The sequence below is a fragment of the Aquila chrysaetos genome, chromosome 2 (genome assembly GCF_900496995.4).
Source record: "Aquila chrysaetos chrysaetos chromosome 2, bAquChr1.4, whole genome shotgun sequence".
Classification (NCBI taxonomy): Eukaryota; Metazoa; Chordata; class Aves; order Accipitriformes; family Accipitridae; genus Aquila; species Aquila chrysaetos.
In genome coordinates this window covers 75073704-75217882 of record NC_044005.1, presented here as the reverse complement: position 1 = coordinate 75217882, position 144179 = coordinate 75073704, and the positions used below count along the sequence as shown (strand labels likewise).

Sequence of the window (144179 nt, the reverse complement as noted above, 5' to 3'; positions counted from 1 at the left end):
CTTGACCAATATATCTAACGTTTATCCATAGCCATAATTCATACACAGGAGAAAGAAAATGGTTAGAGTGTTCCGATGATACCATCCTTCCCTATTTATCCACGATCAAAGATGAGAGAGTGGGGGGGCTGCTAGGGACGTAAGTTCCTTCGCTCTGATAATACGAAGGTCACTATAGTTAAATGCTGTCATAACTGTATAGCAGAAATCAAAAGATAAGTAAACACGATTCTTCAAGGAGGAAATCCTTCTTTTGATTACAAAATATTCAGAGATCGATGCAGACAATATTAATAAAGTAAGCATTAAATGTAATTTGTTGAGAAGTGAACAATCATAGCGGCAGAGAGTCCTGGGGAAAGCAATATAATGCTAATGTAGCGGAATAATAGAACAGAATGGCCGACTGAGTGTATCTACAACCTGTTCTAAGAAATAAGAGCTGTCTATATACAGAAACAACATAAAAGTTGGGGAAATAAGTCTACCCGTCTGAGGCTTCTTGCAACCCATGGTCAAGTAACAGATTTTTAAAGACCCAGGGAGTATTAGGGATTTCTACCATAACCACAGGCCACACCATTTCACCAACCCTACTCTGACTCAAGAATTTGTGACTGGAGTGAGAATCAGGCCATAGAGGAGAGAGACAGGCAATGTATTTTATCAGCCCAGCTGAGACAGCTGGAAGAAAAACAGACAAATCCTCAGGGACAAAGGAAAAAGTCTTCAGCAGGTCACACATTCGAATGCTGACCCATCCCAACTCATTCTCCCACGTCCTTTTTTAGTCTACTTCACCGGTAAATTGCTTCCTCTGATAAAAATTTCCATCTTCTTTTTAACATGAACTTGGATGCCTTCAGTGTTCAACAGTTGGTCCTTCCGTGCTTTTGTCTGTTCAATTAAAGAGTACCTGGTATCGAATGACTTCTGCCAATACAGTTCTCTATAGCCTGCAATCAAATAGCCTGCAATCAAGTTTCTTTCTTAACCTCTTTCCACAGGTAAAACAGACTTGCTGCCTTCAACTCTTTGTATCCCCATTCCTACCTTTTGTGATATTGACTTCTCAGTCTCATTAGCTCTTCCTACACCATTCTCCTAAGTTGTTTTGCTTACACTACTTGAAGTTAGTGTAAGAAGACTGAAAGATATAGATAGGTATCAGATATATGATAAACACATATATCATTATATATATATACACTATATATATCGATACAGATATAATAGAATTCTATATGATATAATATGTATACAAGTATATGGATATATGTGTATGTGTGATATGTATAAATATATGTGAAAAGCAATCACAGAAAGGAAGGGAAGAATCTATTGTTTATGATCATGGTGGTTAGCATACGAGTAGTGGGAAATTGCAGTCAGGAAGTTCGTTACAACACATTTGGAAAACTTTAGTTTACCTTGAGAATAGTGAAGCTCTTAAGCTGTCTTCTATGAGAAACACAAAACAGAACTAGTATAAAATCAGAGCTGCACATTTTATTTTAAAATATACAGATGTAACATAGCTGCTCGCTAGTAAATTGCAGGTGTACTCTACCATTTTATAAACTAATATAGGAAGCAAGGTAGGGAACAATTTCAAAGAGAAGCTGCATCTACTTCTGCTGCGTTGGCAAGGCAAAGCCACGGGCTGACCTGACCCGCTGCTGGCACAGGTCTGCTCCCCAGAGCAGGTCAGGCTGGGTGACATCCAGCGGATCCTTCTCCAGCCAGCATTTCTATATTTCTTTGCTTAATGCAGCAGGACTGCTGGACATAGCCACGAGGGATTCATAAATAGCAAGGACTGAATTTTGGAAAGGTAGCTTTAGCTGGCAAGGCAATGAAGATTTTGTCAGCCTTGATGTAGACTTGCCACTTCAAGTACTGTGTATGGGTGGGAGTGGGGAGAATCACCATTTGGGTTAAAATCCCAGCAGGATTTGGATCCTGCCTTGTCGTGCCACTGGCCAGCACCATGTGTTAACAAAATAAGGGTGACCTGATTCTGGTAGCATGCTGTTTGGCTTTTAGAATGAATTGCTGTAAAATCACGGGAATTAGCGAAAATAGGGATTAGACTAATGAAGTAAGAGATATGAGGCATTGCCAGGAATGTTAAAGAGCCCAGGGGACAACTGGAAACAGCAGCATTTCACGGGTCCGAGCGTGGTTAAAGGGGGGATGCAATGTGCTAGAAAGAAATTTGATGTACTAAAGCAAATCTGTTTAGATTATTGATGGAGGCAAAGTTTTGCCTTAGCGCGTATGAAAGCAAAGTGTTACAATTCTGTTACTATTATAGTTGTTCCTATTAGTTATCCAGTACGACTCGATAAAGATTGCTTTTGTGCTAGGCAAACCCTGTGGATCCTATGATCTTCGTAAGAATTTTCATTTAGCAGGAACACTCAGTGGCTTCTTGTCTGACTTTTTTTTTCATGCTAATAGAGTATTTGTATGACAGGACAGCTCTTACTAATCTAAGGATTTAATAAGAGGTTCAATTGCAGAGGCGTTTTTCTGAAAAGCAGAAGGATATTTATTCGCTCCTCAAATAGCCATGAGGAATGTGAAATGAAGAGGTTTGTAGTTTGAGATTAATATTGGGTTTAAAGGACACCTGACCACTTCAGCAGAAGTGGGTTTGTAACGATCAGAGCGATGAAGTAAAGAATAGGGAATTACTTCATTTGTTGCAGACAAGTCAGAAATTCGAGTCTTCGGTAAGCTTGGAAATTAGCCTGTAGTAACACATTTGAGTTCAGCTTCTCTCTGATAATCACCTCTCTGATGGGTGACGTGACTGTATGGTGCAAAATGCATTTTTGTGGTATGGAAGTCTCAGCAAAATCCCAAACCTGTTCACCCTGTCTGGTCCCTCATTAGTGAGAATAAAAGACTCACAATCTCTCTCCGATAAGAGGAATTTGGGGGTCAACATTCAGCCATCAATACATGCGGAGAGCCTGGTCTGTGCTGATGAGTGCTGTTAAAAGCGTTACAGCCTGTGCCAGGGCAGGATAAAGGATTTCGTGCTACACATGTCTCTCTGCTGCAGCAAAGAACAGGGAGGCTGCCTTAGCCTACTTGCCTCTGCAACTAAATAGTTGCAGCGTACGTTAGATTTTCCCTATAAAAATCTCTTTTGTCAGAATGGTATAAAGGATCCTAACGTAAATGAGATTCAGACCCATATTGCACACTACGGTAATGCTCATTTGTTACAAAAGGAAGGGCTGCTGTTCAACACTGTGTTAATGAAATGGTGAGACATAGCCATCTTGAAAGCACTGTGGGAAAAGGATGCTGAAGCAATTGATTAGGACTCAAGGAAAATTGAGAAGATGTATTTTTTATAAACCAGTGTTAAATATGGGCAGTAGGCTTTGGCTGCAGCTCTACAAAATTCAGATTTACTCCTCATTAAAGAAAAGGATATACTCTTTATTTGTTGTCACCTAAGTTGACACCAGAAGAGTCATTTAATGAATCATAATGAGGTTTTCCTAGATCTAAACTGGAAAGGAAAACAAAACTGCAGAACCTCACTAGTGTGGGCCATAGAAACCTGACCTTTACCCTGCAAATTCTCAAGATTTTGTTTTGTTTGCCAGTTGTCATTCTGTTCTCCATTGCTTTTGCAATGCCAGTTGCAAAATACAGCCTTATTTTTATTTAATGTAATACTTTTATGTGGCGATGTTATGTAGTCAGAACTACGCCTGTAAGACCAGTCAAAAGCAGGAAGTCATATTGCACAGTACTTGAGATTTATCTAGCCGATAATAACATGGTTACTTGTAAAACAGTGAATGGAAATAAAGTCATTTCTTACTGTGTTTTGTTTTGGTTTGTTTTTCTTATACCAGGAAGTTCAGTGACAAAGCCAGCTACCAAGAAGGCAGTGGCAGCTTTGAGGCTCTGGAAATTTCTGTTCATTTGAAACAGTCAGAGAATATTTCAAACCTTTGAGATAATCTTAACAATAAGAATTCTTCTTAGAAGGAAAATTGTGGGCATTATAAGTCAGTGCTTTTGTTAATCAAACTATTAATTTGTTTCTTTTTAAACTTTTTTTAAGAAAAAGGAACTGGCACACGGCTCAGATGTCTAGTGTTTTGTCAATATGTGCTGCCTTGGGACCCTTGTCTCTCAGAACAGAAAACTAAGCAGATTTCTTTCCATGTGATTAGGAACTTCTGCAAATCTGCACCCTTTTCTCCTTCACCTCCTCCATTTAACCATGTGCTGTTTTGCTGAAAACTCCTCCCTCCCCCTGCCCAGTCATCACACCGACAGTTTCCTCTGAGCTACAATCTCCTTGTTTCACCTTTTAGCCATATCTTTCATTCTTTTTCTTCGCTGGCTTTTTTGCAGTCGCCCTATTGCTTTTGTGAAAGGTCTCCTTGGCACATGCCTACGATGTTCTTGAACTTTGCATCCTCTCCTGTCACTGCGTCGTTTCTCTCCCTGTTCTTCCATCCACACACTCAGAAATCAATCAGTGCTGATTACCCACTACATCTACAGGGGGTTCAGAGCTGCAGTTTTGAAAGAAAAATTGTGGAGGAATTCAGACTTCAAAGGGGGTCTCATTCTGTTGGATCAATTTGGACTGAGAACGTTGGAGTAACTTACTGTTCTCCAAAATGAATGCTCCCACCAGTCAATAGCTGAATAACTCAGACCTTGCAGAACATGTTTCATTTCAAACCAGTAAAATGCCTACTTTGTCCTCTCTGGAAAAAACTAAATGGTATCAATAAAAGCAAGGGAGGGCTGTTGTTATTTTAATTATTGTTACTGCTAGCAAATAAAGCACTGGAGAAATCTAAAGGTTTGTGTTCACAATCTGGCATATTCAAATAATGCAGATGCTATCACAGAAAATTATTTAAATGCCTAATCAGCCTATAGCCACAAAATAATAAGATGTTAAGCCAAGGAATCTTTGGGGTCACATTGATTTATTTAACAGTTGATGCATTTCATATGGTCACAGCAAGCAACCAGAATTGATTTAGAGCTGCTATTTATGGAGATCAGCTCACCAGGAGTTGTAACCATTCCGCCTCCTGGAAGATTGTCTCACGTCGTACTGCTAACGCGCAATGCAGATGGACAAACTTCTGTGATTACTTACCCTGTTCGTGGCACCAAGAGATCAGTACCACTGTGCCTTCCTGGTAAAATTTATGATCCCGTTTCTTTGCTCACTGTCGGCGGATCATAGAAGAGTTTCTTCCTGTGGGGAGTCCAGCTTGATTCAGGAGAAATCAAAATGCAGGGGGTGAGGGAACTGAGGAAAGCAAAGTTTGAGAAGAGTGAAAATTAAAGTCTGGAGGAGGTGATAGCGGAGCACTGGAGCATGGTGTTTTCAGCACATACTTAATGCTTAGGAACTCACGTATCGTTAAGAGGAGACATGTTTAAAAAGCAAAGCAAACTTTTAGCGCTTGGTTCTCTCAGATAATTTTGGAGGTTTCTTGAAAGTTTTGGAAATGGGTTTGTCATTAAAATACACAAATCTGAAAAGAATTATTTTACAAACAACAAAAAAGGTGCACCTGGTATACTGTACTGTGTTGCCTTTGAAACCTAGCCATGGGGGAGATACTATAATGGGATGTGCTGCTTGGGAAAAGGATAATGTAGGCTTGTTCTTTTAAGTTGTGTGCTACACCAGATAGTGTTATAAGATCCAGTAGAAGCATTTAAAAGCACATTCTTTGAATTGCAGTTTGCAAAAACAACAGTTGGTGGCACTTTGAAACAATTTTTATTTCTAAATGTGCATTTGCTGATTGTAGGTGTGTAGAGGATTACATTAAAATATTAAATGACTGGCCTACAGTGACTCAAATTACGGCAGCAATACAAAACTTATCAACTGCCTTCTGCACAGTGCACAGACAGCTTGCTTAAACTGAATCTGAAGATCCGCATTTGTAAAAACAACGGAAGGTGCGCAGGCAGATTAATTCTTTTTAAAAAATGTCAGAGAGAAATTACCAGAAGAGACAGCACTGACAACGGCAGCAGGGGAAGTCACTGCAAACTGCGTAGTTTACTCCAGTCCGCAGAGGCACTGAGGCCTGCGCTGGCGTGGCACGTTTCAGTGGACAGCTTGCCTTCACCGAGTTTACGTTTTGAAGGTTTTTTTGGTCATGGCACTGATGTGCATGGCATGTAACATGCATATAGATTTCTTTTTTAACCAGCGCCCACTAGGTAAACAGACATTTCCCAGGATTTTAATCCTCCAGAAATGTGAGGGAGAAGAACAGAGAGAGACTGCCGTGGCCGTTCCAGAAGAATCAAGCATTTATCCGTGGTGTTTCCATCCATCAAGTGCAATTACACCACCTGCACAGCAACTGCAGCATGTCTGATATCACAGAGGGAAACCTGGGCATTACTGGAGAAAACTGATGGTTTGAAAGATATTCTCTCTATGTTATCACATACCTTGTCTGAATACATGAAATTTAAAGTAGTTGAGAAGCAAAAACTCTTTCCTGAGATATTACATATGAGCCTTTCTTCCACAGACCAGTTTCTTTTGGGCCATTTCAGTTCCAGAAGGGACACGTCAGCTCTTGGACACAACGAAAGCCCTGAGTACCAGGATGACTTGCTGCATTAACTGCGGCCATTTGTTCAAAGGACTGGAAGACCAGACCACAGCTGGTGCTTGGCCAAAGGAGCTTCAGTGCCTTCTGTTCCATCTCTAATTCTTGCATATTGGAAATGAGAAGTCTATGTCAACAGAGGATAATAAATCTGGAACCACTGCTGGGCTCTGCCCCTCCCCATCATCCTGGGGATCAGTTGCAAATGATTCCTGTTTGTCGTCTTGGCCCTGAATATGTTGGTCTTGACAGTATAATCTGTAAGAGATTCTTATTTAGCTTTCTAAATGACATGTTTTGCAGTTATTAATAGTTCTTTATACTGGCCAGTTTGAGTTCTGTGGCAAAATGTTTCCCTCGGCTTCAGACAAATGTTGCTTGATGCATTTACAAATATGGTCTTGCCTGGGAATATTTTGCTGCTTTCCCATTTGATTCCACAAGACTGTTTGCACTGAGGAGAGAGCTTGACATATCCAGTATGATAAAGGCAAACTTCCATGTTGTGAACAGTAGTGCTGCTTGGCATTCTAGATTTTCCATATAAGCTGCTAGATTTGGTGTAACCGTGAGCTAAATACTGATTTGAAGTGTGCTGGTTTTCATATACTTCCATGTACCTCAGCTTTTGCAATGTTCTTGCTTCAGCTACATGCATGTGATGCTTAGGCAGCCCAGCACTGCCTACAATTCTTGCACCTTAGTAACTTTCTGAATACTTGATACCCCGCACAACCCTCTCTGCAGCAGAATATTTCTTTCGGTCTGAGAGCACAGCTTCTGCTTCAGTTTGGGATGATGTTTTAGGGCTTTTCAAGATGGTTCTCTCCAGTGCCTAATTGAGTAATTTGTACCTGCACCCACAAGAGATGGTTTGCTGCTGCTCATGTTATTCTCTTGTATACCTGATCTTGTGCTTTCGGAGGGCTCAGGAATCCTTTGTTTAGGCATTTTGTATACCTGCCTGGGTGGCAAATCAATTTTCACACACCGGTGCTTTCAGTTCGGGTGTGGATGCAGAAATACCTATTTCCTACCTGACTTTTACCTTGCCTGCACATAGACTTACGACCCACCCTTTATATCGGCTGCCAGCCAAGGTAGTCATTTCTGGCTCAGCAGGTACTATCCTTCATTACATTTCTGACCTGCAGGCTTGATTGTTTTTATCACGCTGGGCATAATTCTTTTCATCACGTCCTGTCTCTGAGCAGCTGGATCAGTTGTACAACTGGGTACCTGCTCCCAGTGTGACTGGCAATGTTGTAGCTTCAGCTGGAAGCTCGGGGCTGCAACCTGGGACTCCCCAACTCTGATTTTTTTTTTTTTTTTTTTGTGCAGAGCATCATCACTCTGGTCTCACAGTCCTATTTGTAATTGTTGTTACCCACAATTTCTGACCTGCCAACCACTCCCATAGACTAGTTGTTTTGAATAATTTAGCCTGTTATTAATATCAGCTCTGAAGTGCCTGTTCTGAGTAGGTGTAAATCAGTGTCCCCTCCAGGGCTTTCTTGCAACTCTGCTCTGGGACCCAGTTTCTTCCCCCACGCCAAGTTTCGTGATACCCTCGACGGTAAGCTCTAGTGGCTGCCCATTCTCAGACAAGTATCAGGTGGACCATACTCCAAGTGAGCGAAAGTATCTGATATTTTCCACTATCTGTTTGTACTCTCCGAGGAAGAGAGGTAATTCATTTTCGTGCTTCATCACTCCCTGAAAACACCCGAGTCCCCTGTGCTGTCAATGAAGAGGAAGAGGTGCCTCTGTTTGGTGGAGGAGAATGCCCTCTGTAGCGTTTGAAAAGCTGGGCTCTCTTTCCACTGACTATAAAGCTCCCTTTATAGGGAATATATGTCATTATATTAAGTGGATTGGATCATTCTCACCCTCCTTTATTCCTTCTTTCTCTTTGTCTCTTCCCTTCCTCTCGTTACTTCCTCCCTAGGCCAGGTGCCAAAAATGCTGGTGAGGCAGTGTCTCAGCTATCAGCTTGAATTGTCAAACTGGCTTCCACCTCTTTCATTTCAGAGAGCACTGCAATTGAAATTCCTCCTATTTTAGGCAGTGGTAGTATTTTAAACTCAGAACTATGTAAAGAATTGGCGATAACGCTGAACTGCTTAGCTGCGAAGGGGTGGTTACAGACCAAGTGAGGAAATGTTTGCATAAATCCTATGTAGGCAGATTCTCACCTAGAAAAAGCCGGCGTTTCTGCCAAAATATTCAGAATCTCTCTGGCATGCACCACAAGACAATTGTCAGACTTGATTGGTCCGGCAGGGAAAGGCTTTTGCTTCCATTTCTGTGTGTTTGGTGTCAGCGTATTTCCCTGACAGTGATGTGAGAGGTGACCGGGTGAGTTCATTGACCGTGGAGATGCCTACGCAGGGAATCTCTTTCCTTCTTCTTCGGCAGAGGTGAGTGGAAGCCTGCAGTCACTCCCACGGAGGATGGGTTGCCAGCGTGCTCAGTTTTTGTAAAGTCCCCAGGTTGCATGGGCTGGCGCTGCTTAAGCATTGCAGGTGGTGGGACGGGTGAGTCCAGGCTTCGCTCCGGAGCCAGAGCTCGGAGATGAGAAACCTGGAAGGTGTCCCGGCTGGGGAGGCTCAGCTTGAACTATGCCTTGTGTCCTTTTTTATCAATAAGGCTAAAAATCAGGGATTTCAGGGACACAGGAGTCCCAAATTCCTCTTTAACACCTTGGTAACTAGGTGGTAAGTAAAACGTGACTCTGCATTTACTAAACCAGAGAAACTTGATTAACTTGCTGTTCACTTCTGTTGTGCCTATTTTGTCAAGCCTTAGGGGGCAATAGCAGGAGAGGGGAGACAATATAGGTTATAACATTTCTATATGGACCTGGCTGGGCTTGTTCGTGGCTTACTTCAGACATGTGAATGTTCAAACGATGGGGCTGCAGTGGGAGATTTGCTTGGCTTTGTTCTAAAGGTGGAGAAGTATAAAGAAAGTAGGGCTCCACTTCAGCCCTTAAAATGTTTTCATTTGTCAATTGTTATCAACTAATCGAGAATAATCATGAGCAGGGAGCCTAAAGGATGAGGCTATAAGGGAAATGCTGACTGCACACAAAGATGGGACTGGTTTGCCTCAGGTAACCTGAGCGATGGTTTCCAGTCTGAAGTATTGGCCAGGGGAACCGTGAGGCACAGCAGTATCCAGGAAGGCTAAGGGAAGTGTTTTATGAAGGCTGACTGTGGCATTTCTGACCTTAACAAAGAAGGATTTCTTATACCCTACTAAATGTGTAAATTAAATTTTAAAGGGGAAAAAAAAGTGAAATGTGGGATCTTTTGATTTGTTAATGGAGAAATGCTGCACAGCATGTCTCATAAGCAGTATAGCAAGTGTCACTAAGCACTATGGATGGGAGGGAAAACAGAATTATCCTTTGGGAGTTGGAGTGTATTGGGCAATTGAGCACCTCCTGCATGGGAAACCTTGCATAGAATCAGCGTTGATTGGTTTGTTCAGCTTCGGTATGGAAATATTTTCTCAGCATTCAAATTTTTTGCAGAACTGATACTTAAATTTCTCAGCTGTCTCCTTAACTGCTGTGTTGTCTGTCTGAAAATATCTATTTAAACTCTGTTGCATCCTCCCAGCAACCTGTTCTGATGCACATCTCCCTGCCCAGGTGATACCAAAGATCTGTTTGGCTTTGCAGATCTAAGAATGAAATACAAAGTTATTTTTCCATTTTAACATGAATTCAGCTGCCAAGGCCAGCATCTTCATTACCCTACTTTAGCACGCATGCATGCTCAATCCATTATTTATAGGCAAATTTCTGCTGATGACTATCTGTATGTCATTGGCAGAAATTTGCCAATGTGCTCCTGCAGAAATAGGTTGTCATTACCTAACCTCACCTAACCAGCTATACTACTGGTATGTCTATGCAGCACAGCTCAAAAAGAAATGAAAACATTTTCATTTTCAGGTAACAGCATATGTTGCAGTTGTAAGTCTGAAAGTATTAAAAGCTGACATGATTTTATCACTTGCTATTTGGGAGCCAGTCTTGGTTGTCTGTTAATGATAAGAAAACAAGCCACTAATGATGTCCCAGTAAAATAACACAGAGAAATAATAGCTGATTCCTATAGGTGGTTACCCATTTAAAAACAAGAAAAGCTTCTTCCAAAAAAGAAAACTGTGTATGTAATGTGTAGACCTAGCCTTAGAAAACATTCTCACAGGTCCTGTTGTCTCATCTGCAAAGTATTTCCTACCTGGGGGAGCAGTGGCCCTGGCACTGAGGGCTGCTCACACAACTAAAAGGTTGCGTGATATCCAGTTGTCTCTCGTCTATCCAAAACCAAAACAAGCAAACAAACAAGTTAGTTGCATAGAAGAAGGCTCTTTTAAAAAAGCAGATGAACAATATGATGATATCTGTTAACACTCTTGAGGCCAAAAGCTCAACAAAAAACCTAAAAAAGCTTTTGACGTCTGCGAACGGGCACAGGCTTTTGCTGATGCTGTCAGGTTTTTTATTTCACTTGTCGTCCTGGGTGAGACAGTCACTCAAAAATGGGATCAATGACTTTCATCAATACCTTGCCCGATATCGTGAAAGGTCATATATCATTGTCTCCCAGCCCTAGGGTAATCTGCAAACAGACGTTCCTTGTATTGGAGTCATGCCCCGAGGATTCAAGCAGGAGGGGAATGCCACTCTGCTGGGCAGGCGCAAAATAAAATAGTCCACACTTACCGTTGAAATAGGAATGAGCTGCGACAGCAGTAAAACGCAGGCAGCAAAGACTTGTGAGGGAAGGGGCAAGTGAAAATAATGGCAGAGGAATGGCAGAGTAAGGCAGCCACTGTTCCCTGAGGCTAAGAAATGTCTGTATGGGGCAGCTCATTAGAAGACTGCAGCTGTTTCTAGCACCTAAAGCAATAAGTAGATTTTTCAGAGGAGCCGGTGCCTGAGTATTTTAGAAAATCTCCCCATAGCATGACTGCAGGAGCCACGAGCTACTGGCTGCTACTGAAAACTTGGCTTTTGCTTAGCTGTTGACATTGAAGCTAAACCCATCCGAAAGTCCGTGTTTCGAGGTGGCTGCTTGCAGTGTGAGGTAGTGCGCGTTCCTCCTCCCTGTCCATTACCAGACCCTGTTGTGTCCTAGATGTGGGAATTACTGATGTCGTCAAAGGTTAATAGCTAAAGAAATAATTTCATTTGTAAGTACCCCCAACTGACAAGCTGTTAATCACATCCCAGGAGAGCTTGCCAGCTTGCATTTTTGAAGATGCAAGGCAATAATGTTATTGCCTGGTATTTGTTTTACAGCGCTGTCTAATCAGAATGGGCGTCTTGCCATTTTATACAGTGTCCAGGTATGAAATATAGCACTGCCTGTCTTGAAGTGTTACTCTGTTTTGGTACACTTTTTCATGAAAATGGCATACATTTATTATACTCCATATATACAGAAAGCTCTGATCTTTGATTAGGTTATTAAATTGACTCTCGCTCAAAGGGAAAACAAAATATTTATTTGCAAGTGAAGATAAAAAATGAAATTAAATTGAGCTTCCCAGAACGAGATGGATTTCAGGGGCTGTGAAATCAGAACTCAAAAGGAAACATTGCATCCTAAATATTTTATTAATAATTATAATTGCTTTAAGTATAGCATAACTGGGCTAGTGGTATTTGTTGTTTTGCTTTAGGAACACATTTAATTTCTCAATTGTCTACTGACAAACATTGCTTTCAGTGAAGTCAACATGAGAATAGCATCAGGGAGGAATTTAAAATAATACAATCCCTTTCATCGAGTGCTATGAAAAGTTTATTAGCTGTTTCAGCCACTGTGTGCACATACATTCATCTGACTGTCCCTGGGATGTAGATACACCACAGGATAGATAATGAAACTGTTTGGGTTGCCCTGTTTCCAAATTCCTCAGTAAACATTTCTTCTCTAAAACTGGAGAAATCTTCTGTGATGCACCTTCTGCGATGGTACCATGATCCAAATTCAGAATATACAGTTATGAATTATTGACCATTCTTGACCATTCTGAATATTGAAATATACCTCATAAGCATACATGTGACCAATTTTCTTCCATTAGTGTGAGATGCTGTCAAAGCAACACCAGCTTTTCTGCACAGATTGCAAGAATTATATCTTTCTTCACATTCATTGTGGGTAAATACAGCCATGATATCCTGCAAATAAAGAATTATGGTGGCAAATCCATCAGCTGAATCCTTGGCTCACAAGCATAACTATATTCCGACAACATTATAAGATGAGCTGAACTTATTTCTACTCAAAAGTTACAAATAAAAAATAGATGTAAAAGAAAGCAGATACTGGAAATGGGGTTTGGGTTTTGTACAGCTTTTTTAAGTTGAGGACTGCACCATTAAAATCATCCATATAACTGTAATTCAAACCATATTCATGTTTTTCAGACCAAAAACCTTGACATGACTAAGTCTTATGCAGTACAAATTTTACATTAAAAGCCAATCTGAGAAAATTATACTAGATGATACTGGACTAAATTATGATTCCTGTATTCACACAGAGTATCCTTTTCTTCCTAAATGAAAATTCATTGGGTCCGTTCCGTTATTTGAAGAGCAAAGTACTTCTTTAATGCAGTAACAGCCCACCTGAGTGACACTGTGAAGATCCTGACCCACCTGAAGATGAAACAGTACCAGGTTTGCTATTGCAGAGAAACTCTTCTTCACTGTTCATGTGGTCTGCTGCCGCTAAAGGTGCTATTACCACATAAACACACAAACCAGACCTTGAAAATATTCAGTTGATCAAGAAGAAAAATGTCAGTGACTGTGGTGACTAAATGCAGAGGTTTTTTCCTAAAAATGACCTGACCTCATCTTATGCCAAATGGTTCATATTTTTATGTAACACCTAAGAGGTCTTGAAATCCCACATTGCCCTCCAAAATACAAGTTCTTTACAATGCAGCTATTATTAAAGCCTTTAGCAAAGGTCTTGATTTCAAAATAAATGAATGGAAGCCTAAATCTACATCCCAGTCCTAGTCCAAGATGCTGACTCAAGTGAACATTTTGAATCTCTTATTTTGTCAATATGCACCTTCTAAAATGTGAAGATCAATTTTGCAAATAAGAATCTAGTTGTCTCCAAAACTGAATAAGTAATCCCAAATTGACATTTGAATAATTCAGCAACTTTAAAAAGAAACTTATTAAATATTTCCAGCTATGGAAAATCCTTGTGTACCATAAGTCTAAATCCCCTAAGCAAATTTGCCACAAATATAATATCATATATCTCTTGAGAGAATTCTTCACCCTTGCGCCACCATGTTGTCTGAGGGGATTTTGTTTGAGGAAGTTAGAGGTAACAACTTTTTATTTAATCATGAAAAATTTATTGCAATGTTAACTGCAAAGAGCCCACTCCTACTCCATAACCATTAAAATGCAGGAAGTCACCTCTTCAATAATGCACAATTGTTGTGTATTAAAAATTCAAATCTATAAATATTAATGGAACACAGGTCAGTCTCTTAACCAACAGAGGTAGTTGTACACACAGCTATCTTTGTAAGCCTAAGGGTTGCAGATATGTTATGGCGTAGAGCAAAACAGACGTGTTAAAAAGTATTGTCTGATAAAGGAAGTTTTGATCCTTTTTTCAGATGATAGATAAGGACAAGATACCCTGTATTATTCCTGGGGTCTGTGGTTGTCCTTTGGGAAGGAAACGTTCCTATTTCAATCTAACAAGTCAACGTGCCGGAGTCAGCTTTACAAGAGCATGGCATAAAAGTGTTTATAAGTAACAGCAGCCAAAAAGTCACCTTCTGCGGCCTTGCTCCTTTGCACCACTTTGACCGTATCAAGAGGTCAGAAACATGATACTGCTTTTCAAGGGACTGAAAAGACCCAGCCAGCGTATGCCAATCGTATCCAACGCCAACAGAGGGGTGATTGCCCTGCAGGAGATGAGAAGGAAACTCCCGGGTTATCGCAGTCGGGGTATTCGTGTCCCCAGGAACGGGGAAGCTGAGCGGGTTGTGAGAGGCCTTTCAGTGATGCCCGTCGGCGTAAAGCAAACCTGAAGTACTGAAAAGCTACAGCTAGCAATTCCTTTTAGACGTGTCAGCAGTTCCTGGATGCAGGTAGCATCGGCCTTATTTCTGGCTACTCTTCGCTGTAGTAGAGATACGCGGCCTTTTCCAGCCTGAACCACATTCGCACCCCTTGAGCCATCTCCAGCTCAGCCAGGGTAGCTAGCGAGCTCCATCCACGAGCGGTGGCCTACATGAAAGACACGCACGTGGCTTGACAGCAGAGAGGAGCTTGGACAGCGTGCAGAGCACAGGTCCGTCAGGGCTGTGTCTGGAGAAACGCGTTTCCTTCTTCACTCGCTGCTCTCCCAGTCAGCCGCTCTGGGAAACCACTGGAACACGGCCTTGCGTTACACAACCTTATTTATGTTTCCCACACCAACAGCCGATTAACCGTGGCTTGCAAACGCTGTGTAATACTGCAAAAGGAGGCAGAAACAGCTGTCTGCTGCGCGTAGCCGACGGGCGAGCTGTGGGTGCCCGGTTGTCCTCTGCAGCTCCCCGGGACAGGTCTGCTGCCAAAGGGCGCAGGGCAGAGGCATGTGCTTGCCCGCAGCGTGCGTCTCTCAGGGCACCCGCCCGGGCTCTATGGTTGGAAACGAGGCGACAGCTCTTTTGCGCCGTGTTTTCCACCTCTGTAGAATTGGTTATGCTCGTTTAGAAGAAGCATTTATTGAGAAGGGGCTGGGGGGAGGGGAGGACGCGGCACTGTCACGGTGTCAGGTGGGAATTCGTGGTACAGCTCTGAGGTCGGAGATGCTGGGAACCCCACCAGGCCCCTGTGCCCGCGGCTGTGCCATGGTGCTCTGCTCGCGATTTTGAATTTCATTCCCTTGAGGTAACAGTGACCCCAAGCCTGCCTGTTACTTGGATTAGGAGTATGTGAAGGTGCTCCTGAATGTACACAGGAACGGACTGCAGAAAAGGGTCAGGATCTCACCATTTTCTTAGACAACCTTTCCTGTTGTGACTGTCAAAAACAGAAATAGGAATAGACAGACCACTGGTCTGCTCAAGGAGTGCATCTCTTACGTTCCTATGACTATTTCCACCTGTCGTTTAAGCCCAGCCGGCAGCAAAGCACCACAAAGCTACTTGCTCACTCCTACCGCCCTGGTGGGATGAGGAGGAGAAAATATAAAGAAAAGCTTGTGGGTCAAGATAAGGACAGGGAGGGATCACTCCCCACTTATGGTCATGGGCAAAAACCAGACTCAACCTGGGGAAAAAAACAAAATCAATTTAATTTACTACCAATCAAATCAAAACATGGATAATGAGAAGTAAAACCAAATTTTAAAAACACCTTCCCCCCCACCCCTCCTTCCTTCCTGGCTGAACTCCAGTCCCGGTTTTCTCTACCTCCTCCCCCCCCGGCAGCACAGGGGGACGGGGAATGGTGGTTGGGGTCAGTTCATCACACCTTGTCTCTGCCGCTCCTTCCTCCTCAGGGGCAGGACTCCTCACTCTTCCCCTGCTCCTTTCCGTGGGCTGCAGTCCTTCAGGAACAGTCTGCTCCAGCATGGGCTTTCCCACGGAGTCACGGCCATCTTGGGGGGCATCTGCTCCCCCGCTCCCCTCCATGGGCTGGGGGGGACAGCCTGCTGTCTCACCAGGGGCTGCAGGGGCATCCCCTCCTCCCCGCTCCTCCTCCCCGTCCTTCCTCACTGACCTCGGTGTCTGCACAGGGGTTTCTCTCACATTCCAATCTCCTCCCCTGCTGCAGGTTTCCCTTCTTAAATGTGTTCTCCCAGAGGCGCTACCACCATCACTGATTGGGTTGGCCTTGGCCAGAGGTGGGTCCGACTTGGACCACAAACCCAAAACACCATCCCTGGCCTGTTCCAAGATATTCCTCCCCCAGCTTTGGGAGAATACAAATGCAAAAATGGGAGCATCTTGGTGCAGTTTTAAGTGATTGCCTTACTTGGGAAATGTTTCCGGGTATCCACTATCTGCCTTTCTTTCTCAGAAAGTCCACCAACAGAATTGCTCTGGGTGAAAACATTGAAAGGAGATAAAGGAGAGGAAGGAATTAAGGCAGCTTTGCCACAGCCATAGGAAGCCTTCAGAGGCCCTGAGGGGCTATCCACATTTGGTGGTATTGTTTGGGACTGGATGCCAGGCTGGACAAGGCTACACATCCATGTTGTGAAGGACAGGGAACATCCTGAAGACCTTCGGGAAGGATGAAAGACATCAACCCTGTGATATCCTTGTTAAGGAAGGGGATGAGGAAGACACAGACGTCCTGGAGAGAGCAATCTGTGCTCTCTGAGCCAGGGCAAACAACATAAGCCATGAGTCAAGACCCACTGAAAAAAAGGAAGGAGTCTCAGGTGCATTTCTGCATGTTTTTGTGTTTGGTTTTTTTCTTTTACTATTTCTTACAGGCTGTCAGTTCTTCCTGCTATTCCCCTCAGGTAAAGGGACAAGAAACTGCAGTCCAGAGCATAGGAATAATTCTCCAACGCACCACGGAGAAAGCTGATCTTCTCACATATGCTGCCCTTTGGCACAATCAGGAAAGCACATATGTTTTCACCATTTCTCAGAATGACGGTGTTGAACACCTTCCCAATGTGCTCCTCCGGCCCTGCTCCTTGCTGAAGGATCAGCACCTGGTGCCAGAGAACCCATGGTCACCCCGGGGCCCCCGAGAAACACACCACGCAGAGTCACCTCATCCATATTCGGCAACGTTCACTGTGCTGAGACTGTTTTCTGGTACACTCGATAGCTCACATGAGGCCTTCAAATCTCCAGGCTTTGAGAAGCATTCTTCAATATTTCCTCTGCTCGATTTTGCTGAACTGGCTTGAAACAAGCCTGGTGCATTTAATATGTTTAGGAATAACTCTAAAACAGCTGCATGGAGTTTTCTCACTGCTGTTTTCCTGGCTCGTGTCTCCTTTTAAAACTGTCTTGTTCCTTATCAGTGCCTATAGCTGGTGTATTGCACAGAGTCATCTTCTCCACATCTGCTGAAAGCTCAAACTTCATTGGAAAAATAGGAGAAATGGGCAAGGGAAAAGTTTGTTTGCTTGTTTGTTGGTTGGTTTGTTGGGTCGGGCGGGGGGTGTGTTGGGTTTTTTTTGTTGTTCTTACAAGGTCCAAGGCTGGTGCATGAACAGTTAGAAAGAAACTAGCCCATACAGGAAGAAAAGCAAAACATGAGGGTATCTTCAGGAAAGTCACCACAGATTCCTCAACTAGCTGTACAGGTAAGCAGCAAATCATGTGGACAACAAACAGTTAGATGTGACTTCCATTCGCTGCAAAGCTTTCATTCCAAAGTGAGGAGCCCCTGTGTGATCCATCCGTGTGCTTCAAAGCATGATTTGATGTTAGGGCTTGACTCAATTTTAGTCTAATGAAAGTCATAAATAGTTTCACAAGGCCACTGGAATGAGGAAAATACAAACTTGATGGAGACAACATTCAGCTGATGAAATGTTTTGAAATTGGAAACATTGCTTTGAAATTGAATGTTTGTTAGGCAATCTGGGCCTGTTTAGAAAGATTTTATTTAGTTATTGAGTCTGAAAGTGAAAAGCAATTTCATAGCTGTGTGTTTGTCCTAAACTTCTTTGTCTGTATTTCTAAGGGCTCTTGATATGCTACTTTGTGGAATGCTCCCTGCTTTTAATGGTATGACAGCTCTGCAAAAGACTGATGGCTGCTATTAACATAGTGGAGAACATGTAGGTCCCATCTGTATATCTGACTGTGTTTCAGAATTGAAGCCACAGCTAGTGCCAGATCTCTCGTCTCCTGAAATTTTGCCCCTTTCAGGATGACCATTTTTATCCCATTGTGATATTTATCCCATTTCTGATTACAATTTTTTGAACGCTGCAACACCGAAGCCAAACGTGGTGCATGCGTTGATCTAACTTGGACCTTGCCCGGAGGAGGAAGGCGGGATGTAGCAGTAGTTAATAACTTTTAAGTATGAGGTTAAATAGTCTGAAGTTAGAGAGGAAAAGATCAGCAAAGCACTTCTAATTGATTTGAATGGAAAAGCTGTCCTGGCTTTGGATGGCATAGAGTTAATTTTCTTTCTAGTAGCTGGTATAGTGTTATGTTTTGGGTTCAGTATGAGAAGAATGTTGAATAACACACTGATGTTTTCAGTTGTTGCTGAGTGGTGTTTAGACTAAGTCAAGGATTTTTCAGCTTCTCATGCCCAGCCAGCAAGAAGGCTGGAGGGGCACAAGGAGTTGGGAGGGGACACAGCCAGGGCAGCTGACCCAGACTGGCCAAAGGGATATTCCATACCATGGGATGTCATGTCCAGTATATAAATTGGGGGAGGTGGCCTGGGGGGGGGCAGATCACTGCTCGGGAACTAACTGGGCATCAGTCGGTGAGTGATGAGCAATTGCATTGTGCATCACTTGTTTTGTATATTCCAATTCTTTTATTGTCATTGTTATTTTATTATTATTACCATAATTTTATTATTATTATCATTATTATTTTCTTCCTTTCTGTCCTATTAAACTGTTCCTATCTCAACCCATGAGTTTTACTTTTTTTTCCCTGATTCTCTCCCCCATCCCACTAGATGGGAGGGAGTGAGCGAGCAGCTGTGTGGTGCTTAGTTGCTGGCTGGCCTTAAACCATGACAGTCCTTTTTGGCACCAGCTGTGGGGGCCAAAGGGTTGAGATGACAGATCTAACCAGAGCATGTTAAAACAGATTTGTTCTAAGCACTCATTATATTAGTTTAACAGTCACTGGTCACAATGTTGATTTATTGGCTCTTAATGTTGTGGTGCTCATTCTTAGACTTATGTTATGTGTCACCTCACTTGCCATATGTAGTCCCTGTGCTGCTGCTTATCATCCATGGGAGGTGGATTAAGGCTTTTGTTTTGCTATATTATGTAACACTGGCTTATGGTATCATAAAATTATCAGTTGTGGGACTAATCTGGTATTTGGACTCAGCATTTTCATCACCTCTATATTTTGGGAGCCATCTGTTGAAAACTATGAATAATTACACCCTTTACCTTTTCTCCTCAGAGAGCCAGTCTATGGGCGAGACACTTCACCTTCCTCCACCTTCCTCTTCTCCCCCAGGCTAATTACCATAGCATTTGAGAATTTTGAAAATTTTGAATATCCTTGGGATGTTGAAACAAGCATGGTCCTCTTGCTAGGAGCTAGCATGTTCCTGAATGTGTTTCAGGTCTTGTTTAGGGCTAAACAACTATTTAAGAATATTACCCAGAGATGTGCCCCGAGGCTGGATAACTATGACTGGCAAGGCATGTGGGGTAGTATGGGCAAGTACCTAGGACAGTGGGCACCTCCAGTGTTCTGGAACTTCACCCCTGAACAAGTGCAGAATCCGGAAAAACTAGTAAAATATTTGGAAAAAGTATGCTGTCACCCTGGTAATTTCAGAGAGACACACATCACTGCCTGGCCCGTGCCTACCGAGCCCCGTTCAACACTACTGGGTACCCTCAAAGGGGAAGAGAAGGTCTCTGGATCTGACAACAAAACGACAGGCACTGTGGCAGAACCAGAGAACCAACCCGTGCTGGTATCAGTTGCCCCCATACGGAAGAAGAAATATACAAAAAAATCAGCTCGCTTAGTGAGGGATGAAGATGAACCAGGGAAGAAGAGGAAGAGGCAGAACCAGAGGTAATCACTCGATCCTTATCCCTGAGTGAGCTGCGGGATATGCAAAGATTAGTTGCTGGCTGGGGTTAAACCACGACACAAGCCAACTGCATTCATTTGTAACCGGCACCTGTGCAATAAAAGATATTAAAAGAACATCAAAACCTGTTCTTTTGCATGTTCTACCGGCCCTGGGTTCCTCCCAGGACTTCTCAGTTTCTTCCACTTCACTATTTGTTTTCACTCACTCAGGTTCATACAAATCTCACGTAGCTGCACATGATTAACACCACTGGCATTCTTTACTTCTTTGTCATCTCTTTAATTTACTGCTAGACTTCCTGTCCTTTGATCTACTAATTGGATCCTTTCTTTTTTCTCAATTTTCAGTCTGATCTTTTAGAAACACAGAACCTGGCCGCTCCTCATGTCCAGTTCCTTGCCCTCGCTTTCTTTTTTATTTGTTTCCTTCCTTCTTCTCCTGCTCATGGCACATCGTGGTTTTTACAGATTAATAAGTTTGTCATATGTCTATTTTTGGACAATTGTCATTAATAAATTGAACTTTATCAGTCTGTGTGCCCTCACAGAAGGAGTGTGGGCCCGGGAGCAAGAAGGAGGTGGCTTTCCATTTGTGGGTGCTGCTTTATATGCCAGTGCCAGAGATTCCCTCACCCCCAGAAAGCAGACAGGTATGTTTAGTGTTGTCTTTTCTAGAGAGACTCTGAAAGAATTATTTGGGGAACCAAATTCCCTGCAAGCAAAACCAGTGGGATTGCCCCAGGGCAAAATGTGACCTAGTGTCTGTGTGATATTTCAGAAGTGCACATTTTTGCATCCTCTCTTAGTACTTCTCCTTTCAGGAGAATACAGGGCATCTAACAAATACTAGACTATCAGTCTGTTGGGACTAGTTGATGGCTTCTGTGCTGAAAATACAAAACTTGCGATGGATCTGAGGAGTTTTATTCCTTTGTCCCTTACGGGGCCCTCTGCTTAATTAAGCTATTTTGTCTTTTAGCTAAGGACAAACAAGTTTCTTAGAGTATGCCCACATCAAAATACAGCCTAACACAAAGAAGAACATTTAGTACAGATAGCAGCTCAGTCTCCAAATCTCTGGAGACTTGTTAGCGAGGGCCACACATTGTGTTGACACTTCTGTGTGGCTTTTGCTTCTGAGCTGGCGTGGTGTCTCCTCAGCACCTGCCCTGTCTTTGCAGAGTAGCTGGGCGTAGTTAAACCATGCCTTTGGTTTAACAAGCTCCAGTTGTGTATTTCGCTAGAAAGCAAAATCTTCATAAAAAAGACCGGATTTACAGTGACAAAAAGATGCAAAATGAACACACATTATGTATTATATAGGGTTATAAATACTGAGACATTTTATTTGGAAGAAGACAAGAGAATGTGTTTATGTACGTGTCCTAGATACAGAGGCATAAATGCTGAAACTTTTGCATTTGAACATGTATCACAGCAACAAAGTAGAGCTTCTGTGTGAGGAAAATCAGTAGGTTTACTGTATAATAGCTTTTATTTAAAATTTATCTGCAGTCTTCCATAGCATTCACAGTGATTTACAGGATTCCATTTATATGCTTTTTACAATTTACACTATTTGCTGTAAACAATGGAAGTTGACTGGAAACTATTAACACCTATTTATCAGAGTGTTTTGTGCAGAAGTCTTGAGACTCAGACTGTTTCTGATGCTTTTGGAAGAGTTTCGTAGAGACAAAAATCTGCCCTGTGTTTCAGCATTAATGAAGGGCAGAAGGAAGGAAAATAGAGTTCTGTAGTATCTATATACATAGCAGTTCCTCAAGCAATATTCAGAGTGAATTCAAACATGAGAGAGAAGTGAATTCTTCTCTTTCTTGTTACCATGAGCAGAAGAGTCGATTGTGTAAGATGCAGCTACTGAAGCATAATAAGAGAGGAAGGCTGAGATTTATCCGAAAATGGAATTTGACCAGCACTGGTGATAATACATGAGAAGGAAGGAAAGAATCCAGGTTGCCACCCATCTGGAAAGGCATTTTATAACGGTTAAATATAAAGCCCTCTGAACAATTTTGGCCTTAGAAAAAGTCCCAAGGAGCCAACAAGAAAAAAAAAAAAAAAAAAAACCAAACAAAAAAACTGTCACAGAAGAAAAAGTAATGAAAAGCCTGATAAAAACAGATTGCTCCTTCCCTTCAATATCTGAAAGTAACATTCCAGCCATAGATCGGTAGTGTCAGGAAGAGATGAGTCTTTTCAAAAAAATATGCGGATTCTCAGGTATATTTCTTTTTTTAATACCTTGGACAGAGACGAAGTAGCATTACATTTCAGTAAGCCAAACATTACAATTTTGTCACGTCATACACACAATATAGTATTTGAGTTTGTCTAAATAATATTATAAATTTACAAAATAGAGAAACTGTTACAATTAGACAGTGGATTTACTAAGCCAGTGAATGTATACTTTTGCAACAATGCTGATATCTTCAATCCGATAACTGGGTACACATTAAATCAGCAAAGAGGTATCCAAGACACATATGTTTTGTGTTTGTGTGTGTATGGGCACACGCATGCACTCTTATGTACCACGCACTTAGTTTCTTCAAACTGTAAATTAGTTACTGTTCTCAGAGGCAGTATATCAGATTTTCTGATGAAGGATGTAAGAGTTTTTCCATTATAGAAATCATCTATACTCCCTCTCGCAGGGGGAAATCCAGACTGCGGTATACAATGGTACAAGAAACCATCTATTTTGCGCTGGCTTCTAGAATTGTCTGGGTCATACCTTTACTAAGCAGGGCACTGCTTGAACTTAAATATAGCTGGAATATAGTTTGGTATTTAGCTACGTGGGACTAACATCAAATTGTGCTTCCTGGGTTTACTGTAAAACACACGTGTAACAGGCTAAGAAAGTTTAGTTCAACCTGATGCAACACTGTCTTCATTGCTCAGCTCTTATCTCAGCTATACTACTTAAATTGCAGTATGATAACTGTTAGTGGGGTCTGACATAACCTGTGATAGAAGTGTAAATGCCTTGTTTTTCTATGTGTTACCATGGACAAATTTAGTGGATAATTGCATATTAGATTTTATGCCTCTGGTTCATAGAATTCTATAGCTCCAGTTCAGCCACAAATACACTTAAAATTAAGTTTCTGTGTTTTATCATAGATTAAAATGTCACTGTGAACGGTTCTACCATTGTCTCAATTAGATCTTATAAATGTATTCCTGTTAGCCAATTAAATAATTCTGTTTTATAAGCGATTGCATTAATAACAATTGGCATACATGAATTCAAATTTTTAGGAAGGTATTACCATGAATAAAACTCATCAGGAACATATCTCCCTGCTGTTGTCTTCATGATTCTGTAATTGCAATGACTTCTTATCTCAAAATTCAGGACAAAAGGGCTTGACTGAAGACATTTTAAGCTGATAGAAAGTCTAACCAATTTCAAAATGCTTAGAACTGGCCTTGCTAGTCACCACTAAAATTATCATAGATTAATAGAAAATCAGAGCAGGAAAGTCCTTTGTGGGGTCATTTAGTCATTTAAACAGAATCAGAGCTGTCACCGAGTTCAGTGACTACAAATCACATCTTAGGAAATATAGTTCCTGGTGTTGAAAAATTACTCATTTTAAATATGTTTTTAGATATTTTTTTTTTATTCTACAGAAGCACATCTTTTCTCATTATTCTTTTATTCCAGTTCCTGGGCTACACAGTGGATGCAATGTTTTTCCAGATGCCAGGTTTTTCCAGTCAAAACTGTTTTTTCCCTTCCAGCTGGCTGTAATCTTTCAGGGTACCCCAGAGTCACAGCAGAGCTCTGTTTCTCAGAGCATTCATTTACCCCCCAAACTGAATCCAGCCTGTGAAGGTCCTGTTTTGCTCATATCTATGCCCACGTGAGAAGCCCTTCCACTTAAAAGATGTGCTAATAAGGAAAAAAAACAGAACTATGCTGACCTGTTAAAAAATGGCAGGTTTGAGTGCTTAGAGATTCCTGATTTTTCTGTGTAATTTCTTCAAAGAACAAAAGTTTTGTTCTTTGTTGGTTAATCTGCCTTGGAGTTTAAACATACCATAAAGCAGATTGGCCTCCAAGTGTTCAGTACCATTCATTTATCTCCCTCTTGCCATTCTACTGACATGTTTACCTGCCTCTGAAGTATCATTGCTAGCTCTCTTGAAGATTTTTGTTAAGGTTGTATAAGTACCCTGCTTATTGCATTGCTAGTCCTTGCTCCAGAGTGCATTTTCATGCCCTAGCTGCTGCTGCTGCTGGACATTTGTTGCTTTGAACATCTCTGTATTAAATCTTAGAGCTTTTCTGTAGAAATTTAGGATGACGTTTGATTAACCGCAGGGCTTTGATTTTGTTAGAAAGTTCTCCTTTTATGTAGGAACCCTGCCACTGGCAAGCAGATACTGACTACCATTTAGTTGCTATTTCTTCTAGCATCAGTAGTTACACTTCTGCAGTTTCTTCAGCTTATTCTCAGTCTCAATCCACCAAATTCAGGAGTTCATTGGTACATCACGTCTGCCTTAAGAAAATGTACAGAAAATATTACTCTGTCATTTTTTCATCTAAAGGCTAAATATGCATCTTTTTGTGATACCTCAGAAAAGCTACATACAAATTTCAGCCACAAAGATGATCAGGGGCTGGAGCACCTCTCCCACGAAGACAGGCTGAGACAGTTGGGGTTGTTCAGCCTGGAGAAGGTGCCGGGGAGACCTTATAGCAGCCTGCCAGTACCTAAAGGGGGGCTACAGGACAGACGGGGAGGGACTTTTTTAACAGGGAGTGTAGTGATAGCATGAGGAGTAATGGTTTTAAACTGAAAGAGGATAGATGTAGATTAGATGCAAGGAAGAAATTCTTCCCTGTGAGGGTGGTGAGGCACTGGCACAGGTTGCCCAGAGAGGTTATGGATGCCCCATCCCTGGCAGTGCTCAAGGCCAGGTTGGATGGGGCTTTGAGCAACCTGGTCTAGTGGAAGATGTCCCTGCCCATGGCATCTAGTCCATCTAGTTGGACTAGATGACCTTTAAAGGACCTTTCAAACTCAAACTATTCTATGATTCTAATTTACTGTTTCAGAGTTATATAGCATTGAAGATACAAAAGTATATTTGGCCTGTGATAAATTTTTTTGGTATAGTCATCCAGATCTCATACTTTTTTGACTCACACTGCATTTGTTGACATTTTTACTAGCTTCTAAGTAACTGACTTTAGTTTCCAAATATATCCTCATTTGAAGTATATAGTTGAATGAAAATGTAAGTATATGTGGCTAGAGCCTGTTAATTGATCACATTGTGAACTGAAGAGCAGCATGTTCAGGAAAGGATAACCAGGATTTTGTCACTCTGAAATTTTTAAGAAAAATACCCGAGTAAGCATTTAGCGGTAGAAAGATGCCACTTTCATTAGTGCATGGAGTGGAACAGTTTGGGAGGTTTGGGTTATTTTTAGAGGGGGACAAGCTAGGTGCTGTTGCATATAATTGTTGCCTGGTAACACATCTAGGATTACAAGATAGCAGGGTCGTTGATGTAGACTTACTTCTACAGAAAAGAAAGAAAAAAAACCCAAACCCAAACCCACTCCAGCAAACTGTTGCTTGGCAAGTTCTGTTTTTCAGTGTTTTGTGAGCAACTCAGTAATGCCAAGCTTTCAGAAATATATGTTCTAGAAATGCAAAACCAGAGTAGCAGCTTGTTAGTCATTGCTTTTGTTGTATCAATAAGAAAGCCAGTTTTGCCTTTGGGCTTGGATTAGATTTATTTTCATTTGCCTTGCATGTCAGTTTACAAATACACAACAAGCTTTGGATGCTTCTCTGTATGCTCTTCTGCTTTAATAAATATTTGTTGATATTTCTTTTGTAATATCTTTGGACCTGATCCTAAGAGTATAACTCATACTGAAAGCAAAATTTCTTTAATAAGATCACTCATGCTCAGCTACTACCTCTCATCACTAAGAGTGGCAGAATTAGGTTCCTCATAAATGTAGACTGGTGAGCTTTTCTAAGCATGTGTACTTAAATCTATATTTAGGTATTCAGTTGCTGAAAAAGTATCCTAATTTGCACAGGCATTGAGTACTTACAATGAATATTGTTTGCCATGGGCATTTTTGATCCTCAGAATGCCTTGATTTAGGCAGCATTCAACAATTTTGGCATCAAAATATGCTTGAAATTGTTGGTTAGCAAATACAGTTGTCATTGCCATATTCTTAAGACCACTTTTTCCTCTGAATACATCCTACCTATCTGCCAAGAACATTTTTCCAGCCAAATTGGGGACGGCTACAGAAGTCACTTCGCAAGTGGTTCCTCAGAGGTTCAACCTCTTCCTTTGAAGTCTTTTAACTTTCCTAAAATCTTTTATTTCACTGTCAGGAACTAGGAACTCATCCTGCATCATATCTTGCTTGTTGCTAAGTTTCTTTAAAGCTCTGGTGTAAACAGGAACCGATGGTGATTGGTGATGAATCACACTGGCCCTTGAGTTTCTTATGCAGTAAAATTAATCTTCCAGGGTTTTGCATGTACAGACTCAGCCTGTGACCTCACAGCTGCGACCTGTGCTGAAGCACAGCGCAGTGAATCATAAAGGACCTTGTCATAGACTTGGCGGGGGGGAAATTCTCTTTTGTTACTCTCTGGACTCTCTTCATAAGGAACAGAGGGACGGACAAATTGGGGAGCATTTCCCACTAGTGCAACTTACTCAAATAGCCAGAAGGCTCAGCCAGCAGAAGACAGTTGTTCTGTCCTAGGCTCAGGTCCTTTAATTCTTCTGGTTTCGGGAGGGTGGAGGGGGTGTGTGTGGAGAATGATGTTTGTGTTTTCTGATCTATCCTCTTGTTCAATAAATGCTTGTGTCCATCTTTGGCGTTCCTTGACTCCACTGGGAAGATGTTTACATCATCAGTAGTTTGCCACATCTGCTAGGCAGACTTTTGACATCAGATATGGAATGTAAATACGGGCTCTTGTGGAAAGGGAAAAGAATAAAATGGGAGAATCACTGCTACCAGCTTTTTTCTAGCACCCTAGTCCTACTTTGCTTTCTTCTGTGTAGGTGGTGACCTGCATTCTCCTTGAGAAGCAGAACGTCTTCACACTCACCCTTTCCTCACAAAACAAATCTTGATCCCTTACACACCTCTCATGTTTGTGCCATGTTTTGATCTATGTGAAATTGCAGCTTTTGACGGGAAATATATTCTCAGTATGAATAGGTAAATATGAAAGATCTACCTTCATTATCAAAATGAAGCAATTAAACCATTGCGTCCTCCAGGTATCATCACTCAATCAGTCCAGCTTTTCTATTGGGGAATTTTTGCCTTTTGTAGTTTTGGTTTCTGCTAACAAAAAATCTTTACTTTTCAAATCTTCTTCTTTTTTTTTTTTTTTTTCCCCAGCAGCATCCTTTAAGGTCTCATTTCTAATATTATTTCATAATTAAAATAGATAGGAGAATCTCCTCCCTACTTTCTATCTCCACCAAACATAAAAATAAAAAGGAAGGTTTTCTCTTGAGTGTTCTGACTCTTTTAATTACCCTCTCAATTTTGATTTAGGTTTTTTTTGTTGCTCAAAGTAATTTTGCTCGCCAGCAATTACAGATAGTGTGTTGTACAACAAACTGTTCCAAACACTGGGGGAAACCTCAGGAACATAGTTTCCATGGCGTTTAGTCAGACCTTCATAAGTGTTGCTTAGCGAGGAAAACAAGACAAGGGTACGCAACAGCAGCAAAGCAGAGGGGACTTGATGTTCTGGGTTTCAGCCTGCATGTTCAGCCGTACTGGCCAGACCTTCCAGCCAGCCTGCGGATGTGTTGTGCCACAGCATGGATGGGGTATTTTCCCAAGGTGAATTTGCTCAAGATTCTCTGTCTGAAGGCCAGATGATTATATGATTCTCTTTCCTTTTTACTTTGACAGTTATGAATAAAAGATGCTGAAAGCATGACTTACGAAGGGGTAGATCTACAGAACTCCCTCCTTCAAAGCCCACCTTCTCTTAGCTCACTGCTCACATGCAGGAGGATTTCACTGTTCCCTGAAAAAAAAATCCCTGAGCCTCTCTGGTATTGCTCCAAAGCTGCACAGAGTCACCCAGAAGTTGGAGGCTGGGTGCTGGCCATCCTGGAGCTGCAGCTCAGGGAGTCACAGTTGAAATTAGTGAAATGTGTTGCCACTCCTTAAAGCTAGAAATACAATTTTTTGCTTCTGCTGCCCAGTGGGAGAAGGTGAGAGGGAAATCTCTCTGCATGTGGGACAGGTTCACTTATAAAACCACATAAGAACGGAAAAGTTTTGGTTTTATTTGGATGAACTTGCAAGCTGGACATCAAGCTGTACTCAGACAGGGCAACCTTGTGTTTAGGAGATCCCACAAGACAACCTGGTACTTCCCTCAGAAATGAAGTCAGCCCCCTCCTTCTCAAAAAAACGTCTCCCAAAGAGAATGGAGTCATGTGTTGCTCCTGCCTTGATCGTGAGCAAAATCTGAGAGATCCGGAGGCCTTCCCCACATTTGCCTGGGGCCATACGACGTCCGAGATCACTGACCCCACCTGGGAGCTTTAGAAGCCCGCGGCTCACCCTCATCCCCGCGGCCCTTGCCGCTGTGTCTCACAGAAAGGCAAACGTGGCATGTACCACACCTACGGGGCAGTCAGTCCGAGGGACAGGGGACGGATAGCTCAGTCCTGTTCTGTCCCGGGCTCCAGTGGCAATAAAAGTGCACATTTTAAGTGGCTTGCAGCAAATGGCTGCTTATGGGCACGCTTGCCTCTGCCCGTTTCATCACCCGCCCTAAGCAGAGCCCCTCCAGCAGCACTGCCCAAGTGTTATACAGCCCTGGCTCTCTCTGGGCTCTTCCCCGTGTAGCTGTGGTTTTAGCTATTGCTTTACACTGATTTATCAGTCCCTGTTCACTCCATCCCCTGTAGATACAGTCCTGCATTTCACTGTCAAGCTAGGAAAAAAATCTTTAATGCGTTAAGCCAACTTCTGCCCACAAATGCTCCATTAATTCCATCAAATCTATTTTGGTCTTATTTCTGCCATCAGTTCTGCCACATTTTGTGCCAGCTTGAACCAATAAGCTAAATTATTAAGGCTCGGAGCCTTGCTCAGATAATATGGGCACTTTCTGAGCAGCACAGGACAAAGGTTAGCAGCAGAACACAGCAGTGGAAAATGAAGCACAGAAGGGATGTAGCGTAAAGATGTCACTAGTTTTCTAGCCAGGCCTAGCATTAATGCACTTACTATATTTTCCATGTCATTTACACCATCTTCTTCCCAGTTAATTTTGCAATCTGAATCCGAGGACTAAGGCTGGGGAGGAGAACTGCTCTTCTGGAAAATGGGAGGCTGTTTTAACTATTTGAGAATTAAAGTGGAAATGGGGAGAGGGAAGGCTGGGAAATTTTGTCTGGGAAAAGGAAGGTGTTTCATTTGACTTTCCTTGCACTATAAAATGAGTGTAAAATGAACAAGATTTGGCTAAGCAGCTTTAGTTTAGAATGATCGCAAAGCTCTTCACAAATGCTTCACAGTTCGTATTTAGGGGAAGCTTCATTTTCCACTGAAGAATTATATGACGCTTCAGTCAGAAAATAAGGACTAAAGCCTGGATTTATTCCTCCTAAATTGAGGAGTTAGGTGTCAAGATATCATACCATAGCAACCAAAGAGATTTTCAGCCATTGGTGTGCCTTTCCAGCTCGTGACATCCAGGGTAGGGACCCTAACCCCATGTGCCTTCCCCAAGATATCTTGCATTTGATTGATTCCCCCTCATGCGAGGAGTATGACCATCTGTATAAAAAGACCTCACCTCATCCCGACCTTTGTGCTAGCTGGGGAAGGAACAAGCAAGAAGGGGTTGAGTGAAATAAACATTGAGGGGGTGTAAGAGTCGGTCAGAAAATCAGCATTGTCTCAACATTGTCATCAGGAACATGAACAGTACGTTACCTGACAACGGCCTGTTTGGAGCGCAGCGGCCAATCCCAAGGACAGAATGTGCGGTACAAGGCTCCTGGAAGGTACCTGGCTAGAACCGTTAGAGATAGCTACTGTCAAAAAGGATGGATTGCGACCATTGCCATAACATCGATGAAGAAATCATGAACTCTAGACGAACTTTGCTTCATTATAATACCAAAACACACCTCCTGGTCGAAGGCTATCCGCCTCCAAGACTTACCACGCCTCAGACACTGACCCTGCGCCTGCGTGATAGCCTCGCTCGAGAAGGGCGGAGATATGATAATTGTATTCTGAGAAGGGTGGAGACTCCTGAGGCAGAGGTGGAGCAAGGTGTGTTACTAAGCATAAAAGATGACTTCTGAACAATGGGAATTTGAAGCTTCCCCACCAAGGACCACGACGATCGACGACGCAGCAGTAGCTGGACCCGGGACCGTTAGGACGTCTTGAGATCAGCGGTGGTAGCTATAACCTCTTTTTCTCCTCTCTCTAAACTTAACTTTACTTTTCTCCTTTCTCTCACCCATCTCTAACTATCGCGTGCCTCTTCACAGGCAATACAATAAAGTTTTACTGTGTGATTACTGCTATCCCCTTTGGTGTTGGTCACCTTAATTTTGCACTTTCGAGGTCGTAGCAAACGAACCATCACAAGTCCACCGAGTGGACCGTGACAGGGGGTTTTGTTTGGTTGGTTTTTTTTTTTTAAGAGGCAAGCGTGAGGATAAACTAAACTGGAGTGGATTGGAAGATATCAGCAGGTTTCAGGGAGAGAGATTAAGAAGGAAATCAGCCCTGTATGTTTCTTCAGGAGTTTGTCAGGTAGTCACATTCTCTGTGGGATGCTGGCAGAGACATGCCCTAGGGGCAGGACATAGTGTGTACGCCACCATTAGGAAGTTCACGGGGGACGCAAGAGCTAACCAAAATATACAAGATCAGCTCTGTGCATAAGTGGCAGAGGGTACTCTTTCATGACTGTCTCTGGGTCCCTGCCATGATACTTCTGCATGGTCTAAGTTTGGTTTCTTCACCCTCTTCACCTTCAGGGGATTTCCCAAACAGGCAGCTACTTCATAAGCAAGTCCTAATGGGGACTCGTGTTTTACACTTCATGCTGCTTCTGCATGGTGCTTACTACTATGCAGACAATGACTACTTGTTCTTCAAAAGGAAAAACGGCCACTTTCTATATCAAAAAAATTCTGATTTCCTTATGAGCCTGGATTTAGTATTTATAGATCCTCACATTGTTTTCCTTGTTTAAAAAGCACATCGTCCTCCTCCTCCAAAATCTGTGTCAGAAGCGTGAAGGGGAGAAGCACACGTATTTGTAAGATTAAATTCCTTTTATCTTCCTCACCACCAGTCTTCACTTCGATAAGACAAGGCAGGTTAGGAGGTCTCTGTAAAGCACAGAGTTCCAGTTCTCATCTTTCTTAGTACAGACTTTTCAGTCTCTTCCTAATCTGTCTTATTACTCCCATCTGCACCCTTAGAAAGACTATATTTTGAAATAGGCTAACCTGAGGACAGTATTCCTAGCACAGCAGATGTATCTTGATTTATAAATGGGCTTATGATCTTTTCCTTTTTATTCTTCACACCAGCCTTTTGTAGCCTAACATTTACTTTCTGATTTTCATCTCTGTTGAGCAGTGATCCTTAGAGAGCTGTGATTAGTAATTTAGGACTGCATCCAGATTTACTGTAGCATTGAATTTCATATTGCCACCTCACTACACTGCCTATTTCCCCATGTTAGTCCTTCTAGTTTTGCCTGGGTTTGCTATCTTGCTGTTTATCACCCTCCCCAGAACGCTGCTACACATATATAACTACACAAACCTCATGAATGTATTTGCTGTACCTCAGCAGTCACCTTTTTTTGACTCCTAGCCAGTTTCTAGTCCATGGCAACAAATTGCCTCTCACCTTGATCCTGCTGAATTTCTTTATCCGTTCAACGTGAGGGATTTTGTCAAAGGCAGTTTCAAAATCTAAATAATGTCAAATAATTTTCCATCTCCTATAAAATATTTTCCTGGCATTTTGAAAGACTGCTAAATAGGTAAGAAGGCACGATCTCCCTCCTAGCGTACTCACCCTCACCGAGCCCTATGGTTATGAGGCTTTAGAGGACATATAATTGTGGTTATAATTATCTCCATAACCAATTCACAACCTATAAATTCAAGAGATTAGAATTATTCTGATAAAAATATATATTTATCAGACATTAAAATTGTATTTTAATAAGAATAAATGCTTTTGAAAATCTAATGCTTTTGATCTACTTCTCAATAGCAAAAAATGTAGGCATTGTGGAAACTTACCCCATTCAGAGGAGAAGCTTCCCCTCTGCAAGTCATTTGTGCAGTCACTAGAAGGGAGGCCACATGGTGTTATGTTGATCTTTTCGAACAAGATATCCATATGGGAGATCTCAGTATTACTGATGCTTTCAGTTACAGCAATCTTGTTTGGCAGAAAAATACTTCTGACATTTAGGTGAGATTTTCTTCAGGACCCCTCAATTGTTACATGGGCCCCTCATTTTTCTTCATTTATCAGAGAACATGTTAAAGCACACTGGCATATATCAAACACCCTATAAAATAATGACTCTTTATGCTTTAGTGTTGATTTGGCATTAAAGCACTTTGACGTATTTATTCATTTAAACAGTTTCATTAATGATTATAAGCCAGCAGTTAGAACAGTCTTAAAGACTAATACAGTGGGTTGTCAGATTAAATAAAAATCAAATTGTTAAGTAGCAAATTAAAACATTAGATCACACTTTTCCTTCAGTTTACCTCTAGAATCCTATGTCATTTTTACAAGGGGTAACAATTGTCCATATTCCTTGTTTAACTGGCCAAAATGTGTCACCCCAGTGTGCTGATCTCTGTAAGTCTCTGCTGTGTTCCTGCCCGGTTACCATTTTTTCCCATTTTGAATTGCCAGAGCATCATATTACGAAGAGCTCTACTCCAACTCATTCTAAGCAAAGAATAATTTTCTGCCCATCATTTCTCTTCCTTTCAAATGGGATAAGCTTTCCTAAGCTTTGGAAAGGTCCTGGAGGACCCAGACAGAAGCACAGTCTTTGAGAAGGTGATTCAACCCATCTTGAGATAAGCACGAAGACAAATAATGTGCATTGCCTTTGGGAAGCACCTATCTCTCCCCATTGACTGTGGAAAGTAAATAATACATCTACATTGCCCAGTGCAGTGCTACACAGATACGGGAGCTTAGTCTATAAGCAGAAGCATAGTGGCCACTCCACCCTCATTAATTAGTCTTTCTGAAAAAAAAAAAGGCAAAAAAAAAAGCAAAAAAAAAAAAAAAAAGAAAAAAGCACCGATGTGGCTGATCGCAGGATCGGAACGAGCACCTCTGCTTGACATTGGTATTCCGAAGTGCCTGGCGATCTTTCTATGGCAATACACTGCACTGAGTAGATGTGCCATCAAGGCCTAGGCCAATGTCACCTGCAGATGGCAAGTCCAGGCTCAGAAGCAGCCGGGAATGTGGATGTATTTTGGTTTTGACACCACCTACAGAAACATCAGGGTCTCGCATAAAGCCTGGGGTGATATGCTAATGCTAGAAAGCCTAAAGGGAACCTTCTGGCTTTAAAACGATTAAAGCAGGAAATCAAGGAAAGAATAAAATTTCTCTAGCAATTTAAGGATTTTGAGGTTTTAACTGAGTATGCTGATTTTTTAAAAAAATCTGTGGCTTTATTTCCCTCTTTTATCAATGAAATCCTTTCCACTTGAATGTGTAGATTTTCTCTGTATGTATAGAAAGACATTTTAAATCAACTTTCATTTTTTACTCTACAGAGTATCACTCTGAATAAATATGCCACTTATTCAGAAGACTTCCTGAAGAAAAACAGATTTTCATGACAGAAGGTCACTAGAAAAATCCAGTAAAAAACATGGCTTTTAGTAAGTTAAGACTGCAACTTGTTTATTAAATGTTATTGTTGTCACGGATCTCTTGACAGAATTAGGTGCAACAAGAGTGGAAGCTTCTGTAATCTATCCCCATGTGCCATTTTACTCAATTACAACGTGCTTGCTTTGTTTTCTCTCTAGAGCATAGGTTAGCTGTTTGCTCAAGCCAATACTGGATGTAGCCTAAACATGACTAATACTTTTAACCGGATGGCTGTACAGATAGGTCTTTTTCAATTATTTTTTCAATATTTTCTTCCTGGACCTCTTATCTAGATTTATCTTGAGGTTTTAGCACCATATGTCCATTTTATATACCTTTTAATTACTTGGACTTGCTACACAGCATTTTCTTTTTTAATGACTCCCCAAAACAGTGAACTAACCAAATTGTTACAATTCATGGTCATTTTCATACTCTAATGTCTTTTTTCATAATCTGTTTAAAAGTAATTCTGGTACCTTATCCAACTAATGCTGCATCCTCTGAGACACTCCAGAGATATTCTCAGAAAACACAAAAGGTTTGTCCATTCATTGAGCAAGATGTTAATGCAGACTTGAGTTCTGCATCTATCACATTCCTGCTTTTAGATATGTAAATCTCATCATCAGATGGCAAATATAGAAATACCATCATTTTCTTTTATAATGGAAATCTGTGTGAATGAACACTTGATTTTGCAAGTAATTTTGGTGACTGCACAAATATGTTCCTAATCTGGGACTGTATTTTCCACTCAGATGTTTAAATTTACTTATGTGAATAATGTCATGGGAACATTCTTTTTTTTTTTTTTTTGTAAATTTAAACATACTGCACGTAGAACATCTCACTAAGGATGTCTATACATAATGGTATTGGCTCTAGTCTGTGTACTGAACAAGAATTACAGATAATTGCTGAAGTAATCCACAATAGCAAGAAAACATTTTTAATATGTGTAACCAATTTCTTCAGCAAAAATTGCAGCTTTTATTGTAATTAACTCTTTGTAGTTAAGTGGCCTGAACTGGGCATAGATCCCATTGATTCAATACCTCTTCCAGGACATAGCATGTGGTGAGTACTTCAGGGACACCTCTCCGTTTGTCCTTGAGTCTTTTGCTCAGTGCTCCCTTCCATGAGCAGAGTATTGGCACTCATCATTGCTCTCATCACCTCCAAGCTGCCAGTATGATCATCAGTATATGTCTACATTATTTTTTCTTGGTTCAGGTAATTTTCTTTGCGCTATTTTGAATAAAGTTGAAATTGTTTCTGCTTTGGAGGTGTCAGCTCTTAAACTTTTTCCTTAATTTGCTGCTATACAAATGGTAGCCACTAAAAAGTCACAATTTATCATGCTGATGTAAAAGCTGTTAAATACTTTGAACACAGCTTAAATAAAGTCTTTAAACTTCCAAAAGACTTTATCAGAAGAGTTTCTTAGAGAGAGAAAAAAACCCTCATACAGTGAAAATCTAATTAATATTGGCAATGCATTCACAAAGAGGAAACAACATTCCTCTCATATGGTCAAATAAATGATACTTTTCTACTCACTGAATCAGAAAGCTGTCATCTTGCCAAGGAGTATAGCTCTGTGGTCCAAATACCAGATTCCAGAATTAATAAAAACAGATTGTGGCACATGTGCTGGACAGTTTGTTCTCAGATTGCCTGTAACGTGATGTGCCTTTCAGGAGAGAGTGGTGGGCTCCAGAGGGCTGGGAGATGGTCACCGGCCCCAGGGAAGGAAAAAGTGTCTGGGTGAGAGAGTCGTGGCAAGAAAGCAGGAGCTGTAGCCCATGGAGATAGTACTGAGAGGAGCAGGGACCTGACTCACCAATAACTCAACCCCCGCAGCGGCAGGGAGAAACTTTCTAGGGATCAGAGGGAGGTGACTGCAAATCAAAACCTACCGTGATCACAGTAACCAAACAGAAAGCAAGAGCTTTCCTGTAAGTATATGATGGATGGAGACTTGTTTATATACAATTTTATTTATGTCTTAATTAGTCAGTCCAAATTTTCTCTCTTTAAAAGGTTAATTACTTTGGTTTATATTTTAATTAATTCTGGCTTTGAGTTGAAAGAGCTTTTTGGTCTTCTGGTCGCCACCCTAAGGCAAGGGTCAAGACATGCATCTCAGCTTTACCTGGCTCTCCCCTCGCACCATTGCACACATATCGTTGGCTTAACAGTATGCAGCATTTGAATTCATCAGAACTGGCTGCAAATTAATACTTACATCCTGTGAAAATGCCAGGGTTTCAAAATTTGTGTTGTGTCAGACAAAAGAAATATTGTCACTTTTTTTATATGGAAGTAAAATTTCACAGCATCCCATTCTTTTGTTTTGTTTTGTCATCCTAAGCTAAACAACACTTTTTGACATTTCCAGATAGTGGGTTCACTGTGAGCTTAACCGAAGCCTGTTATTAAACTAATAATCTTCCTCCAATTTAGTCTGGATTTTGAGCCACTGCGCTGACTCCTGAAGAGCTGGTCTTTGTGCCTCCACTCTATTTTAACTCAACTTACAAAACTTAACCAGCTCGGTGCTGTGGAATCCAGCCCCAAACTAAATATTTTATCTCCCAGTGGCAAGCTGAAACATCTCAACCTCTGCTTTTGGGTTTGGAGGTTGTCGTTTGGTTGGTTTTTAATTTTGAAAAATTGCCAATCAACTCTACACATCATTTATAAAAATACTGGGCTTAATTTAAGAAAGAAGTTTTTACTGTGTTCCCAAAGAAGAAAACCCTCAAGTTATTTAATAGTCACTATAATTTTTTATCCTGGCACTATGGTGCTGACTGATTTATGTCTTCTCCCATGGGCTGCTTTCCCCATTTGGATTTAGTTTTAGATCATCCAGAAACCTGGGAAAAATCTCCAAACATCCTAAGAATGTGTTTTTGACTTACAGAAATGTTGGGGTTTTTTTCTGTTTCACTGTAACGGTCTTCGTAAAGTACTAAGTTATGAACATGGGCATCTGCTCTTAGGTATGTAATGGAGACCTTGCATTTCAACACCACACTATTATTTTGAGTACCCTTCCGTAGCTACACACCTACTTAAATTCCTGGAAAACTGCGCTGGTTTGGGATTGTGACTCCCTGTTCCCTGTTGGTGTTCTCTCCTTATCTCCTCCTCCGCAGCATTTCCTTTCTCTCCCGCCAGCTTTGTACGATCGCTTCCACTAACCACAAATAGCACTCCTGAGAGCTGCGCAGGGTCATCCAAAAAGACTCCTTGGTACTGTGGGAAAGGCACAAATAATCTTGGGTCATCGCATTTTGGTACTTGTTTATTTATTTGCAGGTTGAGATCCTAATTCTTTAGTCTGAATTGATTCATAGTGAGCTAAAGGTCATACTCATTTTGGCCAGGCAGTTGACATGATTTATAATTCGTGTTTCTCCAGTTTTAACCAGGGTCAAATACTTAAGAGAGCTGTATCTGAGATGTTAACGGCTTCCTAATCTAAGTACAGGGGAATATTTTTGGTATCCATTCTTTTTCTTTTTTTTTTTAAAGAAAATTTGAATTTATAATGAAGAATATATAGGAAATTCTTAGATTAAATCTCTTTCTGTGTATTTTCTTTCTGCCTTTTTTTTAAAAAAATGAATATTGAAATTGTGCAATAGTATGTCTTTTTCTTTAGGACTGTTTTAACTTCCATACTGATTTTCTTTTGTTTCCATAATTACAGCGAAATTCTGTCATGTCCAAACATATTTTCTAGTTGATAATTTCATGACTATTACACCACCTTTTTATTATGCGTGCTTGCTGTTTTCTTCAAACACTAATAGTTTCTATAAGAGTCTACGCAACTCGTGTTACTGTTTACTTCTGCTTAAAGGGTAAACGAGAACATCCCATTTCCTCATTCACACACGCAGTTATAAGTGTGTGTGTGTGCATGTGTGTATCTCCACATACAGACATATATATCTCCATCCTAAGCCCAGAGCAGAGGATTTCATAACTGTTCCCTGGCCATGAGTGAATATTCTGAAGCTATTTTTACACTGATATTATGTCAAGTAGTCATAGTATTTGTGACATTTTCCATTCTAAGTGTCCAGAACTCTATAATCACTATATAATTACAGTATTATTTGTGTATAAAATGTTGTGAATACTATGTTGCCCACAATAACTCTGCTTAAACCTGGGGAAATGCAGACAAACAATTAAAAAATCTTTTGCTATAACCCTTGTTTCAATGTGTTGACAATGTGACTTTAGATTTTTTATGTTATCGTCTGCTTTCACAATATCAAGTTATGCTAGACTCCAATTTATTGCATATAAAACTATTTTCTTGGAACCTCTGTTACGAAGATCTCAGACTGAAATAATATATTTTCAATCTTTCTGTAGAGAAGAGATGGTATCTTTCAGAAGGTCTGGAAACTGTTCTAATGCATAAAGTGCCTTTCAGTGGACAGGTACCTCAATTAAAGTAATATCTATCTGTAATGTGACAGGCTTGCAATAACTGGATTCCTTGTCTAGTCTAACTTGAAAGCTCAGAGGTAACCATTGAAAACCACAGGAAACGAGGTTTAATTTGACTCTGTGACCTTGTGCCTTGATCTAGATTAGTTGTGTTGTGGTTTCTGAAACCCGAATGAGTTTGTTTAACAGCCACCCTGTAATAAGCACCCAGTAAACAATACCTCTGCCTCAATCTACCTATTTTTATTTTGAAGAAGGCAAGAGTTGTGGAGATATGGAATGAAAACTAAAAAACAGTAAAGCAAATACACAACTAGATAGGAAATAGCAAACAAATTGTCACATTACCCAGATGGCTTATCCTGTTTTGATAACAACTCCTAAGTGCTGCATACATCTAATTTAAATGCAGAATAACTACTTGCAGGACTACGCTATGTAGTGCTAGTTAAGAACTGTTTTCATAGTTTTATAACAAAGGCTCCTTCATATTTATTATTCCAAAGGAATAAATCTATTCTCTTGCAAACAAGGGTTTTTTCTGTTCTTTTTCTAATCTAATGCTAAGAATTTTAATATTCTTAATCTTCACTTGATTTATTCATCTGCTTGATTGGTTAAACAGTGATCACACATGATGGTGTCTCTGGGATGTGCTTTCGCTTGGGGTTTTTATGAACTTGCAATCCTGTGTGCTGAATACTTATCAGAAGTAGTCATCTTAGTTAGGACTGTATTCAATTATAGGGCTGTTATGTTTCACCTTCCCTATTTGTGTAAGGTGATTTCATCCAGAATGTTATCTGCTTTGTCCATTATCATGCAAAATAGTATTTCCAAATAACTTTCTTCTTTTCTTATCTATAATTTGCTTTCTCATGGCCCTTTCTGACTGCTTCAAAATTTCCGGATTTGAATTCCCATGGTCTGACTCTCCCTTCAGCACAAGAACAGGATGACATATCCAAGTATTTCGAAGCTCCTGGGATTGCTGACACTAGTTTTTGTTCCCCCAAGCTCAGCTTTCCTCTACCTCCCCCTTTTGCCATCGCTTCAGCAATCGTCTTTCCTTTGGACATCTTGCAGAGCAAGCATCCTGTGAGTAATATGGGGCTTTGTGGTTCTCTAATACTACTTCTGTTATCCTATTTCTTATCCTATTTCTCCACTCTGGAAGACTTCCAATAGTACAGCTCTGCCTCTAGCAGTGCAGTTGTCATGATACCTAAAGAGCAGAGAAGTTACTTTATAGCTCTTTACACTTTTAAACGAGGTTATCTTTGTTCTACTTCTTTGTAGACTTTTTGAAATATAAGGAAACTTTTCCAGGCTCTGGAAGTCATTACACAAAGGGACAGAGCCCACAGGCCTCTGCACCACAGGCAGGTGGGCTGTAAGCCAGTGATAGGTTACGTCTGGGGACACAAAAATGCTAACTGCTAGGCATAAATCTCTGTACTTCAGGAGCTATAATCTTAGAAATTCTTGAGCTCCCAGACCTTCTGATAGCTGCAAATAAAGGTTTCGGTACTACTTCTGATATCTAACTCTGAGAAGGGGTAATTCTCAGGAACACAAAGGAAAATATGTGCATATGGGTGCTGTAACTGAAATAGTGAGCATCATTGCGGCTGTCTTCAGTGAAAATTTAAACTGATGCAATCAAATGTATGCATTGATGAATTGTTAAACCAGTCCCTGGCACATTTTGAGCTGAGTAAATTAGTACCCTGCTGAGCAGCTCCAGAGCACAGGCTGCCCCGTGCCAGGGTCCGTTCACAACAGGCAGTTTGGAAGTGGGCACCCCATTTTGGAGGCTGAGAAAAATGAACAGTATGGGCACAGCCAGTCTGAGCCAGTTGGCCTGGGGATTAACGAGTGGACCTTGGGACTGGTACGTTTACTGGTATAGACATAACCATATGACATAACCATAACTGAGTGCTTGGGTATGCATTGCAGAACTGCAGCTGGCCAAAACCCCCAGGGAGGGGTGGGGGAGTGGGGTTTGACAACCTCATCAAATGCAGTTTAGCTCTTTCATGGTAGAAGTGCCTGAAATGGGCACGAGGGGGCAGTGCCTGAAAGCCAGGCTTTTTGCAAAGTTACAGTCCATGTACAGGTAGCAACTAGGATCTGCATGAAAGGGCAGGCAGTGGACTTTACAGAGTCCTGGTATTTGGGCAATGAGCACTAGGAACCTCTGGGACAAACCACCGCAGGTGGTTCAGAAAACATCTGTAGTACTGCCCAGAGAGGGAGCTCTTGGGTTAACTGCTGGCTGGTAATAGGCCTAGCACTGTAAATTTTCTCGCTCCATAAGATTTTTACTGTTTAAGAGGAAAAGAAACCAAACCTTTATGGGCCACTGTAAGCAGAGATTCAACCAGATTCTCCTGTGAACAGAGATAAGGAGGTAGCAAACATAGCTACCAAGGTGTGTCGTACTGGCTAACTATACAAACCAAAAGGAGAAGCACTATCATTTTAGGCGTTACACCTTCCACATGCTTATTTCACCTCTGTAACACTTTGCACCTGTGCAGAACAGCATTTGCTTTCAGTTTAGCACAATAGACCTTATGGCCATGATCGCTCGTTGTCTCATGTCTTGTATCCTTCTGCATTCTTGGAAATACGCGTAAAATACTGCTGCTCAGGCTGGATCTTCTTGTGTCACCTGATTCTTTCCTGTACAGCAATAAGAAGCATAATGAAATTACAATCATGAACGGAAAATAGGTGTGTGCTGTCCAGGAAAGATAAGATTAAACTGGTGGGGCTGAGAATCACCATGGTAGCAACCAGCAGTGAAATAAAGGTTAGATGGATGAAAACAGAAAGGATTTTGGTCAGTCATGTTCTGGAAAGACTGCAAAAGAGATTTCACTGAGGCAGTCCTTGAAGTACTGCCACTGATCCTGAAGACAGGTGAATAGAGATCTCCATATTTCTAGCAAATTCTTATTACTGAGATTACAATTTTCCAGGTATATGCTGGAGGACATGTACAAATAATAATGACAAGGCTCAGTTATTATTACATAGCCACATGTACAAGAATAACAAGCATAATGGTATAACAACCATAACTGGGATATAGGTTTCTGCACCATGATGAGTTGAGTTGATGATTGGGTTAATAGAAATGGGACAACATTCAGTAGCACAAAACATAAGGCCAAGGATTAAGGAGTTTCTGCAGTAAATTAGCTCACCTGTTGGAGCAATAGACCGAAAAAAAATTGATAGCTGGTAGTGATCCTGTGATAGACTGATTTGATGCAGCCATATAAAAAGAAAACATATCCTCAGGGATAGGGAGGTACTGAACAGTACTCAAACAAGAGTTTACCTGGAATGCAATGTACAATTATAGCTGGTTATACAAGTGAATTAAACACACTGAAAAGCAGAGAAAGACTTCCAAGATAATTAGGGGAAAGAAAGGTTATCAAATGATCAGGGGGCTGGAGCACCTCTCCTATGAAGACAGGCTGAGAGAGTTGGGGTTGTTCAGCCTGGAGAAGAGAAGGCTCCGGGGAGACCTTACTGCAGCCTTCCAGTACCTAAAGGGGGCTTGTAAGAAAGATGTAAAGAGACTTTAACCAGGGCCTTTAGTGACAGGACAAGGGGCAATGGTTTTAAAATGAAGAAGGGTAGATTTAGATTAGACATAAGGAATAAGTTTTTTACGATGAGGGTGGTGAGGCACTGGCACAGGTTGCCCAGAGAAGCTGTGGCTGCCCCATCCCTGGCAGTGTTCAAGGCCAGGTTGGATGGGGCTTTGAGCAACCTGCTCTGGTGGAAGGTGTCCCTGCCCATGGCAGGGGGGCTAGAACGAGATGACTTTTAAATACACTTTCCAACCCAAAGCATTTTTGTGATTCTGTCTTCTGAGAGGAACTTGGCTTTCACAGCCTAACAAAATGTTGCGTGTCTATAACATTGCATGTTAGTACACCAGAGAAAAGCTATTTGAACTAATAGCCACTGCTGGCACAAGAACAAATGGGTATAAACTGGACATTAATAAATTTATCCCTAAAAGAAGGTTTTCAAGCATCAGAGCAACAACATTTTGGAACAGCTTTTCTAATTGCAGCACAAAATTTAATGTGGTTAAACAGCATGATCACAACCCGGATTAAATGATGTGACTGACCAAAATAGCAGAACTGCGATGCTTTCCCATGGCCTGTATTACTAGAGGGAAACTTTACACAAGGTTTTGGGCAATGGAGGTATAGATCCTATATCTCTAGATAAGTTTCTGGATTCAGTGCACACTGAAAAACATATTTGCTGTTGCCAATTTTTTCTAGCCTCGCTTAATGCTTAGTTTCTGTGTCTGTTGTTTGTTAACAAGAGTTTGTGAACTTGATTATACATCGTTTTGCTACTGTTTAGGTACTTAACTACATCTCAGTCATTAAATATACATTAATTCTTTTAAAAATATAAATAAAACATTTTATTATTTCAGTTGATTAGATCTTTGCAATATATTGTTAATCTTTTAGTTGTATTGTTACATTTCAGTTTGGCGTGCTGATGTGTAATGTCCATTCCCCTCTCCTCTTAGGGTTTTATTGGTTGCTATAGTTACCAGCCATTCCTCCTCTCGTGTCATTTATGTAGGCGAAATTCTTAGTGACCCTAAAGCTGTTATCATACACAACTTGTTGTTCTATTTTGTGGGATGGCAAGGTACCCAACCTGTTCTGAGAAAGACTTCCAAAGAAATGAGTATAGCTTGTCTGCATGACAGTCTGGACTCGCAGGGCTGAATCCCTCCCTGCACTGCCATATCTTTTAAATCCACACTAACAATAACCCAGCAAGGTCTTGTACATGCTGTAACACAGTCTATCTTGATATTTATTATTTAATCTATTAAAACATTTGGCTCTCTTCACACACAGTTGGGGAACCAATTAAAAGTCCAGAAAAACCATACAAAGTTTCTGATGTAATTAGACATTTCAGGGCATGCCATTAGGGGCCATCTGTTCTCCTGGTTGACTGAGTACGACTGAGAAATGCGATGTTTCCTTTTGTACTTGGGGTTCCGTCTGCCTTGATGGGGGTGGGGGCTGAATTTATTTATAGTGGTCTTAATTTGTATAGTCGGGTAAGTATGGTTTATCGGGTAGGATGTTGAACTGTTTAGCATTTGAGATGCCCTTTATTGTTTCAGTGCAAATAACTCTCCTGAACATTTTTCTAGGAGAATCTCCATTGGTTTTCTCTTGTTTACATTCCCCCATCACCTGTTTTTTTCCCTTTCAACCAGCGATCCAATTTTGCCATGCAGTAAATGGTTACAATGAGAGAGAAATCACTGACATTTCATGCATCTTGAATTTGGCTAGTAAAGCCAAGCAGATCTGAGCAGTACAGCAAAACATACGCTGTAAAGTTATGAGAACTGGCTTACTGTCTCCTCTGTAACTTCTATGCGGTCCCACTGAAGGCAACTTAGAATATGTCAGACTGACGCACAATGTGGAGATAGATACCCAAATTAACTTTTAATTTAGGTATTTCTGCTATTCTGCCAGCCGTGATGTGTCAATACTGTTAAGAGGAGAGTTCAGTCCCTTTGTATCAGTGCAGCTGGTTGTCTACACTTTTCTCCCTAAGTACCTCTAAATCCTAATAGAGCAATGACATGCAGCAACGCTTTCGTTTAACATTTCTAACGACTGATTGCTTCAGCTAGATTTTTGCACTAGCACACACACATTTAAAACCTAAGCTTGGCTCTAAATAATATTTTCACTTCTTGTATAAATTCATCCAAATAAGATCAAAGGTCTCGTATGTTCTGCATATAGCAAAGTATTCACAAATCTGTGCCAAGGCAAGACATCTGGTCACTCTGCTTGGGTTACGGCACTGTGTTTCATTATATCTACTGTGCTTTGTTGTTTCATCCACTTTATGTACAGCAGCAGGTACAGTTATAGCAATATTCAAGCAACACGTTTATTCATTCTTTCACTCAAATGCAATATTGTTTGAAGAATTAAACCTGAAATATGAGTTTATAATGCACTGTCACTGCACGCCTAGCAATGCTAATGCTACTGCTCTAGCATCACCCTTAGGCATGTAATCCCTGGCACTTGCCCAGGCTGGATGGCTTCCTGTCTTTTTTAGGAATGTTTATCAAAACCCATAAGCAGTTCAAAAATAGTATTTGAAGATAATTGTAGGCACTTAGGGTAGGATCATCTCACCAAAATTAGACAAAGTCAGTTATCAAGGAGTGAGTTAGCTACCTTTCATTCCCTTTAGTGTCAGCAGAGAATAACAGGAATTTCCAACTTGCAATTATTTTCCCTGATTTAGGGAAGGTGTGTAATTGAGTACCTCATTTGGAGTAAGATGAATCACCTAGGAGCCCACATCCCTCATCACTATGAAGAGCTCAACCTTGACTTCTCTAAGTTTTAGCCCCCTGAAGCTAACTTCACCCACCCCCCAATATGTGTTTCCCTGACCTGCAATGCGATGAACTCAGCATTTTTCAGCTATTAGTAGCTGACTCTAGAGATGTTCTTCCTCTCTCTTGAGGAGATAGGGCATGCATTTTTCTTCAAAGAAAATATAAGTGCAGCCACTGTGACCATGAAGCTGCAGCTGTTCATGATGCACACCGTAGTGAACGCAATTAATAAAGTCATCTGGAATTTATTATGTACTGTGAAGGAGATGTGGATACTTTGGGGTGTAATTGGAAGGAGAATTTAACTTCCTTTTTAAAGAATTCTCCCTGAAATAAAGAGTATCATTTTTTTAATTTAAAGTGAGTGAAGTTGCTTAAAGAACACAACAAAAGCTATTAAAACTTTGACAGATGTTCTGCTCTGGTAAAATGGGAAACTGTGTTAATTTTAACCCAAATAACATAGAGCTAGATTGAGCATGTCAGAACTTTTTGTTGCAACACTTTTGCAGACTGAAATGTTTCTTTGCATTTTTTCCTTCAGGAATTACTTTGTTTCAAAATTGTAATTATTCTATAATCAGAAAACTGGAAAAATGAACTTTGATGGATTAATTTTTTTCTAGAATGGTTCTTTCATAAAGTATCTGAAAGCATCAAGATTTCGGGAGGAACGAAATCATCCAAGAACTGGAATTTTCATCCTCTCAGGAGCTCTACTTAAAGGTCATCTTGCAAAGCTGTTTTCATCTTGGGAATGGTCATGTCGACTGTCTGCTCCCTTGACAATAATAATGTACATCACTTCTCACAGTTTTCATGAAATGGAGGATCGTGTAAGTCACTGCAGATTATATCATTACTAGATGGTAAAAATACTGGGTTTAGAGATGGTTTTCTATGTGTTTTAAGACATGTATCTTCCAGGTGCTACAGTAGTGGCTATGCTTTCTCAAAATTTACTATTCATCAGGAATCCTTAGCATGTTCCTTATCAATTTTCTCCATTTTCTTGCTTCATAAGAATACACATTCTGTTACAGAGGAACTGAAAAAAAGATATGCACATGAAAGCCATGGTCTGAAAAATGGCTATACTACGAGCAGGATGGAGAAAGGTGATTTTTCTGGCCCTCTTGGCTTTTCTAGGCCCTGGCAAAAATATCTGGGCTTCTCGGGCTCCTCCCCCATCTCAGCAAAATTGTTTATAAATACCTAGAAGGGACATGTTTTCTTATAACGGAGACTGAGCGGCCAGAGATTCAGTCAAGTCTCTGCTATTCAGCAGTGAGTGTAATTTTCCATTCCAACTTTTTACCTAGAGACACAGCAGATCCTTTGTCTCTCAGCATCTAAATTAAGATCAGGTTTTTATCTTATGCAAAAATTCCTTAGCGATATCTGCTGTTTTCCATGCTACAGAGGACGTCACAGGAGATCGCTACAGCCTGATCCGGCTGCAAGAAGCTGCGAAAAGTTTCGAGCTGTTTTCAGTGACTCTCCTGTCCATGGGATTGCTCCTCCTGCCCATTCCCAAGAAGAGGGGAGTGAAGTAATTGGTCCGTCTCTGGCAGAATCCCGAAGCCGTGTGTCCCGCGCGCCTCAGCCTGCGAAGCCCTGAAGAGCCTGGGTGACTGGTGCCTCTTGCATTTCCCCCGGGGATGGGTCTGGGCTGAAGCAGCAGGAGGTGCAAACGGGGTGCTCCTGCTTTGGGGAGCAGTGGTCCAAAAGAGGCTTGGGGAGCTTCCGCACCAGTGGGGTTAGTAGCTTTTTTTTGTTCAAATCTTGGTTTAGTAGAGGAGCAAATGAAAATGGGTATGTGAAAGCTCTCCTGTTAGGCAGAGTATTTCAGACTCTGTGTTCAAGCTGTATTTTAATCAAGGGTATCAGAAATACAGAGAGAGTTTGTCACACAGACTGAGCGTTAGGGATATTTTAACAGGCAGAAAGAAGGATGAGTGAGAGCTTAGCAAACTAACATAGGCCTGGAAAATAAGATTTGATGACCTTTTAATCACTGGCTTTCTCAGTATGTAGAGGAAGACAATTTATTTTCCCAGTGCTTCAGTTGCTTTCTGTACAGTGGGGATAATAACACTACTTGAAATAAGCCTTGTAGGGAGAAATGTTAAATATTGGCAGCTGCTTATGGGTTTACAATCAAAGAATCACACTAGCTATTTACTTCGGGCGAGTAAATGCTATGTGTAGATACAGAATTTCAAAGTAAAATTGGTCATGAAATCATGATACGGTAAGGCACTCCTCTCAGACTATGACCAGAGGGTACCGGAGGACCTGTGGTATTTTATGAGACATCTGTACCATGAGCTAAAAAACCAACTGGACATTAAAGAGCCTTTGACAATCTTCAGAGGAAAAGACGAGTTATCACCTTTAAATCTGAAATTACAGATAATTACATTTTCCTCCCTTAATCACCCTGTAGTTCCAATTAGGGATGCTATTTCTCACTTTCTCTCCCAAAGTGTGGCGCAATGCCGCTATGCATTAGTGAACAGCTGCCTCACTTGACCCCAGCGGTGACTGCTTCTTGGCGGTGGATGAAACGAGCCACGCCGATTCCTTGACTACATCACAGGGATATTGTGACTGGCTTAATTAGATAATGCTCAAGAAGCGTTGTGAGATACTTGGCTTAAAAGCATTATGTAAGGCCAAATTAATTATGAGTATTAATACAATCTTGATCTAAAGAGTAATTTGAATAAGGGATAAAATAATAACGAGATCTTTGTGAGTCACGTACGGAGTGCTTTGCTTCTCCACATAAAACATCTCCCACGTCATTTAAAATGTTTCCGTGGAGCAGAGCAGGGCAGTGCCGCTCAGAAGTGACAGGAATATGCGCTGCCAGATGTGAGTCATCGCTGAACTCCAGCACTCCTTCCTTTGTTCACATTTCAAGCACCAGACACCCTGTTCCCTAAGACAGAGTTGCCTGCAGATGCCTTGATGGAACATGAAATGAGGAACCCGCCAGACAAGGTGGGGTTGTTTGGTTTTGTTTTGAAGTTTGGGGGATTGTCTTCATTCCCTGTGCAGATCTGTGGTGACATGGCACAACCAACCTTGTCCCTGGGTGAAATGCTGGCATTTCTGAAATCAAGGAAATGTTCCCTTTGACTTCAGTGGAACCAGGATTTCCACCACGTACATGTTTCAGTGCCGTGTTCTTTCAGGTAGGGAAACGTGGAAGTGCTGGAAACTATGTGAATTTACGTAGCCATATAGTCAATTTCCCTACAAAATTAGAAAAATCAGACTGAACTGAACTGACTGATCTCCAAATCTGTCTTGATGGCTGTGTGGCCAGCACAGGCTTCCACTGCAGCTTTTTGCTTGGTAAGCTTTATACATTTTGTGGATACCTACCTAGAAAGTTTGGTATCAGATTTATTTTAATGAAATCTGAACACATGGAGAACAGATTTCTAAGTCTAAACTTTTTATATGGCTACGGTAGATTCTTTTGATTAAAGACACATATCTACAGTACTCTAGGATGAACTGAGTTGCTACCTAGATCTGCACTGACTCTAAGAGGAGTCTACAGTAAGTAACTACATTTAGTCACATGAATTTTATAATTTTATATTTACTTTTTGGTAAGTACTTTAGGATTTTAATGAAACAGGGCTGCAATATTGAATGAGTTAATGTTACTGAGCTAGTTACCACAGAAACTGAGCACAGAATTGTATTTTAACTTTAGAAGCAGTGTATCTCTGCAAAATTCTCACTTTGTTTACTACCTAATGAAATATTTGAACTGAATAACCATTTTCTTTTCAGGTATTGGACAAATATCTCTAATGACTACTCTTCACACAAACTCCACTTATAAGGCCAGACTTCCACATGCAGACTTCCTTGTTATGTAAAACTTGAGCTGCTTGACTAAAGCCAAGCATATAAATGACATTCTGAATATTTAGTTCTAGTCCATTTTATTTTTATTTACTTCTGTGCTTCATTACAATGAGAGATACATGTTTTTGTGTTTTGGGGATTATAATTACTCGTGTCCATAGAGCAGCTCACCAGAGAGTATAATTATTGCTCACACGTTGGCTCAAGGCAAGAATAAGATTAGAAAGTCGGACACGGTCATGACTCTTACATTTTAATTTGTTCACCTCCTGGTAGCACCTAACAGATCACCTACGCCTGTCCTAATTTTTCAATACAAAGAGATTAAACTCCTGCCTCCATGAGGCAGATATTTTTTGTGAGGAAGATATTCATACCAGAAAATGAAGTTCACCTTACTCACAAAGACATAGAGCTGTCCGAATCGCCACCTGCGGCAGGGACGGGGACGGCACCCAGGGCAGCTGGCCACGCGTGCACCACAGCCAATGTCACAGAAATGTCCGAGGCCACAGAGACACGACAGACAGCGCTGGGTGCACAGGGATGGAGCGCGTCCTCTTTTTGGGGAGAATTCAAGCAAGGTCTTGGGGCAAGCTGCGTACCTACCACAGCTGGAGAGATTGATTCAGGCTGGAGGTGACATATCCATTGCTCGTGAGCCACGTGTACACCAAGAATCGGTTTGACGTGGCCTCTGAGGACTCCTTGAAGACAGGGGCTACCGCGGGGATGGCCAGAGAGCCATCTATTTCCAGGTGGAACCTGGTCCAGAATTCAAAAGCGCTTTTAGTGCAGGAAGACACTGGCCTGCCCCTTACTTGCCTGGAGAGCGGGCGCAGAGGGAGGGAGGGTGCTGCCTGGCGCAGGTACCTGCTCCTTTGCTATTACACTGGCCTGTGCACTGCTGACGCTTCTGGTTTCTTCTTTTTTCTGTCTGGTGCACAGTTTAATTTCCTGAGAACCCTCATGCTTCAGTATAACAAAAGTCTCCAGGCTTTAACATAGAATGTCTGGTAAGACATTATGGTTTGTGCTATACGTTGGGCTAAGCCAAACAAGTTAAGCTCTATCAAGCAGTAAAAACTGGCAACATCCCTTCTTTGTCTACTACCAGTGAAACCTGGACCTCTAAATCACTGAAAAATATCTGGTACTCAGACTTTGCCCGGGCTGAATTACTCTGAGTTTGTGTGAAGATTTTCCTCCTCCGCAGGGAGTCCTGACCATCTCCTCAGAGCTATATTGAACAGCATGTATTCATGAGCTTAGTTTGGGAACTACATCCCTAGCTATAATGTTGGCCGAGATTTCTCCATGACGCCTTGGTAAGGTACGTGAGACCACGTAGAGATGGCCATCCCGCTCTCCATGCTACAACCGAGTGAACAGAGCAGCCACTTTTCCCTCTATACACTTGGTTGAGATCTTCCCTTTCACTGTCTCACCATGTACAGCTTCCTGCTCTGACTCCCGAAAAACTGTCTGTCTTGACGACAGGGTAAGGAACAGCAGAATTTCTAACGTGCCATTCTTTTTCCTGAACCTGGTTTATATTTGATCACAACCACTTTGGTATTAGAAGCCAGGTACCATACATGACCATTAGAAGCTTTGCTGAATGTGACATCTCACTTTTTTATTGAAGTGAAGCAAGGATTATAATTTTTTAATTCTACCCAGGACCAGAACCCTCATAAGAGTTGTACACACTTGCAATTTTAACGACTTAAAAGTACCACTTATCTCATGCCTGAATTTAGCCCAAAATGACTCACTACATAACAATACATTTTTTTTCAGAGATTTGTCTCCATTACAGAAATGCTGGAAGTGATAAGAGGAGAGAGAGCAAGCTGTTTGTAAATATTACTTATTCTGTTTTAACATCTCTTAGTAGTAAATGTTCACAAACAAGCATAAATTGAGAAGTTCATTCTGCATATTTTACCTTCGTTTTACCTGTTTCTTTTATCGGACTTACGTCTGACTGTATGATTTTAAGTGGTTTTTCAAAATTGCTTCAAAAAAGATGCTTCTGTAGAGTTTGCATATACTTGATATATATATCTTCAGAATGATTTGTTCTTGTGCATGCTTTTAGTTACAGAATAAAGACTGCTTAAACTTTTATTGAGACAACTCAAGTAATTTCCTTACAACAAACGGAATGAAAACCACAGCATTAAAAGAAGATTTAAAGACAAGAAAAAAGCCTTTTCATGAGAGCACGACTCTTGAATAATAACTTCAGCTCCGACAGTGAATTCTTAGTTATTTAATGAAATCCTAGTGAGCAGTACTTGATACCATATGTGTCAGGATTTTTCAGTGTGAGAAAATGAGCTTTGGTCCTAATGTGTGCTCTGGGAGCGAGAGGCACTGGGAAAATATTATAGCAGGGCACTTCAAATTAATTTGCTGAGTTGTCTTCGAAGGTAGCTTGGGTGCTGATAACAGCAATTCCTGGTTCTCCGTCAGGCCGTGCACGTGTGTGGGAAAAAAACGTGTCACTGTCCTTTCCTCCCCCACGCACCGGTTACGTTCATTCCTACTGATACATAATCCACCTCTGCAGCTCTCTCCCCAGCATCACTAACCGTGACCCAGCCGCATCTATTCACCCACCTGCCGCCTTCACCCCAAGCCCTTTTTTTTTGCCATCGCAGCAGCCCCACGCTCAGCCAGCAAGCCGGAGCCTGGACACACGCCGCCGGGGATGCACGCTGAAAGCGCGCGTCCTCCCACGCTCGAACACCTTGGCGCAGGGGCTGGCGCCGGGACGGTTTGGGGTGCCCACGGGTACCCCCTCCACCCAAATGCTGGGGTCAGCACCGTGGCAGCCGCTGCTCTGAGGCAGCACCGCGCTGTCGGCCGTGCCTGTAGCCCAGCGGGACAAGGGCTGCAGTAATGCGTTGAGCTGCTGAGGCTGCAATTCCTCTCGCCTAACTCCAGCTTTCGAAAGGTTAGAGAACTTGAGACTGGTCTGTTCCCTTCCCTGCTAATGGAAGGAGACAGGAACAGCTGTGCTCAGAGCCGAAGCTCCGGGTGGACCTCATCGCTCTCCAAAGGTGTCTGTCCTCCACCGACAAGGACATCAGTTGGCTAACGCTAACTGCATGTGGCACTGCTAGGTCTCGAGAGTTCGCAGAGACAGAGCTTGACCTTAATGTGCACCAAAATCATTTTAGCATTAACAGAACCTTTCTCGGCAAGTGAGTTGCTCTACATAAGGCAAGATCTGCACAGGGTCCTCCCAGCATCTGGTCCTAATATTTCAAATTTCTTTTGCAGGTTATAAAATGCAAGAGCAATACAAACAAAAAGTGTTCTCAATGATGAAAAAATATTGTCATTAGAAGCTAATGAAATAACTTTCTAAACCATTTTACACTGGTTTGCCAATAGCTCAAGCCCAGACTGAGCTAACTCAAAAGGACTATAAATACTGATTTTTGAAAATTAATAAAATAAATAAAACCACACTGTCCTGGTTTTGGCTGGGATAGAGTTAATTTTCTTTCTAGTAGCTGGTATAGTGCTGTGTTTTGGGTTCAGTATGAGAAGAATGTTGATAACACACTGATGTTTTCAGTTGTTGCTAAGTGGTGTTTAGACTAAGTCAAGGATTTTTCAGCTTCTCAAGCCCAGCCAGCGAGAAGGCTGGAGGGGCACAAGGAGTTGGGAGGGGACACAGCCAGGACAGCTGACCCAAACTGGCCAAAGGGATGTTCCATACCATGTGATGTCATGCCCAGTATATAAACTGGGGGGAGTTGGCCTGTGGTGGATCACTGCTCGGGAACTAACTGGGCATCGGTGGACAAGTGGTGAGCAATTGTATTGTGCCTCACTTGTTTTGTATATTCCAATCCTTTTATTATTGTTATTGTTATTTTATTATTGTTATTGTTACCATTATTATTTTCTTCCTTTCTGTTCTATTAAACTGTTCTTATCTCAACCCACCAGTTTTACCTTTTGCCTTCCAATTCTCTCCACCGTTCCACTGGGCTGGGGGGAGTGAGTAAGCTGCTGCGTGGTGCTTAGTTGCTGCCTGGGGTTAAACCACGACACACACTAACATTATCTGAGCAAAATTCAAGGTGGAACCAAGAAAAGTAGAAGCAGATTATTTGCATTTCTCAAAGATTATTGCTGGAAGTATATTCATGTCTATAAGTTCAAAGGGGAAATTGAAACCGATATTATTCATAAATCAGCACATTAAAGGAATATTACCTAAACAATTTCATTGAGTATTGATCCACTTAAAAGCCACACAGCATAGAAGAACAGTGCTCTCATTACATGAAGTGCTTCATAATAAATACGTGAACCACTGAGTAAATCCATCTCATTCATAAGCTGCACAGAAGATAAAGGTAATCAGTGGGACAAAAAACATCAGCTAAATCTGTCATTGTTCAGTATGAAGTTCTTGTTTAGTGCCAGATTAAACTTTCTCAAACTTTTTTTCTCATGTCACTACTCTTTGATGCTTTATGTTAAAGATGTATCTGAATAGAAAGCCAAAGTCATATCTTTCATTTGCAAATAAGAAATAAATTGAAATTTGATTAAATACATTTCATCAAATGGCACTTCTGGTACCAGGGTGTGATTGTGAAGCTCTTCCAGTATGGTGAATGACTTTTAAGCTCTTTTTTTTTTTTGAGAAAAAAAGTTACTTGCTTGCTTTCTAGCACTAGCATTTACTTTTTACAAATACATTTTCTGTACCTTATTGTTTTTGTGATGGAGCTGTTTTGACTGATCTCACACTTTTAAAAGTCAGTGAAAAACCTCTGTTTCATTGAAGTGGAAGCCTTGATCAGGCATTGCTTTTCCTTCTTAAAGCTGAAATAAATATAGAAGCATGTGTCTTAGTACATTTAGATCAACCTTTTCTTTTGCTCATGAACAAAGAACTCAGGAGTGGAGGGAGAAGATGAGGGCTTTCTCTGGGACAGGAGAGAAAGCCAGGGGCTGGGGGAGAATAAAAAACCCCATAGTTTCTCCTTAAAATCCTTAGAAGACCAACCTTGCCTCCCCCTTTGTGTTTTGTGGATGGAAGGTTTTGAGCTGTTTGGTGACAGAGGTAGGTCAGCATAAGGACCATTTATTGAAATGAGGAAAAAAGCTCTCCAGGTCAAATGCTTCCACATCCTTTGCCTTTCCAGTGGTTAATCAGTACTGTCTTCTGAGACAACATGACTATGTTGAATCCTGTTGCAAGAAGACTATTGCTGTAAAAATGTTCAACCGACAAAGATTTCAGAGTATATATTATCAATTTGTATGGGTCAAATCTTTGTCGGCAAAATCTCACTGGGATTTGCTTGATCCTGCAAAATGCAGTTTCCAGCTCCAGCTCAGCAGACTCGTACCAGATATATACGACTCTAAGCAGACCACCAGTCCCATGTATCAGAGTAAAGGTTTTCAGCACGTTACAAAATTCACCGCTAGTTGTTTCTGTTCCAGTAACTTTTCCGTATTTTTATTGCAGAAAGTTCTTCTTAGTTGATACAAAATTCCTTTCTTACACTGCATCCATCCCAGAAGATGCAAAACGAATTGTTTGAGTGTGAATGTGTATGTACACACACACACACATCCACACACACATGTGCTCTAATACGTACACAACATCAGCCAGACTCCTAATATCTGCAGCCAAAATTAAAAAGAGGGACTCTTTGACACAAGAACATGTAAATGCCCTTACCGAACTGAAAAGGTGAGGATATCTTTTTTTAAAACATTCCTCTTACTGCAACCACCGACATAACTGACATAGCTCTCCTATCTACCATCAATTAATTTTTTAATTGCTGTAGGTGAAAACTGGATTTAAACCAAAGCCCTGGAGGCATGAAGTTCCATAGTTATGTACCCCTTCAATAAATAGCCAGCTTCATCAGTTCAGATTTCATTTATGCGTAATGAAAATACCAAAGCATCTGAAGATATTCTTTGATCTGCTTATAAACATTTTGAGATCAGTGGCAAGAATCAAGGTACAGTAATATGATTGATTGATACAAACAAATTAAGCATCAGTGAAGAAAGTCATTGAAATGTCTGAAACTCCCCAAATTCTTAGAAGACTGAATTTCTTATAAAAGACTTTTTTCTCAGTTAACTAACTTGGCAGTGCTCAATAAAATTGAAAAGCTATTAAGCTAAGTTAATAATAAGCTAAGTGAATAAAGTTAATAACTACCAGAAACTGTCTGCTTTTTTGTTAGTCAGCTTCTTGACAACCAGTTATAACCAACAGCCCTAGTGTCTGATTGGGAAAACTCTTGGCTCTGGATAGATTCTTAGAGAAGAAATTTCAACATCAAAATAATGAATGGTTTCCATGTAGCTTTAAATTTTCATTTTGTTTCCTTAAATTATATAAGGAGATGGAATTTTGTTCTCTCATATACCAACCAGGAGCTAGGAAAATTTAGCAACAACAGCCTGGATAGATGGTTACGCATAACATACTGAGTATTGCAATAGGATGTGACATGCTGTGTATTGCAAATGACATAAATCATTAAACATTTAAATGTTAAAGGCCCTTAAGTAATTTATGCAATTTACTGGCTAGTCCACAAGTCACTGTTTCAAGATTAATATTATACTATTATGGGTTGTTGAACAATGTCAGTGGTCAACTCCCTTCTTTTTCCACCACCTTATTTTGTGGTTGTCATTAGCGATACCACTTAACGCTTTATTGGACTTCCATTTGCCTGTTTTCTCACTATGTAGATATATTTCTGTTCCCTGTAGCCAAGTACCCACAGAATAATATGAATACTATTCTCTTTAAAATGTAGTGTCATTATGAGTACTTGCTCAAGCACACAAAAATTGCTTGGATTCAGAGGCCAGTAAATATGGAGTCAAGCCAATCTCAGGTGCTATTGTCAAAGTCTTCTCATTTTTCTACTTAGGTTTGTACATTCATTGAGCTATATGATTGCATCGTTCATAAAGAATACTGGGATCACATCCCGACTTTGTCATTTCTGCTGGTTTTGTAACAGTAAACACTCCACTTCATCATCTTAAAAAAATAAGAAGGGAAAAGAAAGAGAATTGTATTTTCTATTCAACATTGTTCAGCATACAAAATGCTATTTGAAGTCCTACCTGAAAATTTTAGCGCTAAATGGTTATTGCAATACACACTGAACACAAAGGAGAATTCTATTAATTCAATTAAAATGGAAAGACAGATGTCAAGCACAAAAAAATCCCACAAATTATTAAATATTCCTTTAACATCATCCTGTCATCTAAGGTAGCTATGAAAGTAGATTACCTCTTTGTTGGAGGAAATACCAAGCCAAATGTTATCACTGCACCTGCTCATTTTAAAAGAAGTTGCACGATGTCAAAATGTTTTATTCCTATAATTTATCCGACATTTTATTTTTCAGTATGCCTCTTTGTATGTGTTAAGAGATCTGTTTTCATGAAACGAATGAAAAGAAAGAGGACAGTAGGAATAAAAAATAGAAGTCAAGGCAAAAATAAACTATTTATAGTCATGTATCTCTCTGTAAAAATGCCAAATAACCTTGACACTGGGATAATTGGCTGCTTTGTGTGACAAAGGGGACAGAGGAGGCATTAGCTCACTCAGAAACTGTACCAGCTTTCACTGGTGATACCCAAGGCTTACGGGGTCCTTGGAGCAGGAAGCCCACCTGGAGATGAGCTGCAGTTCCACCCACATCTCTGTGTCCCCTGACCTGGTCACTCTTGTCACATGAAATCTCTGAGGATGTGACCAGCATGATGTGAGTTGTCCTGCTTGTTTAGAGAGGTAGGACAGGAACAGCGTGTCCTGCCTGGGGCTGGTGCAAGCAGCGTTTGTCTCTTCTGTCTCCTGATTCCCTTGCATCACCCACTGATTCAAAGAATGCAATTAGACTCACCCTAAATGAGAAATCACTTTATATTACATCCGTGAGCAATGGTATTGTAAATTACTGTCACTGAACAGAGGATGGATAAACAGAGATATTTTTCTAATGTGCATTCCTCTTTTATTAATAATATCAATAAGCAAAATCACTTGTCTTCTCAGGCAGGCTGGGGAATACAAGCAACTGCAATTGTTCATTAGCTCATTTACACAAGTACTTTTTGCTAAATAGGCGCATATTCTTGTATCCTCACCGCACGATCAAGACAAGATTGCTGGAGCTCAAAAGAAACAAAGACAAGCCCAGGGGGACTGCAGATATTTATTTAATCACAGGACCATTGACCTGATTTTCTTAAGCTATTTGCTCACTTGAATTCAAACCCATCCATAACAAGGATTGAGCAATTCACCAAACTTTGAGATGTAGACATCAAACCAAGCCTGTTTTATCTGATTACGTAAATTGAAAGGAAAATTTCCCAGTCTCTGGCACATTAAAAGATAAAAATCCTCACCTCCCTTGCCCTCCCCACATGTTTACACCTTGTCTCCAGGTCACATGAGAAAGAAACTTGTCAATTATCAAAACTCTTAACACTGAGACTGGGATTAGACAGAACATGGAAACATGTTTCAAAATTAATGCAGTAAAGAAATACGGCAGTAATAAAGGCAGCCTTATGCCTCATTTTAATATTTCCTCATTTTGGTTATTGGTTTGCAATATCGGCATCCCATTAGAGTCTAAGCTACAAAGAAGGCTTCAGGATAATAGATCTTGCTTTAGGCACCACTGTTTGAAGGGAAAGGGACAATTTAATATTTTAAAGTCAGTGGAACTGTGTGTGGGCAGTAAGGAAGAGGGGCTTATCTGTAGATTTACTGTGAAACAATTACGCTCCTGTAAGCTCTAAATCCCTCTCCTACTCACAATTAAAGGCATAGATAACGTTTTAATGTACAGCAGCTGACAGTTCAGATGATGGAAAGCCAATATCTATCAGTCTCTGTTTACTTCTTACTCTGTGTGGGGAAAATCAGCCATATGCAGAATCCATTTGGGACAAAAAGAGCTTGACTAGCAGAGTAGAGATCATTTCCAGTATCAAACTGTTTCATCCATCAAGTCTCTCCAGCAAGACAGGACTGGATGTTTCATTTGCAGGGCAGAGGAGGCGATACCAAAGGAGGAAGCAATCAGTTCAATGAGAAAAGGAAAACTCCTTTCAGGCAGAATTTCAAGCTCCTAAATCACTTCCTGAAAGCCTCTGCATGGCTCCTTGATGGTTCTTTTGTTTGCTTGTTTCTTCTCGGAAAGGTAATTGCCAGAAAACTTCACTCAACTTGCCTTTTCATTCATAGGGAGAGCAGTGCAAAAGGAAAGGGTGTGGGATTTTAACAGGTACAATGAATCAAATCTTGAAGACTTTCTTCAGTTTGTGTTTTACAGCTTATACAAAACTCTAACCAAACCTGGCACAAGCTTTAGCACTTCAGGAACCCCAGAATTTGGCCTCCTGTGTTTATCTGTGAAGCTCTTCCATCCACCTATTACACAAAGGTACAGTATTTATTTGTACAGCTAAATTCAGTTTATTTCACGAGTAAAATTTATCCAGTCCACCAACAAAGGTTGTCTTTAATGCACATTACTGCACTCTTCTAGCAGAGAAAGCCATGAAACAGATCCTGCTGGATCCAAAGCATCCTATGGCTCTCCTCAAGCTCTTTGGAGGCAGCGAGGCTTGCCCGCTGCAGGAGCAGGGAGTTACTGACTGGGGAACTCGACCTGTCTGACACCTGGATTGACAGCTTAAGTACTTTTGTAACTCTGTTCCGTGTCCTTGTTTTTCCTATTAATCTCTTATTTTACGGGATGTAAAAGGAAGACTGGCAAACTAAACTGTGCAAACAGGAATCCAAATGAGAAGTTTGGCTTGCCTCCAAAATATCAGTAAAAACATCCCAATTTTCATATTACTTTTCAGATTTCTGTATCCTTCCTCCTCGCCTTCTCTTTTAATCACAGGAGGTTCCTGGCTGATCCTTACTTGTCATAAAGATTTTGTAAGGAATTTGTTTAAGGGGACTTTAATGAAGATGGCTAGTAATAGCTCACTTGTGCTAACTATAGAGCGAGTAACAGAGGAGACCTACAACTTGTCCTCCATCTGCCAACATTTGTGGGCCCAAACCCAGATCCCTGCTGCTTGAGACTTGCCGCACGTACAAAACTGCGTGAATCAGTTTGCACATGCAGTGTTCATTTGCCTAGGTTATCTCCTTGCCTGGCCCAGCAACTACATGGAAGCCTGGTGGATTCCTGCTAAAAGCTGAAAAGCAGCAGGTCCTTCTGTTGAAGGTCTATTCTGCCCATCTACTGATATTGCAAGCAACTCCTTGACATCCAAAACATTTACCTCAAGAGACACATAATCTACAGTCTGCAGAAAATCTGGGTACCTTATATAGTGTTATATCTCAGTGACAGAAACGAAGTCAAAACCACTGTGTCACTTGTGCTCCTTCAGGATTACATTTCAGTCTCAGCGAGACTGGCAGCAGCCTAGGGCAAACAAGTAAAGATGGCAGGTACTGATCAACAGTGAAATTACTTACTTCCTTTTTATTCATTGACCCATGATTGAAGTGATTGAAGATCACCCTCCTAGAAAATGGTATCAAAAAAGCAGGTTCAGCTGTTTTTCACCTCACTGGTTATTTAGGTGTAGGTCTTTGCAGCAGCATTTTTATTTTTGGAAAGCAAGGACCCTTGCTTTGGTCTTAAAAATTTATATCAATATTTTTTTAACCAGTTCAGTCATACCTGAGTAGTATATTTTTGTGCTTCAACATAGTGTGCAGAGACTTGCATCAAGAAAACCAATAAAAGGAATTTTAATAATTCTTGGTTCTTGTTTCCAGCTTCTGTGCAGAAAGTTTCTTCAGTTCCTTCTATGCAGTTTCTGACTCCTGGTATAAATTTCAGTTTTTATTATTATTAGTGACTATTTAAACAAGAAGACACTTCTTATGAGGCTTTGGGGTTTTTTCATGTTAGACATGATGACCTGTTTGAAAAGATTTAAAAACATACTTTAACATGAGATGCTTGTGTATTGGGTCTGGCTGAGATGGAGTTAATTTTCCCAATAGCAGCCCTCATAGTGTTGTGCTCTGTATTGGCAGCTAGAAAGGTGTTGATAACACACCAGTGGTTTGGCTACCGCTCAGCAGTGCTGCCCCATCAAGGCTGTTTCTCCAACAGTCCCCCAGTAGTCTCTGGGTGGGCAAGATCTTGGGAGAAGATATAGCCAGGACAACTGACCCAAAATGACCAAAGGGATATTCCATACCACACATCATCTGCTCAGCAATAAAAGTGAAGAGAAAGGGGCGGGGAGCATTTGTTATTATGACATTTGTCTTCCAGAACGACCACTACATGTACTGAAGCCCTACGTCCTGGGAAATGGCTGGACACTGCCTGCTGATGGGAAGTGGAGAATAAATCTTTTGGTTTTCCTTTGCTTCTGTGTGCGGCCTTTGCTTTAGCTTTATTAAACTGCCTTCATCTGGACCCACGAGTTTTTTTCCATCTTATTTTCTCCCTCTCCCATCCAGCTGAGGAGGGGAGTGATAGAGCAGCTTGGTGGGCACCTGCTGTCCAGCCAAGGTCAACCCACCACAGCTACCAAATATTTTTAACATCTTTCACAATCAAAGGTATATTTACTTTTATAATTTTTGTAAAAACAGAATTTTTGTAGTATTTACAAGAGGGGGATTGGAGAGTTGGCTACTAAGCAGAACATCTTTGAAACTGTTAGGGGATCGTTCAACGGATTCTCACCAAAAAGCAACATCTAATCACCATGCAAGACACTTTAGTTTCTAAGTCATCCTAGAAATTAAAAATCGACACTACCTTTATCATACAGGGAAAAATAATGAAGAAGATGGAAAAACTTCCAATGCACAGGTTTTCCGTGTGATTTTTGTGGAGGCTTAAAATTTTTTTAAGATCTTATTTCATTGTTTTAAATTGAAAACACAAATCCATGTTTTTATCATTTTTTTCTTTTTAGCTTCAACTGTTTTAGTCACCTAACAATCCATTGTTCACAATTTTCAGATATTAATAACTCAACATTTCCTTTCAAGGATTTGCTTTGAAAACTTGCTAAGCCCTTGTAAAAGTCTGACTTGAGTTGCATTTACGATTTTATGGTGAAGGATCTGTCAGATTTTCAATTATAAAGTTTTATTTTCAAGGACATTTACATCATCTTTGAATTCCTTCAGGGACATCTGAATGATCCTTTTAGGGTTTCCTATATTTGACAGGATTTTCCAAGGTTTCTGTGAGCTACTTAGATATTTCACAGGGGCTTTCTTAGCCCTGTGGTGCAAGCTTACTGCATATAACTCAAGAAACTGTAATTTAAGCATAGCAAATCAGTATGGGATGACGTTTGACACAGTACTCAATAGCAATTTTTTCAGTTATAAATGGTGGGGTTTTGGGAATTCTCTTAGAAAAATGTAAATTCTCTGTCCTGCAACTCTGTGGTTTGAACACATGTTAAAACCTACTCTATTTAATTTATAATCAATTTATCTAAGCACTCAGTTTTTGTAAACTGAATCAACATCTCTGTTGCATCAGTGTCTTTGGCAAATATAGTGATGTTGTATATGGCCACAACCTGACTTACAGCTGTCATTTTACCAAAGGAGAAAAAAACTGTAAAATTTAGACTACAGCTAAGGAGCTTTGAGGGCAATTGGTCATCTTGAATATGATCACTAACACTTGAAATGAGCTCTGGTTAAAAACCATTACCTAGAATAGTAAACACTATCTGTATAATTTGCACTTTTGCTTTGAACAGATAAGAAAACCTACTGCATGATCTTTGAAACAAATAAATACGCACTGAAGAAGGCTAAACAAATGAAGATCTATGAAAGCAGCTAGGTTAAACCGAGTTGGCAAGAATCCTGTCCAAGTTAATTGCTAATTAATATTTGTTAATCACATGGGTCAAATAGGATAACTGACTTTATTAGATAGGGTGCTAGTAAAGAAGCTGGAGATGAAAGTTTAGTTTCTCACTCTGTGGTTGATTCCCTGTGTCACTCTGTTCAATAAAATTTAAGCAATGGCACTTTCTTACCACGAAGGTGCCGAGGAAAATAGAAGGATGCTCAGCTACGGCAGTAATGAAGGGCTCAACGGTGTCTACAAGCTGAAACAACCCACAACGGAGAAAAACGATGCCAGCAAGCAATCTCTAAATAATTTTCTAACAGCCTTTCCCTCTGCTGCTGTAGGAGAGGCAAAACCAGGCTAGATGGACTAAAACTGGGCTGGTGAGGAGGGCTTTAAAGTTGCCAGAGGGGAGGAACCTCAGTCCATCCCACTCCTACCAGTTTGATGCCAGTGCCAGCAATAGATGCCCAGAGCCTGAAGGGGGATCACAGGTCAGCAGGGAGCACCTGAAGAGCAGCACAAAGGAATTCCAGACACTCCAGCCAGTAAACCAGCTTCATCGGGGGCCCAACTTAAATGCCTCTATGCAAATGCACGTAGCATGGGGAATAATACATAAATAAACATTTCAAATGAGGAAACAAAGAGGAAAATGTCTTTTTTTACTTCTTATAGCATCTCACTGGCAATGGCCATAATTATGGTTGAGAAGGTATTTCTATTATGACGTTTAGAGGTTTAAGAACATGATATGTTGTGCTAATATTGTTCATGTTTGTTCACTACCCAAATATGAATTATTAGGAAAGTGTAGTAAAAATCCAGTCTAGCGGGTTCTGAGTTATGGAATATGAGCAAACAGACTTCTGCATAATTTGAAAAATGTTTAGGTTGCCCTTTTACACTCCAATTCACGTAACTTTTAGTTTGACATATACCTGCCTTTGGCATGTTTGAAGAAATCTGTTTTTGAAATAATCAAGTTATGCATCTTAAAACTGCCTACCTCAATCACAACTGTGCCACACTGCATATTTATTAAAGGCCACATTTTCCCTTGAGAGAAATATGTGCATATGTGCATGACTCTCAATGAAGTCACGCACATATCTGTGTGTAGAATGAGGCGATAAAGCATAAATAAAATAGTAGAGTTGAAGAAGGAATGAAAATTATAAAAGCTATTGGAAAATAACTCCCCTCTAAATGCAAGGTGCATGGGAGTACAAGAGGATTATCTCCATAAATACATTTCTTGGACCAATTTCACCTTAGGTTCTCACAGACCAGTGCAGAGCAAAACTTCTGATTAAACTTCAGTTTAACTTTCTTACAGACCTTAAAGAAATTATATATATAGCACATATATCAAGTATCACATGTACTCCACAGAACTCAGATTTCTTTATTCTCAGATATGAATTATCGAAGAAACTTACATAAGAATTTCACTCTGGTGACTTGCTGCTTTTTCTTTCATTGTTCCTCAAATCCTTGAGACTTTGAGTTATACAACCAATCAAGCTTATAGTAAAGAGCAACTGAATGTTACAGTTGAAATGAAAAACTGCATTGATTTTATATATCATAACTGACAAATCAAATAGTGAAATATTTCAACAAAAGTCTAGAATTTCGCTAGAACTAAACTAAATAGAATTTAGTCAGAACTGCTTTTAGTTCGTTTTATGAACTATACTTATACAGTAGTTTTCATGGATTTAAATGAAGCATCCTTCCCTCTAACAAGGGTTTTAGTGATGATGTACATCATGACAACTTGGTCTAGTTCCACAATGACATATATCATTAAATTTAGGTTCACCTTCATTGCAGCTAATTCCGTCTAACCATTAGTTTTCTTAATAATTACACAATTGGCAATCTTGTCAATTTTTTTTTTATTTATTTTCTTCTGATGTTTTCTACTCATTCAGCAGAAACATCATTGAAGATAGCACACACATTTTGACAGATGGGTGATTGCCTCTTAAATCCTCCTGTGGAATGGATATTTGTGGAGACCTATGGGCAAGTGCAATATTCTCCCCTTAAAATATGCAGAGCCCAGCCTTTGTGGTTCTAATCCGCGGCCTGAGGCCCATGTAGGGACCTTCAGATTTCTGGACAGCTGCATCAAGACATAACTTGTATGGAACTTATTTGAATTGGAAATTGTGTCACTTGAGTCATGCCATGCAAGTTTTAAATGGCATCTTCATTCGCATCTACTGATGCTCACATTTGTAGATCACCACCTTTTTATTTCAGACATGCGAACCATGGGAATGTGACCCTCTCATGCTGTAAGCAGATGCTCTTCTCTTCTGCAGCAACAGCCCAGCTGCTGGAAAGAAGGATTTATGTCAGGTCCACTGCTCTTCCCTGATGGGCTCCAGGAGCCCCAGGAAGCACAGGATAAGAGTTTCAAAGCAGATACAGTATTGATTGTAGCTCCCTTGATCTGTTAAAATTATGTTCACCCTTCAGCTGTAAAGCTCGGTAACAACTGAACTAGGACATGTGATGGGATTTTTCTGAGGGAAGGAAAGTTGTGTGTGGAGGAGACAAAGTGTTTTATCTTTGGAAGCCAGTTGCTATAGTTGAAACATATTAATCAGATAACAAAAAATTACTTTCTCTGCCTCTTTACCACAACCTGTTTCACTTCATCATTTGTATCTAGCTATGTGTCTGTCTGTCTGTCCATCTATCTATCCATCTGTCTAAATGTGTATATATATATATTTATGTGTGTATACCTCTATATATGACCTATTCTATTTATGCTACATATTGCATTAGAAATTCATTTTACTAGTCTAAAATATTTAAGTTTTTCTGAGGAGTTTTTTTTCTTTCTCCAATCTCCTTTCCACAGTTGCTAGATACAAGGAATTCTGGGCTCCAAGAATCTACATTTTTAATAATTTAACCTGAAGCCTACATTTCACACCAGGAAAAACGAATGAATTAATGGTTTAAGCTTGTTAAAATCCGAGGGACACATTTACAATTAGACCAAACTGACAAAACTCCTTTTAAGTGAATGAAATGGTGACAATTTACATGGCTGAACTGTACTCACGGTATAGCAGCACAGTACAGTCCTTTTGAGGGGAGAAGTTACCCCAATTTTGAAGACTAAACCAGACTGCTTCGTCTATAAGAATAGGTCTGTTAATCACTAGTTATGTGTGCACCTGTGTGCAAGGAGCGTGTGTAAACAATATAAGCTTCCACAAAATGAGGAAATGTCTACGTTGTCCTTTGTGGATATTTTAATGCACTTAATTTTCTATACTACCAGGCAGTTCAGAACTGTTCAGATGCTCTTTGATTCTAGCCCTGTGTGTAGAAGTGTAATCTAAATTTTGTATATCCTAGGATAGCTATTTGATAGCAATTACCTCTTCTCTCTGCTTTTTTTATAAACTTCATAAAGAAAACCTTGTGGAATTACAATAAAAAGTACTAAATTAAATGAAAATTCTTTTTATATGTCCTTACTTTAATTTTTCTTTCTTTCCCGATGTCTGTTGTCCTATATAGGGAAAATGGAAAAAAAGCTCTCACAACAGTTTTTTGGTAGTCTTAGATCAATGACGAAATGCAAATGCAGAAAATTGTCCGTTATATTGTCACATTCATTTTTAAACAACTCTACACTAAAGTATGACTATCATTCTGATTACTTGCTAACACACTTCTACCCTTTTTCTTACCTGGTGGTGTGGGAATCTTTTAGTATTGATTTCCAGATGGTGCAATTCTTTGAGGGAAAGGTTTTCTTTCTTTAGTATGTGCTGTATAGAAAAGAATGGAATCTGTTGTCATTATCTTGTGTATACATCTAATTTTACAGTGTTACATAAGTGATAACATTTAAATAAAGCACTGTAAAGTATCTATTCGTAACAGAGCACACCATCATAACTGATAGTATGTTGCCTCTTAATGGTAGCAAGTTTTGTTTCCCTATTCTCCTCATACTGTGTCTAACTTTTTATATTGCTTTTGTAGCATGAGGTTTTCATAGCATCAGATGCTGAAGTGTTATCTTTTTTTTCCTGATGGTAATGCTTTATTTCTGAACAGTAACAAAGAAGTCATTGCATAACTCCCTGAACATCCTAAATCAGATGATTTGTTTAGAATTGCAGATTATGATCAAAGGGACTACTTGAACTGTGTTTCTGTCATCAGAATTACATACAAAATAGAACCATCACAAACATATTATAATCTATTTTGAAAAGAGCATGATGCTGAGTAATGAAGAAACATGATGCCAAAATTTTTTTTTAATTAAATATAGCACTGTAACACAGAAGAATGAAAGCTCAAATGAGAAGACACTGACGTTCCTGCTTGTGATTTTCACCCATTCTTCTCAAGACAGTGTATCTCTTGCCCCACATCAGCTAAACAAAATTGCAAACTACAACAGTTGAGACAGCATATTACATACATATTTTCAGATACTTCCAGCTCTCAGGTAAATTGAGATGCATTGAAATATAAAGATATCTGATGAATTCTGACAGATTGTAGTTCTCCAAATGAAAAGTTATTCTTTCTTGTTTGCTCAAATTGTTGTTGATATTGTAGGCAGCCAGTAAGAGCAGGGCCTGCCTGTTCGACCGTAATGTAATCCATTTACTTTTAACAACTGTTTGAAGCCTGTGTTTTTGGAGTTTGTTCCGAGTTGACCACTGACTTGTCTGGAATTATTCAGCATGTGGATTGGTGAAATACAGAGAATTCATGACCTCTAATGTGATTAAATACCTGCACTGCTTTTATATTTAAATATTAATAAAAGCAGCTAATTATTTTCTATGACCTATTGCCATGAATATATCCTTTGACTGTTCTTGAGATCAAAAGGCATCTTCAGAAACCGAGATCAAAAGAATTTATCTGCAACTAGTAGAATCAGCTTCCTTCATGATCTACAAACTGCTTATTTCAAATCAAAGCTTGATTTTACTGTTGATTCACTTGAGACTACATACAGTGCTAATCATCCTACATTTGGATATGGAAATGGGAATTGTATCTTATTTTTTATTTATTGGATATAAAATTAATTTGCACACGTGCATGAATGCATGTGCACACACACACACTGTTCATTTATGGAAAAGTAATGTTAGATTATGTAACCACTGGGAATATTTAGTGCATAAAGTTAATACAAGTTCTGTACATTAGTTTTTAAAAGTGTTCTTCAATAGAACAGGATCACGCATCTCAGTGAATCTGCAGTTGATTGTGCCCAGATTTTGCTGCTTTTGGATGACTAAAAAAGTCCTTAGGGATGCTCTGTTAATGGGGGGGGGCAAATAAGCTTTTTTCCACCCTGAAAATATTGGGATGCTTCAATTTATTTTAAAGGCAAACCTAAAAACTGTAAAAAGGTGTTAGTTGGTATTCGGAAAGTTGCATACAGTAAGTTTATAAGTTTAAGACACATTCCTTTTAACTACTCCTAGCTCCAAATCCAGGGGAAAAAAAAGGGGGGGGAGGGGCTGTGTATCTAAAACTAAATTTATGCAGCTCTTAGATGTTTAAGTCCAAAATAATCAAGCGAAAAACATCCCTCCAGGCAGCTGTTTAATGGTAGAAGGTCTCAGGATTGTTAGGTGCCTCTCAGTAAGCCTACAATTGTGAGTAGGACTGGTACTCACACAAAAGCAGACACTTTATTTTTTAGAACAGTAATAATGTTGCCTCTGCCTAATTCTGCTTTTCAGATTCAGCTCTCTGGAGCTGAATGCCAGGTTTGCAGGTAAAAGCACTGATGTCCCTGAATCTTTTATTTCAGTCACAGTTGAAAAGACTATGTGAAAACATGGATGTGCTGCTCTACATAATGACTGTCCACTTTGCAAAGCATCTGCATCACTTACATGCACAAAAGATGCGCAGAAAATGATAAACAAAGTGTAGCTGCTGATATGTCACCGTAATAAAAGGCTGGAAAATGTTTTGTTATTTTTTCCCCTGGGTTTCACTGAGAAATAAGTAGTGCTGTCAGAATGAAAATAGTCTCTAAATTATTCAGTCTAATTTATTTTTATCATTTGAAGTCTAAAATGAAAGTTCCAGTGTGTTAACGGTTTTCTGTAGTTGGGACGGTAAATCTGTTTTTCAATTTAAAAAAAAAAAAAAAATTAAGTGCATTAGCTGGGAAGCCTACCACTATGTATTTTGATAAAAAATAGCTATTTTTTTAATACATTAATTTAATGCGTTAAAAATAAAGCTGTTTAGATTATCCAGGAACAAAAAATGGGGATGAGAATTTTAAAAGTATATAGTAATGTTTGTCACATCTGAATACTTCCGTGTTTAGAAAGGTCAATGCCCCTCTCCTCAAGATACACTGTGATAAGGCTAACGGCACCTAATGCACCTGACTTTATTACTAATTTCTTATCTCTCCTCCTGTCTGCCCTCCTCACCCTCCTCACCTGAAGAGACTCCGTTTCTGGCCAAGAAGGTCTTAACACAGCCTCTTCAGCAGAGTTTGCGTAAAGAATATGATTTTACACACAAAACTAATCTCTTAAGTTAACTGGTGAGCTTTCATCGCAGTGTTGCAGCTAAAAGGCAGCTTATTTCCAATATGCTGTGAAAGAAATACGGTTACGATCCGATTTGCTCTTGGGATAGCGGAGCGTAAGAAATGTTTAAGGAGACCAAGATGAATCCAACAAAAGGGCTCGGGAGACCTTCCCGCCATTTATAGCACTAGAAACGCGGCGGATTTGAGATCGCCCATAGATCGGCGGACAAGCGTGCGGGGTCCTTTCAGGTGACCGAGGCGACGGTGAGCCCTGCCACCTCCGCCCGCAGCAGGCCGAGCGGGAGCACCAAGAGAAACACGAGCGGGACGAGGCGGGCCTGGGGCGGAGGGCTCCCACCGACGTCCCCGGGGCCGGGGCCTAGGCGAGGGGCGGGCAGGGCCCCGCGGGCGCCGTGAGCTCCGGCCTCCCCGCCTCAGCCCCGGGGCGCCCGTGAGGGCGGCTGCCGGCCGCTGCGCCTCGCCATGGAGCCGGGGAGCGGCCCCCGCCGCGGGGCTGCCCTTGCAGGTGGGTCGGGGCCCGAGGCCGGCAGGGCTGCCCGGGGAGGCGGTAAGGGAGGCCGGGCGAGGGCTCCGGGCGGGAGGCGGCGGCCTGAGGAGATGCCCCCGGCCCGCCGCGGCGGCGCGGTGCAGGGCGGGCTGCCTGCCCCGGCCGCGGCCGTCGCTGCGTTTGGGGCCGTGCTTCGTGTTTGTCAACCCGGCGTCTGGCGGCGGAGGAGGTCTGGGGGTGGAGGTGGTCTGGGGGTGGAGGTCTGGGGGTGGCCTGGGAGAGCAGAGGGGGAGCGGGCGCCTCAGGCGGGCCGGCGGGGTCGGGCCGCCCGTGGAGGATTCTCCTGGCGGGCAGCGGCGGGAGGCCTCGCGTGGGCGGTCTGGGGTGTCCCGGGAGGGGCTTCCTGAAGAAAGGTTCGGTTTGTTCGGCTTGTTTTATTTGGCTTTTGGAAATGGCAGCCCTCCCGTGAAAGTTGCGCCTCTTGTTATTAGCGAAGACGGTAAGCCATGAATGACTGCTGCCGACGTGTGTTCAGGGCCTTGGTGTTCTTTTCTAATAGGCTACGACTCATTTCACCCAAGTCACAGGTGTTGTTGCTAAGTTGTATTGGATAGATGCTGGAATGCAGTTGATGTTTTGCTAAAACACAGTTCCATTAAATACGCAGATACAATACAAAGGGATTATCAAAGAATTGTTAAAGAATTACCAAAATTTTTACCTGAAACTGATTATTTCTAACGTCATTGAATTGAAATGACTGTTTCTGATCCCCTCGTCCTTAGGAAATTAGAAATCATAGTGCTCGGTCTTCTACACTTTTATTGGTGACCGACAGAAGAAAGTAATGATTAATTTTCTTTTATTTCCTGTTTGTTTTCTTAATTTGAATGCACTAGTCATTGAACTGAATTAAAGTGTAAAAAATACTTTTCAATGGACTTGGTGCGAATGCTTGACAGGCACTTCCATAGTCCACTGTCTTTTACAACTTCCAGTGCTTCATAAACTAATATTCAGGCACTACGTATTTAATTGTGGTTATAGTTATGTTAGTAGCTATAGTATATATAAGACTTTGTTCTTCACTGCATACGGTATGCTTTTGAGAGTACCAGGTTCCTAGTATTACTGCCATTCTCTCTTTTCCTTGTCTTGTATTCCAGACATTTGCTTTCTTTTGAACAGTCTCATCTTTCATTCTGCCAGTATAAAATTTGTCTAAGAAAGCCAAGATCAAGGTTTTTAAAATACAACAGATGCTTTGTGGTAACTTACGTGAAGGAAACTCATTCACTGAAAGATACTGATCTTGCAGATTTATAAACTTGTGGAAATGGAACCATTCAGGTGAAGACTGAAAATGTGAAATTAAAAGAGAGAAGTATGGTGATATTTTAGCTGATATATTTTAGCATGGGAAGAGAAGAGATGCAAAGTAATCCCTGTATAATCCTCTAACCTGTTCATGACTTCAAAAAAAGGCACTCTGCTTTGAAATTCTACATTCAAGAACTAATGCAGTCATTGCAGTAGGTAAAACTTAGGAGATATGGCTGCTTTCTTGTTGTAACTTGGCGGTATAGAAAGACTGGGATTATTTTCCACAGTCCAAAATGCCATCTGTAAATTTATACTTTATGTAATTAAATATTATTAGCACATGTGAAACTTTGTAAATTACTAAGGGTCTGACTTTCATGGTCTATCTCATAAAGCTACAATTGTTTGAAGAAATAAATCATGTTACATTTTAATCACGTTTCCTTGAGCTTTTGACATAACGTATTTTAAATACTTACTTCAGTATAATTTTAGCACCTTGAGTCCATTTTAAAAAAGAAAGGAAAAAAAAACATGCTGGAGGTATTGTTTAGGCTTGTGGTAGTAAAACCGAGTTTTTTCCTCACGAAGTATGTCAATATTACATATCTTTGTGTGTTATGAGTATAGGTTGTTTAAAAATGATGCTGTAGAGTAGCCTTGTTCTAATATACATTTTTACAATAAAAGCTGCTTAATTGGAACACAAGACATACTTTAGTTCATCTTGATTATGCAGCTGTCCCATTATCATTATTTATTATATACACAAAAGAGAGTATTACGTTAGGCATACCAATTAAATCAGGTTTATTGGTGCTTAATGTTACGGCCTTACGTGTCTGCAGCTCAGCCCAGTTCCGCTAGAGCACTCGTATCATTTTGTGACCCATTTTGTGTTCCATTATAATGGATCAATATCTTGGTTGCTATTGAGTAATGCAGAATGAGGTTACAAAGATGTGGGTAATTTTTTCAACTTTATCTGCAGCATGTAATTGACAGACTAGTTAAAGTAAAAATCATGGCAACAAAGCAGTTTTTCCTATTATGTTTATGCCATTAAAGATAGACCACATACTTAAATTTGGAAGGAAAACCATTTTTTTTATATTTGTTACACACTATTATTTAGGACTGTCTGAAGATTTTTAGCTGTGTAGTAGTGGTGAATCATAGAATGGTTTGGGTTGGAAGGGACCTTAAAGATCATCTAGTTCCAACCCCCTGCCATGGGCAGGGACACCTTCCACCAGAGCAGGTTGCTCAAAGCCCCATCCAACCTGGCCTTGAACACTGCCAGGGATGGGGCAGCCACAGCCTCTCTGGGCAACCTGTCCCAATGCCTCACCACCCTCACAGTGAAGAATTTCTTCCTTATATCTAACTTAAATCTACCCTCTTCCAGTTTAAAACCATTACCACTTGTCCTATCACTACATGCCCTTGTAAAAAGTCCTTCCCCATCTTTCCTGCAGGCCCCCTTTAGGTACTGGAAAGCTGCTGTAAGGTCTCCCTGGAGCCTTCTCTTCTCCAGGCTAAACAACTTCAACTGTCTTGGCCTATCAACTGCAATTTGTTTCTGTCCTGACAAATCCTTTTATATGTTCCATCTATTTCAAATGTGAAAAACTGAGCCCTTGAATGGCCTGGAAGTTAAATGAGTTACAGTCTATTTTGTGTCTTACTCTATTTTAAAATGTTCAATCTTAGATGATAATGATCTGAATAACAAATAAATGTCCTGTTGTAAGCGACAACATTTTGTCTATGACATTTGAAGAAGTATCTTCCATTATTAGGCATGAATTTTATGGGCAAAGTTAGAGATCATGCCTAAGGTGTGCAATCCTGTGACATAAATGAGTATTACTCAAATGTTGAATTATTTCAAACAAGTTTAGGGTTTGGTTTTATTTTGAGGTGCCTCATAATTTTAAATCACAGTAGAACTTAGCCCTGTTCCCCCCATCGCTTTGTGACTTCCCTGTTTCCAAGGTCAGTCAGAAAACTGTATGTATCGCTCAGAAAGGTAAATTATCTAAAGTTATTCACCTCCCTTACCCAAAACCATCCCTGAAAGACTTCTTAAAAGCTCTAGAGCTGAGGATTCCCCTGTGCAAACTGAGTAGCTCATCCCTTGTTGGCTGGGTGCAGCACAGGCTGCTGTTCATACCAAGATCAGTGGGGTTTTTGTCGGGGAGCAGTCCATTTTGATCTGACTGCAGACTTAACTGCACCACTTTCTAGCTTAATCCTGTTTGGGAGGCCGATTCCTGTAGTTCGCATGTACTAATGCAAGGAATAATGAAAAGGTCATCCCTGCACTTCTGTTAAAGACAGAAAATTATTGTTATCCCTGTCAGCCTGTTGTTGACACTAGTGCAATTCTGGCATGAGGTAGAAAAATCCATATAGCATCCAGGAGTATTTTTTTTCCTCTTGAGACTTAATTTGCTGTTGTGTGCAACAGTGAGGGCAACTGCTGTGCATTCAGAGACCAGGCTGTTCAGTTTTGTGTAGTTAACAGTGAAAAAAGAAACAATGAAGAGGTAAGAGGCAGAAAAGCATCTTCTGACAGCTGAGAGAGTGCTAGGGGAGGAAGGGATGCTTTTGTGCCAGTAGTGGGCTCAGGGAATTGGCTTTGTTTCCTGGAGGTGTCACGTGTTTGGCCTCAACTTCCAGACTTTGACAACATGTTATGGGGATGAAAGCGGGGATCACTAACTAACAAGGTGCATAAACGGCCCTTTTGTGGGGTTGCAGGTTTTTTGGAAATAGGAGATTTTATAGCTTGTTAAAATGACTTTAAGGAATGATTTAAGTTTAGATGCAAGTTTCATGGCTTTAACGGATGTTTTCAGTTTTTTAATAACAATGAATGATTTGAATTGTTTAGGTTTTTTAACTAGTAATGTGAAACCTTTGAGCTTTGGCATCGAGTTAAATATATGAAGTTTCTGACTGACAAGAAAATGAACTAAAAAGGTGATCATCTGAAACTAGTGGTTTGGTTTTTTTCTAATTAGTGGGAATTATTTCCTCTTCACGTGTTGCCGACAGTGTCAAAACCAAGGTGAGACTTAGCAGAAAGGTATCTTGCTGTAGTTAATGGTGTAATATGAGCTGCTGCATCAAATGCACTTGCAAAACAGCAGGACTGGCAGGTTGGGGGAGTAGGGTAGTGCTTACAAATCAGATTTACCCTGGTTCTTTCTGTTATCCTGTTTCCTGTTTATATCTGAGGTCCTTAAAGGATCTTACACCACCTCTTATTTCCCCTTGGTTATCTAACACAGAGCTGTACAGGACAGTTGACTTCTTTCGTAATTATTTCAGCAGCTGAATAATCACTCAGCAGCCTTCCACTGCTGGGACCTCGGCAGGGCTGTGGGTCCTCAGTACCCTCTCCCTCTATGAGAGTTAGAAAGCTGGAGAGGGGTGGAGGTCTCTCTTATGTTGGAAATCGGGAGACTCAGTCCTGTTTGACAGTGATGTTAGCCAATCCTGTCCTCTGCATGCGCTTCCCATATCAGTTTGCGGATTGAAGGGCTTGCATAGGTATCTGTTGTTAGGATGCTGCTCCCTGCTTCTAGCAGAGCTCGCAAGGGGTTACTGGTTCCCTCCTTAACACTGAGTAAACGCCGTTACGCAGTGAGCTTTGTTAGTAAGTAGTTACTCTCACTGAGCAACTTGCGTCCCAGATGTGTTTTGGTGGATAATTCTTGATCCTCTCAGTTCTTGTCAGTCATATTTTGGCGTTAGCAGCTAGGATTAGGCTGGTGACTTCTTCCTGTTGTTGGCCCAATCAAGGAAATTTTCTGGTTTGGTTCTAAACTTTTTTTCTGCCTAACCATTGGTGTCATTTCTGTGCTGATATGAGCAAAAATATTATTGATAAAACTGTAGCTGCCAATATGCTTTTAGTAGAATGCATTCACATTTGGTGGTCTTTGGTGCAGCACTTCCTGAGGGCAACAGATTGCTGTGCAATTTTTGCTAATGCACAGTTGGCCAGCATCCCTGTATTTCTAACAATGTCATCCGGTGTGTTATTTTCTAGGAGAATTTTTACAGTGGTTTCTGAGAGAGCAGTTATGCCTTTAGGGAACTGTGAAAAACTTGAATCAACTCTTACAAATCCTGCTTTTCCTTCCACAAACTTCTCTTTTCATGATCATAAAAGAAGAAAAGAGAAGAGAGATGGTGATAGTGACAGTAATAGAAAGGAGGTGAAAGAGCTGTATATTCTCTATAAAATCTTCATGAAATCCACTGTTTCTGGAAATACATGGAGGTATATCACCATTTGTCATTAATTATCTGGTTTTAAACAAGAGATTTTGAGATTCCAACAGAATTACTTCTCCAAAAACTGTTTTGATTGTGTCTTGTTCCTATGGAGAACCAACTTTGTGATCTGTGCTGCCTTTTTTTTTTTTTTTTAAACCAGCATCTCTACAAGTAATTATTCCAGAAAAGGAGTGATTCTTTTTCTCCACAGTAAGAGTACTTCATTAAACTCATTCAGTGTAAGGCATTACTACTGTAGAAGTGAGTCGGTACAAGATGTTAAAGAGAAAAAGGCGTCCCTCAAAATCCAAATTTCATTACTTAACTGTATGTCCTAAGTGTTAAGGTGGAATGATTTTAAGATTTTAATGATAGTGATTTAAAGCAAAATTAGGTAAGATACCATAGTTTATGTGATTTATTAGGGATACATCTCCTTTAGGAAATAGCATTTTGGCATGTTGAGGGTGAAAGAACCTTTTGCTTGTCTCTGTTGTCTTATTAGCATGTGCACTAAGGTTTTTGCTCTGCTTAAAATATAGTAGTCCCCTTTAAAACAAAGTAGAAAAGTGACTCTCTTTAGTTTGGTAATAAGTAGTGAAAAAATACTAATAATTTTCCTTGACCTGTAGAAATTCAGTCTCAACTAATACTTGTCTACTACTTACATTATTTTTATTGGGGATTTTTTTTACTCTAAATCACTTGATTTAGAGTTGTGGGCTGAAATGTGTAAAGTGCATAGTGGTAAAATATTAGTGGTCAAACAGCTAACTTTGACTTTTCTTTGTAATAGTATGTCATGTGAGTAGAAATAAACAGAGCATGATAGAAAAGAAGGTATTGATGGTGATGGTAATGATAAAAGGCACCTGAACATCCATGAAACGCTGAAGTTAAATACCATCTCCTGACCCATACTGGAATGATGGTCCTTCTGCAACTTCCCTGAATATAATTTAAAGGAAAATGCTAGTACTGACAAAGCATGTTATAAAGCACAAAGCAAATCTTTATTTGTCCTTTTTTAAAAGGGGGTGAATCAGAAAACTTTTGCAAAGTAGTCTCTGGAGATATCAAAATGATAAACCATCAGTGAAAGCCATTTGTAACACATCTTTCTGCCTGCCTTAATGTGTGGCTCTGCTCTGCAAAGGGACTTTGTAAGAATGAAGCTTGACAGACACTGTTTGAGTGATATCCGGGTGAAACTTCTATTGAAGACAAGATAATCTGGGGAGCACCTTTCATGTTCAAAGCCAAAGATTTTGGATACCTTACTGTTACTACTTAGTCTTTCAGTGTGGTTCCATGTATTTCATTTTATTCACAGCTTTGAAGGCAGTTCAATTACTGCATGGTTCTGTATTTGTAAAACATTTCCTTTGATGTATGAGGCAAACGAGTCTTACATCAGTTTGTTGTCCCACAGAGGGGCTGATCCTTTGAGGCTGGGAGAATTAACTTGTGCTTTTCCACTGGAATTCTTGGATATGGTTGGGAAACTTGTGTGAAATAGATTTTTAAAAGTAAGAAGTTTTGCAAAAAGTACCATTTATTTAATGCATAACTGCTTTAAGCAGTGGGTATAGATAGTTTAGTTCAGTTTCTAAGGGTTTACTCTTTCATTAGCTTTAAGAGTGCACTGGTGGCTTAGACTAGGTGTTTTTTGCCCTGACACAGGGCAGGAATGTAGTGTTTCAAGTGGAGAACAGTAGCTTAAAACATAGCTGTAGGTAGCTAGATCCCAGTGAATTTTTGCAGTCTTAGTCCTTGTGCTCTGTACATTTCAAAGTGTGACTGGTGTGTCTGAATGGACAGTGTGCAAGGAATGTACAGGAATTGTTTGTGCATTTCAGAAGTATTTAAAAGGCAGGTCTTTCTGTAAGTGCCCCTGATGGATAAATAAATATGTGATGATTTATGACTTACTGTTCAAAGTTGAGGAGAAGGAAAGGAGGAAATCAGCTTAGTGATAGCAGGTGATCTGGTGAAAGGACGACATAAAATACCTTATTCAAACCTGTGCTGTGACTACTTCAGAGATACTCAACAGAACTTATTATAGTGCCTAATCTACAGTTTTCTTGGATAACAAGAAAAAATAGTATTATGAACAATTTTTAGATGTCAAGACCAGGATGAAAGTGTAGGAAGTGGTTTATTATTATGGAAGGAATATTTTTTCAAGTAAAAAAAAATACAGTGAACTACTGAATGAAAATGGTGTGGAATTAGAAAAAAAAAATTTGCTAATTAGGCTGGATATTATTAGTTATTTTTAATTTCATTTTTTCCTTTTCTGTTCCTAGGTCCTGTGCTCTTGCCCATGAAACAATCATCTAGATAAATATTTTCTTTTTCTGACTCCTGTAATGCCTTTTGCCCTGTCCTCACAGTTTGTAACAGAGCTGATAAAACTATTTTCTTCACTTATCTTACTATCCACTTGCATCACTTTGAAGCTGTCTTCATAGACCTTTCTGTAGGCTTGAGGCTTAATGTAGATTTAGAACTGCAAGTGCAGCAATACCAGGTGTCCAAAACCAGAAACTAACAACAACCTTAGAAGTTTTATCTTTTGAGCACTGGGACTTTTTGGTGGTTTTTAGTGTTTTCAACTTTGTTTTAGTGGAGATAGCATTTGCATTTAAAATTTTGCTAGGATAAGCCTATTTGAAGTGCTTGCTGTTTCCACAATTATTCTCAAACACTGCCTGAATTTTATTGTTATAGCTGGAGTGCAGCTCATGTATGTTTTATTCTTGCATTGTGCACAGATGCTTACATTTCTGCTCTTTTCCTTGATGATTTAGGAATGCACTAGAAATAAAATAATTGGTCTCACTGTTGAACAGTTTCCAAAGCCAAGAAAATGCTGTGCATAATTTCCTTAACAGAGTCATAGTGAAGTTACTTTTTTGTTTTCTGTTTTTCTAATGTAATAGAACTCAAAGGCGGAAGAGAAAATCAGGTTTGGTATTTGAAAATATCAAAACTAGCATTGGCTTTTGCAATTATCCACTCAAAACCACCAGGGAAGAGTTGCAAAGAATACACTGAGCACCTTGCCAAAACTGTATCCGAACAAGATTTTGGATGGAAATCAAAAGTTGAAGTGCTGGAAGCTGAAGTTCTTCGATTACGTCAGGAACTTCTTTTGAACAAGATCTGTCCAAGATTCTGCTTGGAAAATGGTAAGTTTCTGAAATGATTTCTGACTATGTTGCAGTAGCAAGGAAACAAACAGCTTTCATGTTGCCTGCACCATTTCTTGTACCTAGATATGAGAGTCTTTAGTGTACAGCTTTCTATTTTTCCCAAAGCTCTGAAGTAGTAGAACGCTTAATTAATTTGTAATGGGATTGAGCTTGGGAATTTGATGCTTACTCAGAACTTACATTTTTAACTTTCAGAATCAGTATGTATCATATGGAATAATTCCAGACCAAATTATCAATACAAAATGTTACCCTATAACCTCAGAGACACTAGTTTGCAAGAATATTGATGTAACCTATTTACATTTGGAACATGTCTTAAAGATATATTGCATATTTTTTTACCACTTCAAAGATGCTTAAAATCAGACTTTCAGCCTGATGTGTTGAAAGCATGAATCCCTAATATGTATAATGGGAAGGTTGGGCAGGCAAAGGACTGTATGTCTGCTGTTTCTGTTAATGTATTTAGACTGCGGATACTGTGAATGTTTATTATGACATATGATAAAATTTTGTGAGCCTGATACTGTAGGATTCAGGAAAGCTGTTAGTTAAAGAATAAGAAAAAAAAAAGAAAAAAAAAAAAAAGATGAGCTCAAACGGCACTGTTTCTCTGACTTGTGCATGTTGAGTGAGTCATTCTCACTCTGAGATATCAATGGCACAGGATGAGCTTGGAAATCGGGCAGTAGGGGATGTCTCCAGGCTCTGGGGAGATACTCCTGCAGGAGATGGAGGTCACAATGCTCTGGGCTGAAGGAGAGAGACAGCTCACTGTTGAGGGGATCTCTAAAATCAAAATGTATAGCTAGTTGCTTTATGACTTGAGATTTTTAGAAGGTTCCCTGATAGAAAACTTGATGGGGCTTTACTGGAATGGTTTTGTACTGAAATGGTAACTTCTTTATTTACTTGTGAAAAGATTTCTAGATTCTAACTTTAACTGAGAGGGCGGATGTATTAGACTTCAGCTAGAAGCTCTAATATTTTTTATTTTTTTTATAATAGACCTTTCTCTCTAGAGAAGTGAATTAATGACTGTTCATACTTAGTTATTGTTTGTATGTCTGTTCTCTGCATCCTGTTCCAAACATGAAGTTTATTTGAGTAAAAGTAACTTTCAAGCTGCTCTTTCGAACAGGTGTCTTAATGTTACAAAGAACTGGTTCCATATGATGCATATGATCAGGAGAGATTTATTAACATCTAATGTCTGGAGAGGATATTCTAATTGTGGATTAAGCAGAAAATACCAAATGCTAGAAACAAAATCAATTCATCTGCAACTTCTGTGTTCCAAGTGTAACTTCTTAAAGATTCTTTACCCCAAGCTGTTGAACTGAGCAATACTGGTATGTCACTTGCCAAAGTAAGCTCTTTTATTTGCGAGATAGGCAGAGGAAAGCAACTGTCCCTGGCAAATAACGCTTTTTTCAAAGGATGTTAATTTTCATTGCCCTAGTCACAGTGAAGTTTGTTCACAGGCCTAAAATGTGATAAATCTTGCCTAATTTTAGATGTCTGCAGCTGCACTAAATTTTCTGTGCTTTCTTCATTATCTGTACAGGGAAATGGCATGCTTACTCTAAAATTTATGGTACACTTGACCCATTGCGATATTCACTAATATGGATATGGTGAATTGTCCACAAAAGACGTTCCTCTCCATTCTGCTAGCAATAGGCTGAGTGGCTTAGAAAAAGTCCCGTGATTCCCAAATCACTTCAGTAAGCTGCTCATCATAGATAGCTCTTTTTATTTTTTTAGGGTCTCAGCAGCCTGTTCAAACATAACCTGGGTAGCTGACCAAGTCTCATTTTTCAGTGAAGCCAAACTTTAATTTCAGTCTATGTTTAGCTAATGGGATCATAAATAGTAGAGATGAGTATGTGGTATCTATATACCTTTAGTTTCTCCAGGGTACAAAACCAACACCCTATTAATTTGAAGGATTACCGTGTAGCTGCTTTTCCCTTCAAATGTTTGTTTATATTTACGATTACACTGTAGATAAACCTGTTAGACAGAAAACCTTTTGACATTTGAAATATCTATGGGAGTTTACATCAGCCCTACCTGCATCATATGCTGGCCAAGAGGAAGAGGGCATAGTCTTCCCCTTCAGTTTCTCTTAACCACCTGGGTGTAAGAGAGCAAAAATATGTAGAAGACCTGAAATGTATCATAATTTCTATTTCTTCATACAGGTTTTCCTTTAACATTGAAAGGATACTTTCGAGCTCTTGGAGTCTAACTTTGAGATGGCCGTTTTTTTGTGATATTTCTTTCTTTTGACTCTTTTGTTTTGTTTTTGCCCTCCTTCTTAAACCTTGGTATGACATGTGAATTCTTCTGATAATGGATTTGAGCCATATGTTCTTTTGGAAAGAATATGTTCTTCATCAGACAGATGTAACTGCTGAGTGAGCATTCATGGTTACAGTTACATTGGAGACTACAATGCTCAGTCTCTTGCTTTTGAGTAAAGAAAGATCGTTACTGACACCTGACGGGATATCTGTTGGTGAGATCTGTGCACTCTTCTGGTGATCAAGTTGATCATGTATATTAATAGCAGAACACCTGTGGTTGACATTTAAAGGGGGGTGGTTGTAGAAGCAAAGCCTACCTGAAATAGGGGCCACTCCACCACTGACATCATCTGCTCTGGGGGAAAAAAAGTTTCCTCTCGTGTGTTGTGCCAGTTTTGAGATTTTTCAAGCCCATGGAGATTAGAAGCTAAAGGGTGGCTACTGCTGAGGTAGGAAGGCACAAAGAGCTTGAATCTAAGTTGAGAGGAAAAGTGGTATAAGTGGTGTTCCATCCTGTTCACCTGAAGGCTACTACAGATCCATCAAGCCATTGTTATGGTTTGTTGTTGATGGTATATTGCCCAAGTTTACTACCTAATATCACACCAGAGAAGTTCTCTTTAGGGCCAAGTATAACTGGGCTTTTTCTTAGGGCCAGATATTCTACAGATATCTTGGATCCTTTTCCTCCTCCATTCGTTTCTCCAGCCTTGTTTTTGGAGCTGGTGTTCTGCTTAAAACAATGCAACCTTTTAAAACAATTCAAACCCTCAGCTTTTCTTTGGCTTTCTTGTGTTCTGCTTAACAGCTCTATAGGTGAAAGAACAGCAGGGTTTCACAAAATCCACCACTGGAAGATCTCATGCAGCAAGGGTCAGATACTGCACTTGTGTCTGCTGCTGCCTGCTGAGAGCTGAAGAGTTCGAGTCCTTCAGCCAAGGTTCTCTTTGCAGCTGTATCTTCCCTGCTCTGCATTCTGAGTGTGAGAGCTTTCCTCTCCCACCTGCTGTTTGTAATAATAATAGTAGGTCTTTCAGAGGCTTCAGGAATGATTAGAGACTGCCCATGGAGTTTTATTTCCCTGATGTGAGAAATTTGTGAGCTCTTTGAAGCTGTGATGTGTGTTTTCCTTCTCCACATAAAGTTGCACACAGTATGGATGCACAAGCACATGAAGGAGAAAAAACAAAGTATCCATTTTTAAAGATATGTTGTCTAGATTATTTTTGTCCCACCTGACCAGTTCTTTGTCCTCAGAGACCCCAAAAAAGTTTGGGGTTCCTCGCTGAGGGGAAGGAGCATGCTTTGCTACAGGTAAACTGGTGGTATGGGTTGTTAAAGTTTAATGTGTTGCTTATGAAATTGCTGTGGTATATATATTCACTGACTGTGCTGTGTCTGGAAGTTCCTTATTTGACTTAATGTGCAGCTGTCTTTCTGAATACAAGGACACTGGTATTCCTTTTACGTGGTGCTGCTTTTGGCTGTACGGCAGCTGTCCGAGGAGGAAAAGCAAATCTTTTCGTAATTGTCTGGTCATTATTTTTCACCTTGCCAGTATTGTCCTGACAGTTATGCCTATGGATAGAAAAAAAATCAAATTTCCTGTTAATCAAAGTTTCTTGCCTTTCTTTGATTCAGATTGAAATTTGACAGAAAGGAGGAAACTCGTTGGTGTTATTCTGAGAATAAGAATATAAAATATTTGAGCATTCTGTTGTCACTTTGCTTTGGAGCTACATGAAAATACAAAAGGTCTTACAAAGCATTGATGAATTGATAGATTCATGGATTGAAGCACCTGTCCTCTAAGACAAATTCCTTAGCTCATCAAATCAACAATCATATTGTTTCTTGGCAGCCTCTGTTAAAGAGATCTGAAAAGCCTGCAGCTGTTACTCCATCCTAAGAAGGCATGAATGCAATACTCTACCCTTTTTTGCCAAGCATGTATTTTAGGAATGACAATTTAGAGGACAGATGTTTATTGCCTTGGTTGCTTTAGGCTGATACTCTTGAAGGGTTCCAAATCGGTTATCCAGGGTAAATTTTTAGCAAAACTTGTATCGAATATGGGTTCTCTCTTCCTTAGCTTCACCTTCAATCTTGGTTCATGTTCTTCCCTTCTTATGGAGTGGATAGGAATTTACTGAACTGCTCGCTTCTCTAATTAAAATAAATAAATAAATAAACAAACCAGATTCTCCCTCTCCTTTTTTTTTTTTTTGTTTAGAATTAGTTTATTCTTCCTTTTATAGATAATTTACAGTAGAACTTCATCTGCCATGCCCTGAAATCCCATCCTGTGTTCTTAGCCTCCACAGTAGCATATGGCTGTCTGCCCACCTTACCACAGTGTGTCTGTGTGTTTAGGGAAATGCTGAACTCTGAGTCAGAATGTGATTAATGTGAATGTCTGATTTTTAACTGTGTCCTGAGGCTGTGTTTGACTTCTCAGGGTACTAAATTCTGCTTCCTGTGTCAAGACATTTGAAGCAAGTTGTACCTCTTTAGGGAATAAGAGCCAGAGACAAAAAGAATTTGTTATCTCCTGCTTCACTCCTTAACTTGGTGTGTTTCTTGAGGCATTTAGATGTACATGTGGAAAAAGGGAGCAATTTCCTTTGTAGATTAGTATGAATGAAGACACTTCAGTCTCCTTTCTTCTTGCTGGAAGCTCAGACTTGTTGCAAAAGCAGAAACATATAGAATTGGAACCAACCAGCTCATCAGCTGAAGTAAAACTGATTATAAATGATACACAACTCCAGTTTACCAGCAGCCTTGTTTTGGGCCACAGAATTCAGCCATCTCTTCCCTTTCCACTTCCCTGTAAGTCATGGCTTGGGTGTTTCTTGCTCAGTAGGGAGAGTCAGAAACTCTGGGTGCTCAGCTTAAAGCCCCAGCATTTCCTTGGTGGGCAAAGAAGGCATCAGATAAGTCCTGCTTTGATGAGAGCAGGAAGAGTGATAGCCAGTCAAAATCTTTTTTGAATAATTTGATTTCAAACCTCTGGAAGGGCAGAACTCTCTGCCATAACTTAAATAACTTGTGATGTTTCTTATTCCTGCTTACATTAAAAGGAGCGGTGGGAGAACATAATTGATAATAGATTTTTTTTTTTAATCTCATTTTCAAAGAGAAACCAGTCAGATGAATTCAAAAAGATCAGACCAAAACATATGCAGATTCCTCAGAGAATATGTTATCTGCAGCCTCATAAAGGAATCTTCCTCGTTAGTGGAGGGAGCAGCAGCAGTCCAAATCAGACTGAATAATAATGATAAAAACATATTAGTCTATTAGGAGAAATTACTTCCCTCCCCAGAAAGAAGATGAAATGGTGTGAAATGTTTACAGCTGCCCTGAATAGCACTTAGCAAAGGCATGGTAGTAAGGTAGAGGAATATAGACTAGAATTTCTAAGTTATCATGGTATGTTTATGTAAAAGCTATTTCTTCAGGTCAGTATGTTTGAAAGAGCTGCTGTTACAGATTGCTGTGTCCTGTCACCACTTTTTTCCCTCCTGGTATTTGACAGGAAGCAAGGAATGCAAAAGAATGACAGTTACAGAGGAATAGTCAACCTCTGAGGGGTATCTTTGGCTTCTTTCTTTTTCTAGCTTCCTTCTTCCAAGGTGAGAGGATTCTCCATTGGGCAGCAGTCAACACTTAGTTTGATGTCGCCATGGAAAACATATCTGATTATTTTTCTCTCGTGCTTAGGGAATGTGATGTTGCTGCCTAAAAAGATTCTTCCTCCTTCCCTCTGCGTGCCTTCCCCCCCCCCCCCCCCCGAAAAGGTGGCCTTCTCTCCATACAGACACATAAGGGCAGCCCAGTCTAAGTGTCATCTCAGCATTTTCTCTAAGGCCTGATGGTGTCAGGCAGACAGTATTTCAAAAGTGAACTATTTGACATCTTAAGTGTACTAGTGTACTCCCATGCTTCTACCAGTGGTAGTAATGCAAGTAGGCCAGCATTGCAAGTAATGTCTCACAACCTAAAAAGTATTTTATTTTTTTAGGAGGGGAGTAGGGAATTGAGAACAGATACGTGAGATGACAAAAATGAAGTTAAAATGTGTTTAGCACAGATTTATGGGAACATGGCTTTTGGAATATGATGATGAGATAAATCTGTTCTCCATAATTGTAGTGACACAATGGGGAACTTTATGAAAGCTGAGGCCTTTTCAGGATAATTAAATAAGTTAATTTGCAATCTGGAAAAAGCACCAGCTGGAGTGTAATGATTCATTGAAATCTCAGAGTACTGCTCCTTCCATGGATAACAGGTCTGTTTTGGTTGTGGAAACTTTCTCCCTTTGAAAGCAGATGCTGTCTGTCTTATCAGATGGCATTGCTACAGCTGTTCTAAGCACAAACCTGGGGCAAAGGGACCCAAGCAGCATCCTTTTCTTTCCAGGTTTCTGTATAAGGAACCTATTTGGAGGTAAAAACAACCCAATTGTCCCAGCAAGAGAAATATACTATTTTATAAATTCCCCATGTAGATCAAGTTCCTGATAAGATGCATAGTGATTTTTAGGAATAAGGTTCATAAAAGCAAGGGGGATTCCTGATTTAGTGTAGAGTCATTTCCTTTCTTCTGGGTAACAGAATTATAGTTTTGGGGAAAACTGAATGTATATGGTAAAAACAGGTTATGAAGTGTGGCCATGGCAATTAGGGTCCTCTTGCCTATAAGTCTACTGTGGGGAGCTAAGGATCAGTCAAATTTTTCTCTGGAAATACAGAATCACAGAATGGTTGAGGTTGGAAGAGATGACTGGAGGTCATCTTGTCCAACTCCCTTGTCAAGCAGGGCCACCTAAAGCCAGTTGTGCAGGACTGTGTCCAGACAGCTTTTGAGTATCTTTAAGAATGGAGATTCCACAACCTCTTTGGGCAGCCTTAACCTAACTCAAACTTAGATTTGAGTTCCTCAAGCAGACCTTTGTTTGTGGGCTTCTGGATATATAAACAAAAAAGCCAAATATTTATACCATGTTGTATTCAAGAAAAGAGATGTATTTAGGAATGAACACCCAGGCTGATTTCTTAGGGAGTCCACCTCATATCAGCCTTCAGCTCATTACAGTTGCACCCAGATCACTCCTGCCTGCATTGGCTGATACTTCTCGTCTCTTAGAGAAGCTCTGTTTGACGATGCAAAGCATTTTTAATAAGACATAGTACTTATAGTTCAGTACTACCAGTTCAGATGGGTAGTCTTCATAGGTAACATTAATTCACTTAATATCTTGAAATATCCCCTATCTAGCTTAGAACTCAAATTTCAGTCATCGCATTGAGATGGTCAATATTGTAAAGCATATGTTAGATCTTTTGTTGTGAAAGCTGCTTGATGAGCATTAACTGACCCAAATCTGTATGTTCGTCACCTGATTATCGATCCTTCCATATCTTTACTGCAAGTATTCTTTATTTGGCTTGAACTACAAAGGATTTGTGCTGTCTTCTACAGAAATCCCCTAAAAATGAATGTTTATATCCTCAAAATCCTTCTCGGTTCTTAGTGAATTCTAAACGTTTAGATGCTTTATATAAGCAAAATCCCTAACAAATTGAAGTATATGCTTCTAAGCCTTCCGAGAAGCATTTAAATCCTGGCATTGAACAATTAATTTGAGAATTTTAGATACTCAGTCCTATGTTCATTTCTTCAAATTATTCCTAAATGGGAAAAGTATGTTAGCATGAAATACCTTAGCCTTAAGCAGAAAAGCTTGCTTTTCCAAGCTGGTTATTAAAAAAAAAAAGGAAATGCAGAAGCAAAGTTTGGGTTACGTGGTTTCTAAAATGTCTCCATTTGGAGAATCCTGGAAGCTTTTTATTATTTTTTTGTTATTATTTCAAAATGTTCAAATATGTGAGACAAAATTTCTTTGCTTTGATATATAGAGAAGTTTGGCTTGGTTCCAGATCAGGACAACAATGGTGTGCTAAACACATGGGAGTTCATGAGGGAGGAGGGTGAGTTGTTTTTTCTCAACCAGTCAGCTTGGTTAGTAATGAAAACAGCAGAATAGTGACAGGCTTACACATGAAGAGACGGTAAAGAAAACAGTTAATAAGTGTGAGAAGATTTTTTTTTTTTTTTAAGAGAATAAACTTGATTCATTGTTCATGGAAGGTGCACTTGTAACAAACCAATCAGTGAAGACTAAATGAAGAATTACAGAGTCCCGAAAAATGCAGAAGTGGAGCAGTGAATACCGTAGGAAAAAATATGAATAATTTCACATATGTTTTCATTTCCTTTTAGAAGTTACTGACTGAACACCTTCTTGGAAAGAAGAATGCAGTATCATCAAAGGGCTTTCTAAGATTGTCTCATTTTTAATTGTCTTTTTATTTTTTTCTTTTAGATGTGGAACTGAGCCTATCAATTTTAACAGAGTTTTAGGAGAGCTTTACGTGTCAAATGTCATTGGGTTTGATTTTCAAGTGATAATCCATGTGTGTGCTTACAAAGTGAGAGAATATAAACAATGCCTAATGCTTGAAACTGGAGTAATTTTTTCTTTGCAGAATTCAAGTCATCTCTTCACTTGGTTTCTTACATCTGCCACCTTCAAGCCCATTTTCTGTTCTACAGTCCCTGTTGTTTGTGTAACTGCAGATATATTAAGTTTTTCAAAAGACTTGAAGGCCATTTTACGATTCCACAGCAATTTCATCAGATGGGGACCCTTCTTCAGTTTTTAAATTTTGAACTACATACAGCATGTGGCCTTCCTCATTCTAACACTGTCCAGTCTGTGGCAGCCAGTAGCGCAGGTGTCGGACAAAGCGTCTTCCACCGCCCCTGCTTCCCCCACGTGGATATTAGAGATGCTGCCTCTCTTACTCTGCGTTGGGTAGGACCAGGAGCTGGGTCGTTCCCTTCTCTCTTCACAGCTCTGAGAAACCTTATGACGGTACTGCTGCCGGCAGGCACTTGGGAGACAAAAGGTGTTTTCCTGTCCTGATGAAGCAGCTGGCTCTTCCTGCTCCCTCTCTTGTCCCTGAACTGATCCTTGGTGTCTGTGTTGAGGTGGCTATTCAGAAGTGAGAGAATTCATCTGGGAGATGGGGTGGACTCTGGTGTTTACCAGAGCTCTGCTTCCTCAGGACTACCTGAAGACTCCACAGTATTTAATCGTAAGACTGATTGGCATCTCACTCCCCTGATAAGAGCCTCTGTGTTCTGTGGTCCCAACAGCAGTATGTGCATTTGAGTTCTTATGCTTCACAGAAGTGCCTACAAACCTTGCTTACATACTATACACAGTATGCAAGTCACTCCCTTGTCCCTTGAGTGACTGCTGGTTTTCAAGCCAGACACTTTCTGCAGTGGTTGATAGGTATAGAGGGATGTCAGTTCTTCAGCCTTTGCACCCCAAGGCTGTTCTTGTGACCATATCTTGCTTTGTTTGGGGAGCACGTAATTCTCATTTTCAGCTCAGGATCTTAATGTAGTAAGGAGCTAAAGGGACTTAAGAATTTAAATGTTTCCTGAATCTGATGTGACATATTTAAGGAGGCTGTAAAATTGCTCATGACCAGATATTTCATTACCTATATAAAGGCATTGTAAAATTTTGTGGTTAGTTTATCATGTGCACTAAATTTTCATATTTCTTGTTGCTGTATATTTATAGTCAAATGTTTTTGAAATTACTGTTTAAAGATTATTGTTAGTGTGAGGCAGGCTTAATACTGTTCCTCTTTTTTTTTTTTTTTTTTGTACTTGATAACCACATGGTGTGAACATCAAGACTGCTTTCTCATTTAAATGGTAGGTAAGTACAAAGTGATTAGTTTACCTTCTTTCAAGAAATAAATGATAAGCTGTTTCTAGACATTTTGAGGGAAATAATGAGTATTTCCTGGTGGGTGATTTATTTATTTTTTTAAAAGATAAAAATCCTCTTAAGGATAAAAATCCACCTCCTCCCCAAATGACTAGAACATATAAATAACTGAACATTTTTAAAGCATTTTGTATTATTCGTTGAACTGGAAATATGCTGCTATTGGGGACTTACTATAACAGGGTTTTCTGGAAGCTCATCATGGGACAGGAGTTTGATATCTCAGTGAGTAGGAACTGGAGCATAAATGTAACATTGTCTCCTACTGGTAGGAGTTTCATTGAATATGCTACCTCTTTTATTTGGGGACAGTCTGAAGTTTGGTTCCTACTGGTATCTCTATATTACTCTGTTCTTCCCTTTTTCCTCTCTTTCCATCTCCTTTCTTTCACCTCTGCTATTTTTTTCTTTTCCTTCGACAAGAGAATCGGCAAACATACATATGTTTTTTTGCACGTAGTTCTTGCTTTGCTTCTTTTGACTCCTGGCATTACATCCTCATGAGCAATTTTCATGTTGCCCCATGGGATTAAGAACAGGAACAAAATATCCACATAGTGAAACTCACAGTAGATGGATTCCCTAGAATGGCTTCTTTTCCTTAAACAGTACCAAAAACAACTTTCAATTTTTTTCTTCTGGAATGTCTTTTGCTCAAAACCTTAGGGAGAGAAGACATGAAAGATTGATGACTGTTTTTGTTAGTCAGACCATGGGAAGTGTGCTTTGCTTCTTTGCTTGCTTTCAAAGTCTGGGTATGCAGGGCATTTGGGAACAGTGTTAATATATAAAATGCTAGGCTGGCCTTACAAGCCCTGCTTTTCCTACCTCCTGGAAATGTCGGTTGATTTCCCTACAATTAGCCCTTTCATTGTGAGTCAATTGGTACCAATTCCCGTTCAATTTTGAGTGTGTCTGAATGTGAAAGGCATGAAACTCAACGATAAATAAATAAACCACATTTCCAGTTTTGATCTCAGTAGTAATACCCTCATTGGATGATCTGGTATGTTTTCAGAGACTGAAGTAATGGTCAGAATTCAATTTGAAATTGTGCATTTAATGAAGTCTGTATAAACTTTTTTGAGTAGTGTTTTTTTAGTGTACAGAATACTGTAGATTGCTGCCTAGTGATGTTTTCTGTGTTAAAAATGTTTTTTTTTAACTTGCCATGAAATATAACATTTATTTCCTGTCAGGCCAAACGATCTATAAAATCTTTTTATTCATTTAAGAATACAAACACAGAGGAGTACAGTATTGCTTTAGATCCTTGTGGAAAATGTGAACAGTATATGCATGTTTTTTAAGAGAGAAGCAGTTTGTGGCTGTGCCCCAGTAAGCAGGGCACAGCCAGGAGTTGGTCAGATGGGGTTCTAGCCTTGCCTCATGGCACAGAGATGTTTATGTGTGTTGGTCTTCCACTTCTCTGCTCTAATGTCTCTTGCTTGTTTTGAGTGTAATCTTTTGACATAGGTAGCATGTAACACAGAGGGAGTCTGTTGTCACCTAGTACTAAGTTATGCCCAGAGGCACTGACTTAAATATATCTAATGTGTGAAACAGGATGAAAGAGAGTCTACAATAGTGTACAAATATAATTTAATGGTGTAAATGCAATGCATACCTTCTGTAATGTAGTTTTTCTGTCTTTAAAGATGGTATGAGATAGGTGGTGACTGGAGAAATTTTTGATTCTGAATGGTTTTATTTGTTAAATAATAAAAAAACTCAAGTGTAATGTTCTGTTCAACTTCGTCTCTGTTAGAATTCCGTACCTGACTTGGGGAGAAAGAGTATACGTAAAGGATGAGATCTTATTTGATGCAGTTATAGTAACAGACCTTCACTGTCTTATAAAAACAGTCTGAGTTCTTGAGAATAAAAGTAGTGAAAAAGTTTGGAGGGCCAGAAATTTATATGCATTTCTTTCCCTGGGAATTAATGGGAGTGTAGATGTTCACTTAAATGATATATGTGAAAACTGAAAACTGTCAGGAACTGTCAAAATTACTGTTCATATTGCTATGAGCATAAAACATCTTGTTCACAGATAGATACTACCTTCTGAAAGTTTTGACTTTCATTTAAAAATGTCACCTTCTTCCACAGCTAAATTCAAGTCATGGGAAGTTCTTGGTGAGCAAGCATACATATGTATTACGTGATTTTTGTGTGGAAGCAAAAGGAGAAAGCATATATGACACTTCCCATAAGTATGTATTTAAGTGTTACGTAAATGTAACTTTTACATCTGTGTTTCAGGAAAACCAGATGCCTCTGCTGAAGTTCTTCTGGATCAGGAATGTATAAACCCTATGAGTTACTCAAGCCAGCTAGAAGACTCTGGATGTGATGTCTCTAATGACTATGCATTCGATTCTTTAGGCATAGCTTCCGATTTTCACCAATCTGAGCATAATGTCAACACTTCTAAACGTTGGTTGGAAAGAGTTCCCCCATTGAATCTTTGCTGTACTGGCAAGGAGGAATCTCTGACTGCTCCAGTGCAGTTTTTGCAACATCTGCTTGAAATAAGAAAACTGTCAGAAGGAGGAATTCTTCAAGCAGACTTCACACAGCTTGAGAATGATTCTTTCACCATATGCAATTCAGTGTCTCAGTTGCTTGATGGACTGACTGTTTTTTACAACAGTCCTAAATTTCCAGTTTCAAATGTTCTTACTGAAGCGGTTTGTGTTTTGATCAGTTTAATAACTGATACTAAATTATCTAATCATGTCTTGAAGAAGTGTTTCAAGAAGCTGGAAGAATTTAAGAAAAACCTAATTCAGATTATTTTAAGAAACAGCAGTGTCAATAGGGTAAGTTTAAAACATCTTCCATCTTTACTATACCATTTCAGTATACTGTAATACTCTCCTGGTTTTAAGCACTTTTTTTAATATTAGTTTGTCTAACTATATTTTGAAGAGTACTTCTCAGAGATTTTTGTGATTCCTCTTTTTTGTGATATGTACAATAAATACTCTAAAGCATTTTAGAAAGTTCTTGCTCATGCATGCAAGTTCTTCTAGTCTGTGAGTATAGGACTTTAAAAAAACTGTTAAAAAGGCAGATTAAAACAACTTTATAGAAAATATGAGACAAAACCACTTTGTTCCTCTTGCTATATGAAGATATTTTGTAGATACTCAGAAAATAATGACTATACAATTTTTTTTATTCTTTCTTGTGCACCTAGATTAAATAGGTTGGTTTGCTTCAGAAGATCTCTGTCACTCTCTAGACATTTGCAAATTTGTGTTTTAAAAATAAATCGGCAAATGAGTGAAGAACTCAGAAATACATGTCCCCAGCACAAACGGCAAATAGGACTGAATTGCATTTTGTCTGTATTCATCATTCTGCTTTGTTCCATGCATCATCTTGTTAGTTTCCTCATTCGACTGAAATATCCCTAGTCTGTCTTCACAAGACTTCTCATAAGTAATGAATTCCATTGTATGTCTTAGGAATTTTGGTTTTCATTCTGTCTTTTAGAGTAACTTGGAACAGACATGATGGTGGAATTGTTTGAGACTTAAACATACCAATTTAGTGTATGTAACTGCACTACCATTATAGTAAATGAAGATCGTATCCCTATAATCCATGGAGACTAAAGAATGCTGACCAGGTACTAGGTCCCTATTTTAGGATGAGCTTTAAAGTTGCCTTTAGCAAAATGAGAGCCTGGGCATCCGCTACACCTGTGGACAGATGTACCCATTTGTCTTAATTTAAAATGAATCCCACTCACTGTGTATTAAGTATTTACCCCAGAATGTAAATATCAAACAAGTATTATTACCAAACTAAAGGGAGGAGCGGGGGGGGGTGTGGATATGCCTGTATTTTGGTTAGAAAGTGTTCAGACGGAAATCTTCATATACTGAAGCTTTTGCAGGACTAGAGCCTTCTGTCTCTAATACAAGGGTGCTTTCTATTTCAGCGTTGCCATGGTGTGATACTTAGTTTTTAATTAGAGGTGTCCCTGGCCAGTGTTTTGAAAGGATATGAGCATACATACCATTTGTGTGGTATCAGGAATAGAGTCATGCAGGTGTGACTCCTTTTATTTTTTTGTGTGATTACAGGATACAGAACAAAGAAAACTTGAGCAGGCGTTCATTAAGGACTTCTTCATAGTTGATGATGTCCAGTGTTTCCACCTGTTCCCCTCCTCTACCTGAATGGGAAGTTAATAAATAATTAAAATAATGTTAATTGTAGGAGAGCAACCAAGAGGTTTTCCAGAGAGGGATTACTTGTTGATTGGAGGAACCTGGCAAAGGTTAAGTGAGAGGTGCCACATCTTAAATGAGAGAGAATATCCTGATAGATCGGTGTTTCAAGTCTGCAAAGTGCTTTTATAAATCATTCAGGAAGGGTGGAGTATGTCCACATAATTTGCAAGTGGCATCTTTTCTCTGAATAACTTCACTGAAACAGATGGCTTTTTATGAGATGTTTTATATCTTGCTTCCACCAAAATATTGACTTAACAGTCGTTCCTATCAGCAGCCATTACTTCAATCAAACAGATTCAAAGAGTTTAAAAATTGTATAAACCAATTATTAAGGGATAATTGTGGTAGTTTCCAGATTTGTAGGGAAAAAGGAAAAACGTTGTCTGTAGTAATTGCAATGTTTATAAAGATTTATTGAAAAATCCTTTTTAGAGGTTTGGTTTTCTTTAAACTGAATTGAATATGGAAATAAACATGTAGAATTCAGAATTAGTAGTGGAAATTGTATAGCTAATTCTTCATGTGCTGTGTACCAGATATCTCCCAGGAACACTTTATGCTTCAGTTTTAATCATCACTGTTTACTCAAGTGGTGATTGAAATATCAAGATTATAGGTTTAAAATAAAATTACCATTAATTACAAGGCTGTCATCTGGAAAGAGTGGCAAACGGTATGAATTTTGGTTCCAGGAGGATGCTTAAATCTGTCCAGTATTAAAACATTAGGAATTTTGTTGTATCTAACCTTACTAACTGTCAAAAAGCATTTGTACAGACAGTCACCAATGCAGCTATAGTATTTAACACAACTTTCCCTTTGCCATCTTCACCTATAAAACTGTCAGGAGCTGTCAAGGAGGACAAAGGGCTGTGAGAAACACCTTAAAAAGTGAACAAAGAGAGAAATGGCTGTGGATTACACTTAACACCTCATCTTCAAAAGCAATCCCAGCGTTTTGCAGGGCAAATTAAATAACTCAAAAAACCTTTAAGAATTGGAAAAGAGATAATTATCTCTACATTAGATGTAAAGGAAGAAAAACAGCAGCAGAATTGCGTGCTGTAACTGTTGAGTCCTATTGTTTGAGATGTTTCTAATTATAAAGCACTGGAAGCTGTAGGAACCAGCAAAGGCATATACTGAGAGCTTTTCTGCCTGGATTCAGTTGCCTAAAACTGTGCACTTTGGATAGAATTTTCGACCTGAAACTCCAAATTGATGTGAGTATCAAAAGGAGAAAAAAAAAAAAAATCTATCATCTAGGATATGAGAGCTAAAATAAAAGGAAATATTACTTGAAATATAAAACCATTTAAGTCAAAGGACTACAAATAAAAGTAGCCTCTTGAACTTCCCTTTTTAATTTTTCTGTTCTCCCTCCATGTTTGGAGAGCAGCTCAGAAGTCTGCACGCAGCTGTCAGACACACAATCTTTTGGAGGAAGCCTTCTGGAAAGGGCCTTAAGTCATGGCTGCTAAGGGTGAAGCATGAATGCTCTGAGGTTAAATCATCTGCTCAAAGGCCTGCCTCTGCACATTCTCCTGGGATGCCACGAAAAAGCTTGTGAGGATCCTGTGTCTAAATCTGGTACAGATAAGCTGTTGCTGTCCTGTTGCAAAATCTGTGATAGTCGCTGCTGATCTATGGAGCAAGCACTTTGTCACCAGTTTTTGAGTCCTCAGCACTGAGGCTCTTGGAGGTTTGTGTGGGTGTGTGGCTGTTGGTGCATCGCGTTTCGATGTGCAAATTGTTCATTCATGTTGAGTCACTCCGCTGTCAGCAGAACCACTGTCCTATTTATGCAAGTTCTTTGCAAGTCCTGCTTTCAAGCAGTCGGAAGTGTATTATAAGAAAACTGTGAGACTGTATTCAGTTTGCAGAGCCACTGGTTCTACTTTTCAAATGGACTGTTCTCTACCACCTGACAAAACATCGGAAAACATTTCCCATGGAGAAGTTCCGCAGGGTCTATGGTATGCAATTACGGCTCAGTGGAGTAGAAACTTTGTCTCTTCTCCTTCAGAAAGGAAGCACGGAAACACTTTTTTCCTTAATCCACCCATTTGGGATTTGACAACAGCTATCTCCATCCACCTCCACAGGGAGGGAGCAAATGTGCATCTCTTCTGCTCCTAGATTCATCACTTGCTCACTGGCGCTGAGATGTGCCTGTTCTGTTGAGGTTTGTCTCTGTTGTCCAGGATGTATTGGAACAAGGGATCATTTCTCCTATATCAGAAAAATGCAACAGTCGGAGGCACTGGGGATTCCCAACTCGCCGTGCTGTTCAGAATAGCATGGTTTATGTTTCTGGTGAAGGTTTTGCACAGCTCATTGCAGTAGGGCGCTTCAGAGAGGACACTAAATTCCTTTTACATGGGCAGTGTCCTGAATCCTGCTGGAAGCCTTCTGTAGTGAACTTGAGCTGGCTGTAGTATATGGAATTAGCTTTAAAAGTCAAATCCCTTTAACAGAAGTTAAGATACTTCATACACGTCTTATTTACATCTCTCGTATATACAGCCATGTAAAACTTCAGAACAATTATTGTTAAGGAATTTAGAGTCTCACTTGTTACTTTGGAGATAGAAGAAAAATACTTTTATATCTTGCTTCTTTCAGTGCAGTTCAGCTGTATTCAAAGCTGTCATGGCCAAATACAGTCACAGGGTGCTGTATTACACAGGATTTATGTGATGTGATCCCTAGTGGTGTCACACTAGTTTATCAGCATTCTTGACAGAAGTTCAGTTCACTGGTTGTACTTCTTCTAGGTGCAGCTGATACTGTAATTTGGAGGATGGCTAATGCAACAATTATGTCCCAGAAGATCCTGGCCTTCACCCTGGGTTCTGTACAGAGATCTGTTTCTGTTTGTTGGACTTCCTGTTGTAAGGAATTAATCGAAACACTGAAATAGAAGACAATGGTATATTGCCTTCAGGATTCTCGAGCAAAGTTGAGCTGTGTAGGGCTCTCAGAAGACACTGCTTTCTGGTGCCTCGTTCCTGTTCAACAAATACCTCATCCATCTGCCCCACCTCACTCATAATCTCTTTCAAACAAGATGCAGTTGGAAAAGAGATGTGTTTTGGTGAACTGTGGTTGCTTCTTCTCATAGTATGTTTAAAATATCAATACTGACTTCAAAGATGCTGTCAAGAGTCATGAATTGCCTGCTTTGTTCAAACAAAGCAAAAAAAAAAAGTTATGTGTTATTTCCTTCCTTTTTTTTAATGCTTGTCCCCTTTGGAAATTGGCTACCCTACCTTTAGGGTAGTTGTTCTGAAGTTGTTTTTGCATTAACACTATCTGAATGGATACCGAGACATGAACATAGTCTTTAGGAACTTTTCCTATCCTGTTTGGGACTTTACTGCCTGTTTTCATTTTTCTCTCTCTTATGCTCCATCGAAAAATCTTTATGTAGAATTTTGCAAATGCTTAAGTATTACTGTTGATATATTTAGGAGAAAAGCAAACACAAGAATTCTGAGTAGTAGTTTAATGCCTTTGTTGTCCCAAAAGTGAGGTCGTTTACCCGGTGTGTGAGACACCAATATACACACAGAGCAGAGGTATTTTATTCCAATTCATGTTTATGCAGATGGGGGCTAGGTGGTAATCCACAAAGCTAGCACACCTTATACCTAAACGGGCAGGCAACTTATACAGTTCAGTTTTGCATATTTGGTTTCCAAAGTTCTTCCTCAAAACTATTATTGGTAGTCACTTATCTACCACAGTTTCTATTTGGCTAAAGTTTTCCCTGCTTTGAATTAAAGGTACAGTGTTCTTTTATTCTACAGCGCATGCTCAAGGTGTTGTCCCACAAACGGTGTTCATTTACCCGGTGTGCAAGCCAATAACACAAAGAGTTGAGATATTTTCAAATTAATTTCATTGATGTGTATGAATGGGTGCCTGTCTCAAGACAGCACACCCTTGTCTCAAAAATTCTCACATTTATACACTTAACTAATACATATTCATTGTTATTTTCCTTAATGATTGGTTCTTTCTTCTTCGCCCCTCATGTAAATTAGTGCGCAGACTCTGTCTTCTTCCTTCATTGTCGTCTTCTGAGTAGGTGGTCTTGTTTGAGTAGGTGGTCAATGAGTCGGTGGTCATGATCTCCCCCTGTAGGAATTACGTTTTGCCTACTTCTTCCCTAATCTTGGTAGTTCCAAGTGGTTCTTCAAGGTTTATTGCCCAGACCACAATCCATTACCTTTTCTGACATAAAGCCCCATTGTCTAGTAGTTCCTAAACCGTAAATCATGTGTAGTTATTGTTTCCCTGTTTTAAATATTAACTGATCCGGGCTGTACACAGGACTTTAGCAGCTCCCTGGTTATTTCAATCATGTTATACATATTAATTGATAACAAAGGAGGGGGGGTGGTCTTTTTTGGTCTTGAATTGAGTGGGTGGTCGTGATCTCCCCCTGCTGCCTTTACCTTTCCCCCAGTTACGGAAGATCTTTGCTGACCTCATGCCTATTAGCAATTATTCAGCTTTCGGAGCCTCCTGGGGTAGGATGTTCCCTTCTTACCCGTCTTTTAGTTCTTCAGGGGCACAGTTATTAGCAAGGCATGCATTGGTTATACAAAGGGTATCCTGTTTCACAAGACCTTTGTGGCCTTTTTCTGGTGGCTTAAGTACATCACCTTTACCAGATGTTTGTGTGAGAAAGGATTCACAATTCTTCATGAAAAAAACAAGTTGAATTGTAGTACAGTGAAAAGCAGAAAGAGAGAAATGTTTGAATCTCATTGGCAATTATAAAATGAAATGTGTGGAAGTGTGCTTGTGCAATTGAAAAAGTACACATTAATCAGAACCATGGTTTTGAATCTTTTCTTATCTAGGATACAATTTGTATGATTCATTAATGACTGAAATTGCCTGGAAGAGAGTAATCATGAACTTACTCCAATGGTTTTAATACACGCAACAGTATGTATTTAATACATGCTCCAACTAGTTGTGGGTAACAATAAATTCCCCCAGCCGTGTATAGTTTGCAGTATCTTTTGTCAGCAACTGCCAGGACAGTATTTAACTCATTAGTTTACAAGAGTCTTGCCTGCTCAGGGACAAATAAGATCTAAAAATAGTTATTCGTGTCACTAGTGGTTCCCAAGTATAAAACTAGTGGGCCTCAGTTTTCCTAAATTAATTGAGTCCCAAGGGGAATATCATGGCTCTTGAGACATGGTGCATTTTCATCAGCCAAAGAATTTTGCTTACCTAGTGGAAGAGCAGTTCATTCATATGAATATTAAAATGTGTTGCCAGGATTTTATGGTCTAGTAAGAGTCAATGTTTGAATCTCTTGATTGTTGAATTAAATTTTCTCAGCAATCTGTTGTCCTATGTAGAGAGCCATTTAAGTCAAATGGTAATCAAAATCCATTGTTTTGTAAATCACGACAGTCTAAAGCAATCACCAAACTGACTGACTCTCATTTACTTCAGTAAAGTGGATCATAGGAGTAACTAGACAGGAATGAATGAAAGGAAATTTTGTCTGCCTCTTAGACTTTTGTCCACCTTCCTTCCTCAGCCAGCCTCAGCTGGTATACATTAGGCACTAAAGCTATAATTATTGAAGAGTTACAGGATGAAGTTAGCAGGATTTTTTTTTACCATTAGGGCAAAAAAGTCTTAGTCATGTTTTCCAGCCTACCTGTAAAACTCTTGTCAGGACTGTCTCTTCCTAATGATAAATACTGTCATTGCCTGTTTTTAGTCAAGTAATTAACTAGTATTCAGGGTATTACAGATTATTTCCACTAGGAGGAGAAAAAAGGGATGGAATAGGCCTTTGCTGTTCTTTTGATTTACAACTTAAATATATGGGGGCCCTTAACGCAAGAATACAGAAGTTCTTGTTTTTGTCAAATATGGTGGGAAATACATATCAAAAGCTGTTTGTTTGTTTCTTTCCTCTGCCTCCAGTCTCTCTCCAGTGAATGCTTTCTATTAAAGCTCTCTTAATTTCCCCTAGCATCGCATTAGCACTGTCATTTTGCTGCTTTGGCATCTCTGTGATATTTGCAGCCGAGACCATGTGGAACAGCAACATCAAAGCCCATCCCTCAGTCCTTCACTTATCATGCCTGTGTAAAAGCACTTGAACTCTATATAGGCCTTGTTTTCTGTTATTCTAGCCATGTTATTGAACAAAAGGACCTAAAATTGTTCTATTTTTTTGGTCTCAGGGGTACCATAGTAGGTCGTTACTCAAAAGGATGATATGACCATGTTAGCTCCATCACATCATTACTTACCTCAGCTCTTTAGTTCCATTCTGGTCACTTCCAGATAGAGGTGTAGGGCTGTTCCTGCTGAAAGGATTGTCTTTCTCTGCAAGGAAAAATTCAGTTTGTTGCTTTTGACAGAGATGGTACTTTTTTTTTGTCTTGGGGGAAAATCACCTCTTACATCCTCTAGTTTTTGAAGGTGGCTGTATATCCTAAGGATTTTTTGGTAATCGTCCTCAACTGGTGCTTAAAATGTGTATACATGCTTTAATAATGAGAATCTTGGGGTTTCTCTGTTCTTTTGCCTGTTTACTAATGAACCTTTCCTCATAGCTTAAATTTGTCATGCTTCTTCTCTAGGAAATATTTTTGTGTGCCCGAACAGGGTGTGTGTTTATGTTATGGTGATAGGATGGAAATGAAAAGTAAGCTCTGTAGAGTCTGTTATCTACAGCCAGTTGCAAAGACAGTTGAGTGTTCCTTGACTAACTTTTTAGTGCTTAGCTCCTGCAGTGAAATCTACAACCCTAAACAAGGTACCTCTGTTCTTCCTAGGTATGCATGCCAGATACTTGGCATCTTTAAGTGGTATTCGAAGTAGCTCGCACATTGTGGGCGAGAGGGAAGAAGAGTGAAGGACTGGGAAATAAACATCTGAAATCCATTTTCATTTGCAGGGACTGTCTGTAAAACTTAAGACGCTTAAATGAGACATTGAGTTACATCCCTAAGCTTCTTTGAGGATGACCAGCTCACTCTTTAGTTTAAAAACCTAAAAGCTAAAGAATATCTGTTTTCTGTAATTTATCCAGTGACTTTTTCTAAGCAGTCCTCAGTTTAAAAATTTGAATCCATAACTCCTCTGCTTTGAGTGAGTTCACACTTGTTGCTTACTGTCTTCTGCATCCATTAACATGGCTTGGCAATTCAGCATCACCAAGCAGATAGGCAGTTCTTCACTCCTGTAGACCAGGACTAGTTAAGAAGGAGTAATCAAGAGTAATATAAATTTTAATCTCTCAGGCAGGGAAGACTTTATATCTAGAGCTGCTTCTTCATAATCAATAGAATATTTACAGCAGGTATTAAAAAAAAAAAGGGCAGCAATAACATGAGTTGTCTGAGTGGCAGCTGCTGTGATGCTGTTTGTTTAACTGGGATTGATACTGTCTTCCTGTTGACGGTATTTACTGGATCCAGCCTCTTGGATGAATTAGATATCTAGTTGCCTAATTCATGAATCCCAAGGAGATGCAGACGTTCTTGATCTCTGCCAAGATAGCATTGCTTAAAGTCAATTTATTGGTGAAAACTGTGATGCGAGCAGGATCCCAAGTGTCTTCAGTAGTTTGCTGGATTTCCTTATACATCAGTTTGTACTTAAGTCTTCAGATGAACTGAGGACTTGTGTGTTTCTGTGTCCTCAAGGAAAGTGTTGCCTTTTCTGTAAAGGTGATTGGGTTGAGGTGACATAAGCAAGGTACTTGCTTTTACTGTATGGAAATGGATATTACCATTTTGAGGTAGACACTAAATTAAACGTGACAGTGATTTGCAGGCCTGAATTCCTCTAAGGATGTCCAGGTTGTGCTTTAGTTTTGGGTTGGGGGTTTTTGTTTGGTTGGTTTGCTTTTTTTGGTTGCTTTTTAAAAACCAGAAACTCAAAACAGGGTCTGTGATATGTATTTTATTCCATCAACTAGGTGTCATTGTTTTATATATCTTATCCAACTCAAGAGAATGTAAGGTGCTCAAAATGGGAAAGACAAGGTAAGTCTTTATTCTATGAAACTGAAAGAAAACAAAGTGAAATAACTTTAGAATCAAAGACTTAGAGATGGTATTACTGTAACTGTAGAATTTCTAATATAGCATGCTCTATGTTTCAAAGTGAAGGTTAAGAGGAAGTTACCTGGATAGTAGTTTTATCTCAATAACATACAAAGCTTTATAACAGAGTTAAAAGAAAAGAATAATTAAAGATTTAGAGATAAATGATATGAAATGCAACATGAGTTTACCAGAGGTAAATTGTGGCAGAACAACATAAGAGCATTCTTTGTAAAATAAACCGTGTTTACAGATGGGAGATTTGGTAGCTTTTATCTGTCTGGTGTTCAGTAAAGCATTTGTTGTGGAACTCATGCTAGAAAATGTTAATGAAACTGAAAAAGGTGTTCTTTAATGCTTTAATCTTCTGTAGTTGGATAAGAAAGCAGCTAGAGAAGTAGCAGCAAGTTGTGCTGTGTACTGAGTGTTTGTACTTGACAGGAAGGGAGGGGAAAGGTTTGTGTATGTCAGTCAATCAGAGGACGTACTACTTAAGGGTAGTCCAGTCTCTGCAGGTGCGCTGGGTCTGGTCTGAGTCTTTCCTCCTTACTTCAGCAGTAACAGCCTTCCCTTGTGCAGGGAAGGAGAGGGTAAACACCTAGGAAATAGTCTGGGAAATTTACTTTTGCCAGAGGGCTTGGTGATGTGAAAAAGCAGTAAGGGAGGGGGGGAATAGGAAGATGGCTGCAAGCATGTCTCTCCTTCACAGCAGTTTCTGTGGGGTCTCATCTCTCCTTGCTGATGTGGCAGCAGCAGTTGACTTGGCTTAGTTTAGCCTGTTGACAGGAGCAAGCAGATGCACTGATTACTGCCTGCTTTGCTAGGGAACTGGTATCGGGTTGGATAAAAGCATATATGGAGCCAGAGGGACCCTGATGATCAGTAAATCAGAGAGTGACTTTCAGGCAGCCATGGAGAAATAAACCTAAGAAAGATATTTTCAATTCATGAGCGGAAAAAATCACACCTTCACACTCCCAGTCTGACGTACAAGCTTCATGGTCAGCAAAGATGACTGGGAGGAGTTCATGTAGTACACTTCCTTGGAGATATTCCCTCCTCACTCCTTAAATTCAACAAAGTGCTACTTAAGCCAGTAGGTTGCACATTTCTTTCAGTGAGTACCATAATATCTACTGCTGGCATTTCTGGCTTTCCCAGCATCATTCACCAAAGTGTTCTGGTTTTCAGAATATTTAGTAGGCTGATAGCAGGTTATTTGTTTTTCCATCTCCATCCTCTGCTTGGCATGCAGGTGCTGTATTACAATAATTCTTTCCCAGATATTAAAATACCTTGGTTTAATTTTCATTATTTTTTCACCTTTTCTGAATCTTTTCTTAACAAAATAAAAAAAAAAAAAATTGTTCATCCTTTTTTCAGTTTAGCTTCGTCTCTGTAAACATTTTTGGTGCATGTAGTCACAGATGTTGCAAATAGACCTGCCTCTATTGTCACACTATGTGTCAGAATGTTTTTCAGCTAAAGCTCTGCCAAAAAGTACCGAAATACTGTAATATAAAAGGCAGCTTGCAGCAATGAAGCTAACCGATGGTCCTAGCAGAGAACATCAGGTTTAGAAGAGTGGAGAGAAGTACGAACAGGATTTTGAAGGGGTAACAGCAGAGCAAGGGATTGAGATGAGGTTTGCAGAGCAAAGAATTGGAATAATATGTATCAAATCCCAAGACTTGAAGATAGGAAACATAGTGCAGGATAAGCAGGAGGAGAGATAAATGACAACCACCAAATTAACAAAGGAAGCAACATGACAGATAAGGAAAGGGGTACTAATGTTCCTTGTATAACAGTGAAACTTTTCAGTTGGCATTGAGTTAGGAGTGGAAGTCAGGTTGTACTAAATGGGCAAAAGGCAAGGGTGATGTGAATTCAAAGGCAAAAATACTGTTTTGTTTTTAACACCTCACAGTTTGAGGACACCTGTAATAATTATTTGCCTTAGTCCTGTATTGCCAAATATACCAGTCGCTTGGGGAAGAGTGCTGTTACTTGGCATGAAAGCTGTAAACTAGTGAAACAGAAACTAAGGTGCAATTTTCATAGTTGCAGGGTGTAGTGAATCGTGCAACTCATGAAGGAATTAAACTCACAAGTTTTGGATAACTGTTATTAAGGAAAAGTCTAACATTATGATAAATGAATTCTAAACAAATAATTGGTAAGATTTTTCTCCGGGTTTCCTGGGGAAGTAAGGCTCATACGAGTGTGCTGTTTATTTTGCCTGTCAGTCTTTTCCTCTACTAGTAACTTTTAAAACTGATAGGCAGTTTGAAATCAGTTGGAAAGATGTGGAAGGTCAAAAATACCTTCCAATAGGCTTTAAAATCGGTGGCTGGGTGGAGGAGAGACCAAATTAGTATGCTTGAGGCAAGCAGAACATTGACATTATATATTCATTTTGGTAACAGCCAGGTTGACAATCCACACATCCTTCCTAGCTACTGTCACAGCATTGCTCGCTCTTGCTCTGCATCCTGAGGAACATGGAAGAGAGCAGAAACCAGGATGTGGGAGGAGGGTTAAAGACAGATGATGCAGCTCCTGAACAGTGAATCAGGCGCCATTATTTTCTTGTTTCTGATCGTATGGTTTTTACAATCTAGTTTTCTGACTGCTTTTACCTGAGAATCCCTGAAGAGCATAGGTTTTTATTTCATCTATACCATTAAGCAAGCCCAAGGGATTAAAAGATTTCTGTTCCTTTTTTAATATTTGATAGATTTGAGAGCTGAAGATATGCTTTTATCTTTAATGAAACTGCATACTATTTGAACTATTATCAGTTTGAATGTTTCCAGAGTTTAATTAGCAATACATGAGCATTGCTCTGAAACACAAAGTCTTACTTCTGTTCGCTATTGACAGTTTTATTGCTTGTATGCTATAAATTTTTTCTGTATGCATTTAATGCATACAGTCTGTGAGTGTTATTTTAACCTTAATTCTTTGTTGCCTCCTTATTTTCTTAAAATATACTAAGAGATCCACTTGAATACAATATTAAATCCATACTCTTTAATAAATCAGTTAGCAGGTGGGATTTTTCAGTGGCATCAATACCCATATCTCACATACCGTAAGTATTGTCATTACAAAATCCCTATTTACTTCCCTTAGTAGAGGCTCAGGTTTTAAATTTGAAGTTCCCCTGTTATCTAGTCCTACAAAATTCCAGTTAGAAAATGGTAACTCTTGCCAAACCAGAAAGGATATGGAAATTTTTTGAAAGATCCTAGTTTACTTAAATCTCAACTGCTAGCATTAATAAGTACAAAAAGATAAAAATTTTCATTGTTTCACTATCTGTCTAAAAATCTTGTAAGCAAATAGAAGAGAGCTTAAAAAAGACCAATCATAATCATGTTTGTATGTAAATATATACATTTAGTGTGTTCTTTGGGAGAGGTAGCATTGAAAAACTACTCTGGATTGTCTAGTTCGCTTGCTTGCCAAAGGCAAATTAGCAAGTATACTCAATGTTATGCTCTGAAAATATAGAACTATAAAATATGTATCCATTCTTAATTTATAAAAAGAAGTAAAAATGAGTGGAGACTTAAAGGAAAAATATGCTATTTTTTAGCATTGTTTAAACCTTGAGTTACGATTTGAAGCAGTTATACCCTTTCAGAACATGGGTGCTATCAGGGCAGAACTATCCAGCTGTTGCAAACTTTGTTTCTGTCTTACAGTTTTAGTAGATACTATGGAAGTTCTTTCACAACTGTAAATGTCTAGATTATTTTTAGGAAGAGGAGTCATTGTTTTGTTTGGAAGGGTGTACATTTCCAGTATATGGAAGTTTGATTTTAATTCATATATCCTCAAAGCACATGTAGGTGCATGCATTACTTTATCCTTTCCTATAATTTTAATTGTTCAGAAACCTGTTTTTATCTCACCTTCATTCACATTTCATCTTTATAAAATCTTTGGTGTATACATTTATGAATGATTTGGAGCTCATAGATTTTCAAAGCTATATGTGTACAATTTATGAATTCTCTTTAATATGAGGAGCTTACTTTGTATCTCTGACTGCAGATTTGATTCTGAATATAAGACTTGTGTTTATTATAGTTTTCTTTTTATATTTGTTTTGGGATTACATGCTAAAGCGAGATGATTACAACAAAGATTTATTAAAGTTTGATTGTTGACTGTGAATAGGAAATTGTCTCATATTGGGCAGATGATAACCAAGCTGATCAAACTCCTCAGCTGTAAAAGGCTGGTAAATAGGCGTTGCATCAACTGGCAGGGCAGTTTGACCATCTTAACAGGCAGACAAGCAGTAACCGTAAATGGGAAGCTGCCTAATTAACGGTTTTTACAGCAAAAGTTTTCGGTCCACCTCACTGTCCGTTTACCTAGCCTGGTCATCTCACTGTAGAAGTCTATCAGGTTGGTTAAGTACAGTTTTCCCTTAATAAATCCATGCTGACTACTACTGGATCGCCTTCCTGCCTTTCATGTGTTTGGAAATGATTTCCAGGAGGATTCATCCAATGCAAACTTGTAAATGGTGGGCAAGTATTTTAATTCATATATACATATATGTGTGTGTGTGTGTATATATACACGTGAGCTGGCTAGAGGAGTAAACTAGATTGTTAATAGGATGTAGTAGTCTGCCTTTGAGTGGTTAAGACATGGTAGTTATTCTTAGAGATACAAATTTGGGTCAGAGTATCTTTTTGTCACTCAAAAATACTCATTTACAAAGAGATACTGAATATCAATGTTGTAGGGTTGTACATTTATATAAAAATATAAATTATAGTATTTAAAGTGTATTACTTTTGTCTTTGAAAGAACTCCAATACACTTATATATAGAAATGATAATTTCTTCTAGTAGTGTTTTACAAAATAATGTTGTGTTTACTTTGTAGAGCAGTATGTTTCATTACATAATAGCTATACATTTCTATTTCAGCAAACAAAGAAAACAGGTTTTATTTTTTTTTTTAGTAGAAAAGACTGTGGGAAAAAAAAAAACAAACCTAATATAATTCTCGTGTAAGTTCACATCACTCCTCCTGTGCTTCAGGAGGAATGCCTTGTTTACAGCTTGTTAAACAACAATATGAAAGTGAATTGTTTGAATTTGAAAATATAGTGTATCTTCTATCAGTTCGCATTTAATGAAGTTTATTCCTGATAATACTATTGACTGAAAACTCCAGTATAGCTCTTAGCTTGCTAATGTGTTTGAATTTCAAAGAATTCGTTTGTTCATTTGTCTACCTGTGACAAACAGAATTACTGTATATGCAGGGTAGTCACCCACTTTCTATGACAGCAGACAGGCATGATGACAGCTAATGCTGAAAAGCTGCCTCCTGGGGAATTCACACTTTTGGAGGAGTTTGTTCATATGACAGTGTCCTGTAGTGCTAATCTTTTGAGAAAGGAAAGTTTCTAGGTAATGGATATGAGTTTGAGTTTCTCATAGATCTCATCTGTATGTAATGAATAGAGTTTTAAACTCTTTAAAATTTTGAATTTGACTTTTTTCTTTAAAATTTTAATCTGTAAATCCCATTTCTATTTAAGGTAATTGTTTGGGATAAGAGAGATGTATTTTGAAAGATCAAACTTACTGTTATTTTCCTTTAGTTTCAGGCACTGCATGCTGTATCAAATACGCTGGTTTTGCTAGGGAGGAACAACATACTAAGAAATTCTTTAGTATCTCTTCTACTATCAGAAGTCCGTCAGTTTGCTGAGCAGCTGTTGCAAGCTCACCAGGTACTGCCATCTTTTCTTTTGAAGAAGGGCCGAAGAGTGGTGTTGGGGAGTGTTTTGTCTGTATCTATTTGTTTCATAATATGTGATAAATGGATCATTCTATAGAATATGCAGGTTTAAGAACCCAGAAACTGCTAGCATCTAACTTTAACAGCATATTCCAAAAAAAAGATAAAAAATAAAGAAAATTTCCTTATGGACAAAAGTAAAATCATCAGACTGTATAATAAATAGATTGTATAGGTTTTAAGATCATGCTATATGATTTGGAAAATACTTGAAATAATTAGTTAAAACAATTATTGCAACATGTAAGTTGTTGGCTATGCAGGCAATACAACTTAGGTGTCCAGCTGGACCCACAAAGAATTATGTGTATCTCTAGCTCATGTAAAACTGGAAAGAAAGTTGCATTATTTTATTTCAGAATTAGATTTCATGTTTCACATTATAATATTAATTTCCATGATGCAAAAGTTATCCAATGCTTAAAATTATATTTAGTTTGATGCAATGAGTAGGAGATGAAGAGCAGAATAGAATGGAGATAATGTTTTCGGTAAAATGTATTCTTAAGTTAAATTTTTTCCCCTAGAGTTTAAAAAAAAAAGAGACAGGAAGTGGATGTTCCTTTAACATTTAGAGAAGAGATGTATGAAATAAATTGGGGTTTCATACATTTTTCATGTATTTGTGTGTGGTGGTATGTATTTAATGCAAATTGGTTCAGTTTCACTTGGGATTATGACTTGATTGTACACTATCCTAGAAGGGTCAATAAAAAAAAAGCACGCAGCTTTTAATTTGGTGGCAAATGAAGTTATTGATATATATAGAAAACACTCATCATAGGTATATCTAGTGGTGGTCCAGTTTAACAAATGCTTTAAGTGTTGCTCAAGCAGTCTTAACTTTATTCTTTTTTTCTCTAGGATATAATATGGGAGTAAGTTCTGACTGCTGGAGAGTGAGCACGTAATTTCTAACCCAAATTTCTAGTATGTTTGAATTACATTCTGGAAAGGCTTCAGAAAGGCCAGTTTTGAAAGCATTAGACAATGAGCTGTGTCTTATTTTAAGTCACTAGTAGCATACCAGAGTTATTGATGGCAGCCAAAAGCAAACAGACTTTAAAGAAATGTAAGGATAGGGAAGTGTGTAATTAAAAAAAAAAAGTTTTGATTTTAAGTTTAAACAAGTTGCCCATTTTTAACATTATTAAATTTCAACTGTTTAACAGAATTAGTCATCCCTCCTTTCAGCAGAGTTCTTGTCAGTGGCAACACAGAACTCTCCAGTGCTCCATGCTGATGAAAAGCTTACATTGAGCATTGTGCTTTGCTGGGTTAGTTACTATGGTACTACTTAACCTTGCCATCATAAGTGAGCTTCAGACGCTTAGGTGGAGACTCCAGTGACTAGTTTTGACCAAGTAGTCTTGAAATGTTGGCTCCCCAACACAGTGTTGGACTTTTTCTGGGAAAAGCAGAAGGTTCAAGGTGGCTGAATTTAAAGCCGCAGGAGCTGTACTTCTATCTGTAGCTGACACTTTGTAGGACTATAAAATTTTGAAAAGCTGCAGTTCATGTAGGGAAAGTAACTGAAGTTCTGGTTTGCTTAGCTTGCTGCGAAGTCAATGCTTTTAAAGTTTGTACATTCTTGCATTTAGTCCAAATAGATGTATTGTGTTCATTTACAAACCCTTATATGTTCTCTATGTGATAATTATTTCTGGAAGTACTGCTTAAAAAACCTTTCTACTTATCACAGTAGGACACTATGACACTGACTTCTAGGCAAAGCATATTAATATAAACTCAAGTGGATCCCTTAATTTTTTACTCATGTTGGATATGTACTTTTCATTTTTATCTGTAATAGGAACCTTTCATGCTTCATAAATACAGTTTATAAGAATACAGTAACTGAATCTTATCTTCCTATGGAATAGAAATCTTCTGATCTCCAATTGGATTCCTGCTGCAGAGCAGATACAATTTTAAGATACTAAGATCAGAATGATACTGTGGAAGATGGATTATTTTTCAAATGCTGAACTCCTCACCATGATAGCAGATCATCCTTTGTGATAACTGTTTCAAAGACAGAGGACCAGAAAAGGAAAGCACATATTGGTTTGGTGCCCATTTCTAATCCCCCAGGTATTAATTCCAAGAGCTCTGAAAAAGAAAATTAAAAACCAGAAAAAAAGATTTGAAAATAGAAAAAGGAAGACATACTGTGAGGTTTTGGAAAGCCCTATTATTCAGTAATTGCTGATACATAGCTTGTCTAGCATTACATTTTTATATCACATTATTTTCTGTACACTATTTTTCCATTTTTAAACCTTTAAAATACTTTTATCACAAACACTGTACACTGGATAGTTTGGGTTTTTTTAAATCAAAACACCAAGTTGTATATAATTCTTAATGTTACATGTAAGCATTAAGTCCAAATCCAAATGTGGGTGCTAACTTTTCTCCTGAAATGAATGGTGCACTTAGACTTTGGCACAGGATACAGGGTGGGATGCATCCTATTTAGTTTAGATGTATGTAGGAGACACTGCTGTCTACTTCTCATAGAAGTCAACCAAGCAGCTAAGGTTAACTAAAAAATTTGCCAATGTGAAGATAGTTGTGCAAGGCTTTGTTGAATGTTACATCAATTCTTGAGAATCGGGCTCATTACGACAGAATAGCTTTGACTCAAATGAGCGAAAGGAGTTAGACGTATGGTGGGATTTGTCTCACTTCAGATTTCTATGATGTTTCCATCTGATTTTCTTATTTTAGTTTTCCTTTATAACCAAGGGAGGGAAAGAGGCATTTCTTGTCCAGCCTATTTTGGATGTACTTAATTATGATAATTGGCCCTAGAGTTGTCTGCTTCTCTCTTCTGGCTATGAAGATCTCTTTTGGATGATCTGGGCCAGAGCAAAGGCCTGATCCTACAGAACAGTTGTAACAGGTAGTCATGCAAAGCGTATTTCTGACTGAACACTGACAAACTTATTCAAGTAACCTTCTTAGATGTTTGTTAACAAGTTATATTTCAGTTTGGATAATTAATAAGTTAACTTAGTTCCCAGATATTCAAATTCTTTAAGTGTACACATAATTGGAAGAGATTGATGATGAACTGGGATGCAGGATACATATATTGGAGCTTCTTGTAACCTGGATTCAGCAATGGTCTGTCTGATGCATATGCCTCTAAATAGGAAGCTCTGTTCAACTAACAAGTCTATGCAGGCAATGTACTTAGGAAGAAAAACAAAGAGGAGCATGGATGCAGTGTGATTTTGAGCATTTTCCGAGATTTTTGTTGCCATTCAGCACTGCGTAGCAAACAGTCATGTCACTGAAATGTCAAACTACACAGCAACAACTCTGTGTGGAAGCAAATGAAGGGCCGAAATATTCCTGTGGCTGGAGAGCCGTTTTTTTCTAGCAGGCCTGCAAATTAGAGACATTGTGAATGTCAAGATGGACTAGCACAGTTGGTAATCAATCCATTGGGGAAAATGGAGTTTGCCTGGAGCTGTGTTCAGCTAGATAACAGAAAGGTTTAAAGTGCTAAAAACTGAGCTATTAATGTCAGGGCTTGTCTTCATAAGCCTTTCTCCATGCAGCCATTCTGTATCCAGCAGATGCTCTGGGCAGGTATGGTACCCACCACATGCTTTATTCCAAATGCAAGCGTGTCTGATGTGATGTAGAGAATTCTTCAGATAAGCTCCTGTTTCCAAGAAGTCTACTTCATTTATGCAATATGTCTAATCTCTTCAGCCATAGGTTTATATATGTTGTAATAGAGCTTTTATATGGGTTAGAAATAAAGCTATACTATTTTTCCCAAATATGATAGAAAATGGCTAAAATCATTAATTAGAAAAAAATAGTTGAGACTATTATGCAACTAGAAAAGCTAAATGCATTTTGCAGTCCACTGTTGTTCAAGGTACTAAAATGGCTATCCAGCATATTTGGCTTTTTGTAGTTTCTACTGTTGACTTTTACTAACGCATCGGATTACTAATACTTCACCCAGGTAAAAGAAAAGAGATTGGTGCCCCGTAGACCTTATGAAAATAATTAAATTTGCATCTGGACATCTGTTCGTCCTTCTTAAGATGTCATTTCTTTTCTTATTATGCTGATAAGCATAGATTGTAACATATTTCAAATTGTAAATGATTAAAGATGCTGCAAAATAGTGCTCTGGGTAAACGTAGGATTATTTTTTATTCCATATGACTGCTGATGCTACTGGTAACAAAGGAAATAATGGCTGCATAGAATAATTGGTGGATCTGCATTTTGTATCCGATATATACCTAGTTTGGAGGTAAAGACTTGTGAAAACATAAATCTCTCCCCTGAAAGACAGGAGTGAAAGAATCGGTCAAGACTCGGTATATGTCGGAAGAGTGCCATACACCTTTGATGTGTATACCTGCTTTTCCTGCATATGTCATCCCCTATTACAGATTATATTTTAAGGTGCGTACATGTCAGACGGAACTGGAAAATGACAAATGGTTCATGCATTTTCTTTCTTCCCTCTCATACTATCATAAAATGATAGTGCTAAGGAGAAAGGAGTTTGGAAGGATTCTTACAGAGCTAAAAGATAGCGAGGCTTTGGTTGCACTTAGGTGCTTCGCAAAATTGAGGATGACATGTAATCAGAAAACCTCAGGTGTGTTTGGGAATAGAAGCAGCAAATATCGATTATATGAGGAGGACTCTGTATTACTGTCGACTAGAGAATTATTACTCTTAAAATCGTGAATTGTCTTGTTCATGGAAACATAATACTGGAAAAGGAAAAATGCTTAATTACAGAAATCAGAATGTATCATACCTCAACAAGTAAATAAGTAATATTCCTGGAAATCTTCTTGTTTCAAATCTTGCACAAAAGCCAGGCTTAAAAAAACCCAAAATAACATGATTATAAATTAAAATGACCTATTTGAATTCTTGGTACGGGGAAAAAAAAAAAAGTGCAATGAAACCTTATCTGGCTGGATGATGCTCTTACTTCCTTATTCTCAGTGTTAATTCTGTTCTTTTCCAGTTGCTTTCTTTACAGCCGAGTTAATCCTTTTGCATGCTTGAAAGCAGAATGTGAATAAGGAAGAAGCATCTGATTTCTGTGGCATATGTGGTATACCTGGTAGTCTGGAAGACCATTTGATTATTACTTAATCTATGTCTCCAAATAGGTAGTTTTAATGCTTCTGTTAACTTCCTTTCTTCATGGAGCATTCTTCCTTACTGGTAGTGATTTGCAAAACAGAATGATGTTACAGCAAATTAAGCACCCCTTCCTTAATGCTTTTGGATATTGGAGTTGTCTATGTGAATTAGCATATAAACAATATGTGCTCTTAAAAGTTCAATTTACAGGCAAGGTAACATTTTGTTACAGATTTATCTTCTGATTTTCTTTTTTCTTTTAGAGAATTGTTTGAAGTCTTCATTACAGTGTACTTTTATCACAGCTTCACTAAATGCTTTTTGGGATACAGTATAAATGCACCGTTCCTGTGTCAATGGCTTTGCAGTTTATTTGCTGTTTTAGTATTTTATATCTTCATGAAATGGAAAAGGAAAGAGCTGTAGCCCTACAATTTCTAAATAGAAATTATTGATATAATGGATTTTTGTTTGGAAGAGTAATTACAGTTGATAATTAAAACTGTCTTTAAATAAAAGCCTAGTTAAATATACTAAAATGTAAATGGAAACTGGAATGATAGTGGATACTAGTGAACTCATCGCTTCATCTTTCTTTCAAAACATTCTTTTCATTTTGCAGGACACATTAATATCTTTGGATTTCTTAGCGTCGCACACACTTGCCTGTCTCTAAACACGTGAGAGAGTCCTGTACATAATGACTTAGAACATCAGCTTGCCCCATTGGGACCTCATTTATTGGTTTGGGGTTTTTTGCTGAAAATATCTTTGAAGCTGTGTTTTATCTACCTATACAGCTTATGCATAACCATCACTACTTTAAATCACAGTACCAGGAAGATTAACTGATGTTTGTTCAGTGCTTTCTAAAATGTTAAAGTGCTTTTAAAAACTCATTATGTAGCTCACTGTGAGACGTTATAACCACTAAGCACGTGCACAGTGGCATATCTTTTGCAGTATGCTGTGGTATGCCATCAAGCATAGAAAAACTGCTTCTGTTCTTTGCATGTTCTTCTTTGATAAGCATTGTTTTTCCTTATGAACTGCTGTGAATGCCACCACATCCAGAAGGAGCTGCTGTCCCAAGTTTGGCTCTGAAACAAGCAGAGCTTGTGTTGCTAGGATTTGACTGATGTATGAGTTTATTAATAGAGTAGGTTTATGTCTGGGATTAAAAGGTTGGCTACCTGGAGTTTCTTGTGTAGCTAAGGTTGGAATTATGGTTTGCACAGCTGAGACATGCTAGGTTAAATCTGGTTTTGTAGTTTACCTTAAACGTGGTCTAGATTTTGGGTGACAGCTGGTTAAGGCTTGATCTGGCAGGGCAGCAAACTGCTATTAATACTGTGCCCACAGGAGGAGGCAAATTTCAGGACTGGTGTAAGCAGCAACTCCTATTCATTGTTAGATTGACAGTATTTCTGGTATAGATTTAATTTAGGGAGATAGGATGTGATGAGCTAAAGCTGAACATGCTTACAGAAGGTATCACAGAGCTAGATTTAGGGCTGTCGTGCTGAGAGCTTAGGAGTCTGGGGTTTCAGTTTTAGGTAGTCACTGATGATGTAGCCTTCTCAATCCACAACTAATTTGGTGGAGGTAGCGTATTGGTGGGCTTGGGTAAGTGTAAGAATGAGAATTGAGCTTATTAATGCCTTTGGGACTCATAGGGGTTTTGGAGATACAGGAATGGGATGCTGGGCTAGGTTTGTGGTGAGAGAGAAAGGGAGCAGCAGCTGAGTGTGTTTAGATCTGTGTGTTAGTGACATGAGTTGCTGGACTGGTGTTAAGGTAGAGAGCAAGGCTTGGATGGCCGGGATTTGTGGAGCAAAGAATGCCTTGCTAAAATTGGAGGTATTGCAGAAAGAGAAGCTGAAGTATGCTTGGGCAGGATATGATTTATATGGCTTGATTAGATTTAGGATTAAGACGTTGTTGCTTGCAGTCTTGGACTTGGATGAAATACAGGCAACCAGATACCTTTGCTGGGCTGAACCACAATTGTAAAGCACGTGTGCGCACATTTACAGTCACAGAATAATCTATGGCAGCACAATCTGTATCGCGTATCTTCTAGAATGATTTATTTCCTGCTGAAGTATGTATGTGAAATGCATGTAGAACTAACGTTACAGAATTAAAACTAGTTTTAGGAAATAATGTTCTTGAATCCACTCCAGTTTAACTTCCTATTATATAAGAATAAATTATTTTCACTTGATTCCAGTAACAATTCACATAGGGAGAAAAAGTTGAGTCAAATGCATAGAGCAAGAAAATGGGGAAAATGGAAAAAAATTGTGTACGTTTGTATTTCTCCTTTTTTGTAAACAATGGCATCCCAGGTTGCACGATTACAGTGCAGCCTTTGAAGATTTAGCTTGCATGTTTTGAATTTCCTGGCATCTGTCAATCCCTGAATTGAGTTGGCAAAGCACAATTAAACCTCTAGGTGTATTGTCTTGAAACGAGATAATTTTGGCTCTATTTCATCCTTATAATTAATTCTTTCATTAAAAGTTACTCCTAGTCTCTCTTGAGTTTTCAGAGAATTAAACTTCTAGCTGAAGTTGCTGGTTTAAAGAACTCTGTTTCGTGTAGCCTTATCATTTAATCAAAGCTCTTTTACTAAGCCTAGCTACTACATTTAATAGAGAATACTATAGGGAATTGTGTATGATAAATATGAGAGTGTGGTAATAGAAAGAGATACAAATCTGAGTAGTAGTTCTGCCTATAGGAATAAATTATAAACAGAGCTTAGTTTAGGTTATTCAGTTACTCATTTTGAGTTCTTCTGACCCAATTTGATTATGTGAACTATAATTCAGTCCTGTTGACTAACTTAAACAGAGTGAATTCATAAAATGATCATAGAATTGCAGAATGGATAAGGTTGGAAACAACCTCTGGAGATGATTTAGTACAACCCTCCTGCTCAAAGCAGGCTCAACTGGAGCAGGTTGTTCAGGGCTGTGTCTAACCGAGTTTAGAATTTTTCCAAGGATGGAGACTACACAGCCTCTCTGGGCAGCCTGTTCCAGTGTTGATCACCTTTATCATAGAAAAAATTATTTCTTATGTTTAAGTGGAATTTCCTGTATTTCAGTTTCTGCCCATTGAATTCTGTCCTGTCACTGGATACCACTGAGGAGAGTCTGGCTCTGTCTTCCTTATCGCCACACCACCAGGTATTTATACACATTGATGAGATCCCCCCTGAGCCTTCTTTTGTCCAGGCAGAACAGTTCCAGTTCTTTCAGCCTCTCCTTGTATGTTCTTGTCCCTTCATTATTTTTGTGACTCTTCACTGGTCCCACTCCAGTATATCCAGGTCTCCTTTGTGCTGAGGAGATGTGCTGAACTGGACCCAGCACCCCAGGTGTGTCTCACCAGTGCTGAGCAGATGGGAGGGATCACTTCCCTCAGCTTGCTGGCAACACTTCCCCTCATGCAGCCCAGGACACAGTTGGCCACCTTTGCCACAAGAACTCAGCTTTGGCTCATGTTCAACTTGTCTGCCAGGGCCCCCAGGTTCTTCTCTGCCAAGCTGCTTTGCAGCTGTCAACCACCAGCCTGTACTGTGCATGGGGTTATTCCTCCTCAGGGATAAGACTTTGCACTTCCCTTTGTGGCAACTGAGGATTCCTCTTGGCCAGTTGCTCCAGCCTGTCGAGGTCCCTCTGAATGGCAGCACAACCCTCTGGTGTGTCCATCACTCCTCCTGCTTTTGTATCATCTCCAAACTTGCTGAGTTTGGAGATGTTATGAGAGTCCCATTGTCCAGGTTGTTCATGAAGATGTTAAACAGTACTGGTGCCAGTGTCAGCCCCTGGGGTGCACTAGTAGTGAGTGGCCTCCAGCTGGATTTTGTGCCTCTGGTCACAACACTGTGGGAATGGCAGTTCAGGCAGATTTCAGTCCACTTCACTGTCCAATTCCCAAGCCTGTAAATCTATGCTGATGACTCTCAATCACCATTTTGTCCATCATACGCCTGGAGGTGGTTTCAAGGATTGTTTGCTCTATCACCTGGCCAGGAATCAGGGTGCAGCTGACTGGGCTGTATTTCCCTGTGTGCTCCTTCGTGAAGACAGAAGTGACATTTGCTTTCTTCCAGTCCTCAGGAACTTCCCCTGATTGTCGTGACTGTCCAAAGGTAGTTGAGTGGCCCTGCTGTGACATTGGCCAGCTCCGTCAGCAATCACAGGTGCATGGTGCCAGGTCCCATGGACTTATGTGTGTCCAGTTTCTTTAAATGTTCCCTAACCTGATTCTTCTCCACCTCAGGTAAGTACTCCTTGCTCCAGACTTTTCCACTGATCTTAGGGACATGGGATTCCTCAAGGCTGGTTTTACCAGTAAAGATCAAGGCAGAGAGACCACTGTGTCCTTTGTCACCAGTTTCCTTGCCACATTTTTCCTCATCTTCATTTTGCTGCTGATGTACCTGTAAAAATCTTTCTTGATGCACTTCACCTTCCTTGCCAGATTCAACTTGAGATGGGCTTTGGCTTTCCTAACCATCTCCCTGCACACTCAGACAGTGTCTTTTTATTCCTCCCAATTCACCTGACCCTGTTGTATGCTTCCTTTTAATTTTTGTCAGGAGGTCCTTGTTTGTCCATGCAGGCCTCCTGCCACCTTTGTTTTCCTGTACCTCAGGTAAACCATTCTTGAGCTTGAAGGAGGTGATCCTTGAAAATCAACTAACTCTCCCAGGTTCCTCTTCTCTCCAGGGTCATAGCATGTTGGATTTTCCCAAATAGATTCCTGAAGAGGCCAAAGTCTGCTATCCTGATGCCCATGGTGGCAATCGGGCTTTTTGATTTTGATAATTTTCAAGCAATAGGTGAGATTGTAGTTGCAAATTAGTTGAGTTCCTAAGAGAAGTGTTAAGTCGTATAGAGGCAAGTCACTTTTCTACCTACCAAGGAGTAATCCTCTTCAGGATAGCTTATAGGAGCTTCAGTAACACTCTCAGAATTACAAACCAGTGAAGATAATGATTATCATTATTATATGAAGGTAATAATTCTTAATGAAGCCCACTGAGTTTGTGGGAACATAATGTGAGTATTGAGGCACGCTCTGAAGCTCCTCCTTTTTCTCAATCAACCTCTAGAAAACCTTTGCGTTTACCTAAGAAGGTGAAACAGAGTCTGGGGTCTGTTCTGGAGGGGAGTACATTACCTACTAAGTTAGTCCTTAGTCTTCCAGGGCTAAAAGATATTTCAGAGGGAGCTTAAATAATAGCTAGAACAAAGTATATTCAAGTATGTTCCATATCTTGGCTGTTGTTATTTTTTTATTGTTTTGATAAAGGAAACAGAGAAGCTAATGTGGTGCTTTCTAAAAGATATTTGTTACAATTTAGAACTTGTCTGATTTTAAGAAGGGTCTTGAATAACTTGAGCAAGCAAGAAAGCAAAATTATTTCTAAGCAACCTTAGTATTTGGGTCTTTTAGGAGCTGTTTTGCTTTTCATCAGGATGCGCAGATTAGTTGGGAAGCATGCAGCTTAAATTGTTAGCTTGACAAACTTTCTTTGTGTGTGCTCATGTCTGAGAGCATACGTTCTTTCTGCTTCTGGCGGAGGTATAGTACTGCTGTTTTAGCAACACACAGGGCATGGAGAAACCACCAAGGATTACTGGGAACTCATATTAGGTCTAGAGCAGTGCTTGCCACTAGCAAGAGTGTAATCAACATGGTGGTTCCTTCACTGTGATTAACCTCGCTTCTGTGTCCATCCAGGTATCTTGAATTCTCATTGCCTAGTCATTTCTGTCTGGTACCATTGTATTACTGCTAGATCATTGATATTATCACACCTTCCTTCCAGTCGCCTAAATCCCATGACAGTTATCTTCCTTTTACTGCTGTCAGCCCTGGTTACACACCAATCCTTGTCTGTCTGTCACAGACTCCAGAGTAGCAAGGAGGAGGTAGCACCATAAGTTTGGGGCTAAAGAGGGCAAGAAGCTTTTAAGCTTGAAAACTCTTTCTCATTAAAAATAAGAGTAATTCTAGATATTCACTAAGGTTTTTCTCAAAAGTAAATGGCATATGATTCCATTTGGTATTTCCAAAATGGATAGCAAAATTAGACTAGTGAGTTGCGCTTCTGTCAGATAAATGCTGTATGGTTGAAAGATGTTATTGTACCACCCGCTGAATACAGAATAAATTTTCAGGTATAACATGAAAAGAATACTTTACTCTCTCAGTAACAAGACAAAAGAAACAACTCTTACACAACAAAATTCACCCGCACTGTAGATCAGGTAATTTATAGTGTTTTCTATCATAAGAGCTTGTTTTCATTTTGTAAATTTTGGCAGATGTTAAGCATTCAGGCTGAAACTTTTTTCTATAGATGTCTGCCTCAGGCCATTTTTGTATGTGCTTTTTACTTTATTTTTGTTTCTGTGAGTGCACGTGTACAAGTTTATAAAGGAAGGCATAAGTGTCCACAGCTTTCACAGAAGTCAGTAGGAGCTTTGTTTTGAATTCATGCAGTTCTGTGTAATGTCAGGCATTGTAAAATCATGTCCTAGTCAGCCAAGATCGGCAGCTGCTTGGAGTATTTAAAAGATTCTTTCGTAAAAAGATGAAAGCATTACCTCTCTCTCTAAAAGCAGCTGTGAAGTTAAAGTAATATTTGTGGCATGCGTGGAATTATAGCAATGATTGTCATTTAAAAAAAAGAAGTATTAATTCTGTATTCAGAACAGAGACTGAATGCTACACATTTTATGCCCATGCATATAATAAGGACAGAAAAAGTACTGAGTAGTATTTCTTCTAATTGAGAATCGTCCATCCTCTATAGTAACAGAAGTAAGTAACCTTGCAAAAAAGAAAAAAAAAACCCCACAACCAAACAGTAAGCGATCACATAATTAAAACTTGAAGGCATAAGAGAGTCAAATTAGGCTTGCCGTGTCGTTGTATTAATTTAAAGTTGCCTTTCCCAATAAAAAGCAGGTAGCTAGTAGTACATTAAGAAACTATATAAAATAAATGAGAGAATTAATTTGCAATATTTAAGAACATAGTCTGAATCATAGACCTTAATTTTCTCAATGTTTCATGATTCTGTTAATGAATCCTTTGACCAACCTTTGGAATATGTCCTGCTAGTTCATTCTACACGGTGGTTGCTCAAGAATCATTCGGCTCTACTTAGCTTAGAGGAAGGTATGCTTTGATTAGTGTCTGAGTTTAATGAATTAGCAGTTTATACCTATATTTGTCTCTAACACAGGAGCTGATTCCAGTTTGTGCTTTTTTAAGGTACAGTTTTCCATGGTCACAGATTCTTGAAATTAATTAATTATCATTGTCTGTTTCTCTGAGTGTAGATACCGCTGTACAATAGTAGAGGAAGTTAACTTTCAGAGAAAGTATAAAGTTGCTGAGACTTTCCTTATGCATGATTTAAGACTCATGAAAAGGAAGAGGGTTTCTGCTCCCATAGTGGTTTTAGAAGAGGTATATAGAGATTAAACTGCTTACAGAATTCTCTTTTTTATATAATACTATTGTGTTATTTGCTATACGGCACTACTAGTCACCTTTAAAGTGTTACTTTTGCAATTATGGAAGACTTAGCAATATTTTGCTCAAAACTCATCTATTTTCCATAGATAGTGTTGCTAAGTAGGCCAGACTGTACAAGGTGCGGTTGTAATAGTCTTCCAGGACATGAAAAGTTGCTATAGAAGGAGTAGTCCTTCTGAGTTCTGAAGTGAAGAAGAATAAATGTACTTGGTGATTAAGGTTAGATATCAAAGTTCTTGTACTGAAGGTCTTCAAGTACATTCCTGATGGGCATCTTTTGGGGGTGACCAAAGTATACTTGAACCTGTCTGAGGGTGAGGGTTAGAACTAGAACACGTGAGAACCCTTTCAGCCATAAATCTGAACTCTGCACTCCTATTTATGTATTATGGTAACATTGATAATTATGGTCAAAATTTGAATCGGTTGCAATGGAGGGGGAAGGAGGCAAAACTCCAGTGCAGATTTCCTCTGCACTGAGTTTTGGAAGAAATAGAAGTACTATTCTAATTAAATGTGTTGATGCTAGTTTTGGGGGGATTGGTATCATGAGGATTTAATAATTAATGTTGGTAGGTCAGGAAAGAGGTTTTACAGAAAATTTACAAAATTTGACTCATTTTAGAAAATTACTAACACGTCCTACAATCAGGATTTCAAAGTGCAGGAGGTTAGAACTCTCTTCTTCAGGCAGTAATAAAAATTCAGGATGTAGATTAGATGTGTCCTGGCAGGGATTTTAAACAGGTGATTTTTGCACAGAAGTGACTGGTTTGCGTCAGAGGAAGCCTCTTGGGGTTTTCATATTTGGAGTCCTGTGAATTCTGTATTTCTCAGGCGATTACTTTTGATGTCCCTGCTTATATTCAGTATTCGCTGTAACACCTGTGTATAATATATTTTATCTATAAAGACTGAGAAAACGGTAATTTTAAGAGAGGTCTTGGAAACTGGGAGAAAAATGTAGCTGAAGACTGGACTGCACCATTGATCGAAACCTTATAGATTTGTGCTCAGTTACATTGGTGCTATATGTACATAGAAGGATCTGAATAATGAGTAGCTTACAGCTGTGTTCACTTGAATAGCATTTCAAATAATATGTACTGTTCTGGGTTGTTTTATGCTAATGACAAAATTAATTATATTCAAGAGCCTTTTTGCTCATTTTTAAATATTTCTATTTATCATAAGAGCTGTTCTTCAAAATGTATTTTAGCATACATTTCAATTTCAGAATATACTTCTTAACTTCCTTGCAAACAATTTAAAATGCATTTGAAAGTTAAATTATATTATCGATGCATGGATTCTGAGGTCAGAGGGAGTCATTTAGTCCAAACTCCTTTCTATACAGGTGATAGATTTTTCCAGAAGCTGAATTTAAGAATATGTTATTAATACATCTAATCTGAAAACTGTTATTGATTCTGTTAATTTTTTACAATTATTATTCTCCTTATTCTTTAATAATAGCTTATGAGTTTTGGCTTTCTCTGTCTGAATTTTATTTCCTAGAATTAAGTAATAGTTCAAAAAAACCCCAAACAACAAAACCCTGATCAAGACTGATAGGATATGCTGAAATAGTATAACAGCTGCATAAAGTTATATTAGTGCTATATATAAAGTTATATAGTAAGCTAGATAAATTATGAATGAAGCATAAGCAATTGTCCAAACAATTAGTTTTATGTTGAATCAACTTGAATCAATAGTATTAACTAAATATTGATTTGTTTTGTTATTTATTATGTATTTGTTAAAATATTTATTTGAGGAAGAAATCCAGCTGGTGGAAACAAAATTTTTACTAGAACTCATTTGAAAGAAGCGTTACAAATGCTTAGAATACTCCAACATTTTCAATATGAGTTAAGATAGTTGGGAATGATCCAGTCCTGGCTATGTTGTGGTCTAATTGCATTCTGCATGCTGCTAGTCCTGTTAGTTCAAAAGTTAAAGAACAGATCCGGAGCCTGTTGAAATCACTAAAGGACTGTATTTTTCAGTCAAATTACATTAAATGTTTGGATTTATAATATGATAGCATCATACAGTTGTGGAGTTCGGGTACTTTTAAAATAACAGAGTACTTATTTAAAACACAAATTCATATTTTGTTTATGTAAGTATAATTGAGTTTCCTTTTACCTAGGGATTTATAATTTTTTCTTATACTTCACATAACCCTTACTTTGTATCAGTAATTTTTATTATGACCCTTTGTAAGCCATGATTTCATCATTTTTTGTTATTTATGAAACATAAACTCTTAAATAATCCTACTTGCACTTACCAGTGATGTCTGCCTTGGTTGTCTCCCCTACCTGATGCTCTGAAACAGGATTCTATATATCTGTCTCCTTATTCACAGAGCGTACCACATTTAGCAAACCTGAAGTACTCTATTTGCATTTTCAAACTTATCAGCCACTTCTGTTATGATTCCTGTAAGAAAGCAACAGTTACACTAATACATGTTCAGTAACAAATGCAAATGTCTGGTTTAAAGAGAGAACAAACCTTAATAGTGTAAGTTGTCTGTACTATTTTGGGATTGTTTTCGTGTCATCCATATTTTCTTCTTCCTCTTGTTCAAACAGTTTTAAATTGCAGTGTAAGATATTCAAAGAAGAAATTGAGTGGAGATTTTGAGGGGTTATCAGGATACAAAAAATAAGGTATTTGAGGTTACTCCAGCAATTCCGTCTTATTTTTTCATAACAGGGTTGGAATGGGGAAGAAATTTTATATTTTTAATGCAAACACCCAAAAGATGTAGCCAAAAGAAGTTGTACTAAGCATAGCAAAGATGAAAAATGTGTAGCATAGTTGCCATGGCAAAGCTTTTTCTTCTTTCTGGTGACAGGCAAAGCAACTGGGAGGACCCTTGCTTCTCCGTATGACCTTGGTACCCCATCAGTCTCAGGTCCTGTGGGACAGCACCCCAGGGAGCTTGCCGCCAAGCCTGCAAGCAGCAGTTCTCCCTTCAGAGCCAAAGGACCATTTGCTCACTCAGCATCTTGGCACATCTTTTGTCATCCTGAGGTGCTTCCTGATTGATTCTCCTGCCTGAAAAGTGAGGGCAGAGGAACCAAAGCAGGGCATTTTAAATATCCTTGCTGGCAGCCTTAAAGACACTTTACTGTCACTGTTGCAGGTGTGAGAAATTCTGTCAGAATAGCAGATAGCATACAACATTGCTTTTAACTCTACATACAACACCACCACCACCCCACCCCCGAGCAGACCTCAATTTTTCATTTGTTGCATTGTCTTTAAAGAAGCATTCTTCATGTCTGCTTCTTTCTTCTAATAAGCAGTGTAATATTAGGAAAGAAGATGACTTTTTTTTCTCCTCTATCAGTATCAGTGTACAGATCTGAATTCACTGAGAGCAATTCAGGGTGGTTTTTGTGTGCAGAAGTGATGGCTCCCAATGAATTTCTGCACATGCAGGAGCTGGTATAACATAAACATGGCAAATTCTATTGTAATCTGTGCACAAGGCACTGGTATTTTTTTTATTGCATTTGACTCAGCAGGAGACTGATTTCTCAAATTTCATTCACAAAGATGAGATGCCTGTAGTCATTTGATCAGTAATATCTTTGTAAAATACCAGCCTGTTCTAAGTTCCAAATTCCAAAGAAGACTTAAAAAAATAAATAAATCTAAAGGTAAGAATTTAAAAGACTGACTTATTTCTAAGGAACCTGTTTCCTTCAGTAGGAAGTTTCAGAGAGTCAGGATTTGCAGTCAAATGTGTCATGTGAAACAGCAAGATTTTCAGGAATTTTTAGCTATCAATGTAGTTAAAGTAGGTTGACAGTGCAGTCTGTGGATTTTTTTTATAATTATGTTGAAATTGAGTCATATTGATTTAATTGCCCTTGTGGTAAATTAAGGGTCTGCAGGAGCAGCAATGAACAATTCTCTTATCAGATTATAACTGTTTCTATCGTTGGCACATGAAATTTTTTTTTTTTTTTTCCAGAAGCCTCAATAGTTAAGTGTAAAAGCATTGCATCTCAAAAACAAACTCTCATATAGGCATCCAGTTGCAGTTGGCGTATTTCTAACAAGACCTTCAGGGCTTTGTTGCTGTAGGGAAATACTAGCAATTAATGTGAAATCTAGTAAGTGCATGTCTGCTAAGTTAATAAATAAAACATAGACGGGTTTTATTAGCTGCCAATTGTATCCAGCAACACAGGCAGTGAACTGTGATACATAAAATAAATTGGCATCTTACAAATACTATTTGAGAAATAATTATAGTCCCTGAAGTGATTAGCCATAATAATAAATTTTACTTTTCCACTTCTTCATGCTATTTTAAAATTAATTAACTATATAAATGTAAACTATGATTTTGTGATTTAATCAAATATCTGTTAGAGCCAAGATCTTTGTGGGGTAGAAGGAGGGTCTGCTTCCTTTGATATTCCTTGTTTGCAATCCAAACCATGAAATATTATGTTTGTATTGAACATAACACTTTTTGCACAGAAACTTTGTATTTTTGTAATACTCAACATGAACATAGGGGACAGAGCTGTGCTCCAGTTAATTCAAAACTGTATGAGCATAAAGGAAATTCCTTAGCAGGCAGGCCCCACTGCCTTTTTGGCAAATGCAATATCCTGTTGAAATAGATCTTCCAAGCAGTGATCTAAGGCTTAATATATACTTATGTTTGATATTTTAATGTGGGTCTTGACATATGTTCATTGTGAGAAATATTACAAAGGTGCTCTGGAAAGAACTTGAGAGCATCTCTTAATAAAGTGTTAGGCTGTGACAGATGAAGTTTCATATCCCCACTTTTTCAGTTCTGTCCACAATATCATACGGAATAGAAATGTCCTTTTCTTCTTCCTCTTCAGAAGTGGAGGAGAAACCACTCTTGAGTATTTCTGGGTTTTTGCGTAACTAATTTATAATTTTGCGTAACTAATTTATAATTTTCCTACTTATATTTAGTAGGGTAAATTTGTTTTTATCTGTGGTTTTACTTTTATTCCTAACATGCTTTACAGTACTTACTTCGGGGTTTTTGGTTTTGGTGGTGGTTTTTTTTTTTTTTTAACTCTACTACTTATTGATATTCTGTGATCCCTTTAACTTCTCTCATCAGTTACTAGCATTATAAATTTTTACTTTACCTTCAGTGCCTTTAATTGCCTCCTCTTCTGTTCCCTCCGTATAGATTATTTAATGTTTTATCAGTGCTCTCACATTTTCTTTTAATGGGTTCATTTTTACATCAGCATGCTTTGTAATGTTGATACTTGGAAAATTCAGCTGACATACTGGCAGCTTACAAGGAAAAATAGTGACTTCCATAGTTTGTCACCTTTAAGATAAAGCTATATATATATATCTTTCTGCAAGATGATTAAATTCATTTTGTGGGAAAAAAGATGTGACTTTTTTCCTTGAACTTTCAGATCAAGCAGTGTGGTTATTGTGGTCCCTTCTAGATTTAAAATTGAAGGCTGTGTAAAAACACCATACTACATTATTCAAAACTTTCAGATACATGATTACCAAGAACTTGGAACTATTTTTAAAGAGAGGCAGAATTACTACTCTGCTTTTGTCTGCATTTCTTTGCTCTAAGTATTTTAAGTCAAAATATTTGCTCTGAAAAATTTGAGCTTGTTTATTTAGTTTGTTTTTACATTCTCTTCCCTTCAAGGGCAGTTGTGTTACAGAAATGCCACTGAATGGTTATGAATTTGGAATTAGGAGGAGTAAAGTAACTGCGTCATAAGATGTGAGAACAACAGCAGCAAAAAGAAAAACCTTTGAGAATTGATTTCTAAGTAAGCAAAGCAGCGGCAAAGGAGGACTTTTTTGTTTCCTTTTTATGGACTGTGTAGAATTTCAGCCTTCTGCAGTCTGATACACACATACAAAATAGAAATAATAAGGCATGTCACAAACTTAAGGAAATGCTACACATAATAGACAAACAAGGACTGTCTAGTTATAAATTCTAAAATGACTGTTTTCTTATCATCTTACTGTTGCTTCTGGTTCTTAACTTGTGTGCCTGCTGGTAGCTAATATTTGAGACTGAGCAATAGATGTGATTTTCTAGTTAGGGTGTACTTCTCAGAGTGAGCTAGTAGTCACCATCACTGTCCGTTTGGCTTTTTGCTGTCAGCGAGGTTTTGCTGCCTTTCTCACAGCTTTTTGCAACTCTGTCAACTTTGCACTTTTAACAATTGTTCCTTGTCATTTCACTACACGATTTGCTCTAAGGGTGTTGATTTTCCTAGTTTGAGAACTTCTCAGTTTTGTTTGGCTATGTTTAAAGCTAAACTCATGGTTTCACATCAAAACTACCCTTAAGTATGCTAATCTTCTTACGGGTCATTCATATTTCTATTGCATTTACTCCTCTTTCCTTTTATTTACTTACACACACAGTTAACATCCAGAGTTGCTTCTGAAAATAGACTATCAAATTTGCATTAGTCTTTTAAGCATCTGTGTCAGTATGTTCTAATTGGTGTTACTGTCGTGCTGCATGTTCCTAAAGCAATTCAGAGCCCAGTTGTCTGTCTCTGTAGTGAATACTGCAGCTACTTGAATTAGTTAACTTTTTCAAAAACAAGGACGAAGAAATACTTTCAGACTTGCACAAAGTCAAAATAAACCTAAAAAAATGTACCTATGTTCTTGCAAAATTATTCCCACCAGTCAGTGACTGCTTTCTCAAAGGCTCATAATATAAATGCAAGGGGAGCATTCCAAACGAACAAGTAATTGACTGCTATTCAAAACTGCTTACAAACATGAATATTATAATAACCAGTAGAATGGCAATTACAGTCTGTGTGGAATGTTAATGTGCTACTTTGCATGAAGTAGGCCTTTGTTATGAGTTCATTTTATAGGTGAGCCAGTGTAGATTGTTTTCAATATGAAATATGACATGCAGTGGTATTAATAAAATCTTGTTGCACATATTGCCATCTCTTAATATGCAATTAAGCACAGTTTTAAATTGTAAGATAAATCATACTGCATGCAAGAGCAGCAAATTAAAAACCACTCTGAGTATTTTGTCATTATTCTTTCATCAGTTAGTGTAGCAAGGTGGTGCTAGCTATTGTGGATCTAAATTCTGATGACTGCAGTTAGTGTAATTTTTACTCATAACTGTAATGAATGATTATTTGGTTTAACCCTTAAGAGTGAGTTCTTTAAATTTAATTTCATGTCATTTACCAACTACAGAAAATAGGTTCTTAGCTATTATTTCCATGCAGAGCAACTGTTCTAAAATATTATTCGGATTTGAGATAAACTGGTAAAGATACAGATGATGAGTTGTAGCAGACCTGGTCATGTGATAATGTCTTCTTAGAAAATATGTAATAGAATAGAAAGGGTTTGGATAAAACCAACAGATTTAGAGACTTGCAGTCATCTATTCTGAGAGAAAGAAAGATTGTGATTTAAAGAGGAGACAAATGAGGATTACAACAGCAGTATAGAAACCAGCGTATGATGTAAAGAAGAAAAACTGAGTCGTTCTTTGCCCTTTATCATTATGGAAGAACTAGATGGCATTGAAATTTGAAGGTTAAAAAAACTTGCATCTGAGAAAAGACACACCTTTGTTCAAAGGTAATATCTAGTATATTTTCTTTCTCGATCTTCAGATCCTGTGTGAGAACTTTCTAGCTGCTTCCTCTGTGTGGATATTCCATGAAAATTCTTGTCATATGAGCTAATTCTCTGTAATCTTTTTTTTTTCCTCTGCTTTACCTTTTGTCTTTGGACTATTGATATCACTTCGGATGTGTTTCTCTCTAAGGCAGTAATTTTCAGCCAATACTTTGTGGTTCACTGTGGATCTACATCTAATGAATCCTAAAGGGTGAGTAAGAAGAGTAGATTCAGGAAGTACTGTGCTTCTAACCTTTATCTTGTTCTCAGAAAATGTCGTTAGAACATGCTGCAGTTTATACAAGAAGTCCCGAATATCCTAAAGAATTCAAAAATTAAAACTGCTCCTTGAAAACCCTCACTTAGTGTTTCTGTATGTTTCCAAAGCTGTAATGGGGCAGCCCCTGGAAAATGGGGCACCTGGTGGCAACCATGGGAAGACCAGATATGAGTGGAATAACTGTTTCCTTGTCACAGTAGTCTTCAAATGATGGTCGCTTTTAGGAACAATGCATGCGGATTACTTCCATAAAAATATTTTAAGCGTTACCCACCTGATCTATTAAGCTTTTTTTTTTGGTACAAATGTGGTGAGAAAGAGCGTTGGTTCAGGAGGAATGTTCTGTTGACTACCTGACTCTCCCTATTGTTACAGTCCTGCTAATAGACAAATATGTTTCTCCTTTTTTGATTGACCATAAGGCTGTGTCTTGAGTCAGGCACTATGAACTTAGTGTTCAAATAGAGCTGTGAAAGGAAAGATGTTTGTTCCAAGCAATGATGATTTGCAGCTGATGAGTGAAGAAGGCAGAAAGCTGACTTTTCAGGTTCTACCTTTTTTTCAGCACTAAGAAGAAATTCACAAAGCTTTGTATAATTGCTGCTGTTAGTAACTTTGTCAGTTAACTCTAATAAAGCGAAAGAAAAGCAGCAAAAGCCATTGACTTTATCCAGAATGAAGTCTTCAGTCTCATGTTTCAACACCAGCAGAAGATGTATATACTGTGTCTGGCATCACTTCCATTCTTGCTATTCAAAGATCATGGTATATCAGGAGAATTACCTTTGGAATTGCATTAATTCTTTTAGACCATCTCAGTAGACCAGCTGGCTTGGGGATTTGGCAGTATTTAGAAGCTTCTTTCCCTTCAGATTTTGTGATGCTCCTCGTGATGCCACAACTGACTTGCTTTTGTGAGTTCTGACTTCCCACAAGCATGGGTATTCCACCTCTTACTCTCTGAAACATCCTTCCTCTTTTCAATTGTTTGCTAAGTGCGAGCATAGGAGAAGCAACAGGCTTCAAACACACTTTAAGAGACTCAGCTAAATCTGTCACAAGTCCTTCTAGAAAGTTCATTGTCATCTTCATGAAAGTCATAAGAGGGAGTATTTCACAGTTGAGCATGTGTGTACTCTGCATCTGGGAGGAGCCTACATTTTTTTTCCCAGGTTGATCCATGAGGTCTTTCAGGTGGTCATTCAGTCTGGTTTGATCATAAGATCCCTGTATATCCTTTTGGAGAATGCATCCTTTGCCAACAGATGTTGGCCAGAATATCTTTCTGTTAACAAGGCCATTTTAGATCTGGGAAGGTCATTACAGAAGTCTCGAGTTTCAAGCTATCTAATGAATAGATAGATTTAAAAAAAAATATACCAACGTAGATTAGTTGACTTCCCATTTGATTTGGGTGAGGGAGGTTTTTTACTTCTGTGGCCGCATGGGAGCTAGTTGATGGGTGTGAATATAAAACAGTAAAGTTCTAGAGATAAGACCCAGAAGCATGACAATGAAATTGGGAAGAAGTTACACTTACTTGCATCATCAGCTTCTCCAGCTAATTATCAAACTGTCTATACAAATTCAAAGTTCTGCATAAACTGTCCTCCCTCACCAATGTTTTTGCACTGACTTCAAGAAGAATTTTCCTTCCAAGGCTTACTCATCATGAGGTTGTTACAGGCAGCAATGGTTGTGCTGATATTCTCTGACAATCAAAAAGTTCTACAGTTTTCATGAGGAGCACCTCCTAGTTTGAGTCTGTATGCTTACCTAGAGAACTGCCTTTCTCTATGGTCATCTACCTATTGGTAACTTCAGTCTTTCTAATGATAGAGGGAATGAGGTCTTTCTTTTCATTGGAGATTTTAGAACCATGTTAAGATCCCTTGGCTTAATGACAATCACTTTTCAGAGGAATCCAGTTCCATAGATCATACTTAGAGAGGCCATGCTTCTTGGCTGTTCCACAAGTACAGCCAGAGTTGGATTCACTGAAATAATGGAATTACCATCACCCAGATGAGGGCCCAGTTTGAGAAAAGTTTGATGAGATACCTGCCCTCACATTGTAGATATACCCAAGAGGCCTGATACATTCCTCTTCTTATTTATTACTTTTTCCATTTTTGGCTATAACCCCTTCTTTAAGAAGTGCATTTACTCTCTATCTATGTGCATAGATTTGTATTACCACAGCCAGAAGCTGTTCTATTTAGTTTTCCTTACTGTCATCTTGAACCACCATTAACTCTGTCCCTTTCCAAGGATGATGCTCATGAAGATCTTTTACAACAGGTTAAATTTTCTTCTGATCCTAAAAACAAGAGCAGTTTTCCTGTAAAAGGAAAGAAGGCTCTGCAGCTCATAGGTTCTTGCTTTTTTTTTTTTTTTCTCAAAAAGGAATGGAATTAAAATCAGTCTAGAACCCAGACACTAAGTTCCTTCATCTGCGCATGAGCATTTGTGTTGATAACGGATATAATCTCAGACATTCAAGAGTTGGGATGAAAAAAATACATATAAACTGATTCGCTGCTTGTTGCTAAATCCCTGTGTCACCTGGGGATAAAAGGGTTTGGAACAAATTATGGGGCATGTTTTATTCTGGAAAGAGATTATAGCTATCAAGAAAGTTTCATGGGAAAGTAAAGCATCATACAGAGTGGCAATGGCCCAAGGCTGAGCTTGTCCAGTTCTGAACACCAGACTGAGATCCCAATGAGGTAACAGTAGGTGGAAGAAGTCTAATTAACCCTTTAGGATTAAGGAAGTCAAAGTCTTCCCATTCTTATTGGCCAGAGGATTGAGAACTGAAAAGAACATTAAATGAACTGTAGTTCTACATGGTGATAATCTCATCTCCTCCATCTCCGGTAGGGAATATAAAATACACAGTATTAAGGAAGAGGACCTGTGACAAAACCAAATGAGGAATTTTTCAGGGTTTGCAGGCTGGAAAGCTTAAAAACTTTTCTAAATCAATGCCTGCATGTGAGTATAGTATAGGAGAACCTGAATTCGATTTAAATGAGTTACGTTTGGTAGCAGAAACAGTCACAGCATTCCTTATTGGCTAATTTGCTGTCATCAGGGAAACTCGAAGGAGTGTATTGCAGGCTACCTTAAAGCCATTAAAATGTAGCAGTAGTCTCTTTCTTATTTGTTCACAGTCTGCAAATTGCTATATTATCCCAGAAGTTTTCCCTCTACTATAGCATACATATTATCTACAAGAGCACCGATAGCAATGGAACATATAAAAGCTAAGATTCAGGATAGTGACTTTCTTCTAATAAAATAAAATTGAGCATTAAAATAGGAGGTTTTCTTTATATTGCAGCTGATGTCTTTCACTCATTAGTAATGTTATGATTACTGTGCCAGATAGGCTAGACCTTCTAATATGTAGAAATTTGCTAGGAGTCACTTACAGCATAACATCTGTGAACCTTAATTTTGACAGGATTTGATTTTGTTTCTTCTCTCCTTTTTTAATGATTCAATCTGTGATGATTTTCTGTCATATTTTTGTTAATGTATTTCCTGCAGTCATCTGAAATAATTTTGAAGAGCTAGGTGGCCTGTGTATTTAGTATGATTTGTTAATATGATCTTTTAATATCTTTCACAGTGGTTTTAATCCTGCCTGATAAATTAACCAACTATGTTAAATTGCATTAAATTTACAGCATTATATCTGTTTAAAGTAGCAAAGAGAAAAGAGGAATGCTATTGTGTTACTAAAGGCACTCAAAGAAGCATTGCTACTTTCTTGTATGTATTGCCTACTGGTGATTATTAAATAGAATTAGGTGACTGTAAATAGCCTTGTGCATAAAATGAAGTAGCAGGTATTTTGAATTATGACATCTGGTCCACAGTTAGGAAGATGCTTGATTTCTTGTTCCAGACCATTTAACTTAAAAAAAAAAAATCTGTCTCAAACTGAAGCTTAGCTATCGTTTTGAAAGGCTAGTCATCGTCTGAAATGTTGGAGTTTTTCTAATATTTTCAGGACAAATTTTTAATATCATGCTATATCTAACATTGCATTCTGATTGCACAGTAAATCTGACATTAGCATTGCATTTCGCCTACTGTGTGCTCATTTAGTAATTGGCGAGTACTCTGGCACCTGCAGAAAGAACAGGATCATCTCTGAGAATGTTCTGAATATTGGTTACCTTAATTCTGCTAGTACAATGCTATTTGTTGTTTTACACAAAAGGTCATGTGCTGTCTTAATGGTGGTAAGGATTAGGGACTGATTTTTGTAACCTTGAAACTGTATTAAGCTCTGAAATTGGTTAGGTAAGTACCATATTGTAATTGCTTTTTTAAATTCTACTGCAGAAAAACAAAAACAGCCTTATGAGAAGAAAAGCGTGTTCAAAAGCTTCTTTTCAAAAATGAATGAGTTATGATTAAGTACTGATAAGCATGTATCTTGCATTACTGTCAGGATTGTGTTTGTTAGAGCGAGCCACTAAAGCAAAGTGATTGCTGTTTATTTTCAGTACCTCAGTGCATTTTCTAAAGATATGTAAACTTCGGTCTATAAATCTGAAATTAATATAGCTGTATTTTTCAGCAATCCATTGTTTTCTGATGTGATTTTAATTAATAGAGGACTTTTTATTGTTGTTGTTATTCAAAACTTAATTTTATTACCTTAGTGTCATTCTTTACCTATAAAAATGTTATATGTATGATGTTTACTTTCAGGACTTGCTTAGATTACTAGCATTGCTGTATACTTTATGACATTTCCTGTAGGATGAGAATGTAATTTCTTATGTCAACAAACAGCATCTATTATTTTGATGATACGGTTATTGCATATGGTACTCCTACACTTGCTTGTGGTAAATGAAGGAAAGGCACATCAGACAATGCAGTGATGTTATGAATGTGTTACCTCTCACCTGTTTGCCAAAACCAGAAGCTTGATATGTGTAAGGCTGACCCAGGGAATTGAGTGGAAATCTTGAAGGACAGACAAATCTGCCTGTGAACAGAACACAGTTCTGTCTGGGAAGGCCCGTTCAAACATCAGCTGCAATCAAAGCACCGTAGGGTTTCTGGTCAGGAGGAGCTTCCTTACCACTTTTAAGAACACTTGAAAGAATATGAAAGCTGTTTTCTGTCCTACTCCTTGCTTTTCTTACGGACAGTGGCTACTAAATGGGGAAACTGATGGGTTGACAGCTTATATTCTTCCTGCTTTTTTAGCTTGTTTTTCTGATATGTTAGAAACTTTGATACGATACTTGACCTTCTAGTTATAAAATCTGGATGCTTATGTGCTAGGACCCATACTATGATAGATACTTTCACAATCTTTATTTCAGATTCTTTTCTGAAAAAACTAATAAGAACCCAACATATTTCATGCTTCAGCTTGTGAAGAATTGATTTTTATTTTTTTTCATTCTAGAATAGATTTCAAAACTAACATATATGACAGAAGTGACAATTCAAGTTTATGCCTTGTAGATTGGAGTAAAATAGTTTTATAAATTCCCAGTATCCCAAGAAGGTTGATACATTAATCTTTTTGGTTGTTCTCTCTACATGAGATTTCTTAGTGGCTCCTATTTTAGCTTTCTTTAACAGGATAATGGGGATTAGAATTTACTTTTTAAAGCTTTCTGGGTCTTCGTTATGTTACTTGCAAAACAATTGTTATGATTCTTACTCCAAAATGGAAGCTTGAGTGCTCTACTGCTGGTATATTTAATTTCTTACAATATGTTGTGGAAATCATATTACTAGATAAGAATGATACTGCTTAAGATGGCTTGGGAGTTTCTTGTAATTCAGTGTGTCATATTAAGGGCTAGTAGCAGATGACCCTGCTAAATGATATGTGGAAGAGGCATGATGCATAGATGTCTCGGGGATAAGCGTCTTCCACTTGGGTGATAGAATTTGAAGTGCTTGTTCTCTGTGCTATCAAAACTATTTTCCAGGGTATGCCAAATTATTGTGTCTGGACAGACATAATTTTGGCAAGATTCTTACTGTTGCTTCTGAAAACTCTCTAGCGTGCGGCTGGCTGGGACATCTAAAGTGTTGTTCACAATATGTTGCTCAGGACTGTTGTCACTGCACATGCTGTAGATTCATTTGTTCCAAGTGTTTAGCTGATGGTCCCTCCTCTGGAATTTAACTTTCAGAAATGTTAGTAATTCCTTGACCCTTTCTGGAGGCACGTTTGGTCTTGATCTGTAAGCAGAATTGTTGAATCTTAGGGAGCCACTTGAGAAGAAAGTGATAGTCAGCATGAATAAAGACAACACAACTAGAATTTCAGATCCCATTGAATAAAAGATCAAAATACTTTGAAAGTTTGGGGCAGGGGGGAGTTGATATAAATTTAAATAAGGAATTGTAGGTGATGTGAATTTTGCTTTAGATTCTGAAAGAGGGTGTAAATCAGTTTGAACTTTCTTGGCAGATGAATATTGACATGGTTAATAAGGATTATGATTACTGGGAGGGATGTTAGGGAAATATGCATTTCAAATCACAAAACAAAAAGCAATTAAAGAGAAATGCTAATCAGCTAAAAACTGAATCCCGAGTCATGGCAATTTGTAAGGTAATTACCTTTTATTCAAATACAGTAGTATTAAAATCAGAACAAAAAGATTTCTAGTAAAGTCTTTCATGCATACCTGCCTTAAATATTGTAGAGATGCTTATCAGCATGTTATTTAAACACTAAACAGCAATTAGAGATAACCTCTTTTAGCCTACTGTATGCTTTCTTATACCATGGATATTGTTGGTTTTGTAAATTTTAATGATCCACATAGAGGTTACTTACATGCTTGTGGAACATCCCGTTAAAGGACTTCCCGTGTTGTTTTGAAGTAAAATACCTATTACCCAAACATACATGCCACACTCTGAAAAATGTTTGTCTTCTGTTTAGGACTTAAACACAGCAATGAGTAGCCTGGTCAGGGATTTCTCAAAGGAAAAACAAAGGGTCAAAACCAGAATTCCCTGTGAGAGTCTTCTTTGTTCATAAAATGAGACTGTATTGCCACATGAGGAAAGAATTCATTCATTCTTGAAATATATTTCTATTAACCTCTGACTCAGCCTGGACGGGTAGAGTAAAACAGTGTTGATTTTACTGAAAACTTTAGTTTTGTCAGCATTACCTTAGCAAACACAAATTTACTAAATGCTGATCACTTGTTGATAGAGTTTCCAGTCCATAACTTCTTTCTTATTTTTCATTATGATAATTTAGAAACTTTTTTCCTAAAAAGTGATGCTGTTAAATCTCTCTTCCTTTAGGGACTTGTTTTTATAGTGATATACTTGTTAGGACAACTGTAGTGTTAAAATACAGAAAACAGTTTCAGAGAAGCATCCCTCCTATATGCAGGCATAGTAAGCACAGAAATATTTTTTTCATTTCCGTGGACATCAATGGCTATTATTTAGTTTGTCACTGCCTTGTTGTGTAGTCCCAGATCCGCCTTCCTCATAGTTCTAGATGGAGCAACCCCTCCTACTTCCAGAAAGCCAAGGCAGCAAATAAAATAAATAAATAATTTTTAAAAAGAGTTGGGATAATTGACCATTAAACAGCATACCCAGTGTTGTGTATGTCTAGAAATGTGTAAATCAAGCTTAGACATTTTCTAACAGGCATGCTCCACTTCAAACAGTTTGAAGTAGTTTGGGTAAGTCCCGTGTTCTGTGTTACATGGGACATCAGCTTACGCTCTCTCTGTGGCCTCCTAACCCATGAATTTTACTTTTCTTGCCAAGAATTCAGTCTGCACGTGTACCTGCCTGCACCAGCAGCCTTCTGCAAGGAAGCAAGGGGTAGTGGAACTATTTGTTGAGATGTGTTGGTTGGTAATAGACTATTTCAAGGAAGATCTATGCTCTTTGCCTGCTCCCACTTGCTCTAAAGAATTTCTGGGAACTTTGCCTCCATTTGCTTCCCCAAGGAGGGGACAGGCCATGGGGGATTTTTGCTGGAAATGGCTAGATGGGCAGATTTGGTTCTGCTCTATCCTCCGTCCTCCTTAACTACCTAAGTGATCACAGCCCAGGAGCTGCAGTTCCTACTGCCTCTGTGTCTGTTGAAAGGCAGTATTAGCCAGTATATCCCTATTAGCTTAGTATTCCCTTTAGAAGTTCCTGTTGGTTATTTCAGTCTTCCCTATATGCTTCTCTGAAAAATATGCATGTAAAAGGAGAGAAATACCAACTTTTAACACTTGATATTTCAGTGAAATTTGAAATAGAATTTCTTGGGATATAGAAGACATCTTGCTAGCATAAAAGTTATATCCCTGCTGAATAGTAAAAGTTTGCCAAGAAATGGAAGTGGCAAAAGTTGCAAGAAAAAATTTACAAGAAGCAAAACTGTTAGATCATGATGGATTGAGGAGATTTGGGTGGAACACTTCTCTGCTAAAACAGCCATCTTCTAGAAGTGTCAATTTTATCACTTTCTAAACAGCAGAGGTGTATAAACACTCGTCTTTCCAGTTTGATTCAAATTTGTATCAGTATGTCAGTATTTTATATAGCATTATGTTGTGTATAATTATTGGTTGCAATATACATTTAAACTCAGTATCTTCATAGGACTAAAAAAGCCTGAACAGGTGTTAACTAAATTATAGGGATAGAAAAGGAGTAAAGCTTTTTTTCATTAATCAAACATAATGGTGCTTCTAGATTAATTCTAATTGTTTTAATTTTGTCAGAAATTACAGCATTTCAGCATTACATTCTAAACTAAAAATAAGTTTTCCCAAGTTAGAGCTGTTTCTGGCTTATTCGAGAAAGCATACAGGTGTTGCTGAGGCTTTGTCCGTAGCCTACATAAGTATCTGAGTTGCATGGCAGCAAATGCTAGTTGCCATGAACATAATCTCTTTCTTTTCATCTAATTTGTATTTGCACTGGTAGAGTATTGTCTCCATTCAGTAGGTCCTTTGAGACATAAAAGCAATAGAAGTTATTTGCCTATACTCAGAAGGTAACATTCAGTTTTTTGCATGTGAAAATTCCAGCTTCAACAGACTGCATCACTAGAAATACGAGTTGCAACTGGTAAATGGCTTAAAAATTGTAGAGCATGTCTTCAAAGCTAATATTTATTCTCCTGCTCTTGTTTATATTGCTCTTATTGAGAGTATTTGAATAGATGACATAAATGTGCATGAACCACATTCTAAGTGCAAAAATTGCATGTAGAATATCACTTGGGATTTTTTCTGAATCTGGTTGAATAACCTTCAGAAATTACATCTACTGTTCTGTGAAGGTTACTTCAATTAATTCTGTGCTTTCAGATCCCTACTTTTTGTCCAAAATTTTGCAGAAGACCCCAACTCCAAATCTGTCCAGTAAAAGAGCAGTGGCTTGGAATTTGATCCGGGGCCATCTGATCTGTTGCTTTGCAAAGAGGAAGGATAATAAAAGCCCAGGGACCTGGAGCACAGATGGCTTTTTAGCATCCTGACTGTCATTGCTGCATACTTTTTTGAGCAGTTTCCTTTAATGTATTAGTCCTAGTTTCTATGATAGCATTTGTAAAGAAGACAGGTTAGAGAACTTCTTCCCTGCTTTCAGATTATGTAGTAAATATGTGTGCTATTCCAGGTGATCACCGTGTAATGTAGGAGAAGCTTGGAGAATTCATTTCAGCCAAAACCTTTGACAATCCTGCATTCTGAACTTGGTGATGTAAAGACATGAATGCTGATTAGCAGATCATCAAATCCAGCCAGGAGATCCTTGTACCCCTTGTTTCCATCTGATTTAAAGCTCAATCTTATATAGTTAACAATTTTTTAAAAATTATTTAACTTTGAAAAGTTTTTTTGGACTGAGAAATTGTAATAAGAAAATAATTCCAAAAGTTAAATTCAAAACTGAGGTGTGTACTAAATGCATCTTACTGCTAAGAAACACATTTCCAAGTACCTGGTGAGGAAAAATTGGCAAGGACTGATCTCAGAAAAAAACCCCCACTATCCAAACCCCATATTGCACACCCGTCTGATCTGTAAAAAGAGTGATTATCTTAAAATTCTTTCTGAAAAACAGATTTAAGTGTTAAATTTATTTAAAGTTGGTATTCATGTATTGGAATTGTAGTCTATACGTGAGGTTTGCTTTACAGACATACCTTCTGAACTTTCTGGATGGGCTGGCTGTGTGTATGTGTGTGTACACATACATATGCCGCTACCGGCTTACACACATTGGTGAACGAGATGAATAGGTCTGTTATCTGACTGCACCATTAGGTAACAGTAAAGGTATTCCTTTACAAATTCAGTGGCATAAATTTGCATTGGTAGTAATTGCATCAATTAGTGCTACAAGAGACATCTAACAAAAGAAATGGAGACGCATTTTATTCAGGTTGTTAAATGGGTTGGAAAGGTTAATAAAGCCTTGAGCCAGAAAATGTTCTAGACTGATTTTTTTTTTTCCCCTCTGTTTTTGTGAAACGATATTTCAAAGTGCATTTGTCCCCTGAAAAGCAATAACCTCAGAAAAATACTTCCTCCTTGCCATCAGACTTGCCCTTTCTGTTCGAAGTCGGTTCTGTGTGGCTAAAATAATTTTCCTTTAGTGCAGTAGTATTTGCAGAGGAAAGAGAATTAGTTAGGTTGTGGTTTCTATTATCCATAATCAATTAGATAGTTTACTAAGTTGCAATTAGTTGCACTTTCCAAGACCCACTGAAAGTAACACAATTGCTTAACTGCTTGGAAGAGCTTGAGGTTACAGGGATAAGTGAAGTGACATAATTTGCCTTTCTAAAACATTTTCTATTGATTCCTCATGCAAAAGGAAGATCTGAGTGAATTTACAAGGCCAACACATAAAAGTCAAACAAAGGTTTTTGCTTGTAATGTTGTACTTCTAATATCCACATTACAGGAACTGAAAGCATAGAGCTTCAATTTATGTTTCTACATAGTCATTTTTCTGGGCACAATCATACTTTATCACTGTAAAGAGTTTCAGGACATGGTACATCTGAGGATCTAGTTTAGAATGGGATGAATTACATCCTGAAAGACTCAGCTGCCAAAACTTGGACATCTAATACCACACTAGATGCGATGCCCTAAGGTTGTACTCCTGGCTTACAGCTGCTGCCTCTTATGTAAAGCTCTACTCATCCACATGCCTTGGATACCCATGGACATCCAAAATGGCAACAGATACCTGCATTCAAGCAACTGAGTCCCACCCCCTGCTTCCATCTGTTGGCTAAAGTAGTTACCACTACTTTACCAAGGGTAACTACCTCAGCCTGTTGATGCCTGTGTTTGGTCAGATGACTCCTACACTGAAAGTCTTAGGAGCAGACTTTGTAGGCCTTTAGAATCATGTATTCCCTAGAAATTCAGGAAATCATTAATACCGGTTATTTTCTCAACTTTGAGAGAGCTGTAATTTAGTCTAATCAGCAAAATAAATACATTTATCTCACCAGTATCAGTTAATAGTCAAAACAATCACTGTTTAGGCATGGTTGTCCTAGAGGCAGATGCTTGGTATTTGAAGAAACAGACTGTCTTCTAACTCTGCTTTAGAAGGAGGTTTTCCCTAGTTATAGAATTTGATTTAATTGGACTTTAAAAGTATCCAAATAGTTAATATTGTCCTTTTATATTTTTTGCTGTCTGTTGTGATAAGAATGTCAATATCGAATTCTTGGCAGCAGCTTTTGAACTGCAGATTTTTCTTACCCGGTTCCAGGAAGACAGAACGGGAGCATGCAAGGCTAGGGATAATATTTTTCAGTAATTAACCTAAATTTCAAGATGTTTAGAAAACTCAGCAAAATTACTTTGCTACATGGAGGCTTTGCAATAGGTTGGCTATGGTGTCTTAGTCTTGTCCCTGAGGTGGGAGGTTACCTGAAAGACATTACCCTAGGGAGCTTCAAACACAGATTTTAGGTTTAAGAACTACTAGCTCAGAAAGACAAAGTGAGCAGCTATGTTTTTACTTTTCAGTTCTGATCATCCATCAGGCCATTGGTAGATTTTGCTGTTAAGGAGGACACAGAATTTCATTCCAGGGAGACAAGTCCCCAAGGTTTAAGTTTTTATCTTACCAGTTGTTCCCTCTGTACAGCAGAGATTCTGAAAGCTTCAGTTTGAAATTGCAGTTTCCAAATACAGGGCAGGTAAATTTATATTAGATAAAGCTATAAGGCTTTTAATGAATTTGTAGTTTGGTCAGTGAGCTCATTTGACAAACTGACTCTTCCACTTTGTAACTGACTCAGATATGTAGTACTGGCTTGTGTATTTTCTACTGATACTGAGAATTTGGACTTTTTGTTTGCTTTCTAGAGGTGTCACTTGAATAGGTGATTGTCTATATTTGAGAGTAAAAAAAAATAAATCTTTTTTTACTTGTTATTTTATTTCTCAGAAAAAAGAAATCCACCCATTATCATTATATGCCTAAAACAAACAAAGCTGCTGTTGTTGTTGTTTATCTGTAGATCATTATTGTATGTCACAGCCTCTGGATAATTAGGTAGAGAAAACCCTCTTTGACTCATGAACAGGATGTTATGTTGACTTTTCATTTGGTAGCATGATGGAGAGTTAGTTATTTGGCTGTTATCACAAAAAGGAAGACATTTCTTGGAAGTAATCCTACTGAATATGTAGCTGTTCTGATCATATAAATACTACTGCAAATTTTTACATTATTCCTTAAACTGTTGTCTGAGATGGTGGGCTGCAGAAACATTTTCAGACTGTGCTTATATATTGATTTTTCTTTATTCCCAGATGCAGGCCATGTATGACATTACCCAGTACGAGAATATTTTTCCTTTGTGCACGATTCTGGAACAACTTCTTCAAAATGAGACAGAAGAAGGTAACGTTTCAAGCTCAGACTATGATGGAGAAGAAAAAATCGAATTTCTGAAGAACCTTGATCAAATTATTCTTCATCTCTCAGATGAATTCCCTTTGTTTTCTTTATATTTATGGAGAGTGAGTGTTCTTTTGAACTCAGCTCAAATACAAATTGATTAAAACAAGTAGCCTACTTTTTAACAGTGCATTTGTTGTGGGATTGCATTGGAAAATTTTTGAGCCAGACAGGAAAATTGTCATTATTGGAAAACATTTACTTTAAACTACTATCCTATACAGCAGTTTCAGAGCTAATGCAGTTTATTTCCAATTTTAAATATAGGAAAAAATGTTATAATCCAGGTGCTGGTTTTGAATAAATGCTGTTTCTCATAATGGAAAACAATATGTTGGTGTTTGTGTACACAACAAAGTAAGTTGTTTCAGGTGATGTTTAAACCAAGCACTATGAATTTTAAAGTCTAGGCATAAAGTGTGTGTAGAGCTTTCAAGTCAGGAAGCTAATGCCTGTCTTTTAAGAGTTGAATAGCTTCTGTGTACTTCAGAGACAATCGCTGGTTGGCAGAAATAAAAAAGTTTCTTTTTAAACTTTGTAACTTATCACTACAAATTCTTATAGGACAGGCTTTGTTTCTGATTTAATCAAAAGAGTCATCACCTGAGCAAAATAAAATCTGGCGCTAAGTTTTACAACTTTCTTACATTCATTGTATACTGCTTGTCTTTACTTGTGTATGCACAAGTGTAGGCACGGTAGGCCTAATTCACTCCAAGTTGACTAATGATTTCAAAGATTTAGGCTGAATAAATTAACTCCTTTAATGATTACTTTAAATCTTTCTGTTCAAAATTAATGAATATTGAAAAAATCCCATTTGTATATTTATGTATTATCTGATTTTTAAAATTTTATTTTTATGATGGAATTATATTCTTAGTAATAATTAAAGTAACATATTTTAACAGAAATCATCTTAAACATAAAAGGCCTTTAAAGTATGAGTTCAACAATACCTTAACTGATCCAGAGTCTTTGATAAATTTAGAGGGGAACTAATGACATTTAGTTCTATGATGAATAACATTTACTTCTAATAGATAAACAATGTTTTAATTTTGTTATGTCTCCTAGTAGTGCATATTCACCGTAAATATAAAACATTTTTAGCATTAGTCCTTATCCTTCCCCTTGCACTTGTTTTGTCAGATCAATTTTTGTCAGAAAAATTCTCTGAAACACCACTTTTTTAATACTGTAAATAATTTATCTTGTTAATTTGAATGCATTTATTTCAGATAATAAACCTTTGTTTTCTGTATATGTAAAATATATACATATTTACAAAACAAGTTACTCTGATGTTGAATTGGCTCCCCAAAGAGAGATTCTTATACCTGTTTAGACACTGGCCACTGTTCTGTTTCTTAAGCTTCGTATTTGGTATGTCATATGGTAACATTTGTTTAATGCTTTCTTTTAGAAAACTAACTTTCAACAGAAATGTTTGATTTGCAAAACAAGTGTTCCTGAATAGTCACATTGGGAAATAGGTCAGATAAGTTTAGCCAAATTAAAGCAAATGAAGTTAAATAAGTATGTATGTTTGGTAGCCACTCAGGAACTACTGTGCCCTTTTTGTTAGTGCTTGACTTTGTTTGTTTGTTTGTTTCATTAAGGTAGAAGATCAGTTCTTCTACCTCCCTCCAGAGCGCTGAAAGCATTATTATGAAAAGAGCAAGGAAAGGAATAAACAAAAGGAACTGGTATCTAATTGATATAATAATTTTCATTTTATAAAAAAGCTTCATTCAGAAGTATTTTGTAAAGACAACACAAAACACAGGATGATAATGGAATCTGTATAATAGCAAAATGTATATTGTTTCAAGACTCCTGTTCTAAAGAACAATTTCAACACTAGATTGCACACCACTGCATATTTGCTGATCTATTGGCAAAAAATATTTTTGTTATTAGTAAAGCAACTTGGGCACAAAGGGACACATATTTTTTTCTTTGCAGATTGTAGCATTTTTTCACCAGCAAACTCTCTAGGCCCCTGGAAGAGCAATGGATATTTTGGGAAATACATGCATCCTTGATGAGTTTTGAAGTAACTGCTGACTTGAGAGATGATTTTTGAAATCTTTTTCACAACGTACATAGAGAGGGGGGTTTTGTGTCCAGAGATGGAATAACTACCTGGCACTTACACTCTGACAAGGATTTGAAACAGTTTGTTATGCAGCTTTGAAAGTGTTGGGGCAGAGAGTTCCCCTTGTAATGCCATTGCAGCATTTTAGACACACACTAGCCTCTCTGCAAAAGTGCTATTAACTGGCCACCTGGGCTCTCCTTATCTGTTTCAGTGCAAAATTAAATAGTGGAGTTAAACCACATTAATGAGCATATCTCAGCTTTGGTGGAAGCAATAACCTCTGCAACCAGAATAGTTATTAGACAAATTGTTGTCTCATGTTTCTTGAAGAGATTTTTCACCAAGATGGGACTTGCCTCAAGATGAAGATGCACAAAGGTAGACATGTGCATTTAGATGTCTCCATGTAGTTGGGCTGTCTAAGCTATGAAACTCTTAAAATACCCTAATATTTTGGGCTGGGTCTCCATCTGCTACCCCAAAGGACTGCAGATCTTCTGTAAGTCCTGTGTCACATTTTCTCTCTTCATGTAGGTGCCTCTGATACCCTGGAGCATATTCAGTGGCACTGTCACTAAATGTGTCTGCTTAGGCAGCTGAATCAAACAGTGATGATAGCATGAGCTTAGATACATAGTTCACTGACATGAACATGCATTTAGGTGTCTTAATGTGAGAAATAAATGCCACCCGTGTGATATCTTATCTGTTTTTAGGAATAGGAAATCCTAGGTTTAAGTCTATGCTCTTCGGACAATTTCTGCTCTTGTCCAGCGACTGTTAGATGTAACTTGAGTAAGCATCGCTGTCTTTAGTTTTGAAATAAAATAGGATGACTGAGTCAGTCCCTGGAGTTAGCTGTTACAGGTGAGGATTTGCCACCTGGTTGGAAGAAACCTTCCTGCAGCTTGGACTTATAACTAAGTTGTAAAGTACTTACTAAATAGGTATGTCGACATCCAACTTTTACATATCTGGCCTCCAGAGAGGAATCCCAAATCCAGAGAAAGTAGCTATGGTCTTTGCTGAGTGGAGACTATTAGGTGTCTCAAAAGAACAATCTCAAAGTCCCACATACTGAGTATAACATGTCGTAGATCTAAAGAATAGGAAACACTAAAAAAAGAACTTGGTCTGACCTGTCATCGCTCCCTGGAGTGTTTCACCTGAGTTACCCTTACAGTTTTGGAATTAACAGTTCAAGGATACTTCTTTTGTCTTGCTGATTTCATTTTTGTAAATACATGTACTTTAGAATTCGGCAAAATGCTAATGTTCTGCAAATGCAAATTGTTCAGGCTTTTATATATGTGTATATATATGCACACACACATATGGTTAAATTATATTTTTATATGGTTGAATTAGCAGTGCTTATTAATTAGCAGCCTAATAGCAGTTTATGATTTTGTAGTTTGTTACTCTGCCACATTCTTAGCTTCCCAGGTGACTGTGTTTTGTACCTGTCTCCATCTGTTTTAAAAAGACTTTTATGGTAGAGTGTCTCTTTTTATGAGAGTAGAAAAATTATGATACAAGGAAAATAAATTTTTATTCTAGTGCTGCTCCATTGACTGTTCTATTCACTAAAGAATTTTACATGCCTACTAATGACAGCAGTGGGTGGGATTTTGAAGTGAACTGTCTCAGGATTTTTTTGTAAACTTAATTTGGAATCTTTTTATAATCTGTTTGTGATTTACTGGGTGGTTTGGGTTTTTTTTTTTGAGGTAGTTATTGCTTGTATATGTTGGTAATAGTGGAAATGAAGTTGTACCTTATTTTAATCCTGTAATAATCTTTTTTTTCTTTCAGTTATCTGTGTATTACTAGCTGATACAGAGAAACACTATAGTTTGCTGTGGCACAACATTCAGCTGACATTCACATGATCATAGGAGA

General features: G+C 38.8%; 1 protein-coding gene and 2 long non-coding RNA genes across 4 annotated transcripts; 2 read left to right on the top strand and 1 right to left on the bottom strand.

Annotated features, from left to right (window-relative positions):
• The first annotated feature begins 36133 nt into the window (after window positions 1-36133).
• LOC115337711 lies at window positions 36134-51392 on the top strand. 2 transcript variants are annotated; one of them, XR_005931221.1, is made up of 4 exons: window positions 36134-36395; window positions 45994-46203; window positions 46763-48733; window positions 48855-51392. It is a non-coding gene; the product is annotated as an uncharacterized LOC115337711 (long non-coding RNA). The 2 variants fall into 2 exon arrangements; XR_003922224.2 differs by having other exon boundaries at window positions 46790-51392.
• LOC121232564 lies at window positions 45504-60747 on the bottom strand. Its single transcript, XR_005931222.1, has 3 exons — window positions 60621-60747; window positions 49141-49143; window positions 45504-45515 (listed from the first exon to the last, which is right to left on the bottom strand). It is a non-coding gene; the product is annotated as an uncharacterized LOC121232564 (long non-coding RNA).
• An 8483-nt stretch (window positions 60748-69230) lies between these two features.
• On the top strand, window positions 69231-140955 carry MEI4 (meiotic double-stranded break formation protein 4). Its single transcript, XM_030006057.2, has 5 exons — window positions 69231-69296; window positions 77843-78091; window positions 90578-91137; window positions 106310-106441; window positions 140026-140955. Exons 1-5 carry the CDS (start codon window positions 69254-69256, stop codon window positions 140275-140277), a joined length of 1236 nt encoding a protein of 411 aa, XP_029861917.1. The 5' UTR covers window positions 69231-69253; the 3' UTR covers window positions 140278-140955.
• Window positions 140956-144179: the final 3224 nt, after the last annotated feature.

What these genes read in the sequence shown, in the direction of transcription:
- MEI4 (XM_030006057.2), top strand. Translation starts at nt 69,254, where the DNA reads ATGGAGCCGGGGAGCGGCCCCCGCCGCGGGGCTGCCCTTGCAG. An exon ending in CCGCGGGGCTGCCCTTGCAG is followed by an intron (nt 69,297 to 77,842) that starts GTGGGTCGGGGC and finishes CTAATGTAATAG; the next exon opens with AACTCAAAGGCGGAAGAGAA. An exon ending in GAAACAGCAGTGTCAATAGG is followed by an intron (nt 91,138 to 106,309) that starts GTAAGTTTAAAA and finishes ATTTTCCTTTAG; the next exon opens with TTTCAGGCACTGCATGCTGT.